This window comes from Pelophylax lessonae (assembly GCF_965119305.1).
Source record: "Pelophylax lessonae genome assembly, chromosome: 2".
Lineage (NCBI taxonomy): Eukaryota > Metazoa > Chordata > Amphibia > Anura > Ranidae > Pelophylax > Pelophylax lessonae.
This window is the reverse complement of record NC_138769.1, coordinates 356,665,368-356,809,546: the sequence shown is the minus strand read 5'-3', so window position 1 is coordinate 356,809,546 and position 144,179 is coordinate 356,665,368. Positions and strand designations below refer to the sequence as shown.

Here is a 144,179-nt window from a genome sequence, read left to right as displayed (position 1 = left end):
GAAAGCTAGCAGGGTTGATTGTAGTACATCCCCTCACTTCTATATCTCCTGATTCAAACAGAAATCCTTCCAATTTGTTTAGCCTTGCTGATAACAAATGTTGGGTCTTTGTTTTTTTTTTAGGATTTCATTTGCTGCATGTTTTGTATAGACTGTCAGAGGCTGATTTATCCTTACAATGGCAACCTTCTCAACTAGTAATGCAGCAGCTGCAACTGTTCTTACACAGCTTGGTGTTCCTTGAAGGATTGTTGTACGCTTTCATAGGCCACTATGTATGTTCCTGATGGTGACCAAAGAGTAAGGATTCCATTGCCTGTAGCTCCCTTGACAGAACAGTATATTTGGAAGGGCTTGTTTTGGTCAGGCAATTTGAGAGCGGGCACAATCTGGATATCAGCTTTCAACTGGTTGAAGGCATCCTCCAATGCCTTTGTCCATTCAAAGGGTATAGTTAGGTGATAGCATCTGGTATCCATTGTCTGACATATGACACCATCCCGATGAATTCCCTTTGTTGCTTGTGGTTTTTCGGCTGGGGCATTTCAATTATTGTCCGTTTCCTTTCAATGTCAATGTGCTTGGTTCTAGGGCCTAGACAGTGACCAAGGAATCACATGAGGCCTACACCGTTGTACCTTTTCCTTTGACACCCTGCAATTTTGTTCACTGAGATATTTCAACAGAGAAAGAGAGTCTTGTTCACAATGTTCTTTTGTGTCTACACATAGCAAGAGGCCATCAATGTACACTTTAATCACTGTGCCTTCATGGGCTGGTTGCCATGTGGATGGTGCATTGTCTGTTATTTTAAAATAGATTGAGCTGCGGAGATGTTTCACTTGTTTATTGATGTTATTGGCGCCTAATCCTTTATATAGAACTGAGCGGATTTTGGTTAGAAATGTTTTTTTACTGTTTTATATTACCTTGAGCTGGGTAATGTCCCAAGGCTCTGTTTTGTACTACTTAACTTTTAAGAACCAATAAAAAGAAAAAAAAGAACAGCACTGCTGAATGTGCATGCATATGATGTCACTCCCACTCTCCGCGTTTCCTTATTAGACTTCCTTAGGATGATTCTTTGCCCAATCCAGAGAGCTGAGAAGTTAACCGGTTGCCGACCGCCACAAGTACATATACTGCGGCGGTCAGCCCCGTGCAGGCAAAGTGACGTACCGCTACGTCACTCGCCTGCGAGCCAATAGGAGGCGAGCGCGTGCCGCCGGAGGCGCGCTCCCACCCCCGCTCGCTCACTCTGATCCCTGCGCGTGTGACCGGCGGACCCGATGTCCGCCGGTCACTCGCGATCATCAGTTACAGAGGGAAAAAGGCAGGCGGCTAGTGTAAACAAAGCCTCCTGTCACTCTCCCTTGTGTAACAGCAGAGATCATACGGTCCTGCTATGTAGGACCGTAGATCTCTGCTGTTACATGAACAGCCACATCACTGCACAGTTAGAAGCACGCCCCTAGGGACACACTTAACCCCTCCTTCTCCAATAAAGTTAACCCCTTCCCTGCCAGTGTCATTTTTACAATAACAGTGCATATGTATAGAAGTCTGCCTGTAAAGTAGTCCATTTCTAGGATGTATGTAACTTGCTGCAGCAATACTAAGATTTCTAAAGCAAAAATGGCATATACAAATATACATACAAATTTCAAATCGCATGTACTTGTCACACAGGTGCAGAAAAATTGGGCCTTGCTTTTTGGTGATGCCTGAACACCGTAACCCCTCACAGTTACTCTTGCTGGGCACAGGAACGGCCCCTGCTGCTATAAATTCCATACAAATTTTGTAATCGCATGTACTTGTCATACAGGTGCAGAAAAATTGGGCCTTGGTTGTTGGTGGTGCCTGAACACCCCAACCCCTCACAGTTACTCTTGCTGGGCACAGGGACAGGCCCTGCTGCTAAAAATTCCATACACATTTGAAATTGCATGTACTATACAGGTGCCAAAAATTGGGCCTTTGCTGTTGGTAGTGCCTGAACTCCATAACCCCTCACAGTTACTATTGCTGGGCGCAGGAAAGGGACCTGCTGGTAAGAATTACATACAAACTTGAAATCGCATGTACTTGTCAGTTGTCATAGAGGTGCAGAAAAATTGGGTCTTGGTTGTTGGAGGTGCCTGAACACCGTAACCCCTCACAGTTACTCTTGCTGGGTGCAGGAATGGGACCCGCTGGTAAGAATTCCATGCAAATTTGAAATCGCATGTACTTGTCACTTGTCATAAAGGTGCAGAAAAATTGTGCCTTGGGTGTTGGTGGAGCCTGAGCACCGCAAATCCTCGCAGTTACTCTTGCTGGGAGCAGGAACAGGTCCTGCTGGTAAAAATTCCATACTAATTTGAAATTGGCAAAGATCAAGTGCTGTATGTGTTCTTATCAGTGATCTAGTGGGGGCGCTGTGCTGTCATCAGACCTGGCCAAGGTTGGGTGGCAGCTATGCAAACTGGCTGGAGTAAAGGAGACCTGGAAGGTTCATTTTGGCAGGAACTGAAACTGAAATTGGGTCTTGGTTGTTGGTGGTGCCTGAACACCGCAACCCCTCAGTTACTCTTGCTGGGCGCAGGAACGGGACCTGCTGGTAAGAATTCCATGCAAATGTGAAATTGCATGTGCTATACAGGTGCCAAAAATTGGGCATTTGCTGTTGGTGGTGCCTGAACACCGTAACCAAACCCTCGCAGATACTCTTGCTGGGAGCAGGAACGGGACCTGCTGGTAAGAATTCCATACAAATTTGAAATTGCATGTGCTTGTCATACAGGTGCAAAAATATTGGGCCTTTGGTGTTGTTGGTGCCTGAACACCATAACTGCTCATAGTTAGCAGGGCACAGGGATATGACATAAGACATTTAAATTGTATGCACCTATCATACAAGTGCAGAAAAATTAGGCCTTGGGGGTTGGTAATGACCTAAACCAAAAACATTGTTGGAAGCTAGCAGACTCAAGGTAGAGGAATAGGATAGGCAGCATATGCAGTCTTCATGGGATGGCAGACCCCTAGCAAATTCAACGAGTTACATCAGCGTCAGGGGCTTGATAGCTTTTGTTGATCCAGGACTGGTTCATTTTGATAAAAGTCAGCTGATCAACAGAGTCTGTGAACAGACGCACCCTTTTGTCCATCACAAAACCTCCAGCAGCACTGAACGTCCGTTCGGAAAGCATGCTGGAAGTAGGACAGGCCAGTAGCTCCACTGCATATTGAGCAAGTTCTGGCCAGTGGTCCATCCTCAAGACCCAGTGGATGATCAGCTGGAAAGGTCTCCAAGTCTGCTCTTGCACCTAGATAATCATGCACCATATGATGGAGACGCTGCCGATGGTTGCTTAAACCTAACAGCCCTGGGTGTTGCTGAGGACTAAAGAACTGTTTAAAGGCATCGGTCAGGCGGCCACCTTCTCCACCGTTTTTTCTTTGGCTGAACGATGCCTCAGATACACATCCAGAGAATGTTGACCTCCCAGTGTCTGGAAAGGTGGTACACAATTTTTTTTTCAAGGCCTCCTCAAGATTTTACATTCTCTGCTTCTTCGGCGAAGGCAGGATGAGCTCTGCAACTTTACCCTTGTAACGTGGGTCAAGAAGGGTTGCCAACCAGTAATGATCCCTCTCCTTGATAGCACAAATCCTCGGGGTCCTTTCGCAGGCTTTGCAGGATCAGGGAGCCCATGCAACGTAAGTTGGAGGAGGCATGAGCTTCTGAGTCCTCTGGGTCACTAAAAATGACATTGTCAGCAGGAGCAACCTCTCCCCAACCACGTACAACTCCTGGGGTTTCTGGGGAATCAAAACTATCCCTTGAAGACTGCGGTATGCTACCCTCTACATCCATGCTGCCTAAATCCTCATCCTCCTCCTCCTCCTTCTCCTGTGTGTTTTGTGGCCCTGCAGGAATGATATCTGCATAAAGGGGGCCTTGTGAGGAAAGTAAGTCCTCCTCTTCCTGCCGCTGTTCTGCACAAAGAGGACATTGGGAGAGAGAATTAGAGAACACGTTCACAATATAAACATAGGCTTTGATAAACATCATTTATACAAGCATTTTAAAGACAAACATAATCAGAGCTGTAGTGGCCTCCAGTTCTGGGGAATAGAGACACCTAAGAAACACTAGAGGAGGGGGAATTACGTGTGTGAAATCAGTAAGAGAGAATCCTGGTGGATACATCAGCTTGGATCCCTCATACTTAATAAAGATTTTGATCTCGGTTGTTTTTTGGGTAATTATTGATCTCACCCCTCATTCACATGATTTGTACATTTATATTGATATTGTGATATATGGAGTTGTGTTCATATTGTATTTAATGAACATACCCCCATTAAAGTTCACACCTAATATTTTTTCATTAGAGGAAAATTATCAATCACACTGATGTTCCCCTTTTATATTCATCATTTATCCATTAAAGTAAACTAATAACCATACTGGAGTTCCCCTTTAGGTACCCTTATATTTATTAAATAGGCTCACAATTATATACTAGGTTTTTAGTAACATGAGTACATTTAAATAGTTGTTTCCTTGTCTCTTCATATGTAGTAGTAATTTCAGGTTAAACCCATTGATTATCCATAAAGATTTAGATAGAAATAATTTAATATATATACATTCATAATACTGGAACTGTTTTGGAGGTACAACATTTATCTGTTTAATTATCAATTAAATGGAGGGTACTCCATTCATCTTATGATACTGATATTCTCACATAGGTTTTTTTTATTATCTTATTGTTACATTATATTTAATATATACTTTATATAAATAATTGTACATTTTTGCAATTCCATATAGGTTCAGTATTATAGATCAAAGAATTACTGTATTTATCGGCGTATAACACGCACTGGCGTATAACACGCACCTCGCATTTAGGAGGGAAATTTTAGGAAAAAAGCTTAAAATTTTAAATAAACAGCATTGAACTCAGAACTATTTTTTTTTAATCAAATGCAGTCTTACCTGTGCCCATGAATGCAGCCTCATCAGCGCAGTGTCCATAAATGCAGCCTCGCCAGTGCAGTGTCCATCAATGCAGCCTAGCCAGTGCAGTGTCCTCTGCAGCCTAGCCAGCGCAAGTGTCCCCAATGCAGCCTAGCCAGCGCAAGTGTCCCCAATGCAACCTCACCAGCGCAAGTGTCCCCAATGCAGCCTTGCCAGCGCAAGTGTCCCCAATGCAGCCTTGCCAGCGCAAGTGTCCCCAATGCAGCCTCGCCAGCGCAAGTGTCCCCAATGCAGCCTCCCCAGCGCCATTACATTGCATTACATTACATTACTTTTTTAAAAAAGCCAGGCAGCTCTGAGGCAGAGGGGAGCAGGCCGTGCGAGGAGAAGCTAGTACGAGCCGCCGCTGTCATCTGATGTCCCGGCGCCTATGATAGACGTCACACGTCCCGTGTCCCGGCATTGGGCCACTGTGCTGTCTATCATAGGAGGCGGGACTTCCTATGACAGCAGCCACTCATCCTTCCTTCTGCTCCGCCCGGCCCGCCCCCCTCCTCTTCCTCTCAGCGCTGCCCTGCTTTTTTTTTTTTTACTATATCGGAGTATAACACGCACTGGTGCTTTGCCCTTCATTTTTAGGAGGAAAAAGTGTGTGTTATACGCCGATAAATATGGTAGCTTTCTCCTGCAGTTAAATAATTTTTATTATTGTTGTCTTTTGTTAATATGTATCTCTCTGTTTACATGTTATGTTGTAAGACGAGTAGCTCGGGTTCTTCACTGCTACACACAAACATCGGGTTCCCCAGGCAACATTGAAATAATTTGTAGGCGTCCGCTAATCATCTAGTAAAGGCGCACATATCCATCTATTTAACAGCTGCCCGATTCACTGACCAATCATATCCCCCTGAGGAAGACACGTAGTCCCTGTGTCGTCAAGCGTAGGGGAGGATCAAAGTCTGCGTCGGTGATGCAGATTGTTCGGCAGCGAGAGGAACGCCAAATTTAAACAGTGAGCAGTTAATGGGCTTCTCTGTCTTTGGATCGATCTTATATACCCTGCTTGGTTAGTTTGGTGCATTTTATAACAAATGTGAGTGATATATATATATTTTAATAAATATTTGATTTTATACAAAACTGTATCTGCACTATGGATACACATTTTTCTTCCATACATGTGAGCGATTGAGCCCATCCAATTAGGCTGAGAACCAGCTCACCGGAGTAGATCATCCACCCTTCATCTACAGGGATCTGCATTTATTTGACCAAACTTAACTGTGAGGTCACACTCCTTAAGGTGAGAATCCACTTTGAGGGGGGTCACAAGAGTGGAGGTGACATCTTGGGTAACCATTTAAAAATCACAGTGCACGGACTGCCAATTTTTCATATACCATAAGAGCACCGGTGAATGTGAATATTTTTACATTTTGGAAGCACGGACAATAATTTTGAAAAACATTTTTAGCATTATTGAGTTTTTCATCATCCATAATTTTAACATTTTATCATATATATATTTGTATATACAGAATCTCACAAACGTGAGTACACCCCTCACATTTTTGTAAATATTTTATTATATCTTTTCATGTGACAACACTGAAGAAATTACACTTTTAAACCGCTGTATGGTCTTAGCAGCTCAGTTTTATGGTCTTGGCAATCTTCGTATAGCCTAGGCCATCTTCATGTAGAGCAACATTTGTTTTTTTTCATATCCTTGGAGAGTTCTTTGCCATGAGGTGCCATGTTGAACTTCCAGTGACCAGTATGAGAGAGTGAGAGCGATAACACCAAATTTAACACACCTGCTCCCCATTCACACCTGAGACCTTGTAACACTAACGAGTCACATGACACGAGGGAGGGAAAATGGCTAATTGGGCCCAATTTGGACACTTTCACTTAGGGGTGTACTGATTTTTGTTGCCAGCAGTTTAGACATTAATGGCTGTGTGTTGAGTTATTTTGAGGGGACAGCAAATTTACACTGTTATACAAGCTGTACACTACTTTACATTGTAGCAAAGTGTAATTTCTTCAGTGTTGTCACATGAAAAGATATAATAAAATATTTACAAAAATGTAAGGGGTGTACTCACTTTTGTGAAATACTGTATGTTCCACATATGAGGTCTATTTGCAAATTATTTATCCATTTGATATTCATGTTTTTTAATAGAGTTTTTTTCACAAGCTATGCATTTAGGATATCACGGATTTATCAATCACACATATATTTTATTATTTTAATCACATATATTTTTGCGCAGCACTTATAATATATTTTAATTTATTTACTCACACTCATCAGGGGAGTGATTAGTGCAAGCAGTATTATCATTGATTACTTTTTCTGCATAATATAGTAGCTGGAAGGATTATTTTATTATGTTTAGTTTTGATCTGATTGGTATTGTCTTATACTTCTGTTTAAACACTTGTTATACATTTAGCTCAATCACAGCCTTAAGTATAGAAATTGTATGAAATTCAAAGGGGTTGTAAAGTCAGAAGGTCTTTTATCTTAATGCAGTCTATGCATTAAGATAAAAAGCCTTCCGTGTGCAGCAGCTCCTCTCAGCATCCCTAACACCTACCTGAGATCCCTCTCTGTCCAGCGATGTCCACAAGTGTCTCAGCCATCCGAGATTTTCCCTCTTGATTGGCTGAGACACAGCAGCGGCGCCATTGGCTGCTGGTGCTGTCAATCAAAGTCAGCTAGCCAATCAGGAGAGAGAGGGGATGGGGCCAGGTCGGGGCTGAATGGGCACACGGAGCTGACTCGGCTCAGGTGCACCCATAGCAAGCTGCTTGCTGTGGGGCACTGAACAGGAGGGAGGGGCCAGGATCACAGAAGAGGGACCCGAAAAAAGGAGGATCTGGGCTGCTCTGTGCAAATCCACTGCAACTGAGCAGGTAAGTACTGCATAACATGTTTGTTATTTTTATAGGAAAAAAAAAACAAGACTTTACAATCCCTTTAACTCGGGGAAGCTCATCTGTATCTTAGCATTGGTCATTAACCCCAGTTTGACAGGTGTGTATTGGGAAATCACATAACAGACAGGCGCGCTTACCTTTTTTTAAAGCCTGGTCTGGTCATGTGATTCTGTAGCTCTGATTACCCTGAGTAAGGAAGGGCTTGACAGTGGCTGTGAATTCCCAGAGGCATGACTTCACCCTTAGGCTCCCATTGCCCCTCCTTTGTGCTCCCTCCTCTCCCCCCTCATAGCAGCCCCTCAAAGACACAAGGGAGATGACCAAAGACCAAATCAAAACTGATCTTTTTTTTATACAGGGTATGCAGCATAGGTAAGCAGAGCGCCTCATCTTCCACTTTAATAGACATCCTGCGAATTACTTTTATTGCAGGAAAATGGCTATTTATGACTGGGCTCATTGACAGGCTGTGAAGATTCTGGCTAAGCAAGATTTATGATACACCTAAAACTTTTTATGACAGGATTCCTTTTACCTGAAACAGGTATGTAGGTAATTCTCAGATATTGTGTTACCATAATCCCTAGATAAGTTAATAAAGAAAAAAGGGAATGACCCCCTAGAAGGGTGGGACTTTAAGGGTAACTAATGAGGATCTTTCGAAAAAGGTAGAATTGATTAAAATAAATTACAATTTATTGAAAAAAGTGTGATTGTAAAGGATCAATCAAACAATAGTAGTACATTCAATGTACAATACAATACAGTTGCAGATGCATGACAGAATCCAACGCGTTTCGAAATTTGTATAGTACCAAAATCTTCCTCAGGGAGTCTGTATGTCTTCCTGGAAAGCATAATCATATGCCAAAAGTAAATCCAAGAGAACAAAGCAAAATACAAAAACATACATTTGTGTGTCACATCAATCATATCAAAGTTTTTGCATATGCGACAACATATTATTTCCTCTCGTGAGGTAATATACCAAGGGTAAAGAGAGGGGGGGAGGGGGGGAAAGGGGGGGGGGGAGAGAAGGGGGTGGGAGAGGGGGGGTGTGCACATACCGGCAGGTGTCCGGAGCCACTCATATTGTCCACGGAGGGATATGTAGGGGTCCCGCAGGGTGGGAGCTAGAATCAGGTATTTGTATTATTTATATATCCTCTATTACCTGTAAATAATAGTGCAATGTCAAGAAGATTCACTCCAAGGATAAATTTCCTTAAGTCTATGATTACGGATCACTTCACCTGTTATGATGATCCAAGAGGGGGATGAGTGATGTGTAAAAGTACGGAAGAAAGAAACCCTTCAAGTGACGGAAAGGATTCCAGTCACCTTTGGTTATCCTAAACTAGAGGTGCCTATTGGAACTTAATTTATGGTGACCCCTGAAAGCAAAAGAAGAAACATAGGACGAGGAAGTACTGGAGAGCAGAAAGCTCTAAACATAAATTATCCACAATTGGAAGTATTTGTTATTTAGGGTGTCTTACCTCCGTGTTGTAATGGGACATCCAAGATGCCTCAGATATCTTAGATAGATAGTACGTTGGGATGTGACCAAAAAGGTATATATATATATGTAGGAATATATATGATGTATTATATTCCAAAATTTTCAGATAAATATCGTTTGTCTGAAATACATATATAAGAAAAGGGATAATGCTTATAGAAGTGTGTTTAAGGGGTTGGGGGCGTATGCCCACTAAATAGTAAGTATTTTCTATTTAGTTACCTTACCTCCGTGTAGATAAAAAATTAAATAACAGCCAAATCCAATGCCACTTCAGCAGATGAAGTATCTACTTGGGGGTGTACTTTTGTCCCAGAGTGGTTCAATATAGATGTTGGTATTCTGCTTTATCTAAAATATAAAAGGTTTTATATTGCATCTATCTGGTTACCTATCCAGGATATTATATGCGGCAGGAATGTCCCCAATAAAACAATATAAATATAAATACCGTAAGGTGAAATAAGGCGGCAGACACTCAATGACATTATCTTCCAAAAGGGACGGATGAAAACCCCCACGGCTGATAATACAGCTGGTGGAGTTCGCCCATTGATCTGAAGGAGTAAATATGTATAAGGTATAAAGTAGGGTTCACCTTAGTAGAAGTACCGAAAACATTCCAACTGTATTGTATTGTACATTGAATGTATTACTATTGTTTGATTGATCCTTTACAATCACACTTTTTTCAATAAATTGTAATTTATTTTAATCAATTCCCACCCTTCTAGGGGGTCATTCCCTTTTTCTTTATTAGGATTCCTTTTACCTTCCTTGTCTCCAGCTGAGCAGTGTCCTAGTGTGGGGGTTATATGAAATGTATTTGCCACTGACTTGAGCATTTTGGAGAAAAGTGGGTGTACTGTGTTTTGTATGATCCACATTCTCTTTGGGGTTTGTTGGACCTCATTATTTTAACAACATTTTATAGCTTGATTTTTAAATTCCTCCCTCAGCTATTTTAATGTAGCACTGTGACAAAATAAAACCAAATCCTGACCATTTCCTAATTAGTCATCTGTGTGGTGTGAGAGTCTGTCTCATCTACAGTGATAAATCTGTCTCACACCTTTTAAAATCTGTCATAGTTGGTTGCCCGGACTACAGGCTCAGGGTTTGAAAATACATAGAAAAACAATAGCTTAATGAGAGGTAGCCTAATTTGAGATAAATTGTGTAAGCATACTACTATAATACTATAGTGCAATGTACATTTGTAAATGTTGTCAAAATTGTGATAAAAAAAAGCAAAACAAAATATATATTTTCTGATTTTTACATATATGAAAATACTAGGACTGCCTTGCAAAAAACATGACCTTGGCAACCATGTAAGAAAGAATGGTAGGCTGAGTCTCTTGTGAATGAGATGGATCAAAGAGGTCCACAAAGAATGCAGGAAGGTTTGTTGAGATTAGAAAACTGAGCAATCTGTGATTTGACAAACCATCCACATGGTCACCAGCAAATTCTGCATGTGTTTTAAGTGAAACTCTGTCTCAGATATGTGCATGTATTACATATGTCGGCCGAGGATTGCAAGTGTTGGTGTTACATACAGGGCCATAGATAAGGGGGGGGGGGTTAAGGGGGATGAACCCCCCCCAGAGCATCAGTGTTCAATATACATTGAAAATAAAAATAAAAAATATTTTTTTTGCGCCGCATTTGTTGTTTTAATACTGCTGCCTGCTGGTGCTCCACCTGACCACCTGGAGCGTCGCCCAGGCTGTAGGCTTGGCTTGGGATGAGGGAGACTCTGGCTGACAGTGCTCTCGTCTGTCTGCTCCGCCTCCACACCTCCTCTCTAGTCCAGACTGAGAATCCAGAGACATGTATTGACTTGTCCAGCCAGCTACAGAAGCTTCCAGGAGGACAGCAGCACTGAGAGCAGAGTGGGAGGGAGCGGACAGCACCTATCCTGCCCACTGACACATATGATTGGCTCCTCCTCTCTTCGAGCTGCCACTTCCTGCCTTTGGCTGTTGCTTGGGGAAGGAGCTGCCTGAGCCTGAGTCTGAGTGCTGTTAACTCAGCTGAGCCTTCCTGCTTGCCAAGACCATGTGGAAGGATCATCTCAATTTTCTCTGAAGTGCTGCTGTGCTGTGCTGGAGACTGGACCTTAACCTTAACTCCAGAAGGACAGGTCACCAAGAACCACCAGGTGTGTCTCTCTCTGTGTGCTGTGTTCTAGATCTGAACTTCAACCATGGATCAAGTTCAGGGCTGCTGTTGGAGTTCAGTTTTTTTCTTCTGTTCTTTTATAAACTCTTTCATAATATCTCTTCTTATCCTTCTCTTATTTCATGCTTGCAATGCATACCTCAGTCTCAACATTAGAGTGTAAAATAGATGTAAGGTTGATGATCTCTTACAAAAGCCAATCCTGCCATTCTGAATGTAAGCACAGTGGGCAGGATGTATTAATTTTTTTGCTCTTGTGTTATCAATTTTATGACAAAGATTGGCTCTGAAAAAAAGGAAGGCGACCTACAAATGAACAGGCTCTCTCTCCCAAGGTGTGTGCTATCTGCACATTCACATAACAGTGGGAACATTCTGAGATTTACCCTTAGCTGTACGGAGTGCTGTGCTACTACATTTGAAAGGTTACCTAAAGGTTATTAATCCCTATTTAAATTTATGCTGCTAGCCTGCTACATTGTAGTCCTGCTGAGGAAGTTGTTGACCCTTTCCATGCGATGCTAGGCCTACTGGTCTTAGCTTAAAGTGGTAGTAAAGCACAAAAAATCTTCACCCTGAAAGTTAATGGCATAATGTGCTAGTATGCATTACATACATTATTATTATTATTAATATCACATTATTTTTACTATCACTTTATTTTTGCGTGGCTCTTTTGTTACATATTTGAATGTATTCTGTGTTATATATCTCACAATAGAGCAGAGTCACTGCTTATATCACCAATTAGCTGTGGTTTTAATAATGGTGTTTTTCCAAGCGCAGTTTCAAATTTTGGATTATATGTGTGTGTGTGTGTGTGTGTGTGCTCTTTCCCTTGTGTGCTCCTCAGGCTAAAACTGCAGTGCAGAATTTCTTCCTGTCATTGATTCATACTATAACTAGGTATCTGAGATTGTGGGAACTGCTGGCAAAGTTTGTTGATTGAGGTGCTGGGTGCTATAATTGCTGTTGTGTTAGCCTGTAAAGCCCTGACTGTTCACATGTAGCAATTTGGGATTGTGGGCAGAATATCCCTGTCATTCTGCCCGCCGCCACACCCAGATTTAAATCCAAATTGCACGGCAATGCTGGCAAAACGCAGCATGCGTGTTTGTGTTCTATTCATTTTTAGTGACACCAAAATGTGGTGTGTTTTGATGCCACTAAAAATTAATGGAACACAAACACATATGCTGCGTTTTGCCAGCATTGCAGTGTGATTTGGAATTGCAGGCAGAATCACAGGGATACTGCCAGCCCATGATCCCAAATCACTACATGTGAACAGGGCCTAAATGACACCGACTAAGGCTGGGCTGAGTCTTCCATTGCTGTTGTGATACTGTTGTGTTTCCCGGGTGCACTGCATTCTAAGTATCTTCTATTTTTCTGTATGTGTTGACTCTGCGGTGCCTGCAAAGTACCACTTCTCTTGTCCTGTATGCCTGTTTAACAAAAAATTAGTGTGTGCTTTACTGCTTCCTTCCACAAGAAGGTGCCCTTTGCAACTGCCCAGTAAAGTTGGCTATTACAGTGCACCATCCTGTGGATGACACTGGCAGGGCATTACCTTTTTCTCTAAAGGTTAAATAAATAAAAAGGCAGTTATTACACTGCCTAACACAAAATGGTGCTCTGTCACCACAATAACCAACCATACTGAGCCAGGTGCAAAGGGCACCATCTTGAGGAAGGTAGGCAGAAGCACACTCACTTTGTATCTGTTCAGTTTGCACATTTTAATTGGGTAATAGCCATCCTTACTGAGCAGGTTCTAAGGGCCCCATCTTATCGAATCTCATCTAATAGAATCTTATCAGGCCAGACTAAATGGATTAGTACTCCTATCAAGTTCACTGCTTGACCAATGACAACCTTGGAAATTTTTAGGATGAGCTCGCTAAGAAGAAAGGAGAAACTGGGTGAGTCATTGTAGCTTTGGTAGATTTTTTTTTTTTTTTAATTTCCTCATGCATTGTATTTTCTGTTGCTGGGCCATGTCATAAAAACTGGAAGATTAAAAAATTAAAAATTTAATTTTCAAGAGGATGTGAGAAAATAGAATTAAAGATGTGCTTACTTACTTTGGGCATTACATAGTTATTCCGTTTTCCAAACTTTATGTATTTTGGCGCACGTTATGTTATTTAAAAAGACCTTTTACTTGGTACCTGATGCTGAACCCCAAACCCCCCCAGAACAAAAAATTATCTACAGCACTGGTTACATATAAAAACAAAGCCGCAAATCTCTATCTACATCAGTCTCAAGGTTCTAGTTCACTGTTTTTTTTATGTGGGCAACTGGCAGTGCAACATGCTTTAAATGCATTGTACATCCTAATGGAAAGCACATTTTGCTGGAATCATACCAAAGATGCAGTAAGCAGGATTTGCAGCCTAAGAGAAATATCTTCAATGGGCACTTTACCTCACTGGTGTTGCAACACAATGAATGACAATTACCTCTAGACCACTGTTTGCTACATTACTAGAGCTGTGCAAAAAGGTCCTCAATGACCGGGCCTTTTCAGATGTTTTCTGTCTTTTTACTATCATAATCATTTCTAATAGCAGAACCAAAAGATGTCTGGCAAGGCTAGGCCTAAGAGGAGCTTTACCATGCAGCTCTGCACTATGATAATGTCATTAAAGTGCTATCATGGTTGGCAACAGTTCCAAAAAATCCAGGGTCACAATGTTTTTGCTGTGTGTTCAGCAAGTCATTGTAGATGGCAGGGTGGATGGGCCTAAAAACCCACATGCTGCATATATGTGTCCTTTGTGAGACAGCTCCCAGTCTCTGTTTGTTAATGACAGCCGGTATCCTGTAAACCAATGTAGCACCCTACAGGTAGGTGCTAGGTAAATGTATAGTGGCTTCAGTCTCTCACAATGGCGGTGAAGTATGCCAGTGACACCCAGTGATAAAGATGTATTCTTACCAGATAATAGGGAGGTGTGATCTTTAATAGAAATACCAGTAAAGCAATTCCCAAATGAAGGAAAAAAGAACTATAGTGCATTACCCTTAGTAACTTTTTAATGAAAAAAAGGCAAACACTTACATCAATGTAGACATACAAACGTGGGACAGTGGCTCTTTAAAAGATTGCGGCCGCCTGCAGAATGGTCCGCAACATGTGACGGCGCGGCTTGCTCCCCCCGACGCGTTTCCACTTAACGAGTCGTCGGCTCGTCGACTGAAGTCACTATTTCATTTTATTGTGCCGCCCCCCCCCCCAAAAAAAAAAAAAAGAAAAAGAAAAAAAAAAGATTAAAAAAAAAAAAATTTTTGCCCACAAGGGGCGCCCGCCTCATTGGTGCCTATGGGGGGTGGGGTTTCCACCCGCAGAGGCGCCGAGAGGCGGCCTTCTGGGGCATAACTGTAGCACAGAGCACTGCGCTACACCCACCCCCCTTTTGGAGCCCGCTCCATTGGTGCCTATGGGGGGGTGGGGTTTCCACCCGCAGATGCGCCAAATGCAGCCTTCTGGGGCGTAACTGTAGCTCAGAGCACGGCGCTACACCACCCCCCTTTTGTGATGTCTTGGATCATGATTGGTCCAGACTCCAGCCTGGACCAATCATGATTAAGGACATCCATGCTGACCTCGTTGGGGGCGGTGCCGGTGCGTGCATCAGTCACTCACCGTCACCGCCCGGTCAGCTTCCCGCCGCCGCAGAAGAGGAGTCGCGAGGAGGGGAAAAGCCGCCGCCGGGAGCCGAGCAGAAGAGGACGGACGTCGGAGTTGCGAGGAGGGGGAGAAGCCGCCGCCGGGAGCCGAGCCGTCGCCAGGTAAGTGTCTCAGCCAGGGAAGTGCTGACTCGTCACCTGTGCCATGCCTATTCCATCACCTGTGCTATGCCTGTACCATCTGTGCCATGCCTATTCCATCACCTGTGCCATGCATATACCATCATCTGTGCCATGCCTATTCCATCACCTGTGCCATGCATATACCATCATCTGTGCCATGCCTATTCTATCACCTGTGCCATGCCTGTACCATCTGTGCCATGCCTATTCCATCACCTGTGCCATGCATATACTATCACCTGTGCCATGCCTGTACCATCTGTGCCATGCCTATTCCATCACCTGTGCCATGCATATACCATCACCTGTGCCATGCCTATTCTATCACCTGTGCCATGCCTGTACCATCTGTGCCATGCCTATTCCATCACCTGTGCCATGACCTTACCATCACCTGTGCCATGCCTATTCCATCACCTGTGCCATGCCTGTACCATCTGTGCCGTGCCTATTCCATGACCTGTGCCATGCCTATACCATCTGTGCCATGCCTATTCCATCACCTGTGCCATGCCTGTACCATCTGTGCCCTGTCTATACCATCACCTGTGCCATGCCTGTACCATCTGTGCCATGCCTATTCCATCACCTGTGCCATGCCTATACCATCTGTGCCATGCCTATTCCATCACCTGTGCCATGCCTGTACCATCACCTGTGCCATGCCTGTACCATCACCTGTGCCATGCCTGTACCATCACCTGTGCAATGCCTATTCCATCACTTGTGCCATGCCTATTCCATCACCTGTGCCATGCCTATACCATCACCTGTGCCATGCCTATTCCATCACCTGTGCCATGCCTATACCATCATCTGTGCCATGCCTATTCCATCACCTGTGCCATTCCTATACCATCTGTGCCATGCCTATACCATCACCTGTTCCATGCCTATACCATCACCTGTGCCATGCCTGTACCATCACCTGTGCCAAGCCTGTACCATCACCTGTGCCAAGCCTGTTCCATCACTTGTGCCATGCCTATTCCATCACCTGTGCCATGCCTATACCATCACCTGTGCCATGCCTATTCCATCACCTGTGCCATGCCTATTCCATCACCTGTGCCATGCCTATACCATCACCTGTGCCATGCCTATTCCATCACCTGTGCCATTCCTATACCATCTGTGCCATGCCTATACCATCACCTGTGCCATGCCTATACCATCACCTGTGCCATGCCTATTCCATCACCTGTGCCATGCCTATACCATCATCTGTGCCATGCCTATTCCATCACCTGTGCCATTCCTATACCATCTGTGCCATGCCTATACCATCACCTGTGTCATGCCTATACCATCACCTGTGCCATGCCTGTACCATCACCTGTGCCAAGCCTGTACCATCACCTGTGCAATGCCTATTCCATCACTTGTGCCATGCCTATTCCATCACCTGTGTCATGCCTATACCATCACCTGTGCCATGCCTATACCATCACCTGTGCCATGCCTATTCCATCACCTGTGCCATGCCTATACCATCACCTGTGCCATCCCTTTACCATCACCTGTGCCATGCCTATACCATCATCTGTGCCATGCCTGTGCCATGCCTGTACCATCACCTGTGCCATGCCTTTACCATCTGTGCCATGCCTGTACCATGACCTCAAAGTCACGCAATTTTTACCGCGTTTTTTGCCGCGAAGCAATACCTATTACATTTTTCTTTTTGCGCCCCCCCAAAAAATTTTGAGTACCAGCCGCCACTGATAGTGGGCCTTGTCTGCCTAACAGCAGGGCTGTGATTTATTTAGTTAGGGTGTCAGGGCTTCCAGATGTGCCTTCTGGAGGGGAGAAGTATCCACACTGGCTCCTGTGAGAGGCTTCTCATAGGGCAGTGTGGGAAGCCCAATCAGGGGACACATCAAAGCTTGTAACTACCCCAGAAGGCAGATTATGCTGCAAAGGATTCTGGGAGTGGGTATAAGTTTGGGGGAAGTGCGTGACAGGGCATCTTTGGTGGGAGCAGAGTCCCAGGAGGGAGAGTACAGCTGTCTCTCCTCCTGGAGGAAGTAGATGTCTCGGGGTGTCGCCTGAGAATCCAGAGAGTGCTGCGCTGAGCTGAGGGGATCCGGTGTGCCGAGAGCCTAGGGAGCGTGAAAGGGGTCCAGTCCCAGGAAAGCCTACACAGGTCGTGAGTACTGCGGATTGCCCCTGTTGGAGATACAACAGCTTTCAGCTTAGCAGATTAACTGCAGTTCACAAATAGGACACTAGATGTCGCTAATGCTCAGTGATATGCTATGCATTTCTATGATGTGTTGTAATATCCTGTACACTGTACTGAACTTGTTGGTTATCTCTTCCTGTCTGTTGTTCTTATTACAATGAGGTGACATCTTTGCTTTCTGTGTTATGTTCCAATAAAAGAAGCCAGTTCCTGTTACTCCACAATGTCTGATCTGAATAGACTCCGCTGCACCCAGTGATCACACTCTGCAACAGGTTATGGGCCCAAGATCTGGATAAAGATCGGCATAAGGAAGCTTTCCAGTGACATCTCCTATAGACAAGTAAGACTGTTCATATATAAAGGAGGGAAAAATGTCTGGAAACTCAGAACTTAAACTCTCAGTGGCCAAGCTGAACAATGACAATTATCAGCTATGGAAGTTTAAAGTGGAAATGCTATTATCTAGAGATGACTTGTGGGAGGTTACCACTACAGAGAGGCCACAGGACAATAATCAGGACAGGGACGGGAAAAACAGACATGCAAGGGCCACCATAAGCTTACTAGTGGAGGATGATCAGCTCATACATATACGCCATGAGGACACAGCGAAAGGCATGTGGGATGTGCTGAAAAGACTGCATGAAAGATCCAGTTTAAACAGCAAGCTGTTTCTACTGCGGAAACTTTACAGAATGAGACTTAGCAGAGAACAGGACATGCAGGAGCACATAAACGCAATGCTGGAAGTGATTGCGCAACTCAGATCAATCGGGGAGAATATAACAGACAGCCACGCTGCAGCCATGTTGTTATGCAGTTTGCCCGAAACATATACTGCACTGATAAATGCACTAGAGACACGACCTGAGACAGATCTGACACTAGCATTTGTAAAAACCAGGCTCATAGATGAGTATCAGAGAAGAAAGGAATTAGTGCATGACTCCACAGAAACCGACACCAGAACCACTCTTAAAGCTACAGAAGCAAGGTTACACAGGAAAGAGACCAGAGTGTGTTTCAGATGTCACAAACAGGGACACATAAAGAAAGACTGTACTATATGAAAAGCAGAGCAAAGAAGACAGTGTCCCTCTTATGCTAAACAAAAGGTCAAAGCCATAATCAATGATCCATGGGAAGGAAACTGGAATGCCACTTTTAAAGTGACAGGCAACAATAAATGTCAAGGCTGGTGCCTCGATTCGGGGGCAACCAGTCACATGACGAGTGATAGAAGTTTTTTCACAGAACTTGATCTGAACAACAAAGAAACTATTTATCTTGCAGATGGAAGCAAAATACATGCAGAAGGATATGGACATGGAACCCATATATGCCCTGATGATGCGGGACACAACCTAGCCATACCAGTGAAAGATGTGCTTTATGTTCCTAATCTAGAAGGAGGACTCTTATCTGTGAAGCGTCTAACAGCCGGAGGACTCACTGTAAAATTCCAAGGTGACAAGTGTTCAATCCTAAACGGCAACCAGACAATAGCAAGTGCCAAGCTGGATGATCATCTATATCACCTCGACACAGTGAAGGAAAAGGTGAGACTATGGACACACAAGCACAATGACTGTATACATATATGGCACAGACATCTAGGTCACAGACACCCAGAATGCATACAGGAACTACAGAGGAGGAATCTGACAAGGGATCTAACAATATCCCCTTGTCCAGTTACTGCTAAGTGTGAATGTTGCATTAAATCCAAAGCTACAAGAGCAACACTTCCCAAAGTCAGTCAGAAGAGACTTTCAAGACCACTTGACTTCGTTCACAGTGACGTGTGTGGTCCCCTAAACCCACCTACACCTGGAGGCAAAAGGTACATAGTGACTTTCATAGAAGACTATTCAAGATACACAGTCACCTACCTAATGCAACACAAGAGTGAAGTTTTTGACAAATTACAAGACTATATAATAAAGACCAGTAACAAGTTTCAGAGGAAGCCTCTCATACTTCGGAGTGACGATGGAGGTGAATTCACAGGATATAAGATACAAGAGTACTTAAAACAGAATGGAATAGAACATCAAAAGACAGTCCCATATACACCAGAACAAAATGGAGTAGCTGAAAGAAAGAACATAACTCTGACTGAAATGATCAGATGTATGCTGACAAGACTCTGGGCTACCACAAAAATACTGGGGTGAAGCAGCTATGACAGCTACATATTTGCAGAACAGACTTCTTTCCAGAACAATAGAGAAAACTCCATATGAACTATGGCACAATTGTGCCAAATGTAAAACACCTAAGAATATTTGGATGCAAAGCATTCATCTACATACCTGAAGAAAAACGCACCAAATTCCAAAACAGAGCATTTGAAGGTATATTTGTTGGATACAGTGACAATGGCAAAGGTTACAGAATCCTTAATCCCAAAACAGACAAGGTTACCATTAGCAACAGCATAACTTTTGTTGAAGATTTCAGAGACAATGTAATGACAACAGTAGAAGCAAGAATAGAAGGGAAAACTGACATTGACCAGCCTATCTCTGCAACTTCTGAACAAACAGTTGAAGTGAGTGCAGACTCTACCAGTACTGAAGAGCAGACACAAGACGGCTCAGACACAAAACTGAGACGTTCAACAAGAGAAAACAAAGGTAAACGTCTCTTATACAAAGCAAGTACTGCCAGTATCAAAGAACCTGCAACCTGGGAAGACATATCTCAGCTTTCAGAACAAGAAGCAAGTAAATGGATAAATGCCGCTGATGAAGAGATAAAATCCATGCATGACACTAAAACATGGACACTTACAGAGCTACCACCCGGAAGGAAAGCCATAGGCTGTAAATGGACTGAAATACAATGCAGATGGCACAATTGAGCGATACAAAGCAAAACTAGTAGCCAAGGGCTATTCTCAAAAATACGGAGAGGACTATGATGAGACATTTGCACCAATAGTCAAGCACACTACAATACGGACTTTACTGACAGTAGCCGTCACAAGGAAAATGCAAGTGAAACATTTTGATGTGAAAACCGCGTTTCTACATGGCGAGCTAACAGAAGAAATTTACATGGAACAGCCACCAGGGTTCAAAGATGAACAAAGGCCAGACCTAGTATGCAAACTTCGCAGGAGTATATATGGTCTAAAGCAAGCAGCCAGAGCGTGGAATATAAAAATAAATGAAGTGCTTACACATCAAAACTTTCTGAGGAGTAAAGCAGACTCCTGCTTATACACAAAGAAATTGGCAGACAGATGGGTCTATATGCTTATTTATGTGGATGATATCCTGATTTGCTTTGAGCAAGAAGGGGATGAAGCAGAAATCCTAGAAAAACTAAATCAGAACTTCAACACCAAAGATCTTGGCAACATAAAGAATTACCTCGGCATCCAGATCGAGAAAGGAAGATGGCAGCTTTCTTCTGAACCAAAGACACAAAATACAAGAAATAATTGAAACATTTGGAATGGAAGACGCCAAACCAGTAAAGTCTCCTATGGAAACCAACTACCTAAAGGAGATGAATTGCCAAGATAACCCATTACCTACTAATACTCAATACAGGAAGGCAATAGGGAAATTGCTGTATCTTACCATTGCTACAAGGCCGGACATTGCAGCAACTGTTGGAATCCTATGCAGAAAGGTTTCGATGCCAAGTCAAAAGGACTGGAATGCTGTAAAGCGAATCATTTGCTATCTTAAAGGGACTTTGCACTACAAGCTAAAGTTACCAGCAAGTGATGAAAGCACCTTAACAGGATATGTGGATGCTGACTGGGCAGGAGACACCAGCAACAGGAAATCTACCAGTGGATACTAATTTTTTCTGTCAGGAGGTGCCATCAGTTGGACTAGTAAAAAGCAACTCTCTGTTTCACTGTCATCTACTGAAGCAGAATACGTTGCTGCAGCGCAGGCAAGCCAAGAAGTTATATGGCAGAGAGATATGAGACATCTATTAACAGATTTGGGTCTACCACAGTTGGGACCAACAGAAATCTATGAGGACAATCATGTCTTGCACTTGCGCACATGGTAGGAGTTAATTCAAGAGCCAAGCACATTGACATGAAGTTCCACTTTCTTAGGGATCTTCAAGAGCAAGGTCTTCTTGAGTTACTTTGTTGCCGAACCGAGGATATGACAGCAGATATCCTTACAAAGCCTATTCTGACTCGGATTGTTGTGATAGTGATCTAACCCTTGTGAGACCTCTGTGCCTGGCCTGTATAAGCAGATACGGTCACTGCGGACAATCCTCCTCAGATACCTGAACTCACCAATACTGGTTTCATCCAAAAGCTGGTTTATTCTGAACATCACACAACAGGAATACAGCAGAATGAATGGATTTCAGTATTATGCGGTCAAAAGATGATGCTTTCCTTAGCTTAGCATGTGGAATACAAGAGTCCCTGTTACATGAGGCAAATGCAAGCAGCCATGACACAGGAAATACAGCAAGAGCAGGGGGTGGAGTTTACATACAAGGAAATTATGTATCATGCTCACAGGAGGAACAAGAGCATTACCAAAAAAGGCCAGAAGGTGGCAGCAAATGCCTACCCATAGAAAAATACATGGTAAATAAATCACAGAATATACTATGTAAATTGCATCTACAATAATGAGAATATTAACTGTGTAACAGCACAAAGCCTCTGACCGCTGAAAGACACTCAAGGCTAACAAAGAAGATGGGTTTAATAGACTAAGCCTTAACTGTTGAGAAGAGGTGTTGGAGATACAACAGCTTTCAGCTTAGCAGATTAACTGCAGTTCACAAATAGGACACTAGATGTCGCTAATGCTCAGTGATATGCTATGCATTTCTATGATGTGTTGTAATATCCTGTACACTGTACTGAACTTGTTGGTTATCTCTTCCTGTCTGTTGTTCTTATTACAATGAGGTGACATATTTTCTATCTGTGTTATGTTCCAATAAAAGAAGCCAGTTCCTGTTACTCCACAATGTCTGATCTGAATAGACTCCACTGCACCCAGTGATCGCACTCTGCAACAGCCCCTGGGGGTCTGCCAGAATCAGAGGGGACCACTCCGGAAGAGGTTCTGGGATCCAGTGCCAGCTAGCTGAAAGGGAGTACCTAGGTTGAGGACCCTGAAGGTACAGAGGGGGGTACATAGTCAGTGAACCTCGGAGAATTCAAGGTTAAAGGAGGCATCTGCAGTTGGGCCCTGAATTGTACAGAGTGTGTCAGTTCACAGTTGCAGCTTTACAGAACCCTACAACGTACTACCTCAAGCCAGTGCAAGGCAGGAGGGGAGTATTCAGTGACTTTGCAGTACAGCAGTGTCAGTAATTCTACAATTTACAGTCTTGGGTCTTCTGGACTTATTGTCGAGAATCCAGCACTATTATCAAGCTACAGTGTGTTCTCAGTTTTAGTGAGCGTTGGCTGGCGTCGGCTGGCGTCAAGGAAGCGCCAACGGGCATTTTTCAAGGATTAAGTCCCAAGTGTAATTAGTTAAGCCTAAAGGAGTATCCCACTCATTACCTTCTCCCATCCCCCTTTTCTACAATAAAAACCACAAAACCAAGATGCCGGAGTCGTCCATGTCTCAGTTCTCACACCCAGGGTCGCAGCTCACATGGGCTGGAGAGGTAACCGGTAACAATGGCAGACCAACATCAGGCCACAGGCCTGGAAAACCTGCTACACCAAGTTTGACCATATTGTTCTCTGTGCAGATCAACACATGACTCAAAACTAAGTGAAAGTATGTCTCCATTCACACTACCGCGACTTGTCAGACGACTTGTCAGCCTGACAAGTTGCGGTCCGTCGCGGTCCATGCAGTGCTACAGGACCCGTTCTAATAGGAGTGACACAAGTCGCTCCGACTTAGAAAAAGGGTCCTGTACTACTTCGGGGCGACCTCGGAGCAACTTGCATAGACATTCATTATATGAAGTCCGTGCAAGTCGCGCCGAAGTCACAGTGCACGTGACTTGTGAAGTCGCCCCCGAAGTCATGCTGCTTCAGTGTGAATGCAGTCTAAATGGGATTTATTATCAAAACAGCACAAGTGAAAAGCAATATAAAATACATCAATACAAACATCCAAATAAAACAAAAAATACAAAAACCCAGTGAACCTATTAAAAAGTGATCTTAACCATTGAAAGTGAATCCAACTAAAGCAATCCTACTTAAACTAACTAACCAAGTGATGTACAGACAGCAGGATTGTAGCACCCTCCTAGGTAGGTTTTAGAAAGAGAGAGTATAGTTTTTAATACTTTCTTCTTACCAGAGGGATTGCAGGTAAATCTATATTATTCACTGCCTACCAGTGAGCAGGATCTGCTAGTGAGGTCTGCATTAGTGATGAGCCAAACACCCCCCGGTTCGGTTCGCACCAGAACATCGCAAACAGAAGTAAAGTTTGTTCGAAAATCAAACAGCCTCATTTTGAAGGCTTAAATGCAAGTTATTGCCCCAAAAAAGTGTATGGGGGTCCAGGTCCTGACCTGGGGAACATGTAGCAATGAAAAAAAAGTTTTTAAAAACGATTGTTTTTTTAAGGAGCACTGATTTACTGATGAGGCTTAAAGTCAAACTATAAAAATGAAAATTTCCTTCAAATATCTTGCTTGGGGGTCCCCTGAATGTGCCTGTAAAGTAGCGCATCTCTGTGATGTATGTAGCCTGCTGCAGCTATGCTGACATTTCTCAAGCAAAAAATGTCATATACAAATATACATACAAGTTTCAAATCACATGTACTTGTCATACGGGTGCAGAAAAATTGGGCCTTGCTTGTTGATGGTGCCTGAACACCGTAACCCCTCGCAGTTACTCTTGCTGGGTGCAGAAATGGGCCCTGCTGCTAATAAATCTATACAAATATGAAATCTCCTGTACTTGTCATACAGGTGCCAAAAATTGGGCCTTTGGTGTTGCTGGTGCCTGAACACCGTAACCAACCCCTCACAGTTACTCTTGCTGGGTGCAGGAATGGGACCTTCTGGTAAGAATTCCATGCAAATTTGAAATCGCATGTGCTATACAAGTGCCAAAAATTGGGCCTTTGTGGTAGGTGTTGCCTGAACACCGTAACCAAGGCCTCATAGATACTCTTGCTGTGTGCCGGAACAGGACCTGCTGGCAAGAATTCCATGCAAATTTGAAATCGCATGTGCTATACAAGTGCCAAAAATTGGGCCTTTGCCATTTGTGGTGCCTGAACACCATATCCAAGGCCCAGTGTTGGGGGTAACGAGTTGCAAAGTAACGGATTACAGTAACTACATTACTTTTTTGGGTAACGAAGTAACGTAATGCATTACAATAATAATATTGGTAACTACACTACTTTACTAGGCTATAGGAACGCTCTTTCCTGCGTTACCCAAGCCGTGTGGTGCGTGCGCTGCGTGCATGGGTGCGTGTGCCGCCGCCCGTTGCCATAGAGATCGACATCTCCTCTGACATCTCCTCTGAGCGCGGGGCATAGGGTGGGCGGCACCTCCACACATCGGCGCCACGCCCTGCGCAGGCGTGTGACGTCATTTTGGCGCCAACACGCCGTCTAGCCGCATTTCCACCCCAGTGCATTTGAGTTTGGCACCTTGCACTGACGTGACGCTGGGCGCATCAGGGTCAGTGGCCTGCTGTGGCAAATCCAGATTCCAGAATACTTATCTTGGCATGATCATCATCCACTCTTTTGGTAAGTCTTAATTTTCATCTCCTGCCAGTGCCGGTCTTCTCTATGCAGTTTCCCCACCTCACCTCTGTAACAACCCAGGCAGGCACTGCGGTTAGTTGGGTGTATTCTTTATCACTTACTCCCTTGTGTCCCTTCCCTTCCCCTTCCTTTTCTTTATGGCACTTATTTTAGTCGATTATGACACCTCCTTAGTATTTCAGTTTTTTTTCACACCCAGTCTGAATGATCACTCATTTTTTAATTCTGGATTTTACAGAGAGGCATATTTCTTTGTGCAGAAGGGGATATTGTTCTTTCATATGGTTCAATATTTATACAATAAACTCTATGCAGAAAGAGTAAAATGTTTGTCCATGTATCTTCTTCTACACGGTCAATTAAGAAAGAGGCAAGTAAAGTAATAAGTAGTGAAGTTACTTTTCAAATGCAGTAACTAGTAAAGTAATCTCATTACAATTTACAGAAGTAACTAGTAACTAATAACTAATTAAATTGACGGTAGAGAGCCGGAATGGCCTTACTCGAAAAAAAATGCCTTTTTGGGACCTGCCACTGTGGTGCAGCACATTCCACAAATTTGTGAAAGAGAGCCGAGTCTACCAGCTGAAAAGGCAGCAACTGTAATGCTAGCAATTTGGCCAAGCTAGCATTAAGACGCTGAGTGTGTGGATTCCTGGGACAGTTTTTTGTTCTACGGTTCAAATACTGGGGTAGTGAAATTTGCCTGCTGCTCAAATCAAGCGGTCGTGTACTGCTAGCAGATTGAGTGCAAGTCTCTGTGCCACTCATTGCTATACCACCATACTTCTCAATGCTGGTATTTGAGAAGGCATGAGGTATAGTAGGGTTAGAGATCGTAGATGAGGAGCAAGGTGATGTATGCTTGTTTTGATCTGGTGCCTCCTTCAGGTGCTTTTGCCAACGGACTGCATGGCAGGTCGTCATATGCCTTGTCAAGCATGTGGTGCCCAAGCGGCTGGTGTTCTGGTCATGCTTGATCTGCTTTAGACAGATGTTGCAAACCAAACAGCAATGCTGGTGTCTACTGCACAGATGCTGAAAAAAGCCCACACTAATGAGCTTTTTGGAGTCCGTGGGGATTTTGCAGCACCCTGCATCTGTGGAGCTCTGTGCTGTGATGCAATAGGTTGGCTACTGCTATGGCGGCCCCTGGAGCACATCCTGCCTCGTTGGAGTTGTGCGTCCTCCTCATCCTCCCCCTCCTCCTCCTCCTCTATCCTGTCAGGCACCCAAGTACAGTCAGTGACCTCATCATCCTCTCCCTCCTCATCCCTGGAGCAAACGTGGCAATATGCTTCAGCTGTGGTAACATGACTGCTGGTTTCTTGTCCGTCATTGTCATCCTCTCTCTCTAGGCTCACGTTATTCCCTTCATCAACCTGGGAACCAACATCACAGCTTTCAAATTGCTGTGCATCCTCCAGGAGCATGTCACTGACACTATGATCGAATAGTTCAGGTGACTCCTCCGTGCATGATGGTGGGGAGCAGTGGCGGCCAGTGTGTTGGGGGCGCAGGGGCGCCGCCCCCCCCTATCCATGCGTCTGGCCCCCTAATCTACATGCGGGGCACCAGACACATGGAGTTCAATGGGCTTTTTTTTTTGCGTCACCTGATTAGAGCCAGAGGCACTAATAGGCTTCAGCAAAGGGTGGACCCGGGGCGCAGAGCAGTGCGCCCCGAGCCCACCCATTGTGTGACAATAGCGAATGAAAATTCGCTATTGTCACACGGATCCTCCTCCTGGCCAATCAGGAAGCGGGTCCGATACATGCTTCCTGATTGGCCGAAAGGCAAACCCCATGCCATTGGCTGGAGAGGAGGCGGGAGCCGGGAGGACTGAGGACTCGAGGAGACGCCGCCACACCGGAGAAGCCGCGAGCTGCCACTGCCGAGGAGGGAGGCGAGCTGCAGAGAGGACTGGCCGGGATGGGACTGCAGGCAAAGCGGAGCAGAGCAGGGGGAGGGGGTTCCCAGGTGTTCCGAGCTCAAGTCACAGTCCACTGCTGCATCAGGAAGGTAGGAGATTTTTTTTAATGCAAAGCATCTTCAGTCATGTTACACCTATAGTGATAATTATGATGATAGGGATCGTCGTGGGTGGGGGGGGCACCCTTCATTTCTCCAAGGGCAGATGAGCAGCATTATAGCAGAAGATGTAGGATCGGGTGTGTGTGTGTGATGGAGGAGATCAGTGCTGTCTGTGCCCTGTATAGAGGAGTGGAGGAGGTATCACATTCATCAGCTGTGACCAGCATTTTAATGCGCACCTTGTGACCATGGCTCCCATGTCAGCTCTGCTCCTTCCTATGGTATAGAAAATAAAAAGGTTTGCTTATTGAGATCACCTCCCTAATAATGATCATGGCATCAGTTCTAGGGCTGGATGATCATTTCATAAACCTCAGATGGCTCCAGGCATCACTTGACAGCTGTCAAATTGACATAATTGGAATTTTTTTTTTTTCATATATATCTATGTGAATACTTACTAGTCAAATGTCATATGTTGCCCCTACTCCCCCATTGCACACCTATGCAGATCAGTCCTCCATACCAGACCAGTTTAAATAGCAATGCCTGTGATTTATTTCTGGGACGGTAAGTGCACTGGTCTCGCGCGGGGGGGACACGCTTACGCTGGTCACTCTGCATTGAAAGGGGGCATGCTGGCATCTCTGCATTGAAAGGGGGCACAATGGCATCTCTGCATTGAAAGGGGGCACGCTGGCATCTCTGCATTGAAAGGGGGCACGCTGATCTCTGCGCATTGAAAGGGGGCACGCTGGTCTCTGTGCATTGAAAGGGGGCATGCTGGTCTCTGTGCATTGAAAGGGGGCACGCTGGTCTCTGCATTGAAAGGGGGCAAGCTGGTCTCTGTGCATTGAAAGGGGGCACGCTAGCATCTCTGCATTGAAAGGGGGCACGATGATCTCTGCATTGAAGGGGGCACGCTGGTCTCTCTGCATTGAAAGGGGGCACACTATACCTTAATTACTGAAGGCCCCTTTCACACCTTTGTGACCTCAAAGTCACGCAATTTTTAACAGCGTTCTTTGCCGCAAAGCAATGCCTATTACATTTTTCTGTTTGCGCCCCCCCCCCCCTCCCCAAAAAAAAAATTTTGAGCACCAGTCGCCACTGGTGGGGAGACTGAAGGAGTAGCTGTGGAGAAGGAGCCTCTGGAATGGGCCGCTTTGGCAGCTGCGGTGGAAGGCAAACTACTGGGAGCGTGGGTGTCAGAGGAAGAGGAGGATGAGGACTGCTTATTGATCCACTCCACCAACTCTTCCACATGTTGTGGATGAATAGCACGGGCAGCACCGGAAATAAAGGACTGGCTTGCCCCGTCTGCAGTGGATGCACTATATCGACTGTGACCACCACTTTTCACAATGGACACAGAGGCTGCTTGCCTTTTTCATGGCCTGTGAGCGTCGATCTCTCCTTGTCGGCCTTTCAGACATGTTGTTGATACAGATCAATATAGGGTATACACAACTGACCAACAGATACTCAATGACCTGATATGATGTAATTGATAGCCCTATAGATTAGCTGCGGTGGTTATAGATGTACGCAAGTGACCGATTATCAATACTCTGACTGATATCTGATGTAATCTATAATCCTATAGATGGAGGATCTGAGACCCCTATAGAAAGATCCACAACTGAGCAAAGGTTACTGTGGCTGATTTCTGCAGTGATCTCTATTCCTACAGGTCTGTGATCCCTATAGCAAGATCCACAACTGAGCAAAGGTTACTGTGGCTGATTTCTGCAGTGATCTCTATTCCTACAGGTCTGAGACCCCTATAGAAAGATCCAAAACTGAGCAAAGGTTACTGTGGCTGATATCTGCAGTGATCTCTATTCCTACAGGTCTGAGACCCCTATAGAAAGATCCACAACTGAGCAAAGGTTACTGTGGCTGATATCTACAGCGATCTCTATTCCTACAGGTCTGAAACCCCTATAGAAAGATCCAAAACTGAGCAAAGGTTACTGTGGCTGATTTCTGCAGTGATCTCTATTCCTACAGGTCTGAGACCCCTATGGAAAGATCCAAAACTGAGCAAAGGTTACTGTGGCTGATATCAGCAGTGATCTCTATTGCTACAGATCTATGAATATTTTAGTCAGAAACTGACTGATGAACAATACTGTGACTGGAATCTGATGTAAAGAAAGACAGCTCTCCCTACCTCACACAGGAACCTTGGCCCTCCCTACACTGCTACTAACTCACTGGCGCTATACTGTCTTATATGATGTAAATAAATCAATCTATCCCTACCTCTCACAGGAACCTGTCCCTCCCTACACTGCTATGAATGTCTCTCTGAACTGTCTGACTCCAAAAAAACGAATCTGTCACTGCCTGAATCGCGTGCCTGTCCCTGTCTGATCGCCCGCACAATCACACTACACGCTGCAGCTGTGCGAGAAGCCTTTATGTAGTGTGGGGAGTGTACTTGGCCTCTGAGCCATGATTGGCTAAAGGCAGCCTGCCTTGAGTCCAATCATGGCAGAGATCATTTGATTGGCCAAAGCATGAGGTCAGGGTGCATGCTTTGGCCAATCACATAACGCGCTCCACGCGCGGCGCACGTGCAGTGCATTATGGGAAACTCAAATTTCAGCGAAGAAGCACATTTGTTCAGCATTCAACAAATGATCGAATTGGCGATGTTCGAGTCGAACTTACCTTCAACTCGAACTCAAAGCTCATCCCTAGTCTGCATAGTGTGCTCAGGTGCAACTCTGTCTGTCTGATGAGTGTTTCGCACTGGTTTAATAGAGAGGCATATTGGACAGTGGGAGAAAACCTGAAAAATGAGTGCACAGGCATTTGGTACAGCCTTGGTGATTTGACAAGGCAGCAGGCAGATCTTCAGCAGAGTCAGGATACAGGACCAAAACTCAGTCAGGGTGTATAATTTCTAGAATGACTACAGAGTTCAAAGTCTTTGAAACAAAATAGAGGTGCAAGTCTGCTAAAGCAAGGTCAGGTTGAAGAATGGATTTAAACAGTGGTTGAAGGGCTAAGCCTGAGCTATGAATCTGGGTCAAGGTTCAGTGACTCACGGATGGATGACTCATCCTAGCAGCCTCTCTGGTGCCTCCCCCTGTTTTATAGGACATTGGAGAATGTTCTAGACATAGTTGGTGGAAGTTAGGAGGAGCTGATTGCCATATTTATGAGGTACTCAACCAATCCCCAGTAAATGCCCTCATAAATAGGCATGAGTCATGCTAGCAGGGGCAGTCAGGTGGAAGATGGAGTGCTGAGGAGGTTGTTGGTGGCCCTCAGGGGTGCCCCCTAGTCTGGGGGGGGTTGACCTTTGGCCAGGGTTTAGGTGCTTGAAGCATCCTGCCAAAACACATGAAGGAAGCCCTTCCTGGAGGCATGGGAGCAAGGAGAGAGGACAGTGAGAGCAGGTCAACACTACCAGGAGATCTCCTGAGAGTCAGCCAGGTGGTCTGGTGAGTGTCAGTCTGTAAGACTGTGCTGGTGCTGGAGAAGTTAGCCTGGAGGGCTAGGAAAGGGGCAGCTGCAGCCAGATGGGTTGGAAGTGCCTGAAGAGGTACCACAGTGCCTGAAGTGAACCATAAAAACAAAGTCACAGACTGTTCCCTGTCTCAAGAGTGCCTGTGAAAATTCGGTGTGCCTCGCTGTGACGGGTTGGGGATCCCAGTTACTTGTGGCTCCTTACGGGGGTGCACTATATGAGTATACTAAATAGTGTTAAAAAAGTAAAGGTTTATCATCGTCCAACAACCACACCAGAGGAAAACCCAAGACACACTCAGTGCCAGTTCCCACTTATGCCAATTTTATGCAAATTAGATGTGATCCCAAAAGCATAGATTTGCATGTCTTCTAAAAAAAACGTTATTTCCAATGAAGGCCGTTCACTTCGATGCAGTACGATTTTGATCCTGTTAAAAAAAAAGGGTCCTATATGAGTTTAATGAGGGTGCGCTGCAAATTTAATCTCCAGCTATCCCCAGTCCCCTCGAAAATTGCATATATTTACACCTGTCACAACAGGAATCGTACAGTGAAATCGCACAGTAAAATCGCATAGGTTCGCACTGCATCAGTGTGAACCTGGACTAAAGGGAGGAGAAAAATCATCACTGCCAAAGTTAATGAGTAAAGTCAGCTCAGAGCAAATCTGAATCAGGGGCTGAACTAAACCAAATAAAACTCTGCCATTGTCAGCAAAAGAATGAGCTAGAAAAATGCATTCCAACAACTCTCCGCTAGCGTGCTACTGTAAGATTTGGTTGCAATATTCCCTTTCCCCTGTTGATGGCAATACATAGTAGAAGACCTCATCTGGATGCATCTTGAAACAACATGTGAATACAATCAAATCCAGATCCCCTGTGCAGTCACTCTGGTAGTTACTGGCCTCAGTATTATGTTAGGATACAGAGTGCTGGCATCCTGTGGGGCAGGTGGGACCAGATACAGTATTTGTGGATCTGTACAGGGAACACCAGATTTGAAGTGGTTCTGAAGTCATAACATAAAGAGACATGCATAGACATGCACTAAGGTAAAAAATGTCCCAGTAGCAGTATCTTTCCACCCCTACCCCCTTTCAAAATACTTCACTCGATCCAGCTCTGTGCCCATCTGTGATGGCTCTTTCTTCTCTTCCTTCATTCACAGGACACAAAGTGAGCAGTGGAAACCCTAGCCTTCCACTGCTGTCAATTAAATCCTGTGAGAGGAGAGTGAGGAGTGGGGCCGAGCCGCACTGTGTATGTCTATGGATGCACACAACCCATTTCAGAAGCGAGTCTGCATGTCTGCCCCCAAAGCAGAGGAGGAGTGGACAGCGTCAACAGGGGACCTGGGGACCTCAGAGGAGGAGGTTTGGGGTCGAGCAGGTGAGTATAACATGTTTTTTATTTTAAGTAAAAAGAAATATCCTTTACAACCACTTTAAAATGAATACTGGAAATATGATGTATTAGGAAAATAGCACAGGTAACAAGCAATAAAAAACACAATCAATACAAACATCCAGATACAACAAAAATGCAAAAACCCAGCGAATGCTTTATAAAACCGAAGTTAACCAGTGGAAGTGAATCCAACTGAAGCAAACCTACCTAAACTATCTAAGATATGTACAGACTGCAGAATAAACAGAGCAAAGTTGGATCAGGCAGAGGAGCAAGGCACAGCAGGTCAGGAATGAGCCAGGATGGGGAGAGGGTACACAGGGGTATGTACAAGCAGGCAGACTCAATGTTACATGTTAGCAGGCCCATAGAACATGGACACATAGACTTAATACCCTACCAACAGCTGGCATCACCTGCAGACAAATTCCTGGGACCCGCTGGCTGCTGGGAGACATCTGCTGGTGGATGGTGGACACAGAAACTACATCTTTAAGGTTTGAGAACCACAGTGCCACCCAGCAGGTACTCTGGTTCCTGACGGATGGGCTCCCAATCATGTAACCATTGTGACAGACAATCACAATGATTGGGTGATCAAGAAGTCCGTTCCACCTCAGGGCATTAAGTCCCAGTCAAATGGCCACTAGAAGGTAGCTGATAGCAGTTAATTAGGAGTTGGTTATTTATTTAACCACTTTCAGACTGGAGGATTTTCCCCCTTAATGACCAGGCCCTATTTTGCGATTTAACGGACAATTGCGCAGTCGTGCGACGCTGTACCCAAATAAAATTGATGTCCTTTTTTTCCCACAAATAGAGCTTTCTTTTGGTGGTATTTGATCACCTGTGTGATTTTTATTTTTTGCGCTATAAACAAAAAAAATAGCGACAATTTTGAAAAAAAAAAAAAATATTTTTCACATTCTGCTATATAACATTCCCAAAAAAAATTTAAAAATCAAAAATTGTTTTAACATTTTAGGCCAATTTGTTTTCTGCTACATATTTTTTGTAAAAAAAAATCGCAATAAGCATATTTTGATTGGTTATCACGTTTACTAACTGCGGGAAAGATGTATGTCATTTTTATTGTTTTTTTTTTTTTTTTTTACTAGTAATGGCGGCGATCTGCGATTTTTTGTGGGACTGCAACATTGTGGTGGACATATCGGACCCCTAACTGAAATTTTTGACACTTTTGGGGGTACCAGTGACATTACTACAGTACAAATATGCACTGTTACTGTAATAATGACACTGGCAGGGAAGGGGTTAACCCTGTTGGTGATCAAGGGATTAAATGTAAGCCTCGGGGAGTGATTCTAACTGTGGGGGGGCTGGGTTTGTGAAATGATCACAGAGACATCCTATATAGCAGGATTGCATGGTCTCTATGATCATTGCAGGCAGAAGGACAGATGGCTGTGTTTACATCAGCCGTCCGTCCTTCTCTGTCAGCGATGAGAGACACAAGACCCAACTATGCAAATGAGCTGAAGGCCGCTATCAAAGCAGTGTGACAGGCTGATTGCCCCCATGCCACGCCGCATTGATGCAGTAATTCATGCAAAAGGAGCCCCGACCAAGTATTAAGTGCATACTATACTGTACATGGACAAACATTTTAGTAAGCAAACATTTCTGTATTAAAAATCCTTTTTTTTATTGGTCTTCTGTAATCTAATTTTCTGAGATACTGAATTTTGGGTTTTCACTAGCTGTAAGCCATAGCCATTAAAATTGAAAGAAAGAAATGCTTGAAATATATCACTATGTGGGTAAAGCATCCACAGTATCTCACAAAAGTGAGTACACCCCTTACATTTTTGTAAATATTTGATTATATCGTTTCATGTGACAAAACTGAAGAAATGACACTTTGCTGCAAAGTAAAGTAGTGAGTGTACAACTTGTATAACAGTGTAAATTTGCTGTCCCCTCAAAATAACTCAACTCACAGCCAATATTGCCTAAACTGCTGGAAACAAAAGTGAGTACACCCCCTAAGTAAAAAGGTCCAAATTGGTCCCAATGTGTCAATATTTTGTGTGGCTACCATTATTTTCCAGCACTGCCTTAACCTTCTTGGGCATGGAGTTCACCAGAGCTTCACAGGTTGCCACTGGAGTCCTCCTCCGTGACGACATTATGGAGCTGGTGGATGTTAGAGATCTTGTGCTCCTCCACCTTCTGTTTGAGGATGCCCCACAGATGCTAAATAGGGTTTAGGTCTGAAGACATGGTTGGCAAGTCCATCACCTTTACCCTGAGCTTCTTTAGCAAGGCAGCGGTCGTCTTGGAGGTGTGTATGGGGTTGTTATCATGTTGGAATACTGTCCTGCGGCCCAGTCTCCGAAGGGAGGGGATCATGCTCTGCTTCAGTATGTCACAGTACATGTTGGCATTCATGGTTCTCCCAATGAACTGTAGTTCCACAGTGTCAGCAGCATTTTTGCAGCCCAAGACCACGACACTCCCACCACCATACTTGACTATAGGCAAGACACACTTGCCTTTGTACTCCTCACCTGGTTGCCGCCACACGCTTGACACCATCTGAACCAAATAAGTTTATCTTGGTCTCATCAGACCACAGGACATGGTTCCAGGAATCCATGTCCTTAGTCTGCTTGTCTTCAGCAAACTGTTTGCAGGCTTTCTTGTGCATCATCTTTAGAATAGGCTTCCTTCTGGGACAACAGCCATGCAGATAAAATTTGCAGTGTGCGACATATGGTCTGTGTACTGACAGGCTGATCCCCCACCCCTTTAACCTCTGCAGCAGTGCTGGCAGCACATATATGTCTATTTCCCAAAGACAACCTCTGAATATGACGCTGAGCACATGCACTCAACTTCTTTGGTCGACCATGGCAAAGCCTGTCCTGTTAAATGGCTGTATGGTGTTGACCACCATGCTGCAGCTCCGTTTCAGGGTCTTGGCAATCTTCTTATAGTCTAGGCCATCTTTACATAGAGGAAAAATTATTTTTTTCAGATCCTCAGAGAGTTCTTTGCCATGAGGTGCCATGTTGAACTTCCAGTGACCAGTATGAGAGAGTGTGAGTGATAACACCAAATTTAACACACCTGCTCCCCATTAACACCTAAAACCTTGTAACACTAACAAGTCACATGACACCGGGGAGGGAAAATAGCTAATTGGGCCCAATTCATATATTTTCACTTAGGGGTGTACTCACTTTTATTGCCAGCGGTTTAGACATTAATGGCTGTTGAGAGTGTTGAGTGTTGAGATATTTTTATACAAGAGAGGGTGCTGCGCTAGAGATGAAGTGAGCATATGTCAGTCCAATATAACAACAGATCCATCCATCCACCGGGGTCAGCTGGAAAGGCAAATAGGTGCTCCCACCACCAGATCACCTCCAACCACACTGCCTCTTACCGTCACGCTGTTATAACAGAGCATCCATATTCAAATACAGGCTCATCACAAATTCCAACAGCACCCAGTAAGGTAGGAACAGTGGTCCAGGCTCAGGTAAACTCCCAAGGGATGATCACATAAAACGCCAGACTCAGAATCCGGTCCCCAGTGAAGGAATCAAAGAAGGCCCCAAGAGTATAAAAACGCTCATAGAGTAGTAATGTAATAAAAGTAGGGCTAAATTTATTAAAGCTAATAAACTTACATGAACATTGCAGAGCAGGGTCAGTAATTGCTGTGTATTCCGGTTTCTAACCGACAAAATGTCCGCTGCATCCTCGTCGCATCCTCGTCACGATTACGTCACACCCTCCAGTCCCGCCTGACTCGTCAGGGGCGTGGCCTGCGGATGACATCGCAGTCCTTTTATACCAGCAGGAGCAGTAGATGTAGGGGTAGAGGTAGAGGGAGGGGTTTGGGTTCCAAACTAACCACCCCCCTTCATGAAGCTCACTCTCTGCCCACTTATAATAGCTATCAACCTCTCTCTCCATATTTTGAGGATACACGTTACATTACCAACCATCCTCATAAGGGATCAAAGGGACCATTGTGATGAATTTGACTTAGGGGCTTACTCAAATAGCTCAGATCAGGGTTATATGAATAGAACATCTGGCAACCCTGGTCCTGTGAATTAACATGGGAATAGTTTTTTTCACAGGGGAGGAATGAACCAAAAAAGAGGGATAGAAAGAAAAGAGGCACCAGAGGGGGAAGGTGGATCTGCTCAAAAAAGAAGGCGGGTCTGAGTAATCAGGGCCTCTTCAATTTGAGCCTTGGTTCAGTTGTCTCTGGATGTAGCAATTCACACAAATTTATTCATTTTTTTTCCAAAGCACACAAATTTTATATGGACCTCAGCTGCAGAAGTCAAACACTCAGTAATGAACCAATGTCTACCAAAATCAGGTTCGGTGGTATAGGCTACAGTTATATCACAGTGCGACTTTAGGCAGAAATAACAAATTGGTATTCAGATAATATACTTGCAGTTTGTGGTAAAGTTAGTAATTGGTGGTAACAGCTGATGTAGTTCCACTCTTCTGCCGCTAGATGGTGCTGTGACTCAGCTATTGATGCAAGAGTCTGAAGGACGGAGCAGTCTCAGTGGGGAGAAAGACAGGTGGAACGGCTTGTAGGAGGCTGTTCTCTGGCGTCTGCTATGTTGCTGAGACGCTGGGGAAATTAATTTGGCCCTTAAGTTGCGGATGGGCAGAGCCACACATGGAGCGAGGAGCAGCAAGTCTGGTAAATCTGTTACAAGACCCCCCCCCCCCAAAGGAACCCACCCCAGGGGTTAACAGTATCTTCAGTTTATGAGGGTAACGTGAATGGAACCGACAAACAAGTGTGGAAGAGTGTACGTCAGAAGCATCCTCCCATGAATCCTCGTGAGGACCATAGGAATTCCAGCGAATTAAATACTGTAATTTCCTTCTTCTAATTCTAGAATCCAAGATGGAGTGAACCACAAACTCTTCCTGTCCAGCAATTAGAACCGGAGGCTCTGGGGTTAATGTCCTTGTAGCGGCCCCTTTGGCATCAAGTAAATAACAAGAGAGCTTCTGACGGGTGCAGTACTTTTATTCTTTTGCATCAAAGGTGTGCAGGAGGGTTGAACATTAATTAATTAATCTCTTTAACACCTTGAGCACCGTAAACCATGAGCACCATAGCACCGTGAAAACTGTAAAACGACATACAATACATTTGTTTACAGTGATCACCAAAAAGGGGGTTACAAGTAGGGATGATCGAACGGTTCGGGTAGACCATCGGTTCGACCCGAACATTGGGTGTTCGAAATTCGGCCGAATTACGAACTTTTTGCGGTAAAAGTTCAGAATTCGGCCACCAGAGCCGCCCAAAATGCACTGGGACAGGAACTGGGCTTTAAAAGCCCGTGATTGGCCCAGAAACGTCAGCAAAAGCCAATGAGGGGGCAGGAGTCTCCTAGGAACATGATTGGAGTGACTACGGGGACCAGAGGCCAATCAGGAGTGGATACGCCCCACAGTATATAAGATAGCCCCGTCTAAACCCTAGCACAGTGATACATAGCCTGTTGAAGAGAGTGGAAGCATTTCTCTGACTCCTGCTTTGCTACACTACATTTTCTGCATAGAAGAGTGGTTCTAAAGCTCCATATAGCAAAATTGCATTCAGCTTACAGCCAGTCAGTGTAGTTAGATACAGCGATTGTGCTGGTTTTTTGAGTTAGAAAAAAAAAAATTTTAAGGGACAGTGTCAGTCTTCTGCTGTATGGAGCTTTTTATTTAGTGTGAGGAAAGGGATATCTAGTGTAGTTAGGGAACTTTGTACTACAGTAGTTAGATGTAATAATCGAGTTTCTGTACGGAAAGTGAAAGTGTGAGGGTTCTGTGTAGTGAGCACGTTGCACAGTGCTGATATATCTACAGCAGGTATACGTGCTTGCTAGGCAGCAAAATACAGTGACAACTTAACGCCTGTTCTTGAAAGCGTTAGGTCCACTGTGCAAAAGGCTTTGCAACTGTGCGTGACACGCATCTGCTGTGCTATATTCAGCGACAACTGTGGGTCGCATAGCAGTGTGCGTTTTTCACCGCACAGAGTTGCCAAGGTCTCAGTGACAACTTAACGCCTGTTCTTCAAAGCGTTAGGTTCACTGTGCAAAAGGCTTTGCTACTGTGCGTGACACGCATCTGCTGTGCTGTATTCAGCGACAACTGTGGGTCGCATAGCCGTGTGCGTTTTTCACCGCACAGAGTTGCCAAGGCCTCAGTGACAACTTAACGCCTGTTCTTCAAAGCGTTAGGTCCACTGTGCAAAAGGCTTTGCTACTGTGCGTGACACGCATCTGCTGTGCTGTATTCAGCGACAACTGTGGGTCACATAGCAGTGTGCGTTTTTCACCGCACAGAGTTGCCAAGGCCTCAGTGACAACTTACCGCCTGTTCTTCAAAGCGTTAGGTCCACTGTACAAAAGGCTTTGCTACTGTGCGTGACACGCATCTGCTGTGCTGTATTCAGCGACAACTGTGGGTCGCATAGCATTGTGCGTTTTTCACCGCACAGAGTTGCCAAGGCCTCAGTGACAAATATGCCAGGTAGACCAAGAAAAGGCATACGTGGCCCTGCTGCGGAAAGGGGTACAGCTTCTAGGGTGTCTAGAGGCAGGGGTGGACGTGGTGGGCAGTCCTCAGCCAGGCCACCATTTGGATTGTTCTCCGGCAGTGGCCAAGCTATACGTCCACAGTACATACAGGAGGTGGTGGACTATATGACCAAACCCTCATCATCGGCATCATCTGCAACTACAGTGACCCAGGCAGAGAAAAGTGGTCAGTCTTCTGCAGTTGTCAGAACAAATACAGATGAGTCCATGTCCACCTCACGTCCTCCCTTAGACCCAACTTCAGACATGGCAGAGGAGTCAGCTGAGCTGTTTGACCACAGTGTCGGCCATCTACTCCAGCCTGATGCTCAGTCCTTTATGGAGTCTGATGTTGGGTCTGAGGTTGAGGAGGAGGCAGAGCAAGCAAGAGGGGAGAGCAGACGGCCCACTCCATCTAAGGCCGCACCTGTTGTCTCCCGGGCCACGTCTGATGCTCAGTCCTTTATGGAGTCTGATGTTGGGTCTGAGGTTGAGGAGGAGGCAGAGCAAGCAAGAGGGGAGAGCAGACGGCCCACTCCATCTAAGGCCGCACCTGTTGTCTCCCGGGCCACGTCTGATGCTCAGTCCTTTATGGAGTCAGATGTTGGGTCTGGGGTTGAGGAGGAGGCAGAGCAAGCAAGAGGGGAGAGCAGACGGCCTGCTCCATCTAAGGCCGCACCTGTTGTCTCCCGGGCCACGCCTGATGCTCAGTCCTTGATGGAGTCTGATGTTGGGTCTGAGGTTGAGGAGGAGGCAGAGCAAGCAAGAGGGGAGAGCAGACGGCCCGCTCCATCTAAGGCCGCACCTGTTGTCTCCCGGCCACTATACACACCTCTTCTTGCTGGGCCTTTTTTGAGACATCCCATGCAGATCGAACAGTTGCGATCTGCAAGATTTGTCAGAAGGGTATAAAACTTGGCAAAAATGTCAACCACCTGGGTACAAGCTGCCTAATGTAACGTTCATGCGTTTTTGTTAATGGATGGATTTTCAGCTGCAGAATTATCACACTCAGTAGCCTTGTAGAGATACTGTTGAATAAACCTATCCAACTCTCAGGACTTCATCACGGTGTACAGCCTGTTATGCAATATACATATACTCAATCAGATGTTTTAGTGGAGGGATAGAACATATGAGAATGTATAGATGAGAGACAGGTTGTATGGTGATTACTAGGAGTAATATTAGGAGAGTTGCAGGTGATGGTAAAGCAGATAGGTTCTGATGTCTAGTATAGTGCAGATGGTAAGAGGACACAGATGGAGTATACTTAGACAGAGTAACCTAGTGCAAGGATAGTTGAAGGTAGTCCCAAGAGCTAACAGTCTATGCAGATGGTATGGAATAGATAGATAGATAGTCCTGGTATTTGCAGTAGATGACAGTAGGAGATTGGTTAGTAAGGAATCCCCTGTGGGGTACTTATCACTTAGATAGGTTAGTAGTAACAATGTCCATAGATAGAGAGGTGATCCAGTAGCGAGATACGGATCAGCGGCGAGGTTCCGGCGTCAGTTCAGCAAAGGAAATGTCAGCAGCTCCGACTTCACAGGAGAAGGTGCGGTGAACATGTGGTTTGAACGAGCCATGAGTGAGAGAAAGCCGGCGATTGAAATAGCCGCTCATAGCGGCGCTCGGCAATGATGTCATCCGGTCTTAAAGGTATATGCGTCTTTTGTTACACAAGATGGGACGCAATTAGCAAAGGAGAAACATGGAACAAGGGTACCAGAACATTACAGTACCCCCCCCTTAAGGCCGGCTCCGGAAGGCCTCTAGAACTGGTTTTTCTGGATATTTCGAGTGGAAATTGCGAATCAGTCTAGGGGCATATATATCGGAGGTATCCAGCCAGGTGTCATCTTGGGGCCCATAGTTCTTCCATCGTCTATTGAAACGGGAATCCAAAATTTCTTTTATCTCAAATTCTTCTCCACCTTCCACTTGTACAGGAGGTGGAGGTGAGATAGTAGGCCTTATTCCTTGGTTAGGAACATGGGGCTTCAGTAGAGACACATGGAAGATAGGATGTATCTTGAGGTCTGCTGGTAATGTGAGTTGTACTGCAGCTTTTCCAATAAGCTTCTCTATTGGGAAAGGTCCCAGAAATAGAGGTCCAAGTTTTTTACTAGGGATTTTTAATCTCAGATTTTTTGTAGAAAGCCAAACAAGATCCCCAATGGCATATTGGGGAGAGGGTTTCCTACGGAGGTCGTAGTACCTCTTTTGTTGGCTATGAGCATGTGATATGGTATTGTTGAGTAATCCCAGAGAATCCTTTATCTGGGCAAGATAATCAGATGCCACTGGATTACTTGATGGCAAGATACGTGGTGGAAGGAGTGTGGGATGAAACCCGTAATTTAGGTAAAATGGACTTTGTTTAGTAGTGCTATGAGTCGCGTTGTTATAGGCGAATTCCGCCAGCGGGAGGAGATCTGCCCAATCGTCCTGTAGATACGAAGTATAGCAACGCAGATACTGTTCAATGCACTGGTTAACTCTCTCTGTCTGTCCGTTGGTCTGAGGGTGGTATGGAGAAGTAAGTTTACGCTCTATTCGTAGTATCTGACATAGAGCTAGCCAAAACTTTGAGATGAATTGTGAACCACGGTCAGACAGCAGTGTTTTTGGAATACCATGTAACTTAAAGACATGTTTCACAAGTAATTCCGCTGTTTGTTTGGACGAAGGTAGTCTTCGGATAGGAGTAAAATGTGCCATCTTGGTCAGATGGTCCACTGATACCAAGATGGTGTTGAATCCTTTGGAAGGTGGTAGTTCCACTATGAAGTCTAAGGATACCACTTCCCACGGAACCTGGGGTATCGGTAAACTACAAAGTAACCCCGATGGTTTTGTGTTGTCGATTTTAGACCTTGCACAGATATCACAAGATGAAATGAACTTTTTTACGGTTGTCTTCATGTCTGGCCACCAAAACTGCCTAGTAAGTAGATTTAAAGTTTTAGTCATACCCATATGTCCTGCCATAGGTACATCATGCGACAATTCCAAGATCTTGGTTCGCATAGTAGGGGGTATGTATAATTTATCGTTGTAATAGAGGAAGCCTTCTGCGTCAGTAGTTAGTTGTGGTGGAGGTGAGTCCAGTCCTATGCTGTGCAAAATCTCTTCCTTCAGGGAGCGAATGACACCGATAATACGTTCAAGTGGTATTATAGGAACTGAGGGAACCTCGGTAGAATCTTTCTCGGCTAGTCGTGAAAGTGCATCCGCTTTTTTATTTTTGTCTGCGGGCGTATAAGTCACTAAAAAATTAAACCTCAGAAAGAATAACGACCACCGAACCTGCCGGTGGGAAAGAGTTCTATTAGTCTGAAGGTATTGAAGGTTTTTGTGATCAGTATATATCAGGATTGGCAATTGAGTGCCCTCAAGTAGATGTCGCCAATTCTCTAATGCCAGTTTTATGGCTAATAACTCCTTCTCTCCTACTGGGTAGTTCACCTCGGGGCTGCTTAATGACTTTGAGAAGAAAGCAACTGGGTGAAGAGGTGAGGTGTTTGTTGGTCGTTGTGAGAGAACTGCTCCTACTGCCATATTTGACGCATCTACCTCCAAGATGTATTGAAGGGATGGGTCTGGATGGCATAGTATGGGGGCAGTAGTGAAGCTTGATTTCAGCAGACAGAATGCTCCATCTGCTTCTTTTGACCAATTAAATGGTTTCTTCGTGCTTGTGAGTTGTGTGAGAGGTTTCACAATCGCAGAGAAGTTCTTAATGAATTTCCTATAGTAGTTAGAGAATCCTAGGAACCTTTGCAATGCTTTGCGAGTGGTTGGCACAGGCCAATCTAGAATGCAGGATATTTTGCTCATGTCCATCTTGATTCCATTTTTTGATATAATATATCCTAGGAATAGTACTTCCTCCTTATGAAACAAACATTTTTTTGATTTAACATATAAGTTATGTGCAAGTAGTCTTGACAACACAAGTCTCACATGTTTTATGTGCTCAGGTAAGGAATGAGAATAGATAAGTATATCGTCCAAATATACTACAACACAAACGTCAAGCAAGTCTCTGAATATCTCATTTATAAACCGTTGGAAGGCTGCGGGAGCATTACATAGCCCAAATGGCATTACAAGGTACTCAAACAGTCGGTATCTGGTTCTGAATGCCGTCTTCCATTCATCCCCTTTACGGATTCGAATTAAATTGTATGCCCCTTTTAGGTCCAATTTTGAAAAGAGAGAAGCTCCACGCACCTGTTCGATAAGTTCAGGAATAAGAGGTAAAGGATAACGATCCTTTATTGTAATGGCATTTAATTGTCTGAAATCAATGATAGGCCTAAGGCTAGAATCCTTATTGCGGACAAAGAAGAGTCCAGCAGCAGTGGAGGAAGTAGAAGGTCGGATGAATCCTTTTGCCAAGTTCTCATCCAGATACTCCTTAAGATGAGAGAGTTCATCCTGTGAGAGAGGATAAACATGTCCGAAGGGCAACTTGCTATTAGGGAGTAGATCGATACAACAATCATAGTCCCTATGAGGAGGTAGCATTTGAGCGTTTTTTTCAAGGAAAACCTCCGATAAGTCCTGATAACACTTGGGTATAATGTCATCCGGCACTACAGACAGGATCCTATCATATGTGGGGAGATTACACGTCGTTTCACAATAGTGAGAAGAGAACGCTAGCGTTCTTGTTTTCCAATCGATGATTGGTTGATGTATGTGTAATCAGGGAAGTCCCAAAATGATTGGGAAATGTGGTGATGTTAACACATCAAAGGTGGTGGTCTCCACATGAGACTCGTCAGCAGTTACAAGGAGTGCCTGTGTCTGACTGGTGATAGGACCAGAGGATAGGGGGGTACCGTTAATAAAACTAACGGAGACAGGTTTGGGTTTTGAAACAATAGGTATTTTATTAAGGGAGACAAAACAAATGTCAATGTAGTTTCCACAAGATCCTGTGTCGATCATAGCATTGGTGGTGATCTTAGTTTGGTCCCACTGCAATGTTAAATGAACAAAAAGATAAGGATTAGAAAAGGAAGTTGTGAGTCCGCCTAGCAAGACAGTTGAACACTCACCCTCTTTTCTGCGGAAAAGGGGACAGCCGCTTATCAAATGATTCGGGGATGCGCAGTACATGCAGAGATGTTCGGTCTTCCTTCTGGCACGTTCAGAAAGGGTCAGAGGTGGGCGTATCATTCCTACCTCCATAGGAGTAGGGTCAGCAGGCAACATCCGAGAAGGACTGGAAAATGGTGAGCCCATCTTCTCAGCCTTTCTTTCTCGTAGTCGTCTGTCAATATTGATACTGGTCTGTATCAGTCCCTCCAGAGTGCCAGGTAAATCCGCTCGGACGAGCTCGTCTTTAACGGCCTCAGATAGGCCGAGTCTAAACTGCGTTCTCAAAGATGTGTCGTTCCACCCTGAATCAGGGGACCATCTTTTAAAATTTGCCACAAAATCTTCAACGGGTCTCCTTCCTTGTTTCAAGGCCCGTAACTGGGTATCAGCGGTACTCTGCTTATTGGGGTCTTCATATAAACTAGCGAGTTGTGCTAGGAATAGAGGGTAAGAATTAAGGAGTGGATCATCCTTTTCAAAGAGAGCGTCTGCCCAGGCCCGGGGTTCACCCGTTAAATAGGAGATGATGGTACAAACTTTAATTTGGTCAATGGTGTAGGTTAGAGGTTTTAACAAAAAAAACAAACGACATGCGTTTTTAAATTCACAAAATTTGCTCCGATCACCAGAAAACACTAGAGGAGGGTTTATCTTAGGCTCACGGGGCTGAGCAGCAGAAAGCTGTGTGAGATGGCCAACCTGCTGTCTCAAGGTCTGATTTTCGTTTTGTACCTCTGTAAGCGCAAGGATCAATGCATCTACTTGCTGTTTTAATTGTAGTACATGAGTGGGTAATTCTGCTGAATCCATATTTTTTTTTAGGGCTCGTTCAATCTGTAACGTTCATGCGTTTTTGTTAATGGATGGATTTTCAGCTGCAGAATTATCACACTCAGTAGCCTTGTAGAGATACTGTTGAATAAACCTATCCAACTCTCAGGACTTCATCACGGTGTACAGCCTGTTATGCAATATACATATACTCAATCAGATGTTTTAGTGGAGGGATAGAACATATGAGAATGTATAGATTAGAGACAGGTTGTATGGTGATTACTAGGAGTAATATTAGGAGAGTTGCAGGTGATGGTAAAGCAGATTCTGATGTCTAGTATAGTGCAGATGGTAAGAGGACACAGATGGAGTATACTTAGACAGAGTAACCTAGTGCAAGGATAGTTGAAGGTAGTCCCAAGAGCTAACAGTCTATGCAGATGGTATGGAATAGATAGATAGATAGTCCTGGTATTTGCAGTAGATGACAGTAGGAGATTGGTTAGTAAGGAATCCCCTGTGGGGTACTTATCACTTAGATAGGTTAGTAGTAACAATGTCCATAGATAGAGAGGTGATCCCGTAGCGAGATACGGATCAGCGGCGAGGTTCCGGCGTCAGTTCAGCAAAGGAAATGTCAGCAGCTCCGACTTCACAGGAGAAGGTGCGGTGAACATGTGGTTTGAACGAGCCATGAGTGAGAGAAAGCCGGCGATTGAAATAGCCGCTCATAGCGGCGCTCGGCAATGATGTCATCCGGTCTTAAAGGTATATGCGTCTCTTGTTACACAAGATGGGACGCAATTAGCAAAGGAGAAATATGGAACAAGGGTACCAGAGGTACCAGAACATTACACCTAAACAGGCATTTGACAACCCACCACTTGGCCCGTTGGCAGGAGCATTTGAAGAACCCACAAAAGGGCCAAAGATCGGTCAGTCGGCCTCCTAGTCCTCCTCGCGCTCCTCCTCATGCTCCACCTGCACATCAGTCTGTTCCTGGCCCTGCTATAGTCACTCGACAGGCAGTGTCGCATCTACCTCCAGCACACCACCAGCTGTAACATCTAGATGCCAAATTTCGATTCCACACATGCCGGAACGAAAAAAAATGTATACTCCCCGCCACCCACATGCCCAGCGTCTAAACAGTAGTTTGGCAAAACTACTGGCTCTGCAACTGTTACCATTTAACCTGGTAGAGTCTGCTGCCTTCCGTGACTTTGCAAAATGTGCAGTTCCACAGTGGCAGGTGCCAAGTCGGCATTACTTTGCCCGTAAGGCCCTGCCATCCCTATACCGACATGTGGAAGGCAATGTAGTGTCGTCCCTGGCCAAGTCAGTCAGCCGTAAGATACACTTGACGGCTGACACTTGGTCAAGCAAACATGGGCAGGGACGGTACATTTCTGTCACTGCTCATTGGGTGACACTGCTTGCCAGCGGAAGGGATTGTAGCCAGAGCTCGGTGCTGCAGCCAGTGTTGTCCCCACGTCTGCAAACAGCTGGTGGTGTCGCTGATCCAGGTAGATCGATCACTTCTACCCCCTCCTGCTCCTCCTCCTCTACCTCCTCCATGCCCTCCTCTGCAGAATGGTCCTTTGAATATGATGAGGTACCACGTAAGCGTTCAAAGGGCTATTCTATGTCTCAGGCCAAAAGGTGTCACGCAGTGCTGCAGCTTGTGTGTCAAGGGGACAGGCAGCACACTGCCCCTGAGATTCTTGGGGCTCTGCAGGCACAGGCCCAGAGGGGTTGACACCACGCCAGCTGCAGCCAGGGATGGTGGTTACCGATAATGGGTCAAACCTCCTGGCCGCCCTTCGTCAGGGAAAGTTGACCCATGTGCCATGCCTGGCTCATGTCCTGAATCTCGTGGTACAGCGGTTTTTGAACTTGTACCCGGGAATGCAGGATGTGCTAAGGATGGCAAGAAGGGTGTGCAGTCACTTCAGGTGGTCGTACAGTGCCACTGCATGTTTGGCCGAAGTGCAGCGCGAGTTTCACCTGCCGGTACACCGCCTCGTCTGTGACATGCCCACCCGCTGGAACTCCACCTTGGCTATGCTGCAGCGCCTGTACACGCAGCAGAGGGCCCTCAATGAATATCTCTGCGAGTACGGCACCAGCACTGGCTCTGCGCGCCTGGGCTTCTTTTTACCACGGCAGTGGCTTTTGATTAAGGATGCATGCGCTGTCCTCTCACCATTTGAGGAGGCCACAAGGATGGTCAGTCGGGACAGCGCATGCATCAGTGACACCCTACCGGTACTGTTTTTGTTGGAGCACACTCTGCGTGGCATTATGGACAGGGCACTGGAGGCAGAGCAGCAGGAGGAAGAGGAGGACTTCCTTGCCTCTCAAGGCCCCCTTTATCCTGAGAATCCTGACCCCATTATGCCTAGCTCCCAGAGGCCCGAGCAGGATCCAGGGGTGGGAGAGGAGGAGGACGACGATTCTTCGGCAACTTTTGCAGGCTTTGAGGAGGAGGAGGAAGACATGCGGCAATCTGCAAGGCCTAGTTTGACTCCCTCGGGACACTTTGGAGTAGTGCGTGGCTGGGAGGAGGAGGAGCCCGTTCAAGATAATGTCGTTTTGAGTGACCCCGAGGAGTCAGCTTCTGAGGCCTTTGCTAATTTGCGACGCATGGCAAACATCATGCTTCAGAGCCTGCCAAAGGACCCCAGAATCAAGGCCATTAAACAGACTGACCACTATTGGTTAGCCACCCTACTTGACCACCGGTACAAGTCAAAAGTCTTGGAGCTTTTCCCATCCACCCAGAGAGTCCACAGGATCAAATCCCTTGAGGACAGTCTCAAGAGGATTCTGGTGAACACGTTCCCCGACTCCCGCAGGGTGCAGGGGCGGGGACAACCTACCATGGACTCTACTGCTGGTCACGAGAGGAGCGTTGGAGAAGACGTGCGATTGACGTATGCCTTTCGGTCTTTTTTTAGTCCTCCCCGCCCAGGCCTCTTAACTGCCACATCGCATCGACAGCGTCTGCATCACATGGTGGACGATTACGGTGCCTCCAGCTAATTGTAGGGATCTTTCATTCATATGACACTTTCTGTTGTGGTGAATACTACAAATATGCTGGGAATTCAAACGCGTTTCAACATTCAAATTTGCCTTCTTCGAGGGTTTTTTTTTATCTCTCTGTAAGCATAGATAGCTAACATTACATTTACATCTATTATATATACATTGAAATAAATGCACCTCATCTCTATACACTTACTTCAAATGAACATTATGGCATATTAACGGCACCCCAGTGGCATCAGGGCAGACACCTCCACTATCACTTTACACACAAGGACCCCCTAGGCATTGAATACCTCCAAATGGTATGCCTCTTAAAGAGGATTCTGTACTCATCCGTAGTGCACTATGAATGACAAAGCACAGATAGTTGTAATAACAACTGTATCTGTGGTATCCCAACCATTCCATAAAACCTCCCCAGTTGTCTGACTCTGTTAGTAAGTACTTACAAATGGGGTTTATTTGGAGGGTTTCCTTAACAATGCCAAATGGAGACAGAAAAGGATGTTATCTCCTGGGGAGCAATGGTATTTCCCCCGGGCTATGTACCGCTTCCTTTCTCCATGCTGATATGGAGAGAATGGCGTCTCTGTGAGATCCCCGGCGTTCTATAATGGAGATCGCGCATGCGCCAACCTGGGCTGCGCAATCAAATCACTGCTCGTCCTATGGGTCCTCCCTTGCGAACTAAGCGCATGCATGCACTGCTACATGGTAGCGCATGCCCGGGCCGCGAGAGAGGTACACAGAAGGACAAATACAAGAACTCCACCGACACAGGAAGTTAAGGCTTTCAATCTGATGCCACATCAGAATAGAAAGAGGCTGAGCTACACCAGCGGAAGTTGGACAGCCCGCCTCCCTGCCTAAAGTTTGCCCCAGCCATCTAGTGCTGGGGCTTTCCTGTGCCTGGTGTGCAAAACCGTTAGAGTGGCCAAAAGAATCACCCTGACGCCTAGGGCGGCCGCTTCACAAATCAAATCACTAATATTAATTGTGATGTCAATCTACATATTGCAACAAATTTCCAACATATAGCTTAAATAACATATTGTTGACATCTCTCAAAAAAAAAAAAAGGGGCGGAAGGAAGAGAAAATGCCAATAATAAATATTGATACAATTTCCAATCTATAAGTCAACCAGCAAGTGCAATCAACATCTTTTTTTCTTCCCAAAGGTTGATATTTTGTTATATCTTTCCTATCTCATGCACTGGTATGTAATGTCATTTGTTTGGAAGATTCCCTAAATTACTTGATCAATCAGATTTTGCCATTTTTATGTGCAGCAACATTTTTTGAGGACTAACAAATCCCATGAGATTGCAGCCAGCTAATTGTGAAAAAAAAAAAAAAATAATAAAACATTGTACTGGTTTATTGCAGATATTTTTGAACAGCACTAATTGAATCTGAATAGTATGAATGAAATTAATTAATATACTGTGAGAGACTCCTGCGCTGCCCTCCTGTCATTTTCTTGCTTGCTTGCTCACACTTTTATGTGCTTTCCACGCAGTAAATTTATGAGTGCAGCGATACAAATCATAAAACTTCAATAAAACATATATCATCCTCTTGTGCTTAAATAACACTCTAAGGGCCTTTTCACACTGATGTGCTTTTGATGCGCTTTTGTGAAGCTTAAGAGTTGGTTCACATTAGATTTTTTTACATACTGTCACCAGTCAGTATCCCTAATCACCACCACCCACTCAAAGTAACCCTAATCACCGCCACAACAGTCACGGTGTCCCTAATCATCACCACACCAGTAATATTGTCCTTGTTCACCACTACACCAGTCATATTGTCCCTAATCGCCACCACACCAGTTACTGTGTCCCTGATCACCGCCACATCAGTTACAATGTCCCTGATCAGCGCCACACCAGTTACAGTGTCCCAGATCACCTCCACACCAGTTGCAATGTCCCTGATCACCATTCACAACCACATCAGTTACAGTGTCCCTGATCTCCGCCACACCAGTTACAGTGTCCCTGATCACCACCACACCACTCATAGTGTCACAATAAGGACTTGTTCACATGTGCAATGTTTTCTTAGGAGTGATCTGTGTTCGAATTGCTCTTTGGAGAGCTTTTGACAGGCAGTGAGAAGGCGTTGTACCACCTCTTCACTACCTGCTTTAACCCCTGGACCTTGCACAAGCACCTTCATTCACTTGAATGGGTCATGATTGACGGACATGCAGAGGGTATAATTTATGTAGTTCATGTATCACTTTTTCGGGACTTCAGCATGATTTCAGTGCCATAGACTATAATGTAAATCGTGCTGCAAATCGTACCTGTGTCTATATCAGCACTATTTGAGCCATGAAAGCAGTTAAATATTGACCCTTTGCTAGTTAAACTTTTGATTATAACATCACTGTTCCCCAATGTGACATGGACAGTCCCTCTCACTGAAGTAGCACTGAAGTCAAATCAAAGCATTACTAATCTCACAGAAGTAGTACTGAAGTAATGTTGAAGTCAGACTTTAAATCGTACTACTTTAAATTGTACCTGGTGTGATCGCAGGCTAATAGTGCTGCCACAGTTTTCCGATCACCACCACATCAGCCACAGTGTCACCAGACCAGTGTAATTAGAATTGTGTTCCTAATTGCCACTGCACCAGACCAGTGCAGCAATCAACAGTTTTCCTAATCATGGTAACACCAGTCGCAATGTCACCTCACCAGTATAATGGGCCATACACGCCATAAGATTTTCTGAAGACTTTTTCCTTTAGACTTACCAAAACCATATAATATAAGGTCAAACCTAAACACTTTCAATTTGTATGCAATCTGGCAGGCCCTTGCACTACATAGAAAAGGTAAATCTGAAGGAAATCTACCAACAAAAGTTGGATAGTGTGTATCCAGCTTAAGCTAGCAGCAGTGTCCCTGATTGTCATGACATGAGCCCAAGTGTTACCAGACCAGTGCAAGGCAGCAACAGTGTTCCAGATTGCACCCACACTAATTCCCAATGTCAATGGACCAGTGTAAGCCAGCAAGGGTGTTTCTGACCACCACTACACAACTCCCACTGTCACCAGACCAGTGCAGCCAGCAACAGTGTTCCTAATGACTGCCAAACCGGTACAGTGTTGGCTCTTCTTATTGCCTGTACTAACCCTGTCCTGCTTATTACGCACGTTTCTGAGTGCTGCCTGGACCAATCCTCCTGACCATGGCATGTCTCTGCCTCCAACCTGAACTGATCCACTAACTACGTTCCTGCAAGACACTAGTCCCAGCCATCCCCTGCAGACACTTGCACTTCTGGAATTATTGGAACTCTTCTGTTCTTTCTTCAGCTTCCTGTACATACTAACCAGTTAACATGGCATTCCTGAGGGCAGCCACGTACCAGTAGGTTAGGCTTGCTTGGCATATAGGAACTGGGACTGCTATAGGTGACGCTACATTAGGCTTTTTTCCCCTGACCACTCGTACAGAGGTAACCAGTACAGTATATTGGTTTTGATTTCTGTGATAAACAAGATAAAATGTCTAATATATAATCAGCCAAATATTGAAAAAGTCTCACACATGTGGTATCACATACTAGGGAGGAGTAGCAGCATGTGTTCTGGAGAGTTATTCTAAGTATGCCTGTGTATGAGAAATATCTTTTTAAATGAACAACTTTGTATACAAAAAAAATTACTTATTTTTTCTTTCTGCATTTGCCAAAAATTATGGGAAAAAATGAAGTTCTCAAAAGACTTCGCTGCAGGATCTGTCAGATGATGCTGGAAGGACGATCTAAGGCGAGCTGTTTGTATGTGGTAGTATACGGAGCCGGAATAACAACACGTAACGGTGGTTTTTGCACAGTTTAAGAGGCATGTGAATAATGAGGCAGATGTGAGTTTTAAATTGGCATTTGATGAATATAAAGTTTTTTTAATAATTAAACGCTATTGCACCTTTTCTGATCTTTGGATGTGGCTGAGTGGGAAAGAGGGATGTCATTAGCTGTGAATGTAAATACCAAGTGGAGGAGAGAAAAGAGAAGGGATTTAAAGAGGAAGAATCTTCTTGGGATTGGCTTATTTCTATCTGACATCTAAATCTGGAGAAAGGAGTATAGGAAGTTGTTTATACCAAAATGACCAGGTGAGGGCACATCTGGCAAAGGTGGCACAATTGGATATAATATGGATATTGGAATTGGCACAAGATTGATGTGCAGTATTTAAAAACACTTTTTGATCTATACTGAAAAGTCTGGGGCCAAGTTTATCAGGTGAGAGAACAACCTTAGAGGGTAATAAGGACGGGAGGTAGAAAATCACAGATGGAAGTTAAGCTGAACTCCAGGCTCCTTCAGAAAAAAATTAAAGTCAGCAGCTGCAAATATTGTAGCTGTTGACTTTTCATATTAGGATATTTACCTGTCCACGAGTCTTTACTCGAGCCGGTTTTTCAGCCGGCTCCTTGGTGCTGCTGCTGCCATCTCGGGTAAGAGCTGGCTCCCTATTGGGCATGCACGAAGTGCACCATGCTTTTTGAATGGCCCGGCGGTGGGGGAAGCAGGAAGGGGGCTGAACTTCTGGATGAGTTTGCCGCGGCGAAGTCAGCTGGAAGTGGGAGCGGGTACCTTTCAAAACCAGGTACCGGCTTCCCCCCGAACTAAAGGTGCCAAATATGGCAGCGGAGAGGGGGGGGGGCAACTAAGCAGAGTTTCTTCTTTTGGGTGGAGCTCCGCTTTAAGGAATTTATGCGTGGACTATTGCGTTTAAAGGACTTTTTTATTTTTCTTGTTTTCTTACATTCTATTATTATTTTTAATTATTGTATATAAAGGGAATTTTCGATGCACTAATTTTGTGATTGTTGTAGGTACACATCTGTATGGGAGTGTGTTAGGGTGCTGGCGGCTGCTCTAAAACAGCTATCACAATTAGAGATTTTGATTCATAGCAGCTCACAAGATACACATATTATAAAGTCCTCAAAAGATTCATAATGCCTCTTAAAAGAACACACCTTGGCATGTTTACTCTTCAAAATGTGGTCATTTTATAGGTGTTTCCACTGTCCTGGTGCTCCGGGACCTCAAAAAATGTGATATGCAGTCAGCAAAGTAGATGCCTCTTACTAAATACCTTGGACTGGCTACTTTCCAAAAAGGGGTAATTTGGGAGTATTTGTACTGTGCTGACATTTTAGGGCCGCAAGAATTGTGAATGGCAGACAGTTCATCGGGACTGATCAATTTAAAAAATATATATATATATATATATGTACAGTATCTCACTAAAGTGAGTACACCCCTCACATTTTTGTAAATATTATATTATATCTTTTCATGTGACAACACTGAAGAAATTACACTTTGCTACAATGTAAAGTAGTGAGAGCACAGCTTGTATAACAGTGAAAATTTTCTGTCCCCTCAAAATAACTCAACACACTGCCATTAATGTCTATACTGCTGGAAACAAAAGTGAGTACACCCCTAAGTGAAAATGTCCAAATTGGACCCAATTAGCCATTTTCCCTCCCCGGTGTCATGTGACTCATTAGTGTTACAAGGTATCAGGTGTGAATGGGGAGAAAGTGTGTTAAATTTGGTGTTATTGCTCTCACTCTCTCATACTGGTCACTGGAAGTTCAACATGGCACCTCATGGCAAAGAACTCTCTGAGAATCTAAAAATAAAAGAATTGTTGTTCTACATAAAGGATGCTTAGGCTATAAGAAGATTGCCAAGACCCTGGAACTGAGCTGCAGCACGGTGGCCAAGACCATACAGCGGTTTAACAGGACAGGTTCCACTCAGAACAGGCCTTGCCATGGTCGAGCCAAGAAGTTGGCTGCACGTGCTCAGCGTCATATTCAGAGGTTGTCTTTGGGAAATAGACGTATAAGTGCTGCCAGCACTGTTGCAGAGGTTGAAGAGGTGGGGGTCAGCCTGTCAGTGCTCAGACTATATGCCGCACACTGCATCAAATTGGTCTGCATGTCGTCCCATAAGGAAGCCTCTTCTAAAGATGATACACAAGAAAGCCCGCAAACAGTTTGCTGAAGACAAGCAGACTAAGGATATAGATTACTGGAACCATGTCCTGTGGTCTGATGAGACCAAGATAAAGTTATTTGGTTCAGATGGTGTCAAGGGTGTGTGGAGGCAACCAGGTGAGGAGTTCAAAGACAAGTGTGTCTTGCCTACAGTCAAGCATGGTGGTGGGAGTGTCATGGTCTGGGGCTGAATAAGTGCTGCCAGCACTGGGGAGGTACAGTTCATTGAGGGAACCATGAATGCCAACATGTACTGTGACATACTAAAGCAGAGCATGATCCCCTCCCTTCAGAGACTGGGTCGCAGGGCAGTATTCCAACATGATAACGATCCCAAACACAACTCCAAGATGACCACTGCCTTGCTAAAAAAGCTGAGGGTAACGGTGATGGACTGGCAAAGCATGTCTCCAGACCTAAACCCTATTGAGCATCTGTGGGGCATCCTCAAAGGGAAGGTGGAGGAGCTTAGGGTCTCTAACATCCACCAGCTCCATGATCTCATGAAGAGTGGAACAGGGCTCCAGTGACAATCTGTGAAGCACTGGTGAACTCCATGCCCAGGACGGTTAACGCAGTGCTAGAAAATAAGGGTGGCCACACAAAATATTGACACTTTGGGTCCAATTTGGACATTTTACCTTAGGGGTGTACTCACTTTTGTTGCCAGCGGTTTAGAGTTATTTTGAGGGGACAGCAAATTTACACTGTTTTACAAGCTGTACACTCACTACTTTACATTGTAGCAAAGTTTCATTTCTTCAGTGTTGTCACATGAAAAGATATAATAAAATGTTTACAAAAATGTGAGGGGTGTACTCACTTTTGTGAGATACTGTATATATATATATATATATATATATATATATATATATACACATACACACACACACACACTATATTGTCAAAATTATTGGGTTGCCTGCCTTTACACGTACTTGAACTTTAATGGTACCCCAGTCTTAGTCCATAGGGATCAATTTTGAGTTGGCCCACCCTTTGCAGCTATAACAGCTTCAGCTCTACTGGGAAGACTGTACACAAGGTTTAGTAGTGTGTCATTCTTACAGAAGCGCATTTGTGAGGTCAGGCACTGATGTTGGACAAAAAGGTCTGGCTCGCCGTCTCCTCTCTAATTCATACTGAAAGGTGTTTTATAGGGTTAAGGTCAGAACTCTGTGCAGGCCAGTCAAGTTCCTCCACCCCAAACTCCCTCATCCATGTTTTTATGGACCTTGCTTTGTGCACTGGTGCACAGTCCTGTTGGAACAGGAAGGGGCCATCCCCAAACTGGTCCTACAAAGTTGGAAGCATGAAATTGTCCAAAATGTCTTGGTATGCTGACACCTTAAAAGTTTCCTTCACTGGAACTAAGGGGCCAGGCTGTCAGGGAACTAGCCAGAGAATAGTCACTCACAGACCTGGCACATTAGCCAATTCTCAACATGGCCTCGCCCGCACGAATATGCGCTCACGTATTGCAAACGCACGTTCGCCAGGGCGAAGATGTGTACGCGCCGGCGCGCGCAATGGACATCAGATCCCAGCACCCTCAGGCCTTTAAAATGATGTCTGTGGCACATGGACATTGCTGACTGGTTCTTTAGCTTCCGGCTCCTGTGTTTGCTACTGCTTCTGATCATCTATTGCCAACCCAGCTTGCTCTTGGATTCCTCTTGTCTCCCTCCCAGCTCTGACCTCGTATTATTCACGGAGGTTCTCTTGTCATCTGCCCTGTGTATGACCCCGGCTTGCCTAACCATGACTCTGCTATCTGATTTGCTGACCACTGGCTTACTGACCCCTGTTTCCGTCCCCGACTACACCTTCTGCTGTGCCTTGTCTGCTGTGATCCGCCTTGGTGCCCATCTGCTGTACCTACCTTCAGTACTTACCTGTTGATCCTGCCTGCCCCATTTTTCATTACAAACTGCTTCCAGCCATGTGGAGTCTGCACCATCCTCAGTGCTCCAGGGTCCTAGTGCTCACCTCCTCTGGTGTCCACCTGCAGAGAGATCTCCCTACCACCAACCCTCATCTGGGGCACAGCTGGCAATCCCTGCTACTTTAGGCTTCGTGCTTTCTGTTACCACCTTCGGGGACACTGAGCACTCAGCCGCAAGGAGAGCCCGCTCAGCATTTTAGCTTCAGGACCAGGTACGTGACACAGGCCCAACCCCTGAAAAACAAACCCACATTATAATTCTCCTTCCCCAAATGATTTGGACCAGTGCACAAAGCAACAAAATGGATGAGAAAGTTTGGGGTGAAGGAACTTGACTGGCCTGCACAGAGTCCTTACCTTAACCCGATATATACTGTATATATGGGTTCTTCAAAAAGAAGAATGTTTTTGTTTTGTTTTTTCAAAATGTTTGATCCCTTTTCTTATACAGCATAAATATAAAAACCCTGTGAAGCAGCTTCCCACAGTCAAGATGGCAGGGCCAGGGACCCGAAGAGTGGCGTAGAATCGACCCTAGTGAAGACAGTGCTGGATCCCTGTTTTAGTTAGTGTCTACATACAGTATTAAAATGAAACCCCCAAAAATGTGTGCTTAGTGCTAAGTGGATGGGGCTACACTAATGTATTCCGGACACAAGGAAAATCTTAAAATAATATACCAATATATCAATAACTCAGTACCAAATCATGTATGATCATAACTCATATTAACCGGTTGCCGACTGCGCACAGTATATTTACTGCGGCAGCCAGCCCACGGCCAGGCAGAGTGACGTAGATCTACGTCACTTGCCTGTCACCGGGTTTTGAGCCAATAGCGGGCGAGCAGAGGAGTCCGGGCGTGTGACATCGGGTCCGCCGGTCACACTACTATCGTTGGTAGAGCGGGAGAAAGGCGGACGGCTTATGTAAACAAGCCGCCTGTCATTCTCCCCTGTGTAAAAATGGAGGTCAGACGGTTCTACTATGTAGAACCGTTGATCTCTGTTTTTACAATAGGAGACCTGTCCCATCACAGTTAGAATCACGCCCCTAGGACACACTTAACCCCTCCCTCTCCAATACAGTTAACCCCTTCCCTGCCAGTGTCATTTTTACAGTAACAGTGCATATGTATAGCACTGATTACTGCAGTAATGTCACTGGTACCCCCAAAAGTGTCAAAAATGTCAGTCAAGGGTCCGATCTGTCCCCGCAATGTCGCAGTACCGCAAAAAAAATCGCAGATCGCCGCCATTAATTGTTAAAAAAAAAAACACCAAAAATGACAAAAATCTTTCCCTTTGTTAGTAAACGCGATAAATTTTGCGCAAACCAATCAAAATACGCTTTTTGCGATTTTTTTTACCAAACATATGTAGCATAAAACAAATTGGCCGAAAGTGTTAAAAAATTTTGATTTTTACATTTTTTTTGGGGGGAATTTCATATAAAAAAAAGTGAAATATATTGTTATTTTTGCAAAAGTTACGCACTTTTTTTGTTTATAGCGCATGATCAAAAAATTGCACAGGTGATCAAATACCACCAAAAGAAAGCTCTGTTTGTGGGAAAAAAAGGATGTGAAATTCGTTTAGGTACAGCGTCGCACGACCGCGCAATTGTCCGTTAAAGTCACGCAGTAAAAAATCGCAAAAAAAAACCCTGGTCAGGAAGGGGGTAAAATCTTCCGGGGCTTAAGTGGTTAAAAGACTTCATACACAACATACATCAAAATACAAGGTGAAATGTCCATCACAGAACATAGTTGAAACTTGTACATAATAAGAGAGCAAGTTTAAAAAAACATATATTCAAGTCCACCTGTGAAATCTTGAAAATGTTTGAAAATCTATGTGCAATAGTCCCAAACCACCTTGAAATAAAGTGTGTCGGTTCCCTTACCAAATGGTAAAGATCTCCAAATTATAAGAGATCAACAGCGCAGAAACCATCCAGTCAACGGCCACCAAATGAAATACTGCAGATTCCAGTATCTCCAGCTTCTTCAACTGGTTATCCACTCATCAGAAAAGGGATAAATGGAGGAAAGAACAAAGGACCGTAGAGTAGTATTGCTTAAACCCACCTAGTGAGGCCAGTGACTCATGATGTTACACACCTAATCAAGAAATGGCTGCACTCTAGGTATCATCAAAATTCTGGTTTATTAACCGAACATCCCAATGTGGCAAACAACAGGTAGACGCGTTTCACACACTAGCAAGTGTGCTTAATCATTACCAAGTAATTCCAACTACTTCTGGAGTGGAACAATGGACTTGTAGTATTCTCATTCACATCTTTCTGTGAATGAATGATGCAGCCTTGTGAGTGAATGTGTGAAGAAATCCCCACAATCTGTGCATTCTGGCCATTGCTCAGTTTACACCTAGGGTAGCCACCTGTCCAGGATTCACCCACGCAGTCTGGGTTTTGAATCATGTGTCCGGGTTTCAGTCTACCTGAAACCCAGATGCATTATTCAGGCCAGGCTATCCTGGAGGCAGGTTTGGCATCAATGGGTGGCGGGGTTAGGGTGATGATGTCAGCAAGAGCAGTTTAGCCACAGTCAGTTTGCCGTGTTACACATGGCGTGCCACATTACTACTCTCCTTGGTGCATCCAAAGGTGTCCCAGGTCTTTTATAATTCTTTAGTACTACAAATTCTAAAAAAAAATGGCCCTGTGCTGCTAAAGTGTTTGAAGAAAAGGTGCATCCCTTTAAAACTGAACACATATTATTTACACAGGTTCTAAGGTTAACCACTTGCCGACCAGCCGCCGCCTATATACGGCGGCAGCATACCTCCCAACTTTTTGAGATGGGAATGAGGGACACCTATTAGCAAAAGTATGTAGACATAGGACACACCCGCCGCCACGCCCCTTAAAGGAAAATTGGAAAAAAAAATGATTGGTTAAACCTACAAGTGCTTTTTTTTTTACCACTACTATTCATTTATACCGTCTTTTGAAATTTACAAATGCAACAATTTAGAAATTGGATGAAAGGGTTAGCACTGGGAAACACTGTTTGATAAGTTGTGCATTACAGGTGTCTGTAATGATTTCACAAGCCCATCCCCCTCACAGTTAGAAAACAACCCCTAGGCTCACATTTAATCCTTTGACTGGGTTTAACCCTTCCCTGCCAGTGTCATTATTACAGTAACAGTGCATATTTTTAGTACTGATTACTGTAGTAATGTCACTGGTCCCCCCAAAAGTGTCAGTTAGGGGTCCGATCTGTCCGCCGCAATGTCGGAGTCCCGCTAAAAATCGCTGATCGCCGCCATTACTAGTAAAAAAAAAAAAAAAATGACATAAATCTTCCCCTCTAGTTTGTAAACGTAAAACTTTTGCGCAAAACCAATCAAAATAGGCTTATTGGGATTTTTGTAAATTAATAGATTTTTAAATTTTATGGGGGGGGGGGGGGTGTTATATAGCAGAAAGTGAAAAATAATGTTTTTTTTTTTTCAGAATTGTCGCTTATTTTTTGTTTATAGCACAAAAAATAAAAATCGCACAGGTGATCAAATACCACCAAAATGAATCTCTATTTGTGGGAAAAAAAGGACATCAATTTTATTTGGGTACAGTGTCACACGACCGCAGAACTGCCCGTTAAAATAACGCAGTGCTGAATCAAAAAAAAAATGGTCTGGTCATTAAAGGGGAAAATCGTCTGGTCCAGAAGTAGTTAAATGATTGCAGATAAGGCACTGAGTTTAATCACCACCTTAATCAGACACAGAACCTGGGTATTTAACCACTTGCCGACTGCCCGCTGCAGATATACTGCGGCTGGGTGGCTCGGCTGCGCTCAGTCACGTAGTACTACGTGACTGACTGCATGTGGTTTTGGCAGCGCGCTTGCGTTTAGACACAGCGGGAGGCGGGCCACGGGATGAGCAGGGGCGATTGCCGCTGCCCTCCTGCGATCGTCAGAGAAACCGAGAGAAGACCGACCCGCCTGCAGCAGACGGATCTTCTGTCAGACAGGCAGGGAGAGATCAGCAGTTTCAGCTAAGCTGAAACACCGATCTCTCTGTGCCTGTCACAGAACCCCCCCCCGCGCAGTGAGTAAGCACTTTAGGCATACATTCAACCCCTTTGATCACCCCCAGTATTAACCCCTTCCCTGCTAGTGTCATTTATACAGTAACAGTGCATATTATTTAGCACTGATTACTGTATTAATATCTCTGGTCCCCAAAAAGTGACAAAAATGTCAGTTAGGGGTCCAAACTGTCCGACGCAATGTCGTAATCCCGCTAAAAAAGAATCGCTGATCGCCGCCATTACTAATAAAAAAAGAAATTAATAAAAAGTCCAAAAATCTATCCTGTAGTTTGTAAACGCTAAAAATTTTGCGCAAACCAATTAAAATACGCTTTTTGGGATTTTTTTTTTATACCAAAAATATGTAGCAGAATACAAATTGGCCTAAACTGATAAAAAAAAATTTAATATGAATGTTTTAAAGAGGAAGTAAACCCTCCTCTGCAAGTTGTACCTATAGGTAAGCCTATAATAAGGCTTACCTATAGGTACTGTAAATATCTCCTAAACATGCACCGTTTAGGAGATATTTACCTTCGATGCATCCAGTGACGTCACTGGCGCATGCGCTATGAAGGAACGGCCGATCGTGCCGTGACTGTCGGCTCCTGCGCGCGTGCGCGGGAGTAACGTCACCGCGGCTCCGGCCAATCAGATGGCCGGATGCCGCGATCCCGGAAGACGGGCGACATGTCATACAGGTAAGCGGGCGGCACGGCGGGGGCTCGTTCTAAGGTAAGTATATCATAATGAGCTAGTATGCGATGCATACTAGCTCATTATGTATTTCTCTTTCAGGTTGTAAAAGAAAAAAAAATTTTTTTACCGAGTTTACAACCTCTTTAAAGGCAGAAAGTAAAAAATATGGCGTTTTTTTTCAAAATTGTCACTCTTTTTTTGTTTATAGCGCAAAATCAAAAAAATCGCAGAGGTGATCAAATACCGCCAAAAGAAAGCTCTGTTTGTGGGGAAAAAAAGGACATAAATTGTATTTGGGTACAGCGTCACACGACCGCGCAATTTTCCATTGAAGTAACGCAGTGCCGAATCGCAAAAAATGGTCTGGTCAGTAAGGGGGTAAAACCTTCCCTGGGGCTAAAGTGGTTAATATGCATTCGGTTTTAAAGGATTAAGGTGGCAACCCTACCCTAAATATAGGTGTAACATTACACAGGTCATAGAGATTGAGTTTTCTTTGAAAAGAAAAGAGAATTTGGGGTTTTGGTTCCTAATAAGAGAGCTCTACTCTATGGCACTAAATAGGATCATTATATGTTTATCAACGCCTCAAGTCAGCCATGTGTCTCACTATAGCACGCTCGTGACGTCGAATCCGCCGTACCCGGTCACCGCGTGACCTTGAAGCCACGCCCCCTTGAAGCGCGTTGGCTTGTGGGGGACTAGGTGCTGCGTGAGGAGGCGAGAACGAGTCAAGATGGACGCGGGCTTCTTCCGCGTGAGTAAAGGCTTGTGAACTGGCGGGCAGCGTGGGATGTGTAGCGTAGTTGTGCGGGTTGTTGTTGTCTGGTTTCTTTGTGTGGACCCATGCGGTAGCTGTGTCGGGGTAACGGAATGTGTCGCTGCAGATGCTTCATGAGTTAGGCCGCGGCCTGTCTGGTTTAGTCCTAGCCGGTTGTTCTGTTCGCAAGCTTGTGGTGGCGGCGCGGTGTGTGCCCCTTACCCTCCGTGAGTTTGTTGTGCGCTCCTCCTCATGCTCTGCTGTTTGCAGACACAGAGGCGCCGTATGCCTATGGAGTGGCCAGGCTCCTGCGCCAACCTGGCTCACTGACCCGTGCACAGGTAGCACCGTCTGTATTATGGACCGCAGGTTGAATACCTATGGTCTACATGATGTTTGCCTGAGAGTGGATAGTTTTGAAACAGCACTTTAGATGAGGTAACTAGTTCCCCTCCAATGTAATACAAGGTTGCAGACAGACTTTGAACCACAGTTTGTGCCAGGGTTGCCAACCTCCCGTGGCATTTTTTTACTGGCAAAACATGGGGAATTTACTGATGAAACCCTTTTTTATGGACAACCTGGAAAAATGACAGAACTCCTATAAACCTCCCTGGCAGTGTGGCTCGGGGTTAATATACACTGCCAAAAGTGGTAACCCTGAGCCACACTCGGGATTACCGCACAATCAAACTTAACTTCCACTGCGACCCCCCCCGCCGTCCTCCAGCCATCCTCCCGCCATCCTCCCACTGTGTGCTCAGTCGATGCCGGTACCTGTCTTCCTGTTTCCTTACCTGCGAGCGCCGCGACGCAGGGGGGTGTAAACGGCGGGAGTTTAAGTGCCGGTTCACACTGAAGCGACACGACTTCGGGGGCGACCTGTGAAGTCGCGTGCACCGCGACTTCGGCGCGACTTGCACGGACTTCATAAAATGAATGTCTATGCAAGTCGCTCCAGGTCGCCCCGAAGTAGTACAGGACCCTTTTTCTAAGTCGGAGAGACTTGTGTCGCTCCTATTAGAACCGTTCCTGTACCACACAATGGACTGCGACAGTGCACGACTTGTCAGGTTGACCAATTCGCCTGATAAGTCGTACTAGTGTGAACCGGTGTTCCGTGAAAAAACCATACCCTCGCCACTTCCGGTGCACCTACGTCACCACTGTAACGTTACACTTGCCGCGGTTACATTAAAACAGCTCCTCTGCAACATGAGTCATCTCCGCTCCTATCCCTGTCACTTCCCTGATCTCGGCTAATAAATAAATATAAAAGCGGATCACGGAGCCGACATCTCCGTCATTTACATTTCATACACCCGCTGCCGCTTTTATATTTATTAGCCGACATCAGGGAAGTGACAAGGATTGGAGCGGAGATGATTCATGTTGCAGCCGAGCTGTTTTAATGTAACCGCCGCAAGTGTAACATTACACACACTACCGTGATAATTTCATACCCTCCGAGCATGCGCACTTGTCAACTTCTCTGCTGTTAAATGATGTATCCGGGGCTCTGAGCATGCGCACTGCTATGCTGCTCAGCTGTTTCTGACAGGAAGTGATGTGGGTATGGAATTCTAACGAGGTATGGTTTTCTAACGTTACACCGGCACTAAAATAAAACAAATGACCTGATAGTGTAATATGTTAATTACTTTGTATCAAGCCATTTCACCACAGGTTTTCAGCTAGTGGCTTTTCCTGTGCCCTGCCTGTACTTTTTGTGGTTCTTTGTGCCTGGAAAATTGAGAACGTCCAAAAAGTGTATTTAGCTCAAAAGCACTTTTGGACAAACTGGAAAAGAGCGACGGTGAATTGGAATTATTTGAAGAACTGAGCGATAGTGATTTGTGGGAAAATCAGTCATCAGTTACTAAAAGTGACGACATTGATTATGCGACTGAGATCAGTGATGTGAGAACTTGGTGCTCTATTGACTGCGGTATGGATCAGGCAGCGCCCCCAAGATTCCCATTTACTGGAGATCCTGATATAAAAGTTGACATTGACCATGACAACCCCTTGGCATACATACCTACAATTATTTCTGACCGAGATTATTGAAAAAATAGTTACCGAGACAAACCGGTACAAAGAGCAACAATTGGCATCAGAAGTTTTCAAGATGCAGAAAGTGGGAACCAGTGACCAAAGAGGACATTTGGAAACTTCTGGGCCTAATAATTCTTCAGGGAGTGGTGGGGAAACCCCTGCAGAAGTAGGATTGGACAACCAATACATTACTTGCCACTCCATTCTTTGGCACGGTCATGGTAGAGTACAGAATCTTCCTCATAATGAAATATCTCCACTTCAAAAACAATGAAGAATTTGATGAAATTTATTATATTGTTTATTATTTTGTGTTTCAAACTTTATCATATCTGGTATGTCTACTAGACTTTTGTTTGGACAGATTTAAATGAGTTATTTCTAAGAATTACAGGCCTAAAACCTATTTCCATGCAAAACAATGTACCGCTTTTAGCACAAAAATTCTGACAATCAGACCGCCAGGGAGGTTAAAAACGAAGACAAACAATATTTAAACAGTATAAACATGATATGGAAACACTGGGGCGACCTGGTCGCCTGACAGGTCGCCTGACATACAGAAGCTATGGACCCGTTCTAATAGGAGCGACAAAAGTCGCTCCGACTTAGAAAAAGGGTCCGGAGCTTCTTTGGGGCGACCCGGAGCGGCCTGCATAGACTTCAATGTTATGAAGTCCGTGCCGGCCGCTCCGAGGTCGCGGTGCGAGCAGCGCACCGCGACCTGTGAGGTTGCCCGGCCAAGTAGCGTCGCCCCAGTGTGAATGGGGCCTGACAATACACAAGTAATTTGCCTGGTTAACCCTTACAAAAGTCAACACAGCATGACAAATTCAGTCCTCGATATTTACGGACAGTTGTAAGCGCCCATTCAGACTGGCGTGACACGACTCGCTGGGGCGACCGCTGTGCACCGCGACCTCGGCGCGACTTACAGGGACTTCATATAATTGAAGTCAATGCAAGTCGCCTCCAGGTCGCCCCAAAGTAGTACAGGACCCTTTTTCTAAGTCGGAGCGACTTGTGTCGCTCCTATTAGAACGGGTCCTGTACTATTCAATGGCGACCGACCGCGACTTGTCAGGCGACCAAGTCACCTGACAAGTCGCGCTAGTGTGAATGGACCCTAAAAGTCAGATATTTTTACAAATTGTCAGTAAATTTGCTGACGGTTGGCAACCCTGGTTTGTACTAACAACACGATAAAGATTAACGAAACAGCCTCAATAGGATAGGTTCATACCTAATGTAATTTCAGTTCATTTTACATGATTTCCTATAGGTCATTTGTGCATATTCAACTAGGGATGCACCGATACTCTATTTTTGTTCTATAAGTAGCGATACTTGTGGTCAAGTTCTTACTGATACTTTGCTGTGAGATTTGCGTCCATATAAAATGCGCACTGCAAAGAATCACATGCCTTTCGATCAGGAATGTGGTGCAATTCCTGTTGGAATCACATGCAGTTTCCCCACTGCTCCCTTTGTGAACATAGGCTTGCCGTAGTGACTTCAGCCTGGGTTCACACAGGAGCGGTGCAGGAAACTGCAGGCAATTCAGACAGGAATCACACCACATTTAGGGGTATATGATGTACTAGTGATTTAAACACACACACACACACCATAGGTTGAACTGGATGGACTGGTGTCTTTGCAGTGCAATTTGCACCCATTAATTTTGTATGGCCGCAAATCACAACCCTATATTTAACTGGTGCGTTTGTTTGAAAGGCTCGGGGACTTTTTTGCCTGCAGCACACTGCGTTTTGTGTTCCATAGAGTGCATTGGAAGCTCATTAAAAATAAAAACGCATGTGCATATGTTTTTGGTGCGCTTCATGCATGACAATAGACACCTCCCTCTAGCTACATTAACATATCCCAAAAAATGCAAAACGCATAAAAAACATGAAAAATGCAAACTGCACTGGAAAACGCAGTAAAAAGCAACCTGCATATGTGGCTCACAAGCTTAGTGATTTGTAAACAATCACCTTGTAAAACAACCCATTCTGTTTAAAATAGAATTGAAAGGCAAAACGTGTAGATACAAAAATAGGGGAAATTAGTGTATATAATGGTTTTTATTAGTGGTCACATTCCCTCTTCCCTGTGTTCTCAGCTTCATAAGAACTGGAGGAGGAGAAGCAGCAGGGCACTGAGCTTCCCAGTGAATGGCTGTGCAGGGGGAGTGTGTCAGGGCAAGTCTGATCATTGGAAGAGAGCAGGCTAAGTTCCCTACATAGTTAGAGAACTGACCACGCTGTGTTTTGCTTAGTGTGGTTAGTTTTTAATTGGAAAGCAGAGGGACTGGCAGGAACACCAGGGATTTCATGCAGAGGAAGCAATACAAAGAGAACAGGATACTTTTTCATACATGTACATGGTACAGCAGCCACATATCCGGAATAGGAAATGTTGGGTTTACATGTCTTTAAAGTGATGCTAAAGGCACATTTAATATTTTTTAAGGGGATGTACAGCCAAAGCTCGTTTGGCTGTACATCTCCTATGGATTACAGGGCTGAAGTCTGCTCTCTTCTTTCGTCACAGATGTGGTCCAGCCACCACCACATCATGACCACAGCCTGGACCGACACCCGGCTCAGCCTCTCAGTGAGCCACTGAGAGGCTGAGCCAGACAATCCCCACCCCTCCACAGCTCAGTGCTCCAGTGAGTGAGGAGCGGAGAGATTTAGCATTGGACCAATGCTTCATCCGCCTAGGTAAGTATAAATTGGGGGAAACGTTAAAAGCCATACTTGTCTTTTAAATAATGAACCTGTTATACTTGCCTGTTCTGTGCAATGGTTTTGCACAGAGCAGTCCTGATCCTCTTTTTTTCGGATCCCCGCAAGCACTCCTTGCTCCGGCCGAGTGCCCCATAGCAAGCTGCCCGCTTTGCGGACACTCGTGCGTGCTCGCTTCTAAACCCTGCTCTGTCCTCACTGGTTGTGATTGACAGCAGCGGGAGCCAATGAGGAGGTAGAACAGCTGCTCTCGTGCATGTCGCTGGATAAGGCTCAAGGGGAACTGCACACAGGTTTTTTTTTTTTTTTTTATACCTTCATGCATTCTAAAAAATGTTCAGCCTTAAGAACTGTAATAAAAATCCTAGCCCTGCCTGGAAAGAAAAGGGGTAAAGCCCACTTGTGGGTATAAGACACAAAAAAATAACCTTTCAGTGTGGCCACCCAGATTGCAAGGGGTAAAGTTGTTATAAAGGCTTTTTTATTTATTAAAATGGTTCTAAAGCCTAAACATTTTTTTATTCTAATGCATTCATTGCATTAAAGTGGATATAAACCTTCACATATACCCAGTGAAGTAAACAGCCTCAGATGATACATAGAGATGAAACCAATCTCCCTACATAAGTTTTACATGCATATCTGCTGTCTTCAGGTTTATATTCTTTGGAAAGTGCACATTGTGTTAGAGATTTTCTCTTCCTGTTCAGCATCGGGAGTGTAGTGAAGCTTTACACTGTGTGACAGCTGATTGGAGGAAAGGCACACACCCCCACTTCACATAGGCAGAGGAAGGAAGAGCTGTGCTGTCACAAGATCAGCTCTCTGCTAATCTATTTATAGCAACCTCCTGCAACACAAACTTTACCCTGGTTTTATCTCAGTTGATGGAGACTTCATGGGACTCAGGGCTTTGGAGAGAGATAAGAAAACACTGCAGATGTGCTTAGATCAAATTTTACGAATCAGGTTTACATCCAAACCGAGAAGAGGAGGAGCAGAGAGCACCAGCGGGGTAAACCTATGCCAGCAGGCATTTCTTTTTATAGAATAGAGGGAAGTAAACTTGTGGCACCAGATCACAGGTTTGTAGAGATCTGGAGCTTTACTTTTACATTTTCTATTAACAGGGAAATGTTTTGCCTCCAAGAGGTTTTCTATTCTATTCAAAACACAATTTGTAAACCAGGAGTGTCGACCAGTGACCCACGGGCCTCATTCGACCCGACACAAAATGTAAACTTAACCACTTCTGGAATCCTCTTCCACTATGGCAGCGCATGAAAAGGTGCTTGTGGAGGCACTGATAGTATACTTTAAAATTGGAGGACACAGCTAACGCTGATTCGGTGAAATTTGGTACCCGCAGACCTTCCAAGGCGACTAAGGTGTTTCCCTTTCACACCTAAAATATTGTCGCAAGTCAATGAGGTTCCCCAAAACGCATGGGCAGGGATACCTAAGCGTTTCGCTAGGAGGTATCCTTTTAAAGAAACTGACAGTTTCGCCAGTGGTGGATTCTCAGGTTTCCAGGTTAAATAAAGCCACCCTGCTACCAGTGGAGGACTCTCCTTCCTTTAACCACTTCCTTACAGGACAGTTACACCCCCTTCCTGCCCAGGCCAATTTTCAGCTTTTAGCGCTTTTGCATTTTGACTGATAATTGCGCGGTCATGCAACACTGTACCTAAACCAAATTTGTCATTTCTTCCCCACAAATAGAGCTTTCTTTTGGTGGTATTTGATCACCACAAGGTTTTCTTTTTTGGTAAACAAATAAAAAAAGACCGAAAAGTTTTTCTTTGTTATAAAATTTTGTAAATGGATACGTTTTTTCCTGCACTGATGAGGCCACACTGATGGGGTGGCACTGGTGGGCAATAATGGGCACTGATAGGGAGGGCACCACTTGGAGGCTCCCTGAGCCCTGATTGCCATCCCTGGTGGCCATGGTGGGCATCCCTGGTGGTCATGGGTGGGCATCCCTGGTGGCTCTAGTGGCATTCCCCCAGGTTCTGCACTGGTAGTCAAGGTTCTGATTACCAGCACATACCCCCCCCCCCCCCCCCACGTGATCAGTGAGTAATCAGAAAAAAAAAATGCTTCAAACTCACTGATCCCCTGGCTGCAGCACAGATTCTCTTCTTCTCCTCACTGACAGGATCTGTGTGAGGAGAAGGAGAAGAAGAGATCAAAGCCGTTACAACGGCTGTATTTGCATTGCATGACGGCTGTGATTGGACACAGCCGTCATGATCAGGAGGGCCAATCACAGGGCCCGCCTGCCAAAACTTGTTGCTATGTGTCCGAGGGACGCGGACACATCAAGATCACGCTGCTGCGCGTGCCCGCGGCGGCGCGATCCCGCTCCTTTTGCACGACGTTCAGGAACGTCTGATCAGAAGGGGCGAGACTCTCACCCGGCCGTATATGTACAGTGGCCGGGTGGGAGGGGGTTAAGGACCCTGTTGACAAGACAGCGGAGTCTCTGGTCCGATACTTTTTTCTCTGTTGCTCATTGACAGACGTAGTCTTCTTGATTCACAAGAACTGGGTTATGTTGTCTCCGCAGGAGTAGGACTAGGCAGAAAGAAAAAACGTTCTGGCTCCACCCTAGGGGCAGTCCCAGAGGGTATATCCTCCCTCTCTCTGCTACAAGGAATCAGTTTTTTTCTGTCTAGTCAGGAGTAAGGACCTAAGTTCCTTGCTGGGATCTCTGGTCCTGGCAAGATTTTTTTTAGAAAAAATATTTTTTAGGTAGTTTTTCTCCAGTGTTTTTTTCCTGTGAGATCTTCAAGCAAATACGCCGGACTGGGCGACACAAGTGGTCACCCCAGCCGGCCTACGAGCGCGCGCAGACCATTGCATCGCGCTTGGTCGGCCGCGACACATTCAAGTAAGTATGCGGGGACGGGCTGGATGTTGAGATCCAGTGGTCACCCCGGTTTCTGCCTACGAGCGCGTGCAGACCAGAGCTCTGCGCTGGGTCGGCCGCGACGGAGTCCCATTGGAGGGACTGACCTTGCGAGTTAAAAGTCTCGCTTGGACGCCAGGAACCAGAGAGTCGAGGCGTCCGGAGTGGTCCACAACCCCCCACCCCGGTGGAGAGGGTATTGTGAAGAGAGGGTGCCTGTCGGTTTGGTATGGTGAGTAAATGTTTCCTTTTTTCCCTCGTTATGAGGCAGTTTTGGAATATGGGCCCCTCCATACATGGTCAGTATCTGTCTGACACTAAAAGTCCCCCCTTGTAAATACAGCATGTGTTTGGTGGGAAGTGGACTTGGTTTGAGAGCTAACACTCTACCCAGCAGACTGCAGTATTGCAGCAGACATAGGAGGTATAATCCTACCTTAATTGTAGTGGACCTCCTGCAGATCGATAAACCGCCATTTAGCAGAATGCAGGTGGATGTGCTGGGAAAACGATTTCGGCAATCCGCCGCCATTTTTCTGTAGACCAGGTGCATGAATGTCCTCAGGTCACGCCGGCCGCCATGTTTTTGGAGTCTATTGTCTCCCGTATGGTGGCGGCCATGTTTGATGAGCCCAGCTAACCTCGTGGAGAGCTGGGAACGCCGGAAGGCGTACACAGGGGGCGGAGCCACTTCCTTTCTACCCGGGAAAACGATCACAGCTCTTTCCAGTCTGTAAAAGACAAACGCTGACTGCAGTGGGTTGGAAACTTCTCTGCATCGGGTGGTGAGCCTTGAGGGTCCCTCTCTCTCTCTGTGGGGATCAAGAAGCAGGTACTCTGAGGGGCGCTATTGCGCTAGGGGGATACACGTAAAAAAAAAAAAAGTTTTTTCTGGCAGAGGTGTCCTGAGTTAACATGGACCCTGCCACTCATGTATCTCCACCGGATCCCCTCGAGGTGTCTGCAGGATCCTCCAGCACCCCACTGACGATTGAATCATTGTCAGCTATTATGGAAACTTTTGTGTCCCGGGTGGAAGTGGCTTGTCAGGGACAGGGCGCAAGAAAGCGACCCCCGCCTAACCCCATATTATCTGAAACTTCGGATTCAGAATCTGAGCCTATTTCTGCAGTTGCAGGTACCTCATCTGGGATTGGTGTCTCGGGTACTCTCTCTTCAGACAGTGAGGAGGATGTTTCGGCATCAGCCATAGCCCGAGAGGAAGCGTTGGTAAATGCACTCATTGTATCTGTTCAAGAAACCTTAAGATTACAGGGTACTCCGTCGGAAATAACTGAAACTGAAATCCCCTTTGGGACTAAAAAACGCATCAAAGTGGCGAAGGTTTTTCCATTGCCCAAATGTTTTGGCAATCCAATCAAAGAAGAATGGAGTCTGCCAAAACGCACTTCTGCTATTTCTAAACGCATTAACAGGCGTTATCCGTTTGAGGAAACCCTCATTAAGAAATGGACAGAACCACCTGTGGTGGATTCACCAATTGCTAGATTGAATAAAGCCACGGTTATTCCTTTAGAAGACGCTCCGTCTTTTAAAGATCCGGTGGATCGCAAGATAGAAGCTATGTCTCGCACCATGTTTTCCTTGATTGGATCAGCTTTCAGACCAATAATTGCTATTGGGCTGGTTTCGCAGACTGTAACTGAATGGACCAGGTGGTTACGCCGGGACTTAGAAGAGGTCCCTCAGGCGGTATCAGATTTGTTGGAACAGATGATACAAGGGTTACAGTTTGTGTGTGATGCGGTGTTAGACGCCACTCCACTATTGGCGCGAGCCTCAGTTTCAGCAGTGGTTCTCAGGCGTACACTGTGGCTAAAAGGTTGGTTAGCCGACCAAGGTTCCAAAAAAGCATTGGCTAATATCCCCTTTTCAGGAGAGCGTTTATTTGGAGCCAACTTAGATGAGATCATTAAGGATCTCACGGGAGGAAAGAGCCCCTTTTTACCGCAAAATGCTAAGGGTAAAGGACCTCGTCAAAGACGAGGGCCTTCTTTCTCTGCTCACAATTTTTTTTCGCCTCGCGGGTGAAAAAATTAAGTCCTCCAAAGCTCCTTCAGGAGGCTTCAGGGGACGTTGGTCGGGCAAGCAAAGGCCCGCCCCCTCCAGACCTGAAGATAAGTCTACCAAAGCCTGAAGGTGCGCCCCCACCCATAACTGGGGTGGGGGGACGTCTTCGCCGGTTCCCGGATCCATGGCTTTCCAGAATCCCGGACAAGTGGGTTTGCGAAATCATAAGGTCAGGGTACAAGATCGAGTTTCGATCTCTCCCACCGGCGCGATTCTTCCCTTCCAATATCCGACTATCCCCGGATCGTTTAGAAGATCTGCGGAGAGCAGTCACGGATTTACTACAACAAGGAGTGGTAGTCCACGTTCCTTGGACAGAACGCTTTCAGGGGTTTTATTCAAACCTATTTACAATACCCAGGAAAGAGGGCAAAGTGCGTCCAATTCTGGACTTAAGGGCACTCAATTCCTGTCTCAACATAAGAAAATTCAAGATGGAATCCATTCGCACAGTAGCAGCCTTCCTGCATTCAGGGGATGTCCTAGCGTCCATAGACATCAAGGACGCATATCTTCACATTCCCATTTTCGCAGGACCTCAGCGGTTTCTACGTTTTTCCGTAGAAGAGAACCACTATCAGTTTGTGGCGTTACCTTTCGGTCTCGCCACGGCTCCTCGGGTCTTCACGAAGGTGTTGGCCCCAAAGTTGGCACTACTGCGCCAAAGAGGCATATCGATTCTAGGTTACCTAGACGATCTCCTGCTTCATGCAGAGTCTCCACAGACCCTGCTACAAAACATAGAAATTACTATAATTTCTTTACAGGAATTCGGGTGGCTGGTGAACCAGCAAAAGTCTTTTTTGGTTCCCACCCAGAGGCTCGAATATCTGGGTCTAATTCTAGACACAGTCAGGACAAGAGTTTTCCTTCCGGTAGGGAAACTCCGGAAGATTCAATCAGCAGTCCAGTTGTTACTATCCAACAGCTGGTCTTCCCTTCGGACTTGCATGAGGGTTCTGGGGTTGATGGTGGCTTCCTTCGAAGCAGTCCCATTTGCCCAGTCCCATACCCAAATTCTTCAGCAAGAGATTCTTCTCAGATGGACTCGGAATCCGGAGTCCCTGGACTATCGGATCCAATTGAGCAAACAGACCAGAGAGTCTCTGGTCTGATGGCTTCGGTCTCCGATGCTCAGCCAGGGAAAGTCATTTCTGCCAATATATTGGACAATAGTGAACACGGATGCCAGCCTATCCGGATGGGGAGGAATTCTCGGTCAGTTATCCGTTCAGGGACTTTGGTCCCCGGAAGAATCCAGGTTACCGATAAATGTATTGGAACTGAGAGCGATCAGACTTTGTCTGATTCACTGGACCGAGCAGCTCCAGGGCAGCCCAGTTCGGATCCAGTCGGACAACGCCACGGCTGTGGCTTATGTCAATCACCAGGGGGGCGCCAAGAGTGTCCAAGCGGCCAAAGAACAATGGGCGGAACAATTTGTTCCAGCTATCTCTGCGGTGTTCATTCCGGGGGTGGAAAATTGGCAGGCAGATTATCTCAGCCGTCACTCTGGATCAGGGGGAATGGTCCCTCCAGAAGTTTTCCACCAGTTGTGCCTACGTTGGGGCACCCCGGATGTGGATCTGTTGGCATCACGATTCAACAGGAAAGTACAGAGATTCGTGGCTCGCTCCCGCGATCCTCTAGCAGAGACCGCAGACGCACTGGTCGCCCCGTGGGGGCAATACCAGCTAATGTATGCCTTCCCTCCTCTCGGGTTACTGCCAAGACTTCTTCGCAGGATAGAGGAGGAAGGAATCCCAGTAATCCTGGTAGCTCCGGATTGGCCTCGCCGAGCTTGGTACGCCGACTTGGTCAGACTGGTGGCGGACGTCCCGTGGAGACTTCCTCTCAGGGAGGATCTACTGTCTCAGGGACCGATCTTCCATCCTGCTTTACGATAGCTGGCTTTAACGGCCTGGCTATTGAGACCCAGGTGCTGAAGGACAAGGTATTGTCAGCTTCAGTTATTCCTACTCTAGTTAAAGCAAGGAAAGCGACTTCCAGAAAGATTTATCATCGCACATGGAAGTCCTACATTGCATGGTGTGAACCCCTGGGGTTCCACCCACGATCTTATTCGGTTAGTCGAATATTAGCTTTTCTGCAACAAGGGGTTGAGCAGAAACTGGCCTTGAGCACTATCAAGGGTCAGGTCTCAGCATTAGCTATCTTCTTTCAGAAGCCTTTGGCTACTCATTCCTTGGTGCGGAATTTCATCCAGGGGGTGCGACATCTGGCTCCACCAGTGTGCGCGCCGTTACCACCCTGGGATCTTAATTTAGTATTGTCGGTTCTTCAGAAACCTCCCTTTGAAGATATTAGGGAGATTCCTCTACCTACGTTGTCCCAGAAGGTGGCCTTCTTGGTGGCTATCACTTCTGCACGCAGGGTGTCAGAACTGGCCGTATTATCTTGTCGTTCCCCATATCTGGTGGTTCATAGAGATAAGGTGGTTCTTCGTCCGAATCCAGCCTTTCTACCAAAAGTGGTTTCAGAATTTCATCTGAATGAAGAAATTGTTTTACCTTCCCTGTGTCCTAAGCCCAGTCATCCTCGGGAGTTTGCTTTGCACTCCTTGGATGTGGTCCGGGCGATCAGGGTATACTTGAAAACGACAGACTCGTTTCGCAAGAGGGATTCACTTTTTGTGATCCCGGATGGACCCAAAAAAGGGGTTGCCTGCATCTGCCGCGACTATTTCCAAATGGATCAGACAGACGGTGTTACAGGCTTATTCTATTAAGGGTCGGGAGCCCCCGTTCCCTGTTAAGGCGCACTCCACTCGGGCACTTAGTGCGTCATGGGCCTTTCGCCATAAGGCGTCAGTGGTCCAGGTGTGCAAGGCGGCTACCTGGTCGTCGGTGCATACCTTTACAAAACATTATAAAGTTGATGTAATGGCATCGTCTGATGCCTCGTTTGGCCGCAAGGTTTTGCAGGCTGCCATTTGAGGAGACCAGTGGTCTACCTCGGGTTTTTTTCCGTTGGAAATTTTTATTTGAGTCTCATTCTTTGTTTATAATGAGCCTTTAAAACTTCTAGTTGGCACCGGTTGGGCCTTCTAGATTGGATTTTGATTTCTGTCAATCCCACCCCTCATTTGTGGCACTGCTTCTGGATGGCCCAGTTCTTGTGAATCAAGAAGACCACGTCTGTCAATGATCGACAGAGAAAATCGGATTTTTGTAAGATCTTACCGTAAAATCCTTTTCTCTTAGCTCATTGACAGACGTAGTACCCGCCCCTCTATCATTGAGTTGGGTTGGGTTAAATTCTCTGTTGCTGCTTTGTGACAGAACTGATTCCTTGTAGCAGAGAGAGGGAGGATATACCCTCTGGGACTGCCCCTAGGGTGGAGCCAGAACGTTTTTTCTTTCTGCCTAGTCCTACTCCTGCGGAGACAACATAACCCAGTTCTTGTGAATCAAGAAGACTACGTCTGTCAATGAGCTAAGAGAAAAGGATTTTACGGTAAGATCTTACAAAAATCCGATGTTTTTTTTTTTTTACCTTGGCCGGTTCTATTTTGAGGCTGGTGTTTGCCATAACCTTGGTCTCCCAGACCTTAATGGAATGGGCTAAGCTTCTGCGGCAGGATTTGGAAGGGGGTCAGCATCCTTCTGAGCTGGCGGATCAGTTTACAGGGGTTACAGTATATCTGTGATGCCTCTCTGGATGCGACCTCTTTAGCATGCAGAGTGTCTGTGACAGCTGTGACTCTTCGCTGCATGATTTAGCTGAAATGCTGGTCTGCGGACTAAGCTTCCAAAGAGTGCTGGCTGACCCATTTCTCCTTTTGTAGGACCTCTTTCATTCAAGACAATTGAGTCCACGAGTTGATTCGGTCCAGTTACAAGATCGAGTTTTGGTCCTTGCCTCCAGCAAGGTTCTTCCCTTCCAACTTGCGTCTGTCCCCAGATTGTCTGCAAGGCCTTCTCAAGACGGTACCGAATCTGCTCTCGCAAGGATTCATTGTGCCAGTTCCAGAGTGGGAACTTTTTCAGGGGTTTTAATTCAAACCTATTTACTGTTCCCAGGAAGGAAGGCAAGGTCCGTCCAATCCTGGATCTCAAATCCCTGAACCGCTTTGTTCGGGTTCAGAAATTTCAGATGGGAGTCCATTCGCACGGTAGTGGCATCCCTTCATCAAGGGGATTTTCTGGCCTCTATTAACATCAAGGGTGCTTACCTTCATAACCCAATATGTCAGGCACCACCGTTTTCTTCACTTTGCCATGGGCGAGGAGCATTATCAATTCGTGGCGCTACCCTTTGGTCTCACCTCTGCTCCTCGTGTATTCACAAAAGTTTTGGCCCCGGTGTTAGCTTTGCTCAGGCAGCAAAGCTTTGCTCAGGCGGTTCTAAGCTACCTGGACGATAACCTGCGCACAGAGTCTCTTACCGTCTTAAAAGAAGATTTGGGCATCGCTGTGCGAACCTTGAAAGAGTTTGGCTGGAAACTGCATTTTCAAAAATCAGCTTCAGCCCCGGTGTTTTTTCCAGAGACAAAAATTCTGAAGTTGCACCATGCGATTTGGCTCCTGTTGTCAAACCAGCAGTCATCCCTCAGGACTTGCATGCAAAGGATGGGCTTGATGGTCTACACCTTCGAGGTGGATCTGTTTGCTTAGTTCCATACCAGACCTCTGCAAAAGGAGATTCTTGCAAAATGGGACAAGAATCCACAGTCCTTAGACAATCTGATCCTGTTGAGCAGAGGGATCCGCTCCCCGGCGCTTCGACAGGAAAAATCTTTCTCCCCCCTGTACTGGACGGTGGTTACCAGGGATGCCAGTCTGTTGGGGTGGGGAGGTGTCTTGGGCACAGACACAGATCTGGCTCAGGGGGCTTGAATTTGGAAGGAGTCCAGGGTGTCAATCAATGCCCTGCGATTCGGGCAATCAGGCGTTGTCTGTCCCTGTGGACGGATCGTTTGCGGGGCGCCCAGTGAGGATTCAATCGGACAATGCCACGGCTGTGGCATGTCATTCACCAAGGGGGCACCAAAAGGGCCCTAGCGGCCCGAGAAGTGGCCGGCATTTTAAGGTGGGCAGTAAGCTTTGTGCCAGACCTCTGTTGTGCACATTCCAGGGGTGGAAAATTGGCAAGCGGACTACCTTAGTCGGCAGGCGCTGGATCCGGGCGAATGGTCTCTTCATCCGGAGGTGTTTCAACAACTGTCTCTGGTGGGGGACTCCTGATGTGGACCTGTTGGCCTCTCGTATCAACCGGAAGGTTGAGAGGTTTGTGCCCAGGTCTCTGGATCCTCTGGCCGGCGCCTCGGACGCTCTGGTAGCCCCTTGGGGTCAGTATCGGCTAATGTATGCCTTTCCGCCACTACAACTTCTGCGCAGAATCGAGGCAGAAGGGATTCCAGTCATTCTGGTGGCCCCAAATTGGCCTTACCAGTCTTGGAACTTAGGCTAGTAAGGCTGGTAGCTGAAGACCCTTGGAGACTATCTCTCAGGGAAGATCTTTTGTCTCAGTTACCGATTTTCTATTCTGCTTTGCGGTTGCTGGCTTTAACAGCCTGGCTATTGAAAGCCAGGTACTGAGGGACAGAGGTTTGTCGGATTTGGTAATTCCTACAGTGTTAAAAGCTAGGAAATCTACTTCTAGGAAGATTTATCGAGTTTGGAGGGTGTACATTACTTGGTGTGAATCTCAGGGCGTTTCCTCCTCAGTTCCCTTTCGGTGCCCCTTCTGCTGGAGTTTCTACAAAGAGGTGTAAATCAGCGTTTGGCCCTAGGCACCATCAAGGGTCAGATTTCTGCTATGGCAATTTTCTAACACCCGTTGGCCAAAAACTCCTTGGTTCAAACTTTCGTTCAGGGGGTACGCCACCTGGCTCCTCCAGTAAGGTCCCCAGTGCCTCTGTGGGACCTCAATCTTGTACTGTCGGTTCTTCCAAAACCGCCTTTTGAAAATATTTGTGAATTTCCACTGCTTTGTCACAGAAGGTGGCCTTCTTGCTGGCTATTACCTTACCTGGTGGTTCACAAGGACAAAGCGGTGCTATGTCCCTGCCAGTCATTCCTTCCTAAGCTCGTCTTGGGTTTCCACCTAAATTAAGACATTGTGGTGCCTGCCTTATGTCGTAAGCCTTAGCATTCTAAAGAGATTGCCTTAAATTCCTTGGATGTGGTTCGGGCAACTAGGGTGTACTTGGCGGCAGCTGAGTCGATTCGGAAATCGGATTTCTTGTTTGTCTTTACGGATGGGTCTCGTAAGGGGCAGGCTGCATCTGTTGCGCCCATTTCCAGATGGGTAAGGTGGAAGGTGGTGCTGGCCTGTTCCATTAAGGGTCGGTTTCCTCCTTTTCCTGTTAAGGCACATTCTACCAGGGCGCTTAGTGCCTTCTGGGTTTTTCGTCATCAGGCGTCAGTGGTCCAGGTTTGCAAGGCGGCCACCTGGTCCCGTCTGTGCACACCTTCACAAAATTTTACAAGGTGGATGTATTAGCATCTGTGGATGCTGCTTTTGGCCGCAAAGTTTTGCAGGCTGCTTTTGCAGAGGCTTCAGCCTCTTGAGGGTGTATTTTTTTTTTTTTTTTGGTAGGCGAGGTCCAGTTGTTTCTGGTTGAGCTCCTGGTTTGCCTGATTGGCTATGTTTTAGCCTTTTTGGGAAATGTTATTGCTGTGTTTTTTCCCACCCCTCAAGTTTGGGACGTCCCAAGGGTCAAAGATGTGGAGCTGTGTCCGTCAGTGAACGAAAGAGAAAACTGGATTTTCGTCTTTTTCTCAATCTAAGGCTGGCTTCAGGCATTGTGGGATGTGCAGCTTTGCAGGAAGTGCCAGTTCAAAAGCCTAGCACACACAATGAGAGTATCGGACGAATGATCATACGGGGGGGGGGGGGGGGTTTGGATGCGCTAACAAAATAAATAGGTTACTAAAGTACAAAAATTCTCATACAACAGAATAAAAATTTGGAAGTGAGGTAATGTGCTGTGTATTTGTATTTTCGGTCGAAAACTGTACTGAGGAAAATTGTTCCGTCTGGCATCGTACGAGATACATTTTTGTGTTTGTCCATTCAGTAAATTTGGACGATAGTTGTGTACTAATCAGATTATCGTACAATCGCTTTGAAAGTATTTATTTTTTGAACGATATTCTGATCGTGTGTGCAGGGCTTTAGACTACAAACAGGTGAAGCATCAACCTATGGAGTGCCCTCCAGCTTGCCTCAAAATTATTTTGGAATGGGGATGCTTTAACTCTAGGTTGTGCACACAGGACAACAAATGGCACCATGGTATTACATGATCATTGTACATTTAAGCCTCATACACACAGGGCGTTAGCAGTGGCTCTGCAGCTAATATTTTTCTAACGCCAGGAAAAAGCAGCTGTAAAAACAAAAACGTTCTTTTAGTAGCTTCTTCCATTGGCGTTAATGCACGTTTAGCCACGTTAGCTTTTAGCAGCGTTTTTCTGCCTCTATTCAAAATCAATGGTTGCCTATGAGCTGCCTTTGATACGGCTTTAAGCCCATCAATTTAATTAAAAGTCGCATCCTGATCCGACTTGTAGTGCGACTTGTGCTCTGAGGATCTTGAGGGAAAACTCCACGCCAAAATGGGGGAAAAAAAGCGTTGGGGTCCCTCCCGGGTTCCAAACCAGGCCCTTCGGGTCTGGTATGGATTTTGAGGGGAGCCCCACCCAAAAAAAAAACCTTGTGGGGTCCCGTTCAAGATTCTTACCAGACCCTTATCTGGGCATGCAGCCTGGTAGGTCAGGGGAGGGGGAAGAGTGAGCTGCCCCACCCCCTCCTGGACCAGATCAGGCCACACGCCCTCAACATGGGAGGGTGGGTTCTTTGGAGCAGGGGGCTCTGCAACCCTCCACCCCAAAGCACCTTGTCGCTATGTTGATGAGGACAAGGGCCTCTTCCTGACAACCCTGGGCGGTGGTTGTGGGGGGCTGCGGGCAGGGGGCTTATCGGAATCTGTACGCCCCCTGTAACAGATCCCAGACACTCTCCCTATGCGAATGAGTATGGGTTACATTGTACACCTACCCATTCACCCCAAAAAAAGGCAGGGTAGTGTAAATAAAGAGATGGTTTTGAGAAGTAATTTATTAAAAATCTCCCGCCGATCCTCCACCGATGTCTCCAGTGATTATGCTGGCTCTGCTCTTTGCGGCGGCTTGTATAGCCATGGGGGGGGGGGTAGCCACCCCATAACGTCACCCGGAGACCCCACCCCTTGTGTCGTCCTCTGATGTGTGACAACACAAGGAGCGGGGTCTCCAAGTGACGTCATCAGGTGGCCACGCCCTCGTGGCTATTTAAGAAGCCGCAAAGAGCGGAGCCGGCGTAATCAGTCTGAGAAGACCGGAGGGAGATTTTTATTAAAGGACTTCTCAAAACTATCTCATCATTATTTACACTACACTGCCTTTTTTGGGGTGAATGCGTAGGGGTACAATGTACCCCATACACGCATAGGGAGGGGAGTCCTGGATCTGGGGGGCCCCTTTGTTACAGGGGGAGTCCAGATTCCGATATGCCCCCTGTCCGCAGACTCCCACAACCATTGCCCAGGGTTGTCGGGAAGAGGCCCTTGTCCTCATCAACATGGGGACAAGGTGCTTTGGGGTGGAGGGTTGCAGAGCCCCCCGCTCCACAGCACCCACCCCCTATGTTGAGGGTGTGTGACCTGATATGGTCCAGGAGGGGGTGGGGCCGCTCGCTCGTTCTCTCTGCTTTTCTTACCTGCCGGGCTGCATGCTCGGAGAAGGGTCGGGTATGGATATTGGGTGGACCCCCCCACGCGTTTTTTTTTTTTCCCCATTTTGGCGTGGAGTTCCCCCCTCAAGATCCTCAGAACGCAAGTCGCACCACAAGTCGGATCATCCTGATCCTATTTGGATGCCACTTCCATTCAAATCAATAGGTTCACATAGGGAACCATCGATTTTTCATATAAAAAAAAAAACCAAAAACGCATGACGTGGCTTAATGCTGTATAAGCAATGTTAAGCAGCCTTAAGCAGCGTCAGGCATTTTTAAGCTACAAAAAAAGTCTGACTCTCCTAAAAGAAGCTGCAAAAACGCCCTGTGTGCATGAGGCCTTAAAGCGGTAGTATACTCCGCTATATGACTTTTACCTACAGGTAAGCCTATAATGCTTACCTGTAGGTACAATTAATATCTCCTAAACCTGCACGGTTTAGGAGATATTCAACCTGCATGCAGCCGCTGATGTCTTGCCGGATCTTGACGGAAAGTGAAACTCCTGCGCACATGCATGAAAGTGACATCATCGCGGCTCTGGCCACTCATAGCGCCGGAGCCGCTGAACCAGGAAGAGACTCCGAGGGAACATGTCAGCTCCCACAGCGTTGTCCAGACCGTGCCTGGGCTTCGTTCTAAGTATTTCATAATGCGATGCATACTAGCTCATTATGCCTTTTGTCCTGCAGGGTTGTTTTTTTTTTTTTTTTTTTTTTTTTTTTTTTAGGAGTATACAACCGCTTTAATGAGCTGAAAAACACAAGGTGCAGTTAGGAAGGTTTGCAATGCATTTAACTCAGAGCAGAGTAGCAGAGCTACAAGTGACTGAAAAAAATCGTATGCATCGGACACTTGCCAGCAACAGGTTCACAGTACAGGACACAGCAAGATAGAAAAAATCCCATTTGCACAGGTCACTCGCACTCTCATTGATTGGATGAGCAGGGCTTCAATCTTACTCCTCTAACCAGAGTGAACTTTGGAAATAAGTATGCATTTTCATAGCACTTTTTAGAAATCCTGTCAATGGCGGGTTGTCGCCAAGTTTGGAATTGTGATTAATATTATGTTTTATATAGGGCTGTGGAGTCGAGGAGTCGAAGGAAATTTTTGGGTACCTGAAGTTTGGAGTTGGCTCTGACTCCTACTAAATTTTAGATTGGAATTTAAAAAAAAAAAAGTTTAAATGTCCCAATTCACAAAAAGTTATAATTAATGACTTAGTATAAGGAAACTTATAATTGAGGAGGCCAAATGTAAAAAGGAAGAACTACAGAAAGTTCTGAAAGGACGTTTTGTCTTCCTTAAAATGAATGCATGCACACATCAGTCAATTATTTTGCTATTAATGTTAGATTTGTGGATGAAAATAACAAAACAATAACACGGACTAGGGCTGAACGATAATCGATATGATATCGACTATCGTTCTGTGGCCGTAGGCGATATTCATATCGCCGAGGTCACGATATTTGCATAGGCAGGGGGAGGGACTCGGAGGAGGACTCAGAGTCGCAGACTTGCGTGTTAGGTCGGAGGAGAACTCACACATCCAATCCACTGCAGGCTGCAGCCCGCCCCACACGTTCAGTGAGTCTCACTCTCCGCCCTAGTTTTTTCAATGGCACATTCAGGCAACCAATCACGCCGTGAGCAGCTGCACAGCTAACCAATCACGCGTGCCTGCACACCTGATTGGTTTGCTGTGCCGCCGATTGGCTCCCTGACTGTGCTATTGAGAAAACTAGGGCGGAGAGTGAGACTCACTGAACGTGTGGGGCGGGCTGCAGCCTGCACAAGACGAGTGAGTAATGTAATGTATGGCATGCGGCTGTGCTCCTTTCTAATCCACCGCTCCAGCCTCCTACCACCACTGCCAGTAGCAGTATATATGTGAAATACAATAAATAATCTATATTGACATGGTGTGTATACAAAAAGGGAAAAGTAGATGTATGTATATGTAGAGGAAAATAAATTATTAATAATTCAGAGGTGATTTATATATTTATATATTAATAATTTATTTTCCTCTACATATACATACATCTACTTTTCCCTTTTTGTATACACACCATGTCAATATAGATTATTTATTGTATTTCACATATATACTGGCAGCACCAATCACTTCCTCTTCCTTTTTATAATCTATTATATAACCCCTTCCAGGGTTCTATTTTGAAGTGGGCTGCAGCCAACCTCCTTTATGTTTCTCCATATAAAGGACGGGTCCCACAATATCGCAATATATATCGTTGGAAAAAAAATATCGCAATATATTTTTTTTACAATATCGTGCAGGCCTAACACGGACCCTCGGATTAAAGGACACTCAGGCACATCACACCAGTGATTACCTTCAGAAGTTAGTGGAGGTTGTTCTAGAAGATTTTTAAATTTCAAAGGAACAATGCCACCCACCCAAGTCAGTGTCGAAAGATTAATAGAGTAGTCGAAGTCGGAAGTACAAAAAACTGAGGAGTCGAAACATTTATCTACCGACTCCACAGCCCTGGTTTTATATATTGCCAACAGTTTGCGCAGTGCTTTACAAAATGGTACACAGTACCTTTAAAATTAATGGGTTGAGAGAAGGCCCTTCTCACGAGAGCTTACAATCTAAGCTTATGGCCTTGGTTGTAAACCTATAAAATCCCTCAAGGTAAAAATGCACAGCTATAAAAGTAATGCAGGTTTGTGATTGTGGTACTTGACACCAAATGTACAGAGGTACAATCATTAGTGCAACATGCATATGTTTGTTCCACATCAATGACTAAAGAGCTGTCATGGACTGAGAAATGGCTAATATAGAAGTAACAATAGTAATCCGTAAAGCAGTGATTACCATCTAAGTACGGGGTGGTATAAAGTAACTTTGTATTAATTGAATGCAAGGTATCTGCTTATTGCTGTTAAATGGCAGTGAGTAAAAATCTGCTTTGTATAGGTATTTGTTTCTGACTAACCGTGCTGGTGAGTAGGACCAGTTAGATGCGCCCAGGCTTGGAGACATCCCTCCCTGACCTCAGGTAACTGCTTAGGCTGGCCATGCATGATACAATTTTCTTTAGTTTTACCTTCATCTATGTAGTGCAAGGGCCTGCCTGATTGCTTACAAATTTGAAAGTGTTAGACCTCATTATTATATGGTTTTGGTAAATTGTATAATGTATAGCCAGCCCCAGGGTGCTTTCACATGGGCTTTCTGCCCGGCAGACGCCATTTTGCTCAGTGGGGATAGATCAACCGATCCCCGCTGAGCAGGCGGATGACAGGCTACTTTGCAGATACAGACCTTTCCAATCCCAGCTCTCCTCTATGGGAGATCGGATGAAAACGGACTGCTTGTCCGTTTTTATTCGCTCCTATCTGATCCTCCAGATGGATGGAAAATAGGGTTTCCGTTTTGTCTGGATTAACGGACAGGATCAGATAGCGCTGTCAGAGCTAGATAGAGCTGAGCTGTCTGGGACTGTCTTCCTGACATGGAGCTGTGACTCAGCTCGGGTGCCCCCATAGCAAGCTTGACAGGAGGGAGAGGCCCGAAGGGCTGAAGAGGGACCAGAGAAGAGGAGGATCTGGGCTGCACTCCCACGTTTTTCTTTCTCTATTAGGTGTGGAGGAAGCATTGTCCCACTGAGTGCCGGTTCACACTTGTGCGATACGGGAAGGCTGCGGATTTGCAGCATGTTCCCGCATCGCATCCGCACAAGAGGCAGTTCACACTGCCATATGCAATACGCAGGGGGTGTCAATTAAATGTTAACGACACCCCCAGTTTGATCGCATATCGCAGTGTGATCTGACAGTTCGCATAGGATCAGATCGCACAAGTGTGAACCACTGTGTGATCCGATCCTGATGCGGCTGAAAAAAAGGGTCCTGTGCGTCTTTTGTGCGGGTGCAGTGCGAATTTCAGCCATACAAAGTATATGGCTGAATTCGCATCCGCACAGGAGATCGCATGTAATGAAGGAGCAGTGCGATCCGAATTACATGCGATCAGCGCACCCGCAGTAGTGTGAATCGGCACTTAAGCTTCTGCTTTACAAGTCATGTAGAACTACAATCTCTGCATCATTCCAATTGCCTGCCTGCAGTGAACCCTGTTCATCATCGGCCACCAGCTGCTTGGGTTTGTGAGTATCTGAGACCTTGCTCCTACCTGGCGCCTAGTTGCAACACCACCGCACGTTCACAACGTGTCCCTAGCTATACACTGGGTCCTGCGGGTGACCCAGGCTCACACACTTATGGTTCTGAGGATATTTACTTTGTACACTGAGGGCTCTGATGTCCGTAATCTATTGACCCTATGGTTATAGGGTCTACCTCTCTGTATTTATTTTTTCCCCTTCACTCCGTCATGTTATGCAGAGTCCCCCCTACCAGGTTGATGTGAACCTCTACTAGTCTCAGATTTTGTGGCTGCAGTGGTCTTACCGCTACTGGACACAGAGGCTCAAATAAACACATGCTTTCTTTTGCAAAGTCAATCTCTAGCCTTTCTGAGGCCTCAGACCAGGTGTGGTCATCTTCTGTCAGTTTAGAATAGCAAGAGGTTGTTTCAGCTCTTGTTCATGCAGTATACACTACCTTGCATTCCAGAGGGTCAGCCTGATGTCCTATGCTTGAGGTCTTTCAGAGCTCCCACTACTGCAAAAACCTTGCCACTGTACCTGATATTGTAGTTACTCCTCAATGTGGACTTGGAAGCATTGGCAATCCCCTGGAAACCAATTTCCCTTAAACTGGTAGCCTCTGGACATAAAGGGGAGGTTTACACCTCCCAGGTGCTCCTCAAAGCCTGTGTGGCAGCACACACTCGTCCAGGGTGAGTCCGGTTTATCCTTGGATTTTCAGTTGGCAAAACATACTAGTCTACAGCAGATATCCTGGGACTTCAGGGCATCTGACCACTTTGGATCCCCTTTTCTTAGCCGATTTTCAGCCTTTTGTGGAAAGCGTTTCAGGCACTTTCCCTTATTTGGCCTTCAGTGAGCTGAATGTGGTTCACTGTACTGATAAGATTCAGGTTCCTTTCTCCACAGAAGCTGATCAGCATTATAGGATAAGCCTAAGCCATTTTGCCCCCCCCCCTCTTCTGTAGGTAACAGGAGTGCACTTTCTTTTGTACTCCTGTGATCCGTATTCAGTTGCCAGGTGACATGACTTGACCTGGAAGTGCAGGATCACATACTAGTGCGTGATCCTAAACAGCAGAGCCTTCTTGCTGCCATATATATACAGTATATGGTTGGCAAGTGGTTAATGTCCAAACCCACCCAGATGCCTGGACTGGGAGCTGCCTCAGCCATTTAAGTGCACCACTGGGCGCAAGAGCCACAATCTCCCACGCCTTTCACAGCACTCAAGAGTGCTTGAGGGTCAGAGCAAAGAGCCAGTAACTGACAGTCACTATGTCTCTGCTCACTTAAGACTGAGAACTGAGCGATCAGCTATCTTTGATCGCTCAGTTCTCGGTGTAGAGGCAGCAGGGGACAGATGCAGCATCAGACCGGTGCTACATCCATCTAGGCGAGTATGAATGTTTTTGAATACCCTGCACATCTCAACTATTTTTAAGCCTTTTACTTCTTGCATTGAAGAGATTGAAAGTTATGATGTTTTTAACCTTTTGGGCTTTCTCAGCTGCAGTGGTTACATGGTACACCTGAATACTAGTGTAACATGTTATAAAGGGAGAACTTATCCTTTACTTAGTGTCTCAATGGACAAGAAAGAAAAAAAGGAATATTTGTATTAACCTTAAAATGTTTCTTGAATCCAATGAGGGTTCACCCTTCTATGTTTATAGTAACTCTCTTGCTACAAACTGAGACATGTTGTGTGGCGAAGGGGTTATCCTGAGCTGGCCAGCACTGCTGTAGGCAATAGTATCTTAATTCCTGTGTCCCACAATAGACTCCCAAAAAGATTTTAGTGAGCGGAAAAATCCTTTTTTATATGAAACTAAAGTGAATATATTGTCTAAAATAAGGTGTCCTATGCAGTGAACATTTGAGATTTCTATGGGATTTTTGAAACTATTTATTTTGTAAAGTGTTACACAAACTGTTGGCAATATGCAAATCCTTTACAGTAATAATGGGATTGGATATCTAATGTACAGAGCAGAGTTACTCATACCGTGAAATCCGGACGGATGGAAACCCTTTTTTCCATCCATCCTGGGGATCGGATGAGAGCGGACAGGCAGTCCGCTCTCATCCGATTCCCCATAGAGAGCAGCGGGGGCTGTGACACCTCCCTCTCCGCACTGCAAGCGGAGACGGAGCTGTCATCCGCCGGCTCAGCGGGGATCGTGGATCCGCATACGGAGGCGGACCGTGTGAAAGAGCCCTAAAACATGCTGCTGCTCACCTGTTCCCACACTGCCATCTTCTTCTCTCCTACGTCAACTGGGAGCCGGTTGTCCCTACCCAGGAAGAGACAGCTGGCCTTCAGGTGAGGCGGCGCATATGCTGTAAGTTCCTGGGATGCATGACATGAGTATCCAAGAAGGCTGCAAACAGCAGGGGGATATCATTCCTTGAAGTGTGGTGAGGTTTACCAAATAAGAGTGTGTGAAAAGTGGGTAGTAGGAGTCATATGGTAGAATGTGCGTGAGGAGAGTGAAGATCCGTTTTAAAGAGACCCTGTCACTCTGCTAGATCAAGTCAAAAGTGCCAGCATCTGCAGACAGTCCACCTCTCCAGGCAATTATACTTACAAAGCTGTGCTTTTATGCTGCCTCCCTGTACAGCTTGCAATTCCAGGTATGGGGGGAAAACTTGACCTCCCCCCATGTGACAGTGCTCAGGCGTGAGTGGCTGATCACCAGGACCCCGCACAGTCTGTGACAACACACATTTCATCAAGAGCATTCAGGATAGAATACATATGTTCTTCCTTTGCTTTTGTTGAGTTTCACAATCCAAAACCTTGCTGGTACGTTTATTGGCTCCCACTGTAACTGATTGCTAAGTACTGACATTAAGTTAATGTGTGACATAAAAGCAAATATAAATGTTATCGAGCAGTCCCTGTTTATCACCAAATATAAGCAAATATAAATGTTATCGAGCAGTCCCTGTTTATCACCAAATATGTTATTCCTTAAAATAGTCTTTTTTTTTTTTTCCCAAATAGTTTGTCTATATTTTAATTATCTTGTCTTGTTTTTATACTTTGCAGGGCACAAGTGCAGAGCAGGATAATCGCTTTAGCAACAAACAGAAGAAGCTTTTGAAGCAGTTAAAGTTTGCAGAATGCTTGGAAAAAAAGGTACTGTTTGTTTAATATTGAAATGTTATACCCAAAAGCTTAGCTAAATGGCAGGGTATCACTGGTGATTAATGGAGAACATCACTAAAATTAAAATTTTACTGTGGAGAAACGTTTAGACCTTTTTTTCATGCAGTACTCGTGCTGGAGTTTTGGAGCTGATCACAGAACAACATATGCGACAGATACTTGCGTATAATTCTTATAACTCAATTTGCCACCTCCAAGCCAATATGCACTCAACAAAAGGCTTCCTTAACAATATACAAATACTCATGTTAACAATATTTCTACTTCATAGAATTCTCGAAGACTTCCAATAAAACTTTTGTGAGGGGAATTGGTGGGGCCCCTCTTTTTATTTTAATAAGGGCCCTTTTTAGCTCCAGATTGAGAGTAAGGTCTCATTCACACTTGCAAAAAAGGGTCTTCAGTTGATTACAGTGGCAAGACACTGGTGTATGCAAACAGCTGCAAGAAGGCCTGTACACTGCAGTGACAGGCTGATAGGAGCTGACTGTTGTTAGCATGTTTTTTGCTGAAGTCCCCATTTGCTAGCTTAGATTAGGCCTGATTATATCTTTATGCTTTGTTTTCCAGTATAACACAATTGTTTTTATATATTTTTTTTTTCAGGTGGAAATGAGCAAAGTAAACCTGGAGGTAATCAAGCCTTGGATAACAAAGCGTGTAACAGAAATTCTGGGGTTTGAAGACGATGTGGTCATTGACTTTATTTTCAACCAGCTGGAAGTGAAGGTATTCCTCATTGAAGGTTTAGGGCATTATTTTATTATGTGAGTTGCAATGCGTTTGACTTAGCATGTACATTGTGTGACCTTATTGCCAGTGTTGGTGGAATAAGTTTAGCTGAAGGTACATGGTATTCAGACTGCAAGTCAGGAAGAAGTTAATGTTTTGCTGTGTGACATGATGGGTTAGATGGCAGTTTTCTAATGATGATGTGATTTATGATTTAAAAGGCCTGAACCAAAATGGAAGTTATTCCTTGCGTGTGAAGTATAGCACCATCACCTATTTAGGGCACAGCAGAGTGAGTGTCCAATGTCGCTCTGACCCAACTCTTGATGATGCAGTGTTTGCTCTGGAGGTGAGTTGTGTTACGGTGGATGAGCAAAAACAAAACAAAAAAGCACAGTAAAAAAAAAAAAAATGCATAATTTTAAATCGGTTTACATTTAAGAATGACATAGTTTAGCATAATGGTATAACTAGAGTAAAAAAAAAATCCTATTGCCTTCAACTGGTAAAAAGACATTCCGTTGCCTTAAGCATGACATTTACACCAAAATGTTTAAATTATACCATAATAAACTTTATAATTAGTAAAGGCTAGATCATGTTTTTGCATACACTTTTGTTTAAACAAAAATATGCTGTATTCATTTAGTTTACTCAAATTATTAAGAGTTCAAAAATATAATCTATAGTCCCTTTTTAAACACCAGGTTCTCTCAGTATCCATTCAAAGTGCTTTTTTGAATAAGACCAGTTCTGCTCTGTGTGTTCCTCATATATGGGATGTTATTTCTTTAAAGTATACCTGTGTCCAGACTATGGACATAAAATGATTTACATATGCTTAACAAAGCTGTAAAAGAGTTTTAAAATAAGCCCTGACCTCTGTAGCTGCTTTTTAATATGAAAGCTATTCTTTATCAAAGATCATAATGAGGACTCTTGCGTCAAGTCTAAATGGGTCTCTTAACTGCTTAGAAATGCCTGCTGGTTGTTTACATTTGAGGCCTGATGACTGTCAAGATTCTGTTGTAACGGAAAAATATGACCTTTTTTTCCCCCAATGTTTATAGTTACTAAGGTGATTAAGGGCTTGATTTAAAGTCCTTTTACTGCTTGTTCAGAATATTTAAATATTTTAATATGTCCTAATCTGGGCACAGATTCACTTTAAACACTCCACTGTTAACAAACAAGTTGGTCCAGAGATCAGTTGGATGCTTGCAAGTCAACCAGATAACACCATTTAGCTTTTATAGTGTTAATTTGAAGCATGAGTAAAAAGAGTAGATATTTGATATCTTTATATTTGTGGCTGTGTACTCATTATTGCTTGTTCATTTTTTGCAATTTAGATAAATGATATAACATTAAACTCAAGGTGGTTGAGTTGCTGTAGGCAGTCGGAAGCAAGCCAAGCGAACACCTTTCTCTCCAGTGGAACTGGGAGATACCCCCAAACCTCCCCCAAGGTTCCAAGAAGAGGCTGAAGACTGCTGGAATCTGTACTTTGTGCTGTTGCGCTGTGCTTGTCACAAGGATCTATACTGCTTGACTATGTAGATAATATTTCAAACTGCCCAGTGATCTTAAAAACCTTTTAAACCTTTGTGGACTATACCACCCTTTGTTAATCTACCAGCTTAGTCATTTGACACATTGTTAGGGCTACATAAAGTCTTCTGTAGTCTACAGTTAATAATCATTTTAGGTTTAATTGTTATGTAGTACTGTTGCTTACCAAGTGTATAGAATAGACATTACAAAGTCAGATGTGCAGGTATTTAACTTGATGACATCCACAAAGGGTTAACAGGCCATTATTATGCAATAATTTGGCAAAATGTATGCCACAAAGACCTACTAAAACTTAGTTTTCCATAAATGTGCATTTAGAGAAAAAAAATAGTTTTCAGTACTCACCTGTAAATCTTCCTGTTGTCTCTTTTTCAGAACCCAGACTCTAAAATGATGCAAATTAACCTGACTGGCTTTCTAAATGGAAAAAATGCCCGGGAATTTATGGGAGAGCTATGGCCACTACTTCTGAGTGCCCAGGAAAATATTGCTGGCATTCCTACAGCATTCCTTGAACTGAAAAAAGAAGAAATTAAGCAGAGACAGGTCAGTGTTTTTTTGTATATCTTTATCAAGGTTGAGAGCTAGCATGCTTGTTTATGTTGACGTCAGACATGCCTTTTTCAATGAACTGTCACTTTCCATACCTGTGTCACTGGACTGGTCCATAACTGCAACAACTGAACCCCACAATTGTGAGAAATGCTCGGATGCTACATTACCATAACAATGACTATTTTTAAGAGGCAAACTTCTAATTAAATCTTGCATTGCCTTTAGGCCTAGTTCACATCGAAATCCAGGAGGCAATTAAAAAAAAAAAAGTGGTTGAGCGGCGGTTTTACCAACCCACGAACACCCACCTAATGAAGCTTTGCTTCGTGGCCGCGGCAAAAAGTAAACCCGGTGTTAGAATTGACCCTAAATCTGATCTATTCGAATGAATGGAGCTGCGCCACAACCGCCTTTGCAGCATGGTTGTTTTACCCTTTTAAGGTTTAAACAGGCGTTGGGGAGGCGATATGTTGCCTCCCCAGCCATCAGTCAACTGCCCACTAAAAGCGATCCCTTGTGGATTTTTTTTTTTTTCTGAAGGGCTACCATCCATCTGACTTTGGAGAGCAGTAAACTATTAAACTTTTTTTTTTTTTATTTGTAAAAATGTGCCTTATGTGAAGTGAAAGTTCTGCTGAACAGGTCTGATGGGTTTCTATGTAGGTATTAGTACTGAAAGAATGTACTAGATTAAGATAGGTTTCAAAAACATTGCAGTAAAATCTACCTGAAGGATAAGTTCACCTTTCTGAACATGTTAACCCATGTTCAGGATGTAAAATGTCCAGCATTCGCTATCCTAATTCGAATAGAGTGCGCAGTTGTGCACATTTTCATCAATGCTGCTCAGTGCATCAATTTTTTTTTTTTTTTTTTTTTTTTTTTAGGCTTTTATTTCCCCTCCTGTTTTCAACTGGTAATCTGACCAGTAACACACCTCCTGTTTTTAGAGTGCCTCCACTCTGGATGAATAAGCACACGGGGCACTTTTGGACAGCAGAATTGTCAGTCTGGGGGGGGGACTTTTAGATATACTTGCATATTTAAATACACTAACAAATTGAAGCCAAACTCCAGCTAATACTTTAAGAAGCAATTGCAGGACATTTTTTGGTCATTGCTGATCATTATAAGTACCAATGGTCAGTGGTAAATGGTGTGTCTCATCTGTGTAACTGATACATTCTGCTGAAGAGCTTGTGCTTTTAAAAAAAAAAAAAGACTTCCTGATTGGTTTACCAGATAAAAATAGAAGAAAAGCAAGCCTATAAAAGAAAATGTATGTGGCCATCACATCTAAGAAATAGTAAGCCGCATTAATGTTTGCTTTTAGGTTTATTACCGCCTTTAACAAAAGGCATTTCTTATTTTCATCTCTCAGATTCCTAAAGGACGTTTGAGTACATTTATTGCAGATGCGGCAGTCTTATACTTGTGGCAGACTTAAAGTATAAATTATATATAATATAAAGTATAAGGAGGCTTTACCTGTAGGTACAGTGAGTATCTCCTAAACGTGTGGTGTTAAGGAACATATTCACACCGGATGCAGCCGGTGATGCCATCGGCGCATGCGCTCTGAGGGTCTGGCATACCTTCAGAGCTCCATGTCGCAGCCAAGAACTCCTGGGCACATGCGAGGGTGTGATGTCATAACGGCCTTGGACACTCGCATAGCCGGAAACCTGTGAAAATGGAAGCCCTGTTAGCGGTGACAACGCACTGCTGAAGGGCTTCGTTCTTGGGTAACTATTTCATAATCTGCTAGTATGCGATGCATAGTTGCACATTATACCATTGCCTTGCCGGTGGTTTTTTTTTTTTTTTTCGATTCTGCAAGTTAACTACTGCTTTAATGCATGTGAAATCTAAATGTCTCTTCATTGACGGAAACCGCTTCATATCATCTTTGACCGATGGCTTATGCTACTCTCCTTAAGAGTAGGACACTAGGCGCAAGAGTTAAAAAAGCTGACCGCCTATAGGGCAGTCCCAGGGGGTATACTCCCTCTTCCTGCAATAGGATCTCAGTTTTTTTTCTTCTGCCTAGTCAGGAGTAAGCACCTAGCTCCTTGATGGGATCTTTGGTCCTAACATTTTTCTTTTTCCTTTTTAAACGGGACTTTTTTCCTTTTTGTTTTCTTTCAGCTATTAAGTCTGTTCCTGTGAGAACTACAATCAACTGCCGGACTGGGTGACGCACTGGATATCAAAGATCCTTACGGTCTCCCCAGTCTGACCAGCGAGCGAGTGCAGACCGCAGCTCTGCACTAGGCCAGCTGCTATATTGCCCCACTGGACGGGGTCTGGCCTGCGAGTGAAACGCCTCACGAGGACACACACGACCCGGTCGCGGTCCTAGTGGCACCGTACCTTTGGGCCGCAGCACCCCCTATTCCAAGATATGGGGGGGGGGGGGGAGTGATCTGCCTAGAGTGGTGCCCATCCGATTACGAAGGTGTGGTGAGTAGTGTCCCCCCCTCTTCTCTGGGAGATTTTGGGGTGGACTCGGGCCCCTCCCTGGGGTGGTTGGTCCCTCATGTGCCCTCCCTTCCCTAATGGCACCCCCCTCCTCATGACCTCATCTCATGACGCCTCCCCCTTTGTGGGGGGACCACTTGTTTGGAGCTTCCATGGAAGAGATCATAAAAGGTCTTTCGGGAGGCTTCCGCAGGTTACAAAAAGCAGAGAGCCTCGCCGCAAACTTGGTCCTGTGTTCTCGGCCCACAAACGGCCCTTCGTCCCCTGTGGGATCTTAATCGGGTACTCTCGGTTCTTCAAAAACCACCTTTTAAAAATATTCCTGAAATTCCTCTGCTTCCCTTGTTACAGAAAGTGGCTCTCTTGGTAGCTATTACTTCTGCACGCAGGTTCTCATAGCTAGCTGCGTTGTCCTGTCGGTCACCTCTACCTGGTGGTTCACAGGCACAAAGCGGTGCTACGTTCCTTCCTAAGGTCATTTAGGGTTCCACTTGAATGAAGACCTTGTGTTGCCTTCGTTGTGTCCTAAGCCAAAACATCCAAAAGAAGTTCCCTTGCATTCACTGGATGTGGTTGGGGCCCTTAGGGTGTACCTGGCGGCAGAAAAACGGTTCCTTTTTGATGTTTCAGCTCTGAAAAGTAAAACCAATTTTTCTTTTTGTGCCCATATTAACTGGATGAAGAATGAACAGACCAAATGACAAATTTTCGAACTATTATTCGGCTAGTGTATGGCCAGCATTAGCCTTTAAGGGTCCTTTCACACTGGCTTTCTGCCAGGAAGACTCCGTTTTGCTCAGCGGGGATTGATCCCCACTGAGCAGGTGGATGACAGGTCAGTCTCCGCTCTCTGTGCTGATGGACCTGTCTGATCCCTGCCCCCCTCTATAGGAGATTGATCCAATCCTTCAGACGGATAGAAAATAGGGTTTCCATCTGTCTGGATTTCACAGAAAGGCTCGGGTAACAGCGGGTGTCAGCGGACATGTCACTGCTGACATGCGCTGCTCTATAGGGGTGCATGGAGCATCTGATCAGGTCCGCCTGAAAACTGACAGGCGGACCTGATCGGAAAGCCTGTGTGAAGAGGTTAAACTTGCCCTCAAAAGATGGAAGTTCATTCCTTTGATCTAAAAGAACGAGATGATACAATGTAAAGCATTGTGTTTATAGTTGCCTGGCAGCCTTAACAATGTTAATAAACATTTGCCAGATGCTCTTCTTCTTCTTCTTCTTCTTCTTCTTCTTCTTCTTCTTCTTCTTCTTCTTCTTCTTATATGCCGTTTCAAGATCGTGAGGAGGGGCTAAATTTGAGATTGCGATTTTCTTTTTATTTTATTTTTTCGATTAATCATGTAGCTCAGGGGGGCAGGTTGGATCTACTTATTTGCTATAGCTTTTCTGGCTAAGAATGTCTCTCTCAGCATAGTTCTAAAATATCTGCCACTGCTTCTCATCTAAAATGCCCAAAAGAAAAACCGTTTGGGTGTTTGGTACCAGTACATATAATATAGATGAATGTCAATCGCTTGTTTCCAGTATCAAGCAATGACAGGGCACAAATGCATAACATCGCACCTAGTACAATTTGGAGCAGGTATGCAATGCATAGTCTGTAACCTTGTTGGAGTGAGATATTGATGCAGCAGTTGTATCAGTCTATTATTAATAGCCAAAGAGACATACAGGTGAGAGGAGCAAGCTTCCTCCCAATTCTCATCGGATAAATCAGTGATAAGTTGTTGCAATTTAGAGTAAACCGTTAGTTGGGCTTTAATAGTGGCAGATAGCAGAAGGGAATATATCTCAGTAATAAGACCCCCTAGGACCTCAACATCCCCATTAATGGATAATTAGAGACATTAGTGGTGTGATTTCCAAATTGTGTGTGCAGTGCATGCCGAAGTTGGAGATACCTGTAAAAGGTACTGTGAGTTCGTTCATATTTTCTTTGAACCTCAGCAAAGGAAGAAAGAACGTTTCCACTATAAATGTTCTCAATGGTATTGGGTACCTTTTTTTTGTTTCCAGAAAGCGCAATCTGAGAAATGAAAAAAGTGGGGTAACATAGGGTTATGCGAAATGGGAAGCTAAGCAGCAATGTCCTCGAAACTCTGCCACTTGTTTAGTTTCTTGCCAAACTGCACAAGATAAAATAAAATTAGGCAAACGTACTTTCTCTTTCGTTCATTGACTGATACAGCTTCAGATCTTCATAACCGTTGGGTTACACTGTCTCCTACAGGAGTAGGACACTAAGCAGAAAAAGGTCTGGCTACGCCCACGGGCAGTCCCAGGGGGATATAGTCCCTCTCTCCGCTATAGGCACTCAGTTCCTTGCTGGGATCTGGCAATTTTTTTTTTTTTTTTTTTTTTTTAGATAGAAATGTATTCCTGTGAGATCTACAATTAACTGCTAGACCAGGCAACCAGCTGGATTATCTAGATCCAATGGTCAACCCAGTCTGGCCAGACCTCAGCTCCGTGCTATGTTGGCCGTGACATAGCCCAACTGGACGGGGCTGACCATAGTTTCTCTCAGCAGATAATCCCCACCTCCCTCATTTCGATGGAGAGGGATTCTGTCTGGAGCGGTGGCCGCCTGTTTCCTGGTATGGGTGACTAGCTTTCCCTCCCTCTTTCTGAAGGGTTTTGGGGTGGATGTGGGCCTCTCCTTGACAGTAAGACCTCCGGGTTCCCCTCCTTTCCGTCAGTAAACCGCCGGCGACCAGATAATCGACTGGGGGGGGGGGGGTTTACGTGGTGTGGGCTCATGTTATGGTCCCCCCATCCTGCCTGGGTTCCTGTAAGCGTCGCCATTTTGTTGTAGCTTGTGTTTCTATACACAGGGGCCATGTTTGTGAAGTTCAGCTGCCATTTTGCAGGGGTTTGCCATTGAAAATGGTGGCGGCCATGACAGTGGAGCCCTGTGGGCGGCTATTTCGGTGGTGGGAGTCCCTCCTCATCCCCTGGTGCTAACTCCTGGATTTTTTTTTACTTCCTGATTGCCGTGCGTGGAGTGCAGATTATCCTGGTGGCTGCAGGTGCCATTCTGCTGGGTGGTGAGTCTGGTGGGGTTCTCTCCCCCTCTGCTGAGGATCGCTTGGTGCTTGTGCCTGGCGACCAGATGGTGCTGCCAGCACAGTTGGGGTTGTCCCTTGCAGTGTGGTACACTTTGTGGGGTCCCCCTGGTGACTTTGGAGCACTTTTCATCCCCATGATCCCCTCTCTGAGGCTGCGGGTTCTTCTGGGTCCCAACCATCCATTGATGCACTAACGGCGGTCCTGGAGTTTTGTGTCCTGGATGGAGATGGTCTTTGGGCGACGGGATAGCAAATAGTGGGGACATGGGTCAACCTGCTGGGTCTGAGAGGATGATTCCTCCACGTCTTCAACAGCGCACGAAAAGGCGCTGGTGGAAGCACTGATTGTAGATTGTGAGATCTTGAAGATGCAGCTGCGATGGAGGCGCAGGTTCCCTTTGGCACTCATAAGCCATCCAGAGCGGCAAAGGTTTTTACTTTTTTTTTTTTTTTACAGGACTGTCGTTAGAGTGGGGACAACCAAAGCGTCCCCGTGTGGTCCCTAAGTCCTTTACTAGGCGTTAACTTTATGGGGAGTCCCTTCTTAAGAAGTGGACTGTTCCACCGGTGGTGGACCCTCCGGTTTCCAGATTGAACAAGGCAGCCATGATTCTGATTGAAGAGTCCCTGGCATTTAAGGATCCAGCTGACAGGAAGGCAAGGGCTATGCCCCACAATATGTGTGTGGCTGGTTCGGTACTGAGGCCGATATTCACCATTGAAATATAAAACAAAAACTATCAGCGCAAACCATTCAGTGATTAAAATATATCAAACAGAAAATTGCAGTGTCAAATGATATAAAATCATACAGTGCAAAAATATATGTGCATAAATAGTGATATTTAGACCGGCAGCATACACTAAATCGTGTCCACACCTCACAATCAAAATGATCAATATAAAGAAAGTGACGCGTGGAGCCTGGCACGCCTAACTCTGACCTTCTTTAGGGTATCGCTATCTGCCTTACTGCCATACAAGCAGGCACGGCTGAGTGCCTGTAAAATGTGAGTACGTTTACTGCATTAATAAAACCCATTATATTGCAAGCAGAGAGCACTAGATTTTGTTCTTTATCCCCATACTATATGTCCATAATCCGGAAGTGAGAGGCTGGAAAGAGATCTCTTGGTCCCACATATCTGGATTTAAGCTGATGCTGACCCGTTTGGGTCCTGTGCTGAGGTGAGAGGCCAATTCAACTGGTGAAGGGATTTGCACATAGAGGTGTCTGTTATACCCTATGGGATTATTGGTTCTCTGTTAACACTTTGGACACGGAGCACGATTTATTATATGGACTGTTTGATGGACGTTTTTCCTGTTTGCATATGCATGGATATATTTTGATTTTTAACACATTTATCTGGCGCATCACTTTCTTGATATTCACCATTGCCCTGGTGTCACAAACGCTGTCTGAGTGGGCTAAGCTTTTACGCCGTGACCTGGAGGGAGAACAGCTCCCCCTGTCTTTGCTGAGCTGGCAGACCAGCTGGTCCAGGGGTTGCAGTTTCTCTGTGATGCCTCTTTGTATGCGGCTCCCCTAGTGGCTCGGCTCTCCGTTTTGGCAGTGGTCCTTCGGTGTGTCTTTTGGCTCAAATGCTGGTCTGCAGACCAGACTATTAAAAAGGCCTTGACTGATCTTCCCTTTTAAGTAGATTGCCTGTTTTGAGCTACCCTGGATGATGACATAAAATGTCTCACAGGGGGTCTTCCCCCCTGTGAACCTTTCTTCTGCAGGCTACTAAGGGCAAAGAACCTCGTCGTAGACGTGGGCCTTCCTTTTTGGCTCAAAAGAAGTTTTTTCGTCCCTCAGGGTCAACTAACGAGGGCTCGAAGCCTTTCAGGGCCTCCTCCTGGAGGATCCAAACGAACCTGGTCTGGCAAGCCGAGAGCAGGCTTCTCCAGACCCGTGGACAAGGCTTCTTCAGCATGAAGGTGCGCCCTCACCCGTATCAGGGGTGGGGGTGGGGGGGCGTCTTCATTGGTTTTCAGACCCATGGTCTTCCCTGGTGCAAGACAAGTGGGTCCACGGAGTAATTCGGTCCGGCTACAAGATCGAGTTTCGCTCTTTTCCTCCAGCAAGGTTCTTCCCTTCCAACTTGCAGACCCCGGACCACTTACAGGGTCTGTTTGGGGAGGTACTTGCTGTTACAGCAAGGGGTGATTGTTCCGGTTCTGACTTTGGAACTTTTCAGGGTTTTTACTCAAACCTGTTTACAGTTCCCAGGAAGGAAGGCAAGGTGTGTCCAATCCTGGACCTCAAGGCGCTGAGTTGTTTTGTGCAGATGCAGAACTTCAGAATGGAGTCAATTCGAACGGTGTTGGCATCCCTACGTCAGGGGGATTTCCTCGCCTCTATCGACGTTGAGGATGCTTACTTTCACATGCCAATGCTTCCTTCGCTTTGCCGTGGGGGAGGGGCATTATCCGTTTGTGGCGATACCCTTTGGTCTCGCCTCTGCTCCTTGGGTCGTCACAAAAGTGTTAGCCCTGGTTCTAGCTTTGCTACGCCAACGTGGCATCACTGTACTGGGCTACTTGGACGATGTCCTTCTGCGAGCGGAGTCTCCTTTTGCTCTGGTGGAAAACCTGGAGATCGCAATAAGAACTCTGCGGGAGTTCGGCTGGATTCTGAATTTTCAGAAGTCTGCCCAGGTTCTGTCCACAAAGCTGTACGATCTGGGCCTTACTCTGGACTCCGCCTTAGTCAGAGTGCTCCTTCCTATTTTAGGAATTTTATGTTTTATCAAGTACTTTTATAGTACACAACACCATACCAAGAAGCCTAGAGGTACCCATTATTTGCTATTGTATTTGTGCTGCATCTAATGCTATTGTTTAGATTTACCCACCTCATGATATTTTACATTTGGTCTCACTAATGGCACATCTAGCACTATAGAGGATTTATATATGCACCATTAGCACTTAGAGATTATCTGTAGCATAGTAAATCGGGCCTACCTACTATAATTCACCCAACCTTTTTTATTGCATTATTTGCACTGGATAAGCACCTTTCTAGCTTCCAACTTATCTACAGCAAAGCGCTATAGTTAGCCCCTGTACTTGTGGCTATATCCTACTATATAACCCAACGGTTATGAAGATCTGAAGCAGTGTCCGTCAAACCTCAGTGAAATGGATTTTACGGTAAGTCAAAAATCCAATTTTTTCCAACACTGGTTCTTTTAATGCTATTCATAAATGGTGCAGCTTGAGAACAAAGGCTAAATGTGACTCAACCACTGTCGGTGTGACTGGTGTAAGCCAGTAAGACAAATGTCTGTTGCCCAGCTATGTAATAATAGTGCAAGTTAGGAAGTGCCAGACCCGATTCTGCTTTTGGGGTGCTGTAAGGTGGAAAGTTTTTGTCTGTTATTTGCCCAAATGAATGAACTAAATGATGCATCCAAAGTTTTAAACAATGCTTTAGGCACCAAAACCTGCATATGAGAAGTCGTTCAGACATTTTGGCAAAAGGATAATTAATTTTTATCAGATTTATTCTGCCTGCCACAGACAGCGGGAGTTTAGCCCATACATAAAGTTTAATTTTAATGACTGGTAGTAAAGGATCCAAATTATCTTTCATGGCGTCTGAGGAAAGTCCTCGTATAATAAAATAATACAATTTTAAGAGGGCTGCTCCTCCTCCCCTTGAAGAATTCTGGGGATGGAGGGGCATCGGGGCCGATTTTTGCCAGTTGATTTTAAGTCATGAGAATGTGCCATATTGATCTGTTATCTGCATAATGGTCCTTAATGTGTTTTGTAAAGTGACTTTATATGTATGTAATGCAGATATCCAGGGCCAGTCAGCACAGGGGATCACACGACTGCACAGATGCGTTGTTAGAAACAGTATTTATCCTTTCATATCTAACAAACAGTTTTGGTAATGGCTAGACAAAATGTGCTGCATTATGCAGGAGAATAGAGGGTGGGGGGGCAGGGAGGAAACGCTCTTGTGCAGGGAGGGAGGGGGCAGAGACTGTCAGAGACCAGGGCTGCAGATGACGGAGACATGTCAGCTGACCACGGTAGTCAGGGCTTAGCAGCCATGATTATCCTGGTCAGCAGAGGCAGGGGGACCCAGGAACTGGCAGTATCAACCAGGTTTATTACCAGTTTGGAAGAGAATTGCACAGCACAAGCACTGTGCTACTGTTCATGCCTTAAAGTGTTAGTAACCTTAAAAAATACTTTGCTGCAAGCCCCTCTTTTAAGCTCCCATCCTGCACTGTAAGTGTGTGTTAGCATTGGTGCCTCTAAATACCTTTTTGTGCTTTGTTTTTAGGCCGGTCATGTGACTCCCGGCCGCTCGGGTATTATGATCCATGGCTACAGCAGGAGGACCCCACTGCCTTCACTGTAGCCCTGGATTGTAATAGCAGAGCGGCCGGGAGTCACGTGACCGTCCTGAAGGTACAGCACAAAAAAGGTATTTAGAGGCTTTGTTTCTAACCTACAGTGCAGGATTGGAGCTTAAGAGGAGCTGATAGTGACATTTTCGTTTTTTTTATTAGGGGCAGGGAGGGGGTGGAGATGGAGACGGACTCCGGAGCTGACAGGCAGGGTGGAGAGGATGGGGAAGAGCAGAGAGGAGACGCAGCAGGTGGAGGCATGTAAACTCAGCAGCCATAATAAACCGTGGTCAGTTTACACGGGGGGGGCAGAAAGAACTAGGCAGGATCAGCCAGGTTTTTTACAGTCTCCAGAGGGGCAGAAACAAAAGAGATGTCTGGGCGGCCACACAAGTTTCCAGAGGGGCAGGTGGGGTTTGCGTAAAGAATAGGTACCCACTTAAATTTCTCACCAAAGCCGAATGAAGTGCTGCTAACAAGATTGGCCATTCTATAGTCAAAGGCTTTCGCGGTATCTAGTGAAGTCCCTGTGTATGTACTCCCCTGTGTATCAGATTTAACTTGAATGCATTCCCATGGTACAGATCAGTGGTCTATAATAGATACTATAGAAGCAAAGATTTGAATGTGTCTGAACATGCTCTTAACCACTTCTGGACCGGAAGGTTTTTACCCCCTTAATGACCAGGCCATTTTTTTGCGATACTACACTGCGGTACTTTAACTGACAATTACTGTACCCAAATAAAATTGATGTCCTTTTTTCCAACAAATAAAGCTTTCTTTTGGTGGTATTTGATCACTTCTGCGTTTTTTTTTTTTTTTTTTGCCACAATTTTAAAAAATTTTTTTTACTTTCTGCTTTAAAAAACGGGCAATAAAATTTTTTTTAAAAAAAAATCTAATTTTTTCATCAATTTAGGCCAATATGTATTCTGTTACATATTTTTGGCAAAAAAATCCAAATAAGTGTATATTGATTGGTTCACGCAAAAGTTATAGCGTCTACAAACGATGCAATATTCTTATAGCGTTTTATTTATTTTTTTACTAGTAATGGTGGCAAACAGCGATTTTTAGCGTGACTGCGACCTTGCAGTGAACCCATCTGACACTTTTTGGGGACCAGTGACATTACAGTGAACAGTGCTAAAAAAAATGCACTGGCAGGGAAGGGGTTAACATCGGGGGGCGATCAAAGGGTGAAGTGTGCCCATAGGGGGTGCTGTCTTTGTGGGAAATGGATTCGGGGGGTGCTGTCTGTGTGGGGAATGGACTCACTGGATGAACACAGAGATCCGTGTTAGTGCTTTGCAGGAGCACAAGATCATGGTGTTCATCCCTGACAGAATGGCAAGGCAGATAGCCGTTCTGCCCCTCTCAGGGATGATGGCCGGTGGACATCGGGTCAGCCAGACCCGTTGATTGACATCCCCGCTAACCAATCACGATGTGATTGCGCCTTCAGCGCCGCGTTTGCTCCATATAGTGGCTATTGAACGAATTGACATACAGGTATGTCGATTCGTGCAATAGAGCCACACTGCTCCAGTAAAAACACAGCGGGCTGTCAGAAAGTGGTTAAAGCTAAGATACTGGAAATTGAGCATTAAGGAGAAAGTATATGGAGCAGGGTTCCATTGCTTCCAACTCAGGAAGATAAAAATATGAACAAAAGGGGGGGGGGGGGGGGAGAGAGAACTGAACTCTTCTTTTGCTCACTTAAAGTTATCAAAGTACACTGCTCAAAAAAATTGAAGGAACACTTTGAAAATAGATCAGATCTCAACAGGGAAAAATATGCTGGATATCTATACTGATATAGACTGGGTAATGTGTTAGGAAGGAAAGGATGCCACGTCGTTTGATGGAAATTAAAATTATCAACCTACAGAGGGCTAAATTCAAACGCACCCCAAAAATCAAAGTGAAAAAATGATGCAGCAGGCTAGTCCATTTTGCTGACATTTCATTGCAACAACTGAAAATGGTACTCAATAGTTTGTAGGGCCCCCACATGCGGATGACTGAGGGCGGCAGATGGTGTCCTGGGGTATTTCCTCCCAGATCTGGACCAGGGCATCACTGAGCTCCTGAACAGACTGAGATGCAATCTGGTGATGTTTGATGGACAGAAACATAATTTCTCTTACGTCCTCCGACATTCGCCGCTGCCTCTAAGTCATCACTGTTGGGTATTGACTTCCGCTCTATAGGAATAGCTAGGCATATAGACTTAGTCAAAAGACAAAAGGCATTAGCATATACACACCCATGGGGGCTGTCCCATCTGGTCAATACCCCCCTGCAGTGACCACTCCCAACTCAGTTTTCTTTCTGCCTAGCGTCAGGAATAGTCAGGCTTCCCTGTGCTGGGGCTACAGTCTCAGCCTTCCTAATCTTTTATTTGATTTTCTTTACAATTGTCAGTTTTTTCTGATTGTACTAGCTGTTTATTTTGTCAGCTTCTAGTGTTAGTCTTTTCTTCGGATGAAGATAGATCATGCGGTGCTGGGATTCGGACTGACCGCCCTGGTTCTCCAGGGCAGAAGGGTCAGATGGACCCCCAGCCCGCCATCAAGCGTTCAGCTATGGTTCGCCCTGGCATTACGAACGACCCATACCTGCTCGCTGCAGGGATGCAGCCGTGAGGTGGCTACCTCACAGGACACATCTGCAATGCTGCAGTGTCAAGTCCCTGGCTCACGGCACTCCCTGTCAGATGAGGACAGCGGTTTTCCGTTTAGAGAGGCATCCCGCGCCATCTGGTACAGGTAAGTACTTCTGTGTGGGGCCTCTGTCTGGGGTGGCAGTCTGTGTTGCTGTGTGTCCCCCATGTCTGTGCCTGTGTGACTCCCTGATGCGGTCCCTACGGGGATCACTGGTGCAGATTCTGTATGTGTGGGGGTTCCCTTCCCTGTGTCACTTCGGTGCATTGTTGGGGGTGCAGACGTTGTGTGGCAACCGCAGCGGAGAAAATTTGCGCGGTCTGCCATCTTTGATTTGGGCATGGTAAGCTCCCTGTGAGCGATACTGCATGCTGTTTTGGTGCCATCCTCGGCCATTTTTTGGGCGTAGAACGATCGATCTGGCCGCATGTTCGGGGGCCATTTTCTTGAAGCCTCCAATGCATTCCTATGGGGCAGCCATTTTCCCTGAGTCTGCAAGTCTTTAAGTTCAGCCTACTTCAGCAGCACTTCCTTTTCCTCTGCAGCAAGGCATAGGTAGCAACGCTCTGCGGGCTCTGCACGTTATTGCTCTCCATATTCCTCTGTGTTGTCGCTTCTGGCTCAGTTTTCTCTTCTCCTTTGGGGGTTTTTGTCACTGTTAGCGGTAGCGATCTTAAAGGGGCAGTACACACTTTCTTGCACTGTTTTTTTCTGTGACCTGGAGCAATGGATTCTCAGGATAGCAAATTCCCCCCAGCTCTGGTGGGGGCCCCCAGTTCTCCTGTGGCCCCGCTGAGACCCGATTTGGCTGCTGTAGTGGCGACTTTGGTGTCTAATATGGAAGTGTTGATTGCTGAACGGGCTGCTAAAAAAAGGGCTAGATTATCTCTCTCCTCTGATTCAGGTGGTGATATGGCTGCTGCTGCGAGCGTGCCCTTTTCAGGGTCCCGCTCATCCTTGGACCCGCCGTGGTCTGAGGGGGAGGCTGAGATGGAGGGGTTTGATATCTCCTCCCCGGAGTCACCTGAAGAACGGGCGACCATGGATGAGTTAATTGTTTCTGATAAGGAAACCTTACATTTAGAGGAAGAGCCCTGTCCTCCGGGCATTGTGTCCTTATTTGGGACACACAAGACCCGCAAGTCTGCGCAGGTTTTCCCCTGCCCAGCTGAATTTCATTACACTGTTAATGAGATGTGGCGCACATTAAAACGTCCATTCCTGGTACCTAGTCGGTTCAAATTACTTTATCCTTTTGCGCCGGCTACGGAATCGCGATGGTGTGTGCCTCCACAGGTAGATCACACTGTGGCAGTGTTGAACAAGGCTACTTTGGTTCCTACTGAGGATACCCCGTTTTTCCGGTATCCCACGGACTGGCGGTTGGAGTCTCTAGCTCGCCATTCCTATACGGTGGCGGGTTCGTTGCTCAAACCCGTTTTCGCGTCCGTTCTAGAGGCTCAGGCGGTGGCTGATTGGACTAAGATGCTTAGGAGCAATCTCGTGTCTGATGGTGTTCCATCTGCCCGGCTGGAAATGGTGGATCAGATCCACCAGGGAGTCATGTACTTGTGTGATGCAGCCTTGAATGAGGCCCCCCTGGTGGCTCCCCTCTCTAGTGTCGCGGTGCTTAACCGGCGACTGATATGGCTGAAGAGCTGGTCGGCCGACCAGTCCTCACGGAAAACAGTTGCTGATTTTCCCTATGCTGGCTCTCGCCTTTTTGGCGAGGCGTTGGATACCCTGGTGAAAGGCGTCACGGGGGGGGGGGGGGGCTCAAGAGCGCTATGCTGCCCCAGAACCCGAAGAACAAGTCCTTTTGGGGCAAGCGGGGTTCGGCGTCTCAATCCGGTCAGGGGTCCTTTCGTGCCTTTTGGAACCAATCCAATGGCAAGCCCTTCAAGGCCCAGGGCAACCAGAAGAAGCCCTGGGCGGGTAAGCAGAAGTCCGGCAATGCCGGCTCGGCGGGTCAGTCCGCCTCTGCCTGAAGGGGCGCCCTCACCCATTTCAGGGGTGGGGGGACGTTTGCGCGGTTTCCTCCAACCTTGGCTGCTCCGAATATCGGACAGGTAGGTTCAGGAAATCATTCAATCGGGGTACAAGATCGAATTCCTTTCCAGGCCGGCGGACAGATTTTTTCCCTCAAATCTTCACTTGTCTCCGGGGCGTGTGCAGGAGCTGCACCGAGCGGCGCAGGACCTTCTGTCTCAGGGGTGATTGTCCCGGTGCCTCATCGGGACAGGTTTCGGGGGTTCTATTCAAATCTGTTCACTGTGCCCAGAAAGGAGGGCAAAGTGCGTCCTATTCTGGACCTGAAAGCGCTGAACCGCTTCGTGCGTGTTCGGAAGTTCCGTATGGAGTCTCCGTTCGGTGGTGGCCTCTCTGAGTCCAGGGGAATCCCTGGCGTAGATAGATCTGAAGGATGCGTACCTGCACATCCCCATTTTCGAAGGTCATCAGCGGTACCTTCGGTTTGCTATCGCAGAGGACCACTACCAGTTTGTGGCGTTACCTTTTGGTCTCGCTTCGGCACCCAGGGTTTTCACCAAGGTGCTGGCGCCGGTTCTGGGCCTGCTGAGGGCACAGGGCATTGCGGTCTTGGGATACCTGGATGATCTCCTTCTGAGGGCACGTGCCAGCCAGGACCTAGTGCGCGATCTGTCCACCACGGTACAGACGCTTCAGGAGTTTGGATGGACCGTCAACGTTCAGAAATCGACGGTCTCTATCGTTTCGTCTTCCTTATCTGGGAATGATTCTGGACTCTGCTCAGGCAAAGGTGTTCTTGCCGGAGGACAAGCTCCGGACTTTGCAGGACGAGATCCGGTCCCCCAGGGACAACCCGTCCTCATTACTCAGAACCTGTATGAGGTCTCTGGGGTTGATGGTGTCAGCCTTCGAGGCGATACCCTTTGCTCAGTTTCACACGCGGGCTCTCCAGACGGAGATCCTGGCCAGGTGGGACAGACTGCCTCAGTCCCTGGATCTGAGTGTCTCCTTGAGTCGTCAGACCAGATTGGCTCTTCTGTGGTGGCTCCAGTCCCTGTCGGTGGCAGAAGGCAAGTCCTTCCGTCCGTTGGTGTGGACGGTGATTACCACCGATGCCAGCCTGTCGGGCTGGGGTGGAGTCCTGGGCAACCTGTCTGCCCAGGGCACTTGGTCGGAGGAGGAATCCTCCCTCCCGATAAATGTGCTGGAATTACAAGCGATAAAACTCTTCCAGTGGTCGGACTGTCTTCAGGGCCTTCCTGTCCGAGTACAGACGGACAATGCTACCGCGGTGGCTTACATCAACCACCAAGGGGGCACCAGGAGTGCTTGTGCGGCCCGGGAGGTGACCGACATTCTCTCGTAGGCCGAGACTCATGTCCCGGCGATCTCAGCAGTTCACATTCCGGGTGTGGAGAATTGGCAGGCCAACTATCTGAGCCGCCAGACACTGGACCAGGGGGAATGGTCCCTGCACCCGGAGGTCTTCCAAATGTTTTGTGCGAGGTGGGGATCCCCGGACGTGGATCTGTTCGCATCTCGACTAAACCGAAAGGGGGAAAGGTTCGTGGCAAGAACACGCGATCCTCTGGCAGTCGCCTCGGATGCGTTGGTGGCCCCTTGGCATCAGTATCGTCTGATCTATGCCTTTTCTCCGATTCAGTTGCTATCCAGGTTCCTCCGCAGGCTAGCCTCGGAACCGCACCTGGTGATTCTGGTGGCTCCGGACTGGCCACGCCGGTCCTGGTACGCCGATGTTGTTCATCTGGCACTGGCGGCTGCCCATGCGGGAAGATCTCCTGTCTCAGGGTCCGATCTTCCATCCTGCTTTACAGTCGCTGGCTTTAACGGCCTGTCTGTTGAGACCCAGGTCCTGAGGGACAGGGGTCTCTCCTCTGAGGTCATTCCTACCCTTGTCAAGGCTAGGAAGTCCTCCTCTGGAAAGATCTATTTTTACCGTACCTGGAAGGCTTACTTTGCCTGGTGCGAGTCCAGGGGGTTCTCCCCTCGCTCGTACTCGGTGTCGAGAGTGTTGGCTTTTCTCCAGGCGGGAGTGGACCAGCTGTCCACGATCAAGGGCCAGGTGTCCGCCCTGGCGATTCTTTTCCAACGCCCTGTGGCGTCTCATTCTCTGGTTCGCACCTTCATTCAAGGTGTGTGACATTTGGCTCCGCCCAGGAAGGAGCCCTTACCTCCGTGGGACTTGAACTTGGTTCTGTCCGTGTTACAGCGTGCTCCCTTTGAAAACATCAGGGATATATCGTTGCCTCTGCTGCCTAAGAAGGTTGCCTTTTTGGTGGCGATCACTTCGGCTCGCAGAGTGTCGGAACTAGCCGCGCTATCTTGCCATTCTCCATACTTGGAGATTCATCGGGATAAGGTGGTTTTGCGTCCGCAGCCGTCCTCTCTTCCTAAGGTGGTCTCTGAGTTCCACATTAATGAGGACATTGTTCTGCCCTCGCTTTGTACGAAGCCTAAGCATCCTAAGGAGGTTGCTCTGCATTCCTTGGATGTTGTCAGGGCGATCAGGGTTTACCTGTCGTCTACGGAATCTTTTCGTAAAACGGATTCCCTCTTTGTCCTTCCTGAGGGACCTGCTCTCACCTGTGAAAAGCACAGGGCACCAGTGGCAGACCTGCCAATTCTGGTGTTCAATGGCAAATGCCAATTGAGCGCCATGGTGTCGGGCAGTGAGCACGGGCCCCAATAGAGGGCGTCAGGGCTTCAGGCCACCCTCATGAAGTCTGTTTCTGATTTGATCAGACACATTCATACCAGTGGCCTGCTGGTATGAATGTGTCATTTTGTAGGGCTAAGGCAGTGCTCATCCTGTTCCTCCTTGCACAAAAGGGCAAATACTGGTCCTGTCCTGCTGATGGGTTAAGGACTTTCTACGACCCTGTCCAGCTCTCCTAGAATAACTGCCTGTCTCCTGGTATCTCCTCCATGCTCTTGACTGTGCTGGTAGACACCGCAAACCTGGCAATGGCACGTATTGACGTGCCAGCTTGGAGGAGTTGGACAGCCTGTGCATCCTCCTATAGGGTCCAGGTATCGCCTCATGCTACCAGTAGTGACCCGGACCCTAGCCAAATGCAAAACTAGTAAAAAAACAGAGAAGAGTAGGGAAAAAGTTAGTGGCCTCCACCTTTAAAACCATTCCTATTTTATAGGTGGTCTCATTGTTGCCCATTTAGTGTACCTATTAAATTCATTAACACCAAAGCAGCTGAATCTGATTAACAACCACCTCTGCTTCTTAACTGACCAGATCAATATCCCAGGAGTTTAATTGTACTGATGCTACACTTTGTGTTCCTTTTTAATTTTGTTAAGTGTATTTCAAATCGTTGAAGACTGTTTTGGCATCCACTCATTAAAATTTGACAAATTAAATGATGTAGAAGGAAACAAAATTAATCTGCCAAGCATAGATCACGGTGATCAACCTTTAGTGGCAAACCAATCCTGTACAGCCTCGGGGGTGGTAAAAAAATTGGACTCTGCTCCCATCGATCACTCGCAGGCGAGCCGAATAGGCCATAGAGTACACTTTCCTTGCTTCTTATATTCATCTTGACTCAAGTAAAGGTGGCTTCTGCAGTTCCGTTGGGAAAATTGATATGGTCGCATTCTCCGAACTGATTTGACCTTTTTGCCTGACTTTTCTTAGTATTAGATCCCAGTCTTTACAATAAAGCATTCTTGCAAGCAAAGGCTGTTGGGCAGCGCCAGGCAATGGAGGCTTTACAGGCACACTGAGCCCTACAGCAAATGTATTAGAGAAGTTTGCATCTGGGAATGTTTTCGAGCCAAGCTTCAACAAAGTCCTCCGCATGTTGTCCCTTTGCGAGGTGCGTCAGGCTGTTATGGTACTCAGCAGCTGGGTGTTAGCCAGTGTAAGCTTACCAGATTTCTCGGCTGCTGTAGCCGGTTTTGGCGTCTCCATGCCCGCCGACCCACTGCCCCACTTGTTTTTCAGTATGGAAAAATTTCAGCCGGTCGGTGGCCGTGGATGGGCAATTCTTGCTCATGGTGGGTCTTGAGTGTTTGCTCACTTTGGGGAGCTGACCAGGAGATCGGCAGCAGATAGGAAAAGGCAGGATGCTGTATGATGCTGGCGGAACTTTCTCTAGGTGCGTCCGGCCATCTTGAAGTGAAGCAAATTTATCCATAAGGTTGCTGTAAAATGTAGCTAGATTGCCTTTCAGTTTGTGCACAAACTCTTCCAAGACATGAAAGTGATCCTGTATACTTCATTGTGGACATTAGTAACTACATAGGGAGAACTCCTAGAAGTACCCAGCGGGTGAGCTGTCTAGGAAAGTGCTGAAAATCTTGTAGTAGATCATGCACCATTTTGACAGGAAAGCTGTAGCATCAGCCACTCTTTGGATACATTTGGCTGGTGTCAATAGCCTAATAGATTTTTTTTTTTTTTTTATGTTTGTGAAAAAAATTGGGCACAGAGGCAATAAAAAAAAAAAAACTGTCTGCAGCTAAAAATAGTGTAGCTGTGGTTGCTGTCATGGAGACTCGTAGAAAGGGGCTTTAGAACTAAAGAAAAATCTGTTCTCCGCAGGGCACATTCAAGTAAACATTTTCTTTTAGATTGAACAAGAGAAGCTTGCATCTCTAAAGAAGCAAGATGATGACAAAGACAGAAGAGACAAAGATGATAGAGACAAAAGGGATCGATCCAGAACTCCAAGAAGGTAGGAGTATATTTTGGTACAGTACAGTTTGTGATATTTCATATTCTGATTAAATATTACATTTTTTTTGTTTTTTATGGGACAAAAACTATTGTGTGCAAATCTAGCAACGAACTCTACAGTGCATCCAGAAAATATTCACAGCACTTTTCTTTTTCCACTATGTTACAGGCTTTTTAGAAAATAGATTAAATTCATTTTCTCTATCGCTCATTGACAGACGTAGTCCTCGGTGATACAGCACCTTCGGGTTATGTTGCCTCCACAGGAGTAGGATTAGACAGGAAATAAAATGCTCTGGCCACACCCTAGGGGCAGTCCCAGAGGGTATATCCTCTCTCTCTCTGCCTCAGCAAATCAGTTTTTTTCTGTCTAGTCAGGAGTAAGGACCTAGATACCTTGCTGGGATCTTCGGTCCTGGCAGGATTTTTTTCTTAGAAAATAATTTTTTAAGACAGCTTTTTTTCTCCAGTGTTCCTGTGAGATCTTCAAGCAAGAAAGCTGAACTGGGCGACGGGCTGGATGTTGAGATCCAGTGGTCACCCCAGTTCAGCCTACGAGCGCGTGCAGGCCATAGCTCCGCGCTGGGTCGGCCGCGACATAGTCCCACTGGACGGGGACTGACCCTGCGAGTTAAACGTCTCGCTGAAACGCCAAGGACCATGAGTCACGGCGCCCGTATTGGTCGACAGCCCTCCTACCTCGGTGGAGAGGGGTACTGTCAGGAGTTGGCGCCCGCCTGGTTCCGGTATGGTGAGTAGTATGTTCCCCCTTTCCCCCTGACGGGTCTTGTGGTGAACGCGGGCCCCTCTCTGTAATGGTAAGGATGGGTTCCCCTCTATCCTACAACATGTCACAGATCCCCCTAATTGAGTGTGATTTTTGTGTACAAGAAGCCAGGAGGCTTGGTTTGGGAGCTGACAATCTAATAGTAAAGATGTGTAAATGATTGTAGTCAGTGGCAGTACTAGAACTTTACTGTGATAGTATAAGGTATCCTACCTGTCAGTAGCCACAGGGCGATGTCTATACATGTATACTGCATTCCAGATCATTCCTCCAGCTAAGCAGCGGACCGCATACGGCCCGCTGGGGTCCGGTACCTCCGACCACGCTGACCACCATGAGGGTGAAGGGTTGTGAGGCCGAGATCCTTCTGCAGACATGCCGCTATTCTGTGCAGGCCGCCGCCATTGTCTGGTAGATCGCACGAGGCCGCCATTTTGGTGTAGCCTCGTGTCTCCAGCATGGGGGCGGCCATTTTTGAGGTGACTCAAACACCTCATGGAGCCAGGGGGAGGAGCCGGCAGACGTGTTAAGGGGCGGAGCCGCCTCTTTTACCCAGGAAATAGGGCCAAAGACTTCCTGTCTGTAACAAGACAAGCACTGAGCAAGCTGATGAAAACTTCTGTGCATCAGGGATGAGCCTTTGGGTCTGTCTCTCTCTCTGTGGGGTCCAAAAAGGCAGGTAACACTGAGGGGCGCTGTTGCGACTGGGGGACACACAAAAAAAAAAAACTTTGTCATTTTTTGTCGCTGGCAAGTGTCTTGTATAATCATTGACCCTGCCGCATAGGTATCCCCACCTGATCCCCTCAAGGTGGCCGCAGGACCCTCCAGTACCCCACTTGTTTTTAATGCATTATCGGCAATTTTGGAGTCTTTGGTATCCCGGGTGGAGGTGGCCTGTCAGGGACGGGGGTCAAGTAGCGACCCCCGCCTACCCCTATTGTTTATCAGATACGGATTCGGAACTGGTCAATGCAGTTGCAGGTCCCTCTTAGGGGGCTGTTGTCTCAGGTAATATCTCCTCAGCAGTGAGGAGCACGTTTCTGCCTCCGCCATAGCACAAGAGTGGTGGATGCACTAGTTGTGTCCGTCCGGGAAACCTTTAGTCTTGAGGTTACACCGGCAGAGGTAGCTGAGACTGAGATTCCTTTTTGGTACTTGTTAGCCTACCAAAAGGGCGAAGGATTTTCCTTTACCCAAATGGGGTCGTTTTGAAACGAACCCCTGTTATTTCCAAACGCATGGCTAGGTGCTATCCGTTTGAGGAATTCCTCTTTATAGGATAGACGGTACCACCTGCTGTCTTGCCACAGACTGTTAGGATAAAAAGACCTCGTAATTAACGAGGACCTTCCTTTTCTGCTCATATAGAGTTGTTCGTTCCGCGAGGGCGGGCGATAAGGCGAAACCCTCCAAAGCCCCTTTAGAGGGGTTTCAAAGGGCGCTGGTCGGGTAAACAGAGTCCGGCTCAGCCAAGCCTGAAGAATATAGCCTGATGCGCCCCTACCCATCTCTGGGGTGGGGGGGGGGATGTCTTCACCGGTTTCTGGAGGACACAGGATCGAGTTTCGATCACTTCCACCGGTGCGATTCTGCTCTTCTAACATCGAACGGTTTCAGGGGTTCTATTCGAACCTATTCACAATGCCCAGGAAAGAGGGCAAGGTGCGTCCAAATCTGGACTTGGGAAGAAATAGAGTCCATCTGTACAGTGGTGGCCTCCCTGCATAAGAGATTTCCTGGCGTCCATAGACATATAGGATGCCTATCTTTATATCCCCATCATCGCAGGACATCAGCGTTTTTTCGCTTTCCCAAAGATCATCCCTGGTTCCCACCAGGAGACTGAACTATCTGGGCCTAAGGTTGGATACATCCTGGGCAAGAGAGTTTCTCCTTGCTGGGAAACTCCAGAAGGTTCAGTCAACGATTCGGATGTTGCTGTCCGTCAATTGGCTGGGACTGATGGTGGCCTTCTTAGAGGCAGTACCGTATACCCAGTCTCATACCCGAATTCTCCTGAAGGAGATTCTTTTTTAATGGAATCAGAATTCCGATTCCCTGGACAATCGGATCCGGTTGAGCGAGCGGACCAGGAAGTCTCCGATGCTCAACCAGGGGAAGTCATTTCTTCCGATAGTATCCAGATTACCAATAAGGGTATCGGAACTGAGAGCGATCAGATTTTGTCTGATTTACTGGATCGAGCAGCTCTAGAGCAGCCCGATTCGGATCCAATCGCATATGGCCTCTTCATCCAGAGGTTTTTTCCCTAGCTGTCCCTTCATTGGGACATCCCGGATGTGGATCTGTTGGCACCTTGGCCTAACAGGAAGGTGCGGAGGTTTGTAGCTCGTGCCACGATCCTCTAGCGGACGCAGCAGAAACGCTGATCGCCCCGTGGGGGCAGTATCAGCTACGGCATGCCTTCCATCCTCTCAAGTTGCTGCGGGAACTTCTTCGCAGGATAGAGGTGGAGGGAATTCCAGTTATTCTGGAAATTCTGGATTGACCTCCTCAAGCCTGGTACGCCGACTTGGCGAGGCTAGTCGCGGACGCTCCTTGGAGACTTCCTCTCAGGGAGGATTTGCGGTCTCGGGGACCGATCTTCCATCTTGCTTTACAGTCGCTGGCTTAATGGCCTGGCCATTGAGACCAGGTACTGAAGGACAAGGGAGTGTCAGCTTCAGTTATTCCTACCTCCAGTTAAAGCAAGGAAAGCGACTTCCAGCACATGGAAGTCTTATATTGCATGGTGTGAATCTATTGGATTTCCCCCACAGACCTATTCGGTGACCCGAATTTTGGTCTGTCTGCAACAAGGGGTTGAGCAGAAACTATCCTTGAGCACGATCAAGGGTCAGGTTTTCGGCGTTAGCAATCTTCTTTCAAGAAACCTTTGGCTAATCATTCCTTGGTGCGGAATTTCATCCAGGGTTTGCGACATCTGGCTCCACCAGTGCGCGCACCCTTACCGCCTGGTATCTTAATTTAGTGTGGTCGGTTCTTCAGAAACTTCTCTTTGAAGATATTAGGGAGATTCCCTTGCTTACATTCCCAGAAGGTGGCCTTCTTGGTGGCCATTACTTCTCTACGCAGGGTGTCAGAACTGGCCGCATTATTCTGTCGTTCCCCAGATCTGGTGGTTCATAGGGATAAGGTGGTTCTTCTTCCGAATCCATCCTTCCTTCCTAAAGTGGTTTTCGTAAGACGGACTCACTTTTTGTGATCACGGATAGCCCTTGAAGGGGGTTGCCTGTGTCTGCCGCGACCATATCTACATGGATCAGTCAGACGGTGGTACAGGCTTATTCTATTAAGGGTCGGAATCCTCCGTTCCCTGTTAGGGCGCACTTCACTCGAGCGCTCAGTACTTCCTGGGCCTTTCGCCATCAGGCGTCAGTGGTCCAGGTATGTAAATCGGCCACCTGGTCGTCGGTACATACCTTTACAAAATTTTATAAAATTGATGTGATGGCATCGGCGGATGCCTCATTTGGCCGCAAGGTTTTGCAGGCCGCAATTTGAGGAGACCGGTGGTCTACCTCGAGGGTTTTTTTTCTGTTTGAAAATTTTTTTTTTTGAGTCTCATCATTAAGGATGAGCATTGTAAACTTCTAGTTGGCACCGTTTGGGCCTTCTAGATTTGGATTTGATTTCCATTTTCCCACCCCTCATTTGTGATACTGCTCTGGGACTTCCCGAAGGTGCTGTATCACCGAGGACTACGTCTGTCAATGAGCGATAGAGAAAAATGGATTTTTGTAAAATCTTACCGTAAAATCCTTTTCTCTTAGCTCATTGACAGACGTAGTACCCGCCCCTCTGTTTTTTTTGAGTTGGTTTGGGTTAAATTCTCTAAAGACTGCTTTTATGACATAACTGATTTGCTGAGGCAGAGAGAGAGAGGATATACCCTCTGGGACTGCCCCTAGGGTGTGGCCAGAGCATTTTATTTCCTGTCTAGTCCTACTCCTGTGGAGGCAACATAACCCGAAGGTGCTGTATCACCGAGGACTACGTCTGTCAATGAGCTAAGAGAAAAGGATTTTACGGTAAGATTTTACAAAATTCCATTTATTTTCCACAAAATTCTACAAACAATACTCCATAATGACAGCGTGAAAGAAGTTTACTTTTAATACATTTGCAAGGATTTCAAACAAACGAAAAAATCCCATTTACAGCCTTTTCGCGACACTCAACATCCTGTTTCATCCTGTGCATCCTGTTTTCACGGATCATCCTTGAGATGTTTCTACAACTTGATTGGAGTCCACCTGTGGTAAATTCAGTTGATTTGACATGATTTGGAAAGGCACACACCTGTCTAGAAGGTATCACAGTTAACAACAGTACATATTAGAGCACAAACCAAGCCATGAAGTCCAAGGAATTGTCTGTAGACAGGATTGTATTGAGGCACAGATACATTTCTGCAGTATTGAAGGTCCCAATCAGCACAGTGGCCTCCATTAGTAAATGGAAGAAGTTTGGAGCTACAAGGACTATTCCTAGAGCGGGACGTCCGGCCAAACTGAGCAATTGGGAGAAGGGCCTTAGGGAGGTGACTAAGAACCCGATGGTCACTCTGACAGAGCTCCAGCATTTCTCTGTGGAGAGAAGAGAACCTTCCAGAAGAACAACCATCTCTGCAGCACTCCACCTATCAGGCTTGTATGGTAGAGTAAAATCAATAACACTTATCACCACAAAAATATATAGTGTAACTATATAAGTAATAAAACATAGTGCATATGATAAAGTGAGCTACATAATAGTACAATTGTACATATTAAGTGTACCATGACACTGTTATAAAATAAGTGCTAGAAAAGTTAAAGTCCATGAATCAAAAAGTCCAAACCGGTGTGTAAACATGAATTTTCAATATGTGATCCAAGTGAATGTTGAATTACGCTGTGAATAGATCAACCACCATCAGGGAGGCTTACCGAAACAAGTAGACACAGTTTAGCATACGCCTATTGGGTCAACGAAAGCAGTGGTGTATAAACACCTAGTAGGGAAGGGGTGAAGATAGTTGAAATTTCTCCGGCCACTTTCCACTCTGCTCTCTGCACACCGCTCCACATCTACCCTCAATGGAAAAAGCTCAGTAAGTGATCCGCCGAATCACAGTTAAGCATGGTCTTTTCCAGGTAAGCTCAATACATGAATTCAGAGGAAAAAGACAGAAAACCTCCACATAGTGTAAAGCCATACAATAAACGGTAGGGATGCACCGAAATGAAAATTCTGGGCCGAAACTGAAACCGAAAATGCAGGATGCCCTTGGCCGAAAACCGAATGACTTTTCCCCCCAAAAAATTTGGGGCATACACCAAAAACAGGCAGTGACGTACACCTGTCGCTGTCACCCTGTCACAGTATATGTACTGTGACGGGTTGGCAAGAGGTTAATTTAATTACCAATGGTATTTGTATTATGCAGCATGAGGGGGTTAATGTATTGCCACTGCTGGTCACTCATCTATTAGTGACTGACCAGTGGCAGTTAATTAACCCCTTTGTGCTGCATTAGTGCAACCAGTATCAGTGCAGCCAGTGTTAATTAACACTGATACTGGTTGCACTAATGAAGCACAAAGGGGTTAATTAACTGCTCAGTCACTAATGTATCAGTGACCTGCAGTGACAATACATTAGCCCCCTCATGCTGCGTAATAATACCATTGGTAAGCTGCCTCAGCTCTCCCTCATATCCCCCCACCCCCCACTGCCTCAGCGTCCCCCTCGGCAGTACACCCCCCCCCCCCCCCCTCTGGCTCAGCGTCCCTCCTCTGGTGTCCATTCAAAAGAAGCGCCTCTGGCCGGCGGCCCGCCTCCCGGTGATGTCACTACTACGATGTGTGTATGAATGAAGTGACACACCGGGCGAGAGGGCGGGGCGAACGGCCGCTAATAGATATAACTATGTGATCCTTCCCTGTCAGCTCAGCGGGACTGTGTGTGAATGAGAACTGACCTTACACCAGGCGGGGGGAGCGGCCGCTAATAACTAGAACTATGTGAGCGCTTCACTTCCCTGTCAGCGGAGATGCATGCCTGACAGGGAAGTGAAGCGCTCACATAGTTACAGATATTAGCGGCCGCTCCCCCCGCCCGGTGTCAGGTCAGTTCTCATTCACAAACAGTCTCGCTGAGCTGACAGGGAAGGATCACATAGTTATATCCTATTAGCGGCCACTCGCCCCGCCCTCCCGCCTGGTATGTCCCTTCATTAATGCAGAGATCGTAGTAGTAGGAACATCATTGAGTGGCGGGCGGCCGGCCAGAGGCGGGACTTTTAAAACCTGCCCTGCGCTGCACCCTCCTCCTTCCTCACGGCGGCCATATTAATTTTGGCAATGTTAACCCATTATCGGCCGAAATGGGATAGGCTCATTTTCGGCCGATAATTTCGGTGGCCGAAATTTCGCTGCATCCCTAATAAACGGGTTTATTAAAGGTTAAGGACACTTACAAATAGGTAGATAAAAAAAAAAAACCTTTTAATTTAGTATTCTGTAGACAGCATAGAACGCAATGGCACAAACTGAGCTTGACTGATGCGTTTCATCTTACAAGACATCTGGAGTATGACCATTCTTTTCATTGCATTTATATAGAAAATGTGACCCCAATTAGGCCAGATTACCTGTAGCACCGCGGACATAAGTGTAAACCATGTCTCGCGTGTATCAAACAAAATGACGTTCGTGCGTGCCAAGCCTCCCTTTTGATGTAAAGCGCGCATGACAAACGCCAACAAAATGTCTGTGCGCGATTGCTAAGCCTCGCTTTCGGTGTGACTCACGCATGGCAAACTCCAACATTACCGCGAACTTCCGGTAAGGCTGAAACTCCAACTACTCTAGCCTCTATCTGGAGCGAAAGGAACAGCGCGTCAAGTCTCTCGACAGCCTTTAAGGCGATTGCGTACCTCCTCGCTTCCCTTTTCAAACGTCTATTATGGTTACAAGGGAAATAATTGATTACCCAAGCACCAAATGGACTAAGATGAAAACTGACGGAGAAATGAACTTAAACTTGTATGTTAACTGAGTAGAATTAAACATGGAGATTTCAACTACCTTCTCCCCTTCCCTACTAGGTGTATATACATCACTCCTTTTGTTGACCCAGTAGGCGTATGCTAAACTGGGTCTACTTGTTCCGTTAAGCCTCCTTGATCTTGGTGGTGGTTGATCTATTCAGTGTTGTTTAACATTCACTTGGATCACATATTGAAGATTCATGTTTACACACCGGTTTAGACTTTTTGATTCATGGCCTTTTTTCCCTTTTTCAATCACTTATTTTAGAACAGTGTCACGGTACACTCAATATGTACAATTGTACTGTTATGTAGCTCACTTTATCACAGATGCTATGTTTTGTTACTTATATAGTCACACTATATATTTTTGTGGTAAGTTATTGATTTCTATTAACTATTCATCTTTTGATTAGTGATTCAATGCACATTTATTTTGTAATCATTAGTGCTATCTAGGATATAATAGAGCCGCACATATTTTAATTTTGTATACGTACTGTCCTCTGCTTTGCTGGCTGCGCATTTATGATCTTCGGTTAAGGTTATCAGCGCGGTATTTCTTTATACCTGTATGGTAGAATGGCCAGACGGAAAACACTCCTCAGTAAAGGGCACATGACAGCCTGTCTAGAGTTTGCCAAAAGGCACCTGAAGGACTCTGACCATGAGAAACCAAATTCTCTTGTCTGATGAAACAAAGATTAAAGTCTTTGGCCTGAATTGCAAGCGTCATGTCTAGAGGAAACCAGGTACCTCCAGCTGGCCAATACTATCCATACAGTGAAGCATGGTGGTGGCAGCATCATCCTGTGGTTCAGGTACTGGGAGACTAAGAATCAAGGTAAAGCTAAATGCAGCAGCAATACAGAGACATCCTTGATGAAAACATGCTCCAGAGCACCCTTGACTTTAGACAGGGATGAAGGTTCATCTTCCAACAGAACAATGACCCTAAGCACACAGCCAAGATAACAAAGGAGTGGTTATGGGACATCTCTGTGAATTTTCCTGAGTGGCCCAGCCAGAGCCAAGACTTGAACCCGATTTGAATATCTCTGGCGAGATCTGAAAATGACTAGGCACCGACACTCCCCATCCAACCTGATGGAGCTTGAGAGGTCCTGCAAAGAAGAGTGGGAGAAACTGCCCAAAAATAGGTGTCACGCTTGTAGCCTCATACTCAAAAAGACTTGATGTAATTGGTGCCAAAGGTGCTTCAACAAAGTATTGGGCAAAGGCTGTGAATACATTTGCAAAGATTTCAAACAAACTTCTTTCGCATTGTCATTATGGGGTATTGTTTGTAGAATTGTTAGGAAAATAATTTAATCCATATTGGAATAAGGCTGTAACACAAAATGTGGAGAAAGTGAACTGCTGTGAATACTTTCCGGATGCACTGTATGCTTGGTTTATGTGCTTCTTTTGTCTATTTAAAGGATTTTCTTTTACACCCCTCCCCAGCCCTTTTTCACCTAACTCCTAGGATTTTGAGATTTAATATCTGCTGCAAGTGGATTGCTAGTTATTTTGCAATATTTACCTTTTGGCTTTTTTTAGGCGCAAATCGCGGTCATCCTCACCACGGAGAAGGTCTCCAAGCAGGAGAGAGAGGAAGAGAAGCCACTCTCATTCACCAAGACACAAAACTAAAAGTCCAAGCCCTGCTCCAGTTTTTGAGCAAAAGGAGGCAGAAATTCAAGAACCTGAGCCCTCTCTGAAAGTGAAGGAACCATCTGTACAAGAGGCAACATCATCAAGGTACCTATTAAGCTTGAACAATGATGCTAGTTGTATTGCTACTGTTAAAGTAGAACTAATGGCAACTTTTAGGTCTTGGACAGAGTGGAGAGGGATTAGAACACCTGTTAGTTTTTTATTGCTGTAAGAGACATGCTAAGCTAATGATTTTTTTGAAATACAATAAAATTTATACATATGGGTGTAACACATGTTGTGATTTGATCCTTCCTGGAATGAAAACACACTTGATCAGCAGCTCCTGGGCATAGTACGACTACATCTCCAGCGCTGTAATCTGGCGTGACAGTGCTGCGCAAGTAGGACGCTTGTTAGGGGCCGACTGTCACTTGGGTGTCTGGCCTTGGCCAACAACACTATCCGCAGCTGGGTGGCAAGTCCCATACTGGGGTACATGCCCTACTGACTCTTAACAAGCCATGGCATTGGGCAGAAAGAGTGGTCTTGGGATAGGGTAGACTTAAAAATCCCTCTATTTGGTAGGGAGGGACCCACTTGCATAGTTTACCCTGAATGGCTTCCTATTGAAAACACAGAACATGTAAGTGCTCTGCCTCGGCTTCAACTTTAAAACCTTTAAGACTTAACACACAAATCCCACCAAAGGGCTCTCGAACTCCTAAGAGTTGGGAGATGTTTGTAACGGTTTTGCTTCTCTCTGCGTTGCCAGTGTCCCAGACCTGCGGGTTCAGTCGTTGGTTTCAAAGGGGTACAAAACAAGAGTTCAAAACTATACCCACACGCTGCTTCTCTCAAATCAATCAAAATCTTCCCAAAAACATGTTGGTCGTGTTTTCAGAATGCCCTGAACCATCTTTTGGCACAGGGAGTGATTATGCCAGAACCCCTACAGGGTGGTTGGAAGGATTCCATTCAAACCGGTTTGTGATGTATTTATCCTATCCTGGACCTAAAATCCCTAAATAAATACCTTCAAGTTCCAATTTTTTTGCATGGAAGCTGCAAGGTCCGTTATTGCCTCTGTGAGACAAGGGGGTTAATTGGCATCCGTAAACATCCAAAATGCCTATCTGCTTATTCCCATTTATCTACATCAACTGGTGATTCTCATTGCAAAAAAACTGGCCCAGATGAACCTGGTACACAGACATACAAGGACTTCTAAGAGATGACAACTGGCCTCTCCACAGCAGGCCAAACCTGTTGTCATAGGGCTCTGTATTCCATCTTGCTTAATGGTTTGGCTTTTGAAGCCTGAGTCCTAAAGAACAGCGGAGTTGCTGAGTCTCTCATTCCTTCTTTGCTAAAAGCAAGAAAAGCTACTTTCAGAAAGATCTAGTATCGTACCTGGAAATCCTTCTTTGCCTGGTGTGACCACAGGTACTTTAGTCCCAGAGACCACTGTGGACTTCTACAATTACGGCTTGACCAGAACTTGACCTTTAAAGCGCATTTCCACTTTTGCAATCAAATTTGATAAAACCCTATGTGTTTCTTGTGTTCCCATTCACACAGCATACCTTAAAAAATTCTTACTTTTCTAGATATTTCTATGGAAAAGGTGTCGTAGCTGATTCAAAGTTTCTAGTTTTGCATGTACTGAGGTTCGAACGGTCTATGACTGGCCTAGCTTGACAGTGTATTTATTCTTTAGTGTGTAAAATTGCGTTAGAAAAACCCCAGCGCAAATCACGTGTGACAAAAAAAAATTCCAAACCCACCATTTTATTTTCTAGGGCTATTCTAAGTAACTTTCTAGCAAACATACTGATTTTTGCTTGTAAACAAAGTGTCGGAATAAGACCGGATCTTAAAGTAGATAATGCCTGAAGGTGCTACTTGGATTTTGGGCCCTCTCCTCTCTATGTGGCCAGGCTGTGAAAAAGGCTCTCACGTGGTATTGCCATACTCAGGGGTAGCAGCAGAATGTGGTTTTGGGTGTAGTTGCAAGTATGCCTATGCCGTATTGGAGAAATATCCTATTATGACATTTTTTCGGGGGGGAATGAATTTAATTTGATTGGAAAAAAACTTTAACTTCAAAAAAACTTGCTAACCCTCCTACTAAATACCTTGGAATGCCTACCTTCCAAAAAGGATAATTTGGTGGTATTTGTACTGTCTTGGCATGTTAGGGCCTCAAGACATGATAGGCTGTCGGTACATCACCTGTGATAAAATTTTAATGATTGGCACCATAGCTTGTAGACTGGTTAAAGGACAATGATTATCCAGCGCTTTTACACATTCATTTCCACCAGGTCTGTAGGGGTTTGCTGGGCATTCTGGCACAGGACCTCTGTTGCCCAGGTTTGTAGGACTGCCACCTGATCCACCGTTCATACCGTTGGAAGTCAGCCCTGGTTCTGACTTAACATCTGGAGTGCTTGAGTCTTAGTCCTCGAAACAGCTTAGGTGAAGTTACTGCGGTGGCTGGAGAAATGTCTTTCTCTTCAATCCCAGATGAAGTCCTCGAGGTTATTGAAAAGTCCCTCAATTCAGTCCTGCATGATGGCAGTCCCTTTCAATGCAGTCTCCTATGCCCAGATTCATTCCAGAGCTCTTAAACTCCATATACTGCTGGTATGTCACAAACGTCAGTAGTCCAAGATCTGCTAATGCACCCGACTCCAAGGCCAGGTCAGCCCTGGAACAGTGTGGTTTGATGCACGTTCTGGGAGATCTGTCAAGCTGGGTGGATGTTCTGGTCAGCCTTTTGGTTCAGGGAATGTGGTCTTCAGAGGAGCTGAAGTTTCCGATCAACATCCTGGAACTTCAGGTGTTTACCTTCAGGTTCTCTGTCAGGTTTCCGCTGGACAATGCTGCAGCAGTGGCATACATCAACCTATAAGAAGGGACAAGAAGTTGTGCTGCTCAGAAAAAACCTGATTTTGTCTTCAGCAGAACTTCATGTACCAGCCCTCTCTGCCGTGCACAGTTTCGACATGGAAAATGAGGGGTATTTACAGGGATTTGTTTGCAATTTGGGGACACTGGTTATGGAACTTGGCTTCCATATTCAACAACAAACCTGACAAGTTTGTGTCCTGGACAAGGTATTCTCAGACAATTGTGTCGGATGCCCTTGTGACCTCCTGACCTAAGCCTTTCCTTTACTGCAACTCTTCCTTGCCTTTGCGTAGGATAAAGGTTCAGGGTATTCTTGTGATTCTGATAACACCTGCTTGGCCAAGAACATATCGTAATTCTCCTGGCAGGTGATCTGTGTGCTCTTCCAGATCCACCAGACCTGTTTTACAGTGTCCAATCTTCAGTCTTGCTTTACAATGCATGGAAAGTATACCATGGGGTGCATTTTGGCTTTTTCTAAAGTCTGATATGGAGACGTCTTTTGGCTTTTAAAGTGATTGTAAACCCTTACATATTCCCAGTGAAGTGACTAGCCTCAGGTAATAGCGATTTAAATCACTTCCTACATAGGTTGTACAGGTTTATCTGCAGCCCTCTCTTCTCTACATCCATTCAAAGTCCAAAATTTATAGTTTTTCTGAGCTTCCAGAAAGCATGGGAGCTGAATTTACAATCTACAGAACTGAGTGAGAAGAGCTGATTGCAGGGAAGGGACAACCCCTCCCCCCCCCCCAATCTCTTTGACAGCCCAGTTCGGTTTCAGTGTGCAGTGTGAGTCAGACTATGCTGGAGCTCCCTCCCTTGTCGCCTTTTTACCTCTCGTGACAGAAGAATGAGTCTGCGGACAGAAACGACACTTTTTCATATTTCATGTCCAGAGGTTTACAACTACTTTATCATCACGGGGTAGATATCGGCCTTAGCTGTTTAGTTTCAGAGACCTATGATGTCTCAATCTATTGTACAGGGTTTTACATGGATTTCTTTACCTGTGTGACAAACCCCCCCCCCCCCCCCCCCAATTTGTCTCCATGGAACCTTAATTTTGACTTATCTATTTCGCAGACTACTTTGAGCCTCTCCAAGAACCTTTCTAAAACAGAAGAGGACAGGCGCCACTCAGTAAAAAAACAAAGTTTATTGCACAAAAGACATAGTACACTTGCATAGAAATTAGGCTTGGGCTTCTCCTGATGGCTTCTCTACCCCTGTATGGCATGGCCCTTCTTCCTATCAGCCGGACCAGCAGCTGGGAGATGACGCAGCTAAAATGGAATCCAATGGGGGAGCAGGATCAGACCACAGACGGCGGTGAGCCGCTCGTCGGGTTGTGATGACGTAACGCGTTTCGGAGCATGCGTACAGCGCTCTTTCCTCAGACGTTTCAGGGACCATACAGGGGTAGAGAAGCTATCAGGAGAAGCCCGAGCCTAATTTCTATGTAAGTGTGCTATGTCTTTTGTGCAATAAACTGTTTTTTACTGAGTGGCGCCTGTCTTCTTCTGTTTTTATATGTGCCTTTCAGCGTTTTTTTGGCTTTTGCCTGGCTACAGTGCTGCCCTCGGAATCAACATCGAAACTTTGCTACATTTTGAGTTTATGTACCTCTCTCCATCTTATCCACATCCCAGTGCGGGTCCCACTTGTCGGCACAAGCGCCCAACACATCTCTTGTTCAAGAACCTTTCTGGTCACTCCCAACACATAAGATTGTCTTTTTGTTTGCTGTTACTTTGGCTTGCAGGGTCCCTAAGTTAGCTAAGCTTTCCTGCAAGGGACTTTTCATGGACCTTGGTCTACAGGCTTGATTCAACAGTCTTGATTCAACAGTCTTAATTCCCTGATTGTTTTATTGGAGCATCCTCACAAGATTTAGGTTTTCTCAATACACTGTTGCTAGGTGACTTTGTTCTGTTTTTGCTCTGGGCTATGGCATCAAGGGAAAGGTTCTTTTCTTTCCTGGTCAAAGCTCATTTCACCAGGAGTGGTAATTCTTCCTGAACGATTCAGCATCAAGCTTCTGTTTGAATTTGTAAGGCTACTACCTGGTCTTGTCCTCCACGCATTTGCGGAGTTCTACCAGACAGGTGGTTCATGCCGGTTTTGTACCCCGTGACAATGTGTTTTGTCCATCCTACATCAGAACTTCTCAGGATGTAAGCCCCCTCAGGCCTTCTATGCCACCCGCCTGGAGTGAAGGCCAGCCTGCATCAGCACGGGAGCATTTATGGATCTGAGCTATGAACACAAGAAGCTCAAGTGGGTGAGATCCTATTATGATTAGCCAAGTATTTTGGTACCCAGTGCTTGGTGGACTGTCTAGGATCGGTCTGATCCTATTCTACACAATAATATAATTGGGCACTGTCTGTCACAGAGTGCAGAGTTTGGCCACCATTTGCTATATCCACTTCTTCAAGTTCCTGTTCCAACTAGAACTGTATATTGATTTTTTGTAAGCATCCAGTGGACTCATAAGTTAACAATCAATGTACTGCATCTGCATTTGAAGCTTTACAAGGACATAGGCTAGACTGGCTATTTTACCTGCTGCATAGTGCCAACCTTTAATTCCCTGGATGTGTAGTAGGGCTCTCGGCTAGACTGATAAGTTATTGAAGTTCTTATACTGGTTGAAACTATTTTTATATTCTGCATTTTAAAGGACTGCTCTGGAATGTTGGAATAAGCCCTCACTTCCGTTACATACTAGTGGATCAATAACTACCTATAAACTTATATTTAGGAGGCCTAATACATATTCTGGGATATTTCAAACCCTTTTCTTTTTTTTTTCCTCCCCCCCCCCCCCATTGTCATTTTCTTATTCAATATTTTCTTAGTGTCGGCATACACACAGTACTACGCAAAAGTTTTAGGAGGGCGTGAAAAAAATGTTTTTGTTTTTTTTTTCTTTCAATAGCCGGGTGCTGGCAATTGTAACCGCAAGTCATTTTAAATGTGATTTGACTCATTTTTTTTCTTTATAAATGTCATTTTTTGCTGTCGCATGTTTTTTATATGCTACAGATGTGCAACTTTACAGGCAGACTAAGGGGACCCCCAGGTCCCCAGGCACTATATTTAAAGGAATGTTTCATTTTTTATTGTTGCACTTTAAGCATTAAAATCACTGCTTCTGAAAAAAACAATAGTTTTTAAAACCTTTTTTTTTGCATTGATGCATGTCCCCCAGGGAAGTACCCATACCCCTTTTAATGGCCAATTGCATATAAGCGTTTTTAAAAACAATCACTGGGGGGGTCTGACCATTGCCCATATTTACCGCATGGTTATCACAAGCTTAGAGCAGTACTTAATTACCGCAATGCATTCTTTTTTTTTTTATTCCTTTAGTGAATGGACTTGTTTCCGTTTGAATACCGCATACGAGCGATAGTGAATTGACATTTTCATTATCACATGTGCTAAGTGATCACAGCTTTAGTAAATTATGCCCACTGTCACTAGTGCAGTGCAGCATCAATATATGACTGGTGTGGCAGTGATCAGGTGTACTTACGGACTGGTGACAGTATGTTAAAAAAATAATAATTTTTTGTTTAAGCCCCTCACGCTTACATAATGCAAAAAATGTCAGTATTCATAACCGCCAAACTTGGCGTTTTGAATGCTTTTAAGTGCAAAGGAGGCATTTGGAGTCTTTTGGCCCCCAGATCTGTCCAAAAATATACCTGACACGTGACTATTGCTGTCACAAGGGATGTTTACATTCCTTCTGACAGCAATAAAAGTGTTAATAATTGTATTTTATTTTTAAAGGAACAGTGCAAAAAAATATAAAATAAGGGGAAAAAAAATTTAAAGTGCCCCATCCTTCCGTGTTTGCGAGCAGAAGCAAAGGCATACATACGCAAGTTGCGCCCACAAATGTAAACAGTGTTCAAACCACAAGTGAGGTATCGCCTCGATCATTTAAGCACTATTTGACTTTTTGTAACTCTAAACTGGTAACCGTTAAATTTGAAAGCGTCACCTATGGAGATTTTTAAGTACTGTAGTTTGTTGGCATTCCATGAGTGTGCGCAATTTTAAAGCATGACGTGTTATCTATTTGACATAACAACTTTTACATCATACAAAAAAATTGGGCAAACTTTACACTTTTGTGGGTTTTTTTTTTCTTCAAATTTCTGAAAGTGTATTTTTGAAAAAAAAAATTTGCATTTGAAAGACCGTTGCACAAATAGTGTGACAAAATATTGCAACGACCGACATTTTATTCTCTAGGGTCTTTGCTAAAAATTTATATATTTTCACGTTTTTGTAAATATTTTATTTTTCTTCACTTGACAACACTGAAGAAATGACACTTTGCTACAATTTAAAGTAAGTGTACAACTTGTATAACCGTAAACTTGCTGTCCCCTCAAAATAACTCAAAACACAGCCATTAATGTCTAAACCGCTGGCAACAAAAGTGAGTACACCCCTAAGTGAAAATGTCCAAATTGGGCCCAATTAGCCATTTTCCCATCCCCGGTGTCATGTGACTCCTTAGTGTTACAAGGTCTCAGGTGTGAACGGGGAGCAGGTGTGGTAAATTTGAGATCACTCTCATACTGGTCACTGGAAGTTCAACATGGCAACTCATGGCAAAGAACTCTGAGGATCTAAAAAAAGAATTGTTGCTCTACATAAAGATGGCCTAGGCTATACGAAGATTGCCAAGACCCTTAAACGGAGTTGCAGCATGGTGGCCGAAACCATACAGAGGTTTAACAGGACAGGTTCCATTCAGAACAGGCCTCGCCATGGTCGACCAAAGAAGTTGAGTGCATGTGTGCTCAGCGTCATATCCGGAGGTTGTCTTTGGGAAATGGGACGTAAGAGTGCTGCCAGCATTGCTGCAGAGGTTGAAGGGGTGGGAGGTCAGCCTGTCAGTGTTCAGACCATACCTAGCACACTGCATCAAATTGGTCTGCATGGCTGAATTCCCAGAAGGAAGCCTCTTCTAAAGATGGTGCACAAGAAATACCGCAAACAGTTTGCTGAAGACAGACTAAGGACATGGATTACTGAAACCATGCCCTGTGGTCTGATGAGACCAAGATAAACTTATTTGGTTCAGATGGTGTCAAGCGTGTGTAGCGGCAACCAGGTAAGGGTTACATAGACAAGAATGCCTTGCCTACAGTCAAGCATGGTGGTGGGAATGTCATGGCCTCGGGCTGCATGAGTGCTGCCGACACTGGGGAGCTACAGTTCATTGGGGGAACTATAAATGCCAACATGTACTGTGACATACTGAAGCAGAGCATGATCCCCTACCTTCGGAGACTAGGCCACAGGGCAGTATTCCAACATAACAACCCCAAACATACTTCCACATTGCCTTGCTAAAGAAGTTGAGGGTAAAGGTGATGGACTGTCCAAGCATGTCTCCAGATCTAAACCCTATTGAGCATCTGTGGGGCATCCTCAAACGGAAGGTGGAGGAGCGCAAGGTCTCCATCATCCATCAGCTCCGTGATGTAGTCATGGAGGAGTGGAAGCCAGCAGTTTAGACATTAAGGGCTGTGTTGGGTTATTTTGAGGAAACAGCAAATTTACACTATTATACAAGCTGTACACTCACTACTTTGTAGCAAAGGGTAATTTCTTCAGTCTTGTCACATGAATACATACAATAAAATATTTACAAAAATGTGAGGGGTGTACTCACTTTTGTGAGATACAGTATATGTCTGGGGGTTCCAAGTAATTTTCTAGCAAAAAATACAGATTTTAACTTGTAAGAGATGGATGGATATATATATATATATAATTTTTTTCCCCCACATCCTTTTAGAGTAGCCTAGTGTCACAATAGTTACTGTACTACTCTGGGTCAGTGATCAGGGATTTTTTTTTTTTTTTTATATATTTTTACTGCCCTGTTATTGCTTATACAAATGGTTAGCTTACTTTTGGTTGTGGTCTGTTTTGTTTGTATTCATGAATGGAAAGCCATTCACGACAGGCTGTTTACATTAACATGTGATACCTGGTTACCGATGACTGGTACTGTATTTTCTGGCATATAAGACTACTTTTGAACCTCAAAAAAATCCCCCAAAAATTGGGGGTCGTCTTATACGCCGAGTATAATCTCTCCAAGGTAACCCAAGTAGAAGTATTACCGGTAGATGTAATCTCTCAAGACGCTGGCTGTGTGGGAATCCTGTACCGGTATACCGTATGTACCGTAGCTTCGGCTACATGCAGTGTACCGCGCTGAGCCAATCAGGGAGAGCGATGTATTCTATTATTGAATGCAAAGCCTGCTCGGATTGGCGGAGTAACATCAGCCCGCCTCTCTGACTTTGCGAATCCGAGCAGGCTTTGCATTCAATAATAGAATACATCGCTCACTGTGATTGGCTCAGCGCAGTATACTGTATGTAGCCGAAGCTACGGTACATACGGTATACCGGTAAAGGATTCCCACACAGCCAGCGTCTTGAGATTACATCTACTTGTAATACTTATACTTAGGGTACCTTGGAGATATTATGAGAGATTACATGTATTACAGTACTTGGAGTAGCTTGGAGATCTATGAGAAATCTGATGTTTTTCAATGGTGTTGCCTTGTTTCGGAAGTGGGGTAGTCTTAGACGGTGAGTACAGCCCAAAACCTATATTTTAACTTGAAAATTAGGGGGGTCGTCTTATACGCCGGAAAATATGGTAACTGTAATCTGCTGTGTCCACCAGGGACCGACTGTCTGCTGTCACGAGGGGTGCGCTCCTAACCTGGAGCAGGCAGAATGATGTACATGTATGTGAATATGCTACCACGCCGCAGTAAATTAACTGTGTGGCAGGTTGGCAAGTAGTTGTTTGGTTTTTTTTTTGGTTTTTTTTTTTATTTATAGAATTTGAATCTCAATCCTACAAAACCTTTAAAAAGAAACAATGTTCTTTCAATATTAACTATTACACAATTTGTCCCCCTCCCTCCCCCCATTCAAATAAAAACACTATGCGATAGTCATGGGTGGGTGTCTCGTTCCTCATTTTCCTTTTACCGGTTTGGATTAAGATGCCTTTTTGTGTTGCTACCGACCATTGTATTGTATATGAATTGCAATCATTTTTATTGGTCAAGCGCCATTATACAATATTGTTGGCTCCCAGGACCAAACTTGGAATAGAGCAAATGAATATGAAGAACCATGTGTTCTTTTATATATTGCTAGAAGTGGATTTTACAGGTAAAGCAAAAATAAAAAATTATTTCATTGGGTGACTTTTTTTTTTTTTCACTAGCCTCTATAACTCTTTCTTTTTTTATCATGCCTCAACAAACCTTTTACTTTGGGCAAAATATAGAAATGAAATAGACCGAAGCAATTATTTATGAACTTTCATAGGCCTTGATAAGCGCACTACTTATTGTAATTTTTCTCTGTTCATTTATTACATTTCCAAAATGGTGGCAATGCATCTATTGAGTGTATGAATAATCAATCTGCTTCTTTTCTCTCTTCAGTGACATAGTGAAAGCTTCCAAACCAGATCTTGTGCCCGATATAAAGGAAACATCACCTGAGCCAAACACACGAAAGCCGAAAGAGAAAGAGAGACATCGTCACAGGTCACGCTCGCGCTCCAAATCAAAATCCAAGTCTCATTCTCCTTCCCACTCTAGAACACGAAGGCGTCATCGATCAAGATCTAGGTATTTACCAAGGCATTACAGTTGCATTTTCATAATTTTACATTTTATTTTTTATATTTTACAAATTTTTCTTTTCTTTATATGGAATACACAGAGTGCATTTAACCTCAAATAATATGATGACAGTTATAAACATTTGTGAATTTGCAGGTCTTATAGCCCTAGGAGAAGACCCAGCCCTCGGCGCAGACCTTCACCGAGGAGGAGAAGTCCACCTCGCCGTATGCCGCCACCACCTAGGCACAAGAGAAGTAGGAGTCCAGTCAGGCGGTAAGTACTTAAGTTATGAATTGACAACAGTCTATAATAAATGGTAATTGTTAGATTGTATAGACTAGCTTTCGAGAAATCTGTTTTTAGAATTATGTATTTATATTAGCATTTTTTTAAGGAAAACAGTAGACATCTGTAGTATATACACTGCTTAAAGGATTCATTTTTGTGTACTTAGTAGTTAACATTAGCTTTATATTTTATGTTTGTGTATGCCTGTGTCAGAGAATTTGATAAGTAACTGTTCAAAAAAAAAAATGAATTACACAGAAGGCGACGCTCTTCAGCATCTGTGTCTGGAAGTAGCAGCTCCTCCTCTTCATCACGGTCACCACCTCCTCCAAAGAAACCACCTAAGAGAATGTCCTCTAGCCCACCACGCAAGCCTCGTCGTTCCCCACCATCTGCGAGTCCTCCAAGAAGACGTTTTAGGCAGTCTCCTCCACCAAGCCCACCTCCAAAAAGGCATTCTCCTTCCCCACAGTCCTCTCGACTCAGAAAGGCACGAGGATCTGTTTCTCCTCCTCGTGCACAAGGTATGTTTTATCTCCCCTTTTTCCTGTTCTTGTATGGACTTTCACTAATGCTTTGGTTTTGCAAGAACAACTGGTCAGTGTGTTTTATATCTTTGCCAACTTGTTTCCAGTCCATTGAAAGTATAAGTCTGCAAATGCTGAATTTTTATGAATGAGAGCAAAATGTATATATATTTGTATGTTTTTATCTTTATGCTTTTACTGCATATTACTTTGTGTTCAGTTACCATGAAAATTTGTTCAGCACTTTTATTTCCATTTAGATCTATTTTCTAAGGACTTTACATATAAGACTAAAGATAGCCACAGATTTTAAGGCAGTTTAAGCAAGAGTTTTTTTTTTTTTTTTTTTTGACTGTCATTTTGATTTTGCTCATAGTTCTACTTTGTCATGTTTGCCTGATTTTAAATATATGTCCTTTCTACAATCTCTAGTACCAAAACACAAAATTCCAGAAAAGCGGAAGACTCCATCGCCACCTCCAAAACTTCGCAAAAGAGACTCCTCTGATTCAGGTGAGTTGATCACTCAATATCAAGCAATAACATTTTTTAGCGATGGTAATACTCTGAATATTGATGCAGCCTTTCTCAACCTGGGTGCTGTCTAAGTTTGTCAGAGGTGCTGCATGTTTCTGGTTGAGAGGCTGAGGTCGAGCTTGCACTGCTCTGCCGAACTGTAAATCGGCAAAGCGAGAGCTTGATCAGGACAATAAGTGCAGAACAGTGGAAGGGGGAGCGGTGTTCCTGAGTCCTAACCCCCCCCACACCTACAGTGCAGTACCTGGCAGTGCGGGTGCAGCTACAGTAATGCAGTTTTTTTTTTAAATGCTATATGTGTATGCACTCTGTATGTATGAGAGTTTGTGTTTATGCATGTACATTACTTTTAATCCTGTATGATCAGATCAGCGTTTTTAGAGCTCGTTCACAGCAGCGGCAAAGGACTGCTCCTCTGAAAAGTGATCCTCACGGAGATCATTTTTCAGTGTTATTTGACAGGTGGGGAGGAGATATGTTGCCTCATCATCACCTGTTATGACCCTCTAAATGCAGCACCACTGCCCTGCAACTGCTCACAGTGCACGCGGGTGTGGGGTGGTTGCAGCATGACCTTGTTGATCTGAATGGGATGCATCTGGTGGTAGTACCAACTAAACATGATAGTATCATTCTTTTCACAGCATATGTATGACCCTGGGTTTTGCCTCTGCAGCAAAAGGGGAGCAGTTGGGGGGGTGGTAAAAATGCACCTTAACTGTGCTGTTTTACTGTCCCCCAGCCTTGCGTATGAACATGCAGATAAGCTTTGTTCACATCTGTGCAACTTTGGTGTAGTGCAGTCAATTCAATTTAGTGAGCTGTCTCACCCACGGATACGTGGGAAAAGAAGTCCACGTACTGGATGCTGTGGCACCATGCGGTTTAGAGTGTGTGAAAACGTGCCGCGTTTGCTAAATCGTGGGTGTGGCATTAAAAAATGGTGCCACACGCCTGCTAAAGAGCAGAGCATTTGTGTGTTGGGAACAATCGATTTTGCGCATGTCCCCAATGTGTGAACCCTAGCAGCTGGAGTGCCTTGAGATTGAAAATACTTTTAAAGGGTGCCATGACTTAAAAAATGTTGAGAAAAACTATATTAATGTATAGTATTGTTTTTTAAAAGAGAAGTTCGGGATTTCATAATAAGTCCATTCTACTCACCTAGGTGTATGCAGCATCTGTCCCCTGTCGCCTCTAAGACCGCTGATCGCTCAGTTTTCAGTCTTCAGTTATCAGAGAGCTGGTGACTGTCGGGCACTGGCTCTCTGCGCTACCCCTCCAGCACTCACAGGAGCGCTAGGCTGTGGAAAATACTGGAGTGGCTAGCTCAGCTTCTCAGCGGCACACCTAGCTGCTGCTCAGACATCTGGGTGCAATAAAGTTGGGATCCCTCCAGAGTCTGGACCGGCTAAATCTGGGTCACAGGAGTGCAGAACTAAGTACACTCCTGTGACCCTACTTCTCCTTTTAAGTTAAGAATTTATTTTTGTAGATGATGAAAAAGGTGGCAAAATGGGAGCATCAGATTCGGTACAGCAGCGTCGTCAGTACAGAAGACAGAACCAACAGTCGTCCTCTGGTATGAACTGTATCTTGTTTTTGTTTAGTAGCACAAATCATTTCCTCTTCTGTCATCAGTGGTGCTTGAAATTTAATTGTTCATTATTTGTAGGGTAAGTTCATGTTCATACCTATTCAACACCCTTTATCAAAACTCCTAGTCATCACCTGTGAAAGTTACCTTAAAGAGCCCCCCTCCCCCTCCTATGGAAAATGGCAATCTGAATTGTTCTACCTAAAAAAGCACACTTGCATATGTCCATGCTGCCTCTCCTTGCCTGTTAGTCTTTTTAAGGTTTTCTCTGGGTGCCAGTGCCCCTGCTCCCGTGACCTAATTTTTGAAAATATCATACTCCCTGCTCAACATTGTTGTACTGCGCATGTGCAAGTCAAGGGCATGCAACAAACTACATTACATCTGTTAAAAAAAAAATAAAAGCTGTCTCGCAAAATTTGCAGGAGTCTGCCTTATTTTTATGAAACCCTGAAGCTGGTAAAGTGTATTGGCTTCCTGTAATGATTCCTAGAACAGTTGAAGCCCTTAGGTATTTTGTCCAGGGATAGGTTGAAAAAAAATTACCTATTGAAGGTAATAAAATCCCCAATAAAATTACCTTCATTTATTGGGGACTATCTTTTACACATTTATCTTCTTTCTGCCCTATAGTTATTGTGATTGAAGTCTGATTTCTGCATTTTTTTATAGACTCTGGATCATCATCCTCTTCAGAGGATGAGAGGCCAAAGCGCATTGCAGTGAAGAATGGAGAGGTTGGCAGAAGGCGCAGGCATTCAACGTCAAGAAGCCCTTCACCTTCAAAGAAGAGACCTCGGGATTCATCTCCACGGTACTTATATTTAGCAGGCTCCTGCACTAATGAGCTGATCCTTCATCAGAAAAAATATTTAAATGATTGTGCTGCTGATTAAAAACAAACAATATACCAAAAAAGTGAAAAACAAAAATAATCCCACCTAGCAGCGCTTAACTCAGAAAAGTGCACACAATATATGTGAACAAAATAAACAAACAATTAAATACATAAATAGATATATATACACATGTGTTCAAATAATCACTGAAAATCCAATCCCAAAATGAATTAGTGGACAATAAATCAAGTGAAAAAAATCAGTGGAAAAATTCCAGTGACACACACATGGATAAATCAATGTATAACAAAGTCCAATAGTAGGAAAACTAAAGTGCATATTCCAAAGCGTTATCAGCCCTATAGATGAGTGGAGGGCAAAAAGCAGGGTGAGTGTTCTAGCTGAGGGGAGTGGAGCACAAAGGTGGCGGACACTTTGTTGGTGTGTTTCTGTTCAGCTTACCCTGGAATCTCATTGGGTTATCACATATCACTATTCTCCTACTATTGGACTTTTAGTTATACTTCAATTTATCCATGTGTGTTTCTCTGGAATTTTTCCACTGATTTTTTTCACTTGATTTATTGTCCACTAATTAATTTTGGGATTGAATTTTTAGTGATTATTTGAACACGTGTGTGTGTGTGTGTGTGTGTGTGTGTGTGTGTGTGTGTGTGTGTGTGTGTATATATATATATATATATATATATATATATATATATATATATATATATATATATATATAGTTACATAGTTAGTGAGGCTGAAAAAAGACACAAGTCCATCCAGTTCAACCTATGTGTGTGTGTTTGCTTTTAACCGTACATTGTATACCCCTGTATGTTGTGGTCTTTAAGGTGTCCATCCAATAGTTTTTTGAAACTATCAATGCTCCCCGCTGATACGACTGCTTGCGGAAGAGAATTCCACATCCTTACCGCTCTTACAGTGAAGAACCCCTTACGCACTTTAAGGTTAAACCGCCTTTCCTCTAGTTTTAGTGAGTGGCCACGTGTCTTATTGTATTCCCTTACTCTAAACAGTTTGTTCCTTATGCTAGGGTCGCCAGTACAGTATTTGTACATTGATATCATATCCCCCCTCAAGCGTCTCTTCTCCAGAGAGAATAGGTTCAGTGCTTGTAGTCTTTCCTCATAGCCGATGTCCTCCATTCCCCTAATTATTTTTGTTGCCCTTCTCTGGACTTTCTCCAGTTCCAGCACATCCTTCCTGAGGACCGGTGCCCAGAACTGGACAGCATACTCCAGATGTGGCCGGACCAGAGTCTTGTAGAGTGGAAGAATAATCTCTTTATTTCTGGAGTGAATCCCCTTTTTTATACAACCCAGTATTCTGTTGGCTTTGCTTGCAGCGGCTTGGCATTGCATGCCACTTCCAAGCCTGTTGTCTACCAGTACCCCTATATATATATATATATATATATATATATATATATATATATATATATTTATATATTTATTGATTTAATTTTTTGTTTATTTTGTTCACATATATTGTGTGCACTTTTCTGAGTTGAGCGCTGCTAGGTGGGATTATTTTTATTTTTCACTTTTTTGGTACTTTATATAATTTTTTTTTTTTTTTTTTTACAGAATGCAAGTTTTAGTGTTTTTAGGTTATAATAAGCTTGAAACTGTTTTTCCCTTTTGCTATCAGGATGCAGACTGTAAAAAGGTGGCAGTCACCTCTTCTTAAAAGGTTGGTTTAGGCATGGCTATTGTCCTCTTGCTGCAGGTGTAGTTAGTTTTTTCTGACTGAGCAGACCACTGTTTTGTGGCTTTTTATATAAAGTATTCCTATCATTGCTTTATTATTCATTTTACTTTTTTTTTGTTTAAAGGATAAGTTCACTTTTGGGGAACCTGTTACATGTTCCACCCATTTTTAGGGGGGAACTTGTGACATGTTCCCTCTGCTGCAGCCTCTCCCTGACCTGCCGACTCAGTGAAAGTAAACGGGGATCTTCTCCCTGAACTCGCTGTCACAATGTGAAAAAAAAAAAAAAACGGCTCCGCCCACTCGTCCACATCATTAATTCAGAGTTCTGTGACTGGGAGAACTTCAAGTATCGCTTGTAGTTCTTAATGAACTACCAGGTCGCTGTTAGGTAGTTCAATGTTTGTTCTGGTGATGTAACTGGATGCTCGTACGAGCAGACAGTTTATACTGACAGTCTACAGGAGTCCTGCATTGCACCCACAATCTGCTGATCACGGGTGCAATGCTTTCCAGGCTCCTAGTAAAAAAAGAAAAATGTGTATATATGTGTGTGTGTGTGTGTGTGTGTGTGTGTGTGTGTGTATATATATATATATATTTTCTTTTTTTTTCCTGCAAAAAGATGTGCAGTTAATATTTTTTTTTACAAAGGTGAACTCCTCCTTCAATTTTGTATTTAATATTTCCCTAAACATATAGTTATCAGCAAGAATATTAGCCAATGTGCCCATTTGAGTGGAAGGTCCATTTTCATTAAATGGTTTGTTCTTTACTCCTCTTAACCTGCATTCTCTTTCAAGCCTTGGGTTGTTTCATTGGCTCTTCCATTTTTTTTTTTTATTTTATTGTTATTGTCTCCATCACTTCTCAATTTAAATTGGACATTCTTTGGAGATAACCTCTTGCCGACTGCCTAACTGGGAATGTACGTCATTATTTTGACATTAAATACTGTTATGCAGCAACTAGCCGCTATAACCCCAGTATCGTCTTTTCCCTTAGGCTGCTGGCTTTCGGGTAAAAGTGATCCCCGTGGCAGATTCGCTGAAAGATCACTTTTATAGGTTGCGGGAGAGGTGCTCCCCTCGCCTCCCGGTCGTTTCTGAGCTTGCGGCATCCGTGGGTAAGCCCGGAACCGATCCAATGTGGCCAATAGCTAGGCAGGAAGTCAAGTGAGAGCAAGGTAGCCCCCCACTCGGCTCTGTGCTGGAGGGACCTCCGACGTCCCTTCCGGTTCTGGATGTGTATTTTTTTTCTTCTTTTGCTTGTAAGGGTTATTGAGATCTAGGGTCTTTTTGACCCCAGATCTTTTAATAAAGAGGATCTGTCATGGTTATTTCTATTCCAAGGGGTGTTTACATTCCTTGTAATAGGAATAAAAGTGATTAAAAATAAAGGGACAGTGTAAAAAAAAAAAAAGTAAAAAATAAAAAGCTCCCAGAAGCGAACACGTAAGTCACGCCCACATATGTAAACGGTGTTCAAACCACATGTGAGGTATTGCCGCGATCATTAGAGCAAGAGCAATACTTCTAGCATAGGACCTTCTCTTTAACTCAAAATGTTTTCAAATTGTCGGTTGTGTGGGAATGCTGGAATCCTTAGTCCAACAGGTTGGAGATTAAGTACTGTAGTTTGTCGCCATTCCAAGAGCTTGCGCAATTTTAAAGCCTGACTTGTTGGGTATCTAGTTAATTGAGGTAACATTTTTACCATTCTACAAAAAAAAGGGGTAACTGTAGAGTTGTGTTTTTTTTTTTTTTTTTATTAAAAATCCCCCCCCCCCCCCCAAAAAAAAATTGCATTTGAAAGACCTCTGCGCAAATACAGTGTGACATAAAATATTTCAATGACCTCCATTTTAATCTCTTGGGTCTCTTCTGCTAAAAATCTATAATGTTTTGGGGTTCTAAGTAACTTTCTAGCAAAAAATACAGATTTTTACTTGTTAAAAGCAAATGTCAGGAAAGTGCCTGATCTTTAAGTGGTTAATCCTGCTTTTTGTTCTGTCCCTGGGACAAAAAGTGTAGTGAAATTTCTCCGATGGGATATATGCAGCAAGAGAAAAAAATAAAGTGGTTTTACCTGTTTCCTACTCTACCCTAAACTAAAAAATGTATTGACTTGACATACACTTTGAAAGTTTATATTTACATTTTCTATAGGTTAGCATTGCTGCATTTTTTGTAAACAGAACAATTGTGTTTTTGCTTCTACAGCAGAAGGAGGAGGAGTCAAACTCCACCTCCTGCCCGAAGAAGGCGCAGTCCCTCCCCTGCTCCACCTCCCAGGAGACGCCGGTCTCCGTCTCCTCAAAGGCGCAGGTAAGGGGGTTATAAGAGAAACCAAAATTGATTGATTCAATTTGATTTTTTTTTTTTTCTTAACTCCTGTCCTCATGCATGATAGTCACATTTTTATTTTATTGCTTTATAGATCTCCATCACCTCACAGGCATTCCTCTTCTCAAAGACGGTACTCACCACCCATTCAAAGAAGATACTCCCCTTCTCCACCCCCAAAAAGGAGAACTTCTTCACCACTGCCTCAGCCACCTCCAAAACGTCGAGTATCACAATCTCCTCCTCCATCAAAACGCAGAGTATCACATTCACCTCCACAAAAACATAAAGGGTCACCTGTTGGAAAGCGGCGTTCTCCATCACTATCCTCTAAACACCGTAAAGGAACTTCTCCTAGCCGGTCGGGGCGAGAAACCCGCTCCCCACCACATGCTAAACGTTCTTCACCTTCTCCACTTCCACGAGCAGCTCGAAGCTCTGAGAGTCCTCCGACTCACAGGAGAGGAGGGTCGTCCTCTCCTCCCAGGAGGCAGCAGTCCCCTTCACCAAGCACTAGGCCAATTAGACGAGTATCGAGGACTCCAGAACCGAAGAAAACTCAAAAGTAATTTTTTGGCTCATTTATTTTATTGTATAAACATTCTATTTTGTAAATATTCATCTGAACTATATACTAATAATTGCTTTTCATCATAGGGAATCTCCCAGTCCACAGCCTGCAAGAGGCTCATCATCGCGATCTGTTTCTGGGTCCCCTGAGCCAGCTCCCATAAAACAAGTAGTCCCCCCATCTCGGTCTAGATCTCGCTCACAATCTGGCAACTGGTCCCCAGCTCCAGCACCTGCTAAGAAGACCAAGAGTGCCACACCCAGCCCATCTCCAGCTCAGGTATCTAAGCTGCACTGCTGAAAAAAGGGCCTACATTTTAAAATACAGAAGTGAAAACTGCATGTGGGGTTTTTTAGGCCACTTAAAGCGGAGTTCCTTCCCCTCCAAAAATTAAAAGTCAGCAGCTACACATACTGTAGCTGCTGACTTTTAATATTCGGACACTTACCTGTCCTGTAGTCCAGCGATGTCGGCACCGGAGCTGATGTTTCCATCGGCTGTCGGGTGCTGCTGCCTCCATTGCCGGTAAGGAAACCCGGCAGTGAAGCCTGGCGGCTTCACAGCCGTCTTTCTACTGCGTATGCGCGAAGCGTGCTGCGCAGTTCTATTGGCTCGGCGGCGGGGAAGGAGGAGGAGGAGAGACGGACGGCCGCGGCGCCATGTCCCGGAAGTGGGGAAGGGTACCTGTTTTTGAAAGGTACCAAATGTGGCACCAGAGGGGGGGGGGGAGCAAAAGAAAGGAAGTTCCACTTTTGGGTGGAACTCCACTTTAAATCCCCATTGTAAACTAGTAGAGCTACATTTATTTCCCATTATCCTTAAGTATTTTGTTCTGTACTAGAGGGTAGGTCTATTTTATATGATCAGAAACTTCCATTGGACTTGTAAGCATTCAACGTCTCCAGAAGTTTTAGATGCTGGTGTCTCCTGCTGTACACTGTGGTTCCTTCCTCCCACTACAACTATACAGCTCTAACATAGGAGACAGTAGGTGGGAACCACAGCACGGGGTGAGGCTTGCAGACATCTGACACTTCTGTCGGTCACTCCAAATTAGAGGATGTCTAGCTTTTTTTTTTTTAGGGGATTTACAAGGTTGCTGTATTCATGACCTGAATAATCTGTAAAAATAAAAAAAATTGTCTATCGTTAGACAACTTGCAAAAAATTAAGTCCGCAGATACGAAAACTATAGCTGCTGACTTTTAATAAAAGGACACTTACATGTCCAAGGATCCAGCACCATTCTCACCCGGGACAGTCTTCTGGGCGCTGGGATGTTTACTGTGGGAAGCCCGCTGTGACTCTTGCAGATTCACAGTCGGCCACCATCTGCTCGTTCACAAGCCGAAAAGTGTTGAAGGAGGGGGCGGGCAGGAGGATATAAAGTGGAACCTCCCCTTTAGGATAAAATTATGCTTAAATTAAGAGACCTGAGGCAGAGCCAGCATTTTAAATACTCTGTTTGATTTGTAGACCTCAGATCAAGATGGTGGTGGAGGGAAAAAGAAAAAGAAGAAAAAGGACAAGAAACACAAAAAGGAGAAGAAGCACAAGAAACACAAAAAACATAAGAAAGAGAAGGCTGCAGCTGCTGCATCTCCAGAACCTGGTGAACCTGATGCAGACATTGAAGCCAAGAAGGTGAGGCAGGCGCATGTTTGCTGAGGCTTCACATTACGCACACAACCATTCAAAATCCATCCAGCTCCCGAAACTTGCATTTCCCCAGGTTCCCAAAACTTATGGCCACGTCTGCATATAAGGATATGCTGTTAATTCTAGGGGTGGGAGACATAAGGGAGCCCCATTAACAAGTTTCGGTAGCAAATCACTGTTCTGCCTCCTTTTCTGTCTTCTGCTGCAGCGTAATAAAAATTCTGCTGATGCCGGGCGTGTACCTCCCTAAACAAAAATCCTGTACATTTCCCCCCCACCAGGAGACTGAAAGTGATGGCGATGAAAATCTAGACGATCTGGAGAAGCATTTACGAGAGAAGGCTCTGCGTTCCATGAGAAAAGCGCAGGTTTCCCCTCAGTCCTAGTGGTGTTCGCTTTCCAGTTACAATAATGTACATTTTATATAGTTTTTTTTTTTTTTTTTTTTTTTTAATTTTTTTTTTTTTTTTTTTTTCTCGGATGGCTGAAAGGAAACATTTGTCTGCCATTGCTTTTCCTACTGAAAATCCTGGTTGCCAGACTTGTGCTGTGCCTCTGGAATCACTACTTGTTAAGTCCCTAACTAGGAGCAAGCATGCAGATCAGAGGTTCTGATGTTCCTCTAATTGCACTTGTGTATACTTGTTCCAATCCATACTGAATCTAAAGCATCAGCATGACAGCCGGACAACTGGCATTTTCAGATGGTGTCAACTGGCAGCTTTTGAATTTCTGTCATGATGGGTTTCCTTTATTGCACGGAAGTTTTTTCCAATTGTTAATAGATGAGGTTTTGCTTTATCCTATAAATCATCCACACAATGACTCAAGGAGTTTTACAACTGCAGCTGCAAAATATGCGGTTCGACTGTGCAGTCTTTAGACCCCTTACTGTATTTATTCCTGTTCTGTCGGGAATTAAATTTTGATGCGTTAAAACTGTTTTTCTCCTGATGTGTGCTTTTAATATCTTCCATTGTCTTGCCATTTATTTCCAGACTGAAAAAAATTTACAGACCGTTTATTTTCATAACCATATGTGAAGAGCATACTGATTGGTAATGGTTAAGAAGGTGAATGAAGTACATTAGTATGTAAGGGGTAACAGTTGTGGTGTAATGCAGCTTTGTTGCTCTGTATACCTTTTTTGTATGTGGCCACAAAAAAAAAAAATTACCTCTGGGTCTGTTGTATTCATCAAATGTCCCTTTTCACCACAGTGTTGTGGATAAGTTTTTCATTTGAAGAGATAACTTGGAACACTGGAATTTCATGACTATGTTATTAAAGGTTTTTTTAAGGGTTGGGATCTGGCCTCACTTTCTTTGCTTACATTCTTTCGGACAGATATTGTTTGCTATTGTATGGTATGAATATACAAACAGCCAATTATGTTTGTGGCTTTATTAGTTTGACAATGTAAATGCTGTTAACATTCAGAAATGTACACCTAGGTAAAGGCAATCTTCATGGTAGCTGTCAGTTCATTGAAACCTATTTCAGCATTTTAGGCTAAAAAGAGCTCCTTAGATTATTGGATTTATAAAGCTGCAGTGCAAGTGAAGCACAGTGTATGCAGTTTTGATGCAGGTTAGCTGCACTTTGCCACAGACCTCTATTATGTCCTGTGGCTTTTGGTGCATTTTCTAAAAAACGCACCTAAATTACAGGTCATAATAGAATATGGCAAAGCGCAGCTAAACTGCACTAAAACCGTGGGTACACTGCTCCTGTGGCCAAAGCACAGTGGCTCAGTGTGAAACCACCCTTTACCTGTATCCTGTTGACTAGTAAGTCCCATGCTTGCATTCTTGGCTGTGTCAGACAGTTCTTTTCTGTCAGATAAAGACATCTGCATTTTTTTCACACACTGGGAAATTAGGATTGCCTGTAAACTTACCTATTTATGTAAATAATTGGCCAATCGTGCCAGCAGCACCAGGAAGTCATGCAGAATACAGGTCAGGAGCTTCAGTTCACATTTTACATCACACACCAAAATGAGGCAAAAAAAAAAAAACTGGTTTCATGATCTTGACTGTGGTATGATTATTTCTATGACTGCTGATCAGAGACTTTCATGACAACAGTCTAGACTTTACTCAGAATAGTGTGAACACACCTAAAACCGCTAACGTGTATCTCTTGTGCAGATTGAAAGTCTACACTAATTATATAGCTGACAAAAAGGGTACAGTTGCTAAACTAAACACCTTTTAAAATGTTGGGAGCAGAAAGCACCTCAGATTGTACATTGAACCTTGAGGTGTTGGGTTCCACTCCTGTCAGTCGTAAAACCGAAGGCTGAGTCTGCAGTGGACACAGGCTCACCAAAACTGGACAGTTACAAAGTCAAATCAAGACATTTCCTTTTGGTTTCATGAACATGATGAGTTCATTGTTGTTCAATTGTCCCCAGTCATTTGATCTGAACCCTAAAATAAAACCTTACGCAAATGATAATTTAACTATACATTATAAATGTAAAGCTTATCGGCTAAAATCATGGTATGCATTTAAATCATTATAGAGCAGATTGCCGGGAATGTTTTTAGAATCCATTCCAGTAAGAACTGGGGCTATTTGGAGAGGCAAAGAACACCCTATCTACTATTGGTGATCTCAAAGCTTTCCAGAAACACTCTAGATGTGCATAATTCTAGCTCACAGTGAATTTTTTTTTTTCAGTAGAGAGATTCGCAATACATTCCTAGGGTAATATACTAGAGTAACATTTTGCATTCACATATATTTTTTGCTCATTTAAGATGTTTTTGCTTGAACAGTTAGGGCTCATGAGTCACACATTAAAGCTCACATGGGCCACATAAATAGCAGACCAGTAGTGTTCACCGATGGTTATCTGAGGGCTTTTGGCGGCATGTTTGAGTGGCCTGTTTACACTTGCAAATGGGGTCGTTTGTGATCACCCATGGGAAACTTGGTAGGGATCAATGTTATTAGGTGCAGGTGGGAAGCCCTATTGAAAGCAATGGGAGCCTGACGGCTCCCTCAGCGATTTACCCTTGGGTGTTCACATGTAATTGGTTCACATGTAATTGTTCATGCAGATGATTTGCCCCGGAATCATAAAGTTTGCATCTAGAGCGAATCATCTACAGGTAATCACTGCTTGAGTAATTGCATGCAAATAGATGCTGTCAGGGTCCCATATTAGGCTGTTAACAAATAGAAGAAAATGTGGTGCCGCTCAAGCTGAAAGGGAAAGCAATCCTGTGTCCATCACTTTGAGTGCAGGCCAAGGAAGGTGCTTGGCTTGGCTCCAAACAGTTGAGCAAAGGATGGATCCCATGAAGCCGCACGTCAATGCAGACCCACTATTGTTAGAATAAATAGCCTCAGCCTAGGCTCCTGTCAGGCCATGCCCCCCAGTGTGTTTTACTCTACCCCTCAGAGCTTAACCATGGGGCTAGAGACTCCAAGCAGGGGGGGTGTGTGTGCTTAGGCTGGCCGCAGGGATCCATGTATGTGAATAACCACACACACAATTACAAAAAGGACCATAAGAGCTAGTTCCCTGAAAAAAAAAACTTCTAAAAGCACTTAAAGTATAGCGAAAAATGCAAATATGCAGAAATCCCCTCCCTGCCCCCCCCCCCATAAAAATCATACTGATTAGAAACAAAGTGAAAAAGTAAATGAATTATAAATTAATAATTAAAAAGCCCCAAAACACTCTATACCTGCGTATAATAGTAATATGATGAAGGCTAAATAATTTGGAGAACTCCACTGATATGTTCTGTTAACAGAGCTCTGAGTAGTTGGTCTAGGAACAGGGATAGGAAGTGGTGATGGTAACCCCAAAGGAAGTAAATAAAGCTATTTATAATAGTGGGATAGGATCCCACTCAAATTTCAAACCCCTGCGGCTACAGGTGTCTATTTTAAATATCCAGTACACCTCCCTCTTACAAAGGAGGGAAAACTAATCACCATCATGGGCAAGACAGTCTACCCTCTACAGCAGGGATCTCCAAACTACTGCCCTCCAGTTGTTGCAGAATTACACATCCCATGAGGCATTGTAAAACTGACATTCACAGACTTGATGGGAATTGTAGTTCATGAACAACTGGAGGTCCATGGTTTAGAGACACCTGCTCTACAGTCTGTCCTCTAAAGATTTGTACATTTTGGTGATGGAACAGATTAAAATGTTTAGCTAGGGCAGTATTTTTGTTCGTTCATATGACACCGAATTGATTCCTTATTCTATCACTTAATCTTCTGGTTTTCCTGCCTATGTACTGAATGTTGCCCTCAGTACATGTGACTTCCCCCGAATTAAGGTGGTTCATCTTGGAAGGAGTATAATATCTTTTACATCATAACTACTTTCTCTTTAATGAGACATGGTATTTACAGAAACTGTGGGCGCCTCTATGGGTGCTAAATTCTCCCCCATCTATGCTAACTTATACATGGGGCGGTGGGAAGAACAATATGTTACAACCCATATATCGATTCCATCATCGCCTAACTTTCAATATATTTATGACC

The 144,179-nt window shown here is 45.0% G+C and overlaps 1 protein-coding gene across 1 annotated transcript; it reads left to right on the top strand.

The window, feature by feature from the left end:
• The first annotated feature begins 61,252 nt into the window (after positions 1-61,252).
• SRRM1 (serine and arginine repetitive matrix 1) lies at positions 61,253-140,958 on the top strand. Its single transcript, XM_082245760.1, has 18 exons — positions 61,253-61,358; positions 87,132-87,221; positions 87,858-87,980; positions 89,934-90,104; positions 109,323-109,426; positions 118,839-119,039; positions 129,370-129,558; positions 129,709-129,828; positions 130,102-130,367; positions 130,803-130,883; positions 132,403-132,489; positions 133,177-133,318; positions 135,021-135,062; positions 137,303-137,407; positions 137,520-137,990; positions 138,083-138,275; positions 139,473-139,640; positions 139,937-140,958. The coding sequence occupies exons 1-18, from the start codon at positions 61,338-61,340 to the stop codon at positions 140,039-140,041; spliced, it is 2,679 nt and encodes an 892-aa protein (XP_082101886.1). The 5' UTR covers positions 61,253-61,337; the 3' UTR covers positions 140,042-140,958.
• The last annotated feature ends 3,221 nt before the right edge of the window (positions 140,959-144,179 follow it).

Coding starts and splice junctions, on each gene's coding strand:
- SRRM1 (XM_082245760.1), top strand. CDS start 61,338: ATGGACGCGGGCTTCTTCCGC. Junction 87,222..87,857: donor CAGAATGCTTGGAAAAAAAG/GTACTGTTTGTT, acceptor TTTTTTTTTCAG/GTGGAAATGAGCAAAGTAAA. Junction 90,105..109,322: donor AAGAAATTAAGCAGAGACAG/GTCAGTGTTTTT, acceptor ATTTTCTTTTAG/ATTGAACAAGAGAAGCTTGC.